General features: G+C 38.6%; 1 long non-coding RNA gene and 1 pseudogene across 1 annotated transcript; both read left to right on the top strand.

Moving 5' to 3' along the window:
* The first annotated feature begins 54,264 nt into the window (after positions 1-54,264).
* Positions 54,265-92,385, top strand: LOC140532421 (uncharacterized). The gene is made up of 3 exons (XR_011976508.1): positions 54,265-54,449; positions 56,594-56,693; positions 92,069-92,385. It is a non-coding gene; the product is annotated as an uncharacterized lncRNA (long non-coding RNA).
* A 37,130-nt stretch (positions 92,386-129,515) lies between these two features.
* LOC140531066 (alpha-enolase-like) lies at positions 129,516-132,079 on the top strand (annotated as a pseudogene).
* Positions 132,080-144,179: the final 12,100 nt, after the last annotated feature.

Genomic DNA, 144,179 nt, shown 5'->3' with positions numbered 1-144,179 from the left:
CACTCTTGGGGAGGGACAGGACCAAAAGAGAGAATAGAAGCAATGGGGAGCAGGATAGGATGGAGGGAAATATAGTTAGTCTTACACAACATGATTATTATGGAAGTTATTTGCAAAGCTACACATATATAGCCTATATTCAATTGCTTGCCTTCTCAGTGGGTATGAGTGGGGAGGGAGGGATGAAGAGAAGTTGGAACTCAAAGTTTTAGGAACAAATGTTGAGTATTGTTCTTGCATACAACTGGGAAATAAGAAATACAGGTAATGGGGTATAGAAATTTATTCTGCCCTACAGGACAAAAGAGAAGATGGGGATAAGGGAAGGGAGGAATGTTAGAAGGGAGAGAAGATTGGTGGTAGGAGTAATAAGAATGATTGACATTTTGGTGTGGGGGAGGGGAGAAAATTTGGAACTCAAAATTTGGTGGAAATGAATGTTGAAAACTTAAAATAAATAAATAAATTTTAAAAAGAAAAGAATTCTTGATAGTTCTCTATTTCATTGAATGTCCATTTCCCCCCCTGAAGTATTATATTCAGTTTTGCTGGGTAGGTGATTCTTGGTTTTAATATTAGCTCCTTTGGTAGGAATATCATATTCCAAGCCTTTTGATCCCTTAATGTAGAAGTTGCTAGATCTTGTGTTATCCTGATTGTGTTTTCACAATGCTTGAATTGTTTCTTTCTGGCTGCTTGCAATATCTTCTCCTTAGCCTGGGAACTCTGGAATTTTGCTACAATATTCCTAGGAGTTTTTCTTTTCAGATCTCTTTCAGGATCTGATGGGTGGATTCTTTCAATATTTATTTTACCTTCTGGTTCTAGAATATCAAGGCAGTTTTCCTTGATAATTTCATAAAAAATGATATCTAGGCTCTTTATTGATCATGTCTTTCAGTTAATTCAATAATTTTTAAATTGTCTCTCCTGGATTTATTTCCCAGGTCAGTGCTTATTCCAATGAGATATTTTACATTGCTATTTCTTTTGGTTTTCTTTTATAATTTTTTATAAAATCATTAGCTTCCATCTGCTCTAATATAATTTAAAAACAATATTTTCTTCAGTGAGTTTCTGAACCTCCTTTTCCATTTCAGTAATTCTGCTTTACAAGGTATTCTTCTCCTCATTGGCTTTTTGGACCTCCTTTGCCATGTGAGTTCGTCTATTTCTTAAGGTCTAATTTTCTTCATCATTTTTTGGGTCCCCTTTATCAAGGAGTTGAATAGTTTTTTTCATACTTTTCTTGCATCATTCTCATTTTTCTTCCCAATTTTTGCTCTGCTTCTCTTACTTGATTTTCAGAATCCTTTTTGAGCTCCTCCATGGTCTGAGAGTGATTCATATTTTTTTTTGGAGGCTTTGAATATAGGAGCTTTGACTTTGTTGTCTTCTTCTGGTTGTATGTTTTGGTCTTCCTTGTCACCAAAGTAAGATTCTATCATACCTCTTCTCTCCTAATCTTTTTTTCTTTGGAGCCTCCCAAACACTGAACTAGCTCTGGCACTGCAGGCATCAATCTCATTGTCAATGTGTGCATCCCTGGAAAGTACACTACCAAGGTAAGTGAACTTATCCACAGCATTCAAATCTCCATTTGTTGTAACCAATGGTTCCATGTATGGATGGTGCAGTGGTAGGTGATGGAACACCTTTGTTTTCTTGGTGTTAATTATTAGACCAAAATTTATACAGGCAGCAGAGAATTTATCTTACTTCGTTGCATCTCAGCTTCAAACTGAAGGTCTACAGAGCTATTGTGTTGACCTCATTGTTGTGTGCTTGTGAAACATGGACAGTCTACCAGTACCATGCCAGGAAACTGAATCGCTTCCATTTGAACTGTCTTAGGAAGATTATGAGGATCTGGCAGGATAAGGTACCAGACACTGGAGTCCTTGCTTGAGCTGAACTGCCAAGTATTCAAACGATGCTTCAGAGAGCACAATTCTGATGGGCTGGCCACGTTGTTCGAATGCAAAATGTATGCTTGCCAAAGAGACTATTTTACGGAGAACTCACATGGGGCAGGCAATCACATGGTGGTCAGAACAAATGATAAGGTCCGTCTCAAGAACTTTGGATTTCACTGTGTAACATGGGAAACACTGGCACAGGCCTGTCCAGCATGGCATGCCCACATCAGAAAGGATGCTATGTTCTTTGAGCAAAGCAGAATTGAGAAAGCACAAAGTAAATGTGGGATGTGCAAATTTAGGGTATCCACCTCAAATACTCACACAGACTATCTGTGTCCAATCTGTGGTAGAGCATTCTGAGCTTATATTGATCTGATCGGCCGCAGACACACTGAAATTTCATTTTATCATGGTGATGTCATTTTGGTCCTCTTTGAAGATGAAGGACAATAACCATAAACCAAGATTCTATAGTCTGATTTTTTTCCTCTTTTTTGCTCATTTCCCTAGCCAATTATATGACTTCTGAACTCTTTGTCAAGGTAGTTCTCTGCTTCCCATGGGGGTGATGGGTGTACTGTCAGCTGCTCAATCCTCCCATAATCTCTGGGCCTAGAGCTCCAGAAACAGCCACTGCTGCTTTTTCTGCCACTGCTGTGGCTGCCACTGGATCCTTCGCCTCTTCCACCACCCTGGGGCTGGGGCTGGGGCCGTTCCATGCTACTCTCTCACCCAGGTCAGACATGTTCTTTCCACTGGCCTTCCAACTTGTCCTTGGCATTTTCAGCTTGAGAAGCTTGGAAATGGCCACAACTGCAGTTCTTCAGTGCCCTTTGCCCCTGGCCTGCTCAAGCCCTGTCTGTGCCAGCGTGGCCCATGCTGAACTGTGTTCTGCTCTCAACTTGGTGTGAAAGATGCTTCCATCAACCTTTTAGGCTGTCTTGCTCTAGAGATTTGTTTTACTCTACCTTTCTGTGGGTTCTACAGCTCCAGAATGTGTTCAGAGTCATTTTTACAGGTATTTGGTGTGGTTTGGAGGTAAAACTCAAGAAAGTGCTTACTTTTATTCTGTAATCTTTGGTCCATCCCCTGGGTTCACTTGTAATTTTCAAAACCAAAATCCTTTATCATAGTCCTGTTCCTTGACTGAACCCCTCAGTGCCTGGTACATAGTAGGGGCTTAATGAATGCTTATTGACTCCTTAAATTTAGACATTGTCTATAGCCAGCTCCAATGAGATGTTCTATGGGCACATTGAGTCAGTGAGATTATCAGGGAAAAAAAGTCTCATCCCATCTCTCTTTCCCACTGGAAGTCAACTGATTATCTGACAGAAAGCAGAGGAGAAGGGAAAATGTCCTTAAAGGACAACCAGACCTTAAGATGAGAGTTCCAAGTTGCCCCAAGCACATGATGTTCCCTAATCATGTACCACACTCTCATGTTACTCTAAGTTTTTGTCCACACTCCCTTTTTGTACACTTTATGCTTCAGTGAGAGAGGGTGGGAACTCACATGAAGCATGGAGTATTAGCATTATCACTATACATTTAACTTGAATTTTTCCACTAAATTTTAAAGTTAAGGTCATGAATCATGGCACTCACCTCTTTGTCTCTTCTTCCCTAGACCTTTTTTGCTGTGCACAGAACACAGAATCAATGCTGAATACAAATGCACTTTCCATCACACATGTGTGTGTGTGTGTGTGTGTGTGTATTGTTTTTTAATGTATGAAATGTAAGGCAAACCAGTCTGGCATTTCCAGTGTGATATACTGTGATATTTTATATCTAGTTTTTACTTTCCTAGACAGCTTTGCTTTGTCAAATTTTCTTCACTTGACAAAACTCAAAGTTTTTCTTATTACATTTCTTGTTGTCTGGTACAAAATGATTTCCAGAGAAACGGAGCAGACTTTTGGTGAGGTTAGCACTGGCACTTCCAAGAGAGGCACTAACTTTGCGAAGTGGTGTTTGAAAGTAGGGCACCAAAAATGTATTTGCCTTAAAAGGCCCATATTATTCCAGCTGCTATGTTTCTAGCTTGTATAACTTTTGACAATTTACCTAACTTCACAGGGACTCATTTGTTTTGCTATAAAATAAGATGATTGGGTGGGATGACCAATAAAGTTTCTTCTAGTTCTTAAAAATCTGATCTTCTATGACTGATCCCCATTTTTCTCACTTGAAATGAGGACTACCACCTATAAATAGGAAGGATGGTTTCACAGTAGAGTCTTGTTTCTAGTTCAATTTTTACTCATATATAACCTTTTCTTAATCCACAGCCAATGTGATCCCTATGCAAGTGAGTGTTATAGCATGATCTTTGGCTCAATGCATACATTGGCACAACAGCTAGGATTGAGACAGATAGCACATAGTTGATATCAAGGCTGCTCCCAAAGATGTGTTCAAAGAGCCCTCTCCGTCCCACATCCTATCCCCAACTATTTATTTGGTATTGCTGGTCACAAGCATCCAAAACATTAGTCACAGTACTGTTTGGCACCACAGAAAATCAGGATCAATGTGTGAAAGTTGCAGCATGTTTTTAATGAAAAAAATCAGTTTGAGAAATTGTCCTACTACTGCCACAGGAACTGATTTTAGTAACTGCACTGGATCATAGAATCACAGATTTAGAGACAGGAGGAACTTTGGAGGTGTAGTCTAACACCCATATTTTACAGATGAGGAAAACAAGGTTCAGACAGATTGTGTAACTTGTCCAGGATCAAATAACTAGTTATTGTCTGGGGCACAATTGGAATTCAAATCTTCTTTATTCTAAGGGCAGCACTATTCCCATTATACCATATTACCTTGTATTCTCCTTTTTGCTTATTACAGAGGTACACACTACCAAGACTTCAAAGCTGTTCTGATTGATATGGAGAAAGGAGTCCAGACAGATTTCTCCTAATGTATGAATAATCGTTTGGAATCTTATCTCTGAATAGGTAACAGATTTTCTCACTCAGCATTTTGCCACCATCTAAATAACAACTAATTATAGAAACTGGAATAATCTCATTAGTTTCCATCCATTGACACTTGATCCATGGACCATTCATTCTTTGGCATGTAAATCACTGTCATGCCCATTAAGTAGTCTAATTGAGCCAACATAGTCCATCTGTTACAACACTAGTCCTCTCTTGTGATGATGCTACATGTCTGAGAAAGCTCCAACAATTTGCATTTAGCTCTGCCAAACTCTATCCCCAATGCCTGGTCAATGCCAATTATGGTACTAAGGGTTCAAAAAAAGAAGGCAGACATGTTTCCCTCATAATTCCTAAACCTAATTGGGGTCCATGTAAATAAATGTATTTCCCCAAACCAGCAACGGCACCTCTCTCTCTCTCTCTCTCTCTCTCTCTCTCTCTCTCTCTCTCTCTCTGTCTGTCTGTCTCTGTCTCTGTCTCTGTCTCTGTCTCTGTCTCTCTCTCTCTCTCTTTCTGTCTTTCTTTCTCTCTCTCTTTCTCTTTCTCTCTCTCCATCTTATATATGTTTAGACATACATATGTGTGTATATGTAAAATAGATATATGTCTATATATCTATAATCTACATATCTATATATAGTGCCATAATATTTTAAAGTTAGAGAAATCTGAACCAGAATCCCTTTTTTGCTAACTTTAACAACTGTTTATCTATTTTTTCCTTGAATGCATCTAGTGGGAAGGAGCTACTGCTTCCTAAGGCAAAACTGAGAGAGATTTCAGAGATGAGCTAATCATCTAATTACTCAAAACCTATATTTTTCCCCTTCAAGTTGGGATACCAATACTTTCACTGCTGATACCTCACTGAATTATTGTGGTTGCCAATTAATCAAAAAGTCTTTATGAAATATCTTCTCTGCACCTGGCACTATGCCAGTCTGTGAAATACAAATACAAAGAACAGAACTTTCTGAATTCTCAAGAAGCTGATATTCTGATGATAGCCATAAGTACATACATAAAACAAAGATAATAAATACAAACTTCTAGAGAGGAACAGGAAATCCTTCATAAGGAAAAAAGAAACCTTCCCAAGCATTATCTTGATAGAAGAGAGAGACTCTACAAGTCAGAGAGGAGGAGGGAGTCCATTCCAGTCATGGGACCAGTACCATGGAGATGAGTGGCCTGTTTGGAGAATGGAGAGAAAGTCAAACATTTATTGAATTTGGAGAAAAAAAGTAACTGTAGAGATCATCTTCTAATTCAACCTCATCATTTTGCAAATGCAGAAACTGAGGCCCAAAATATTATGATTATTTTTCTGACCTTCCAAGTAGTAAAGGAGTCAGGAATCAAACTCAAAGCCTTTCACAACAAAGCTTTGACTATTTTCACGGTGTCCTAGTGCTTAGCAAAGTTTATGGTTACTATGGGCACCAATCACTTCAATTCTCATATTTTAACTAATGTTATGCCACTTGAACTAATTCCTCATGAAAGATTCAATCACGATGATAACACACAATAAACGGAGCCATGGCATCTCTTTATATCCTCTTGGTTATTGAATTTCTTTCTATGAGTAGGCTCTACAGGCAAAAATTTAAAAAAAACCACAGAAATAGAGTTTCATAGTTAGTTGATCTAGTTTACTGGAAAAAAGAGGGACCACTGGTGGACTTACTCATGCAAGAAAGCTACAACAGGACACATTGCCCCTCCCCCACAGAAAATGGATAGAAGCCCATCTTTTTCAAGCCCTTGGAAATGTAGTTTCACATGTAACTGCTCAAAAATTCAGCTTTATTTTCATCCAGTCTATGCACTGGGTGACCCACAGCTATTAGGGACAGAGTAGTTTTATCCTGAGGTACAGAGAGTATAGTAGGTTCTTTTAGAGGCCCTGGTGGAAGCAGACCATGATCACCTTTAATGAACTTGTCAGAGGTTGATCTAATAAAGTTATGAGCAGGAGTGGTAAAATTCTTTTTGGAGAAGGACTGTGCTCAGCAATGTTGCTCAGTTATGGGAGCTATCTTGGTATGCCCTCTCTCTTCCTCTAAGGGAAGGGAAACTGTCGTGCCAGCCTGCAGCTCAGTGTCTTAAAATATATACTGGCTATATTCTCTGTAGTGAGCGGTATTATGTGGTTTATTATTTTTAGCTTTTCTGATTATTTCCATGTGTGTTCTTTAATTGTTAATGTGTGGAATCTAACTCTAAGAATACTTTACATAACTATAAATCTTATTTACCTGTAACAGTACTGAAATTGTGAAACTGGGAGATTTTTTTTTTTAAGGCATTGAATAGAGAGACACAAAGACTACAGCACAAGAGCAAATAATTGTTCAGATTGTGAATTTATTGGTTCCCAATCTCTGATTGACTGGACATGAAGGACAAGAGACCATTCTCCCACATGCCAAAAAATATGAAAAAAGACAAGAAAACAGGAAGATAGACCAGAAGGGCAGAGAAATTAGAGACAACGATGGTGGCCTTAAGTGGAGGATCTTTTGATGCAGCAAGAAAGGACAAGGGATGAATGAGATCCAGTTGTGAGGACTCAAAAGGAAGACCGCAGTTATTCTGTAGTGTAGGTGGAAGTAACCCTGAACCTTTAAACTTATCCCGCAAGACTGATCTTGCATGTTCTAGATACGTGTGCTAAGAAGCAGTTTCCTCTGTAAATGCCTTTACCAAAATGGCAAGTTTTGTCCTCTTCCCAACCCCATTTAGCCTCAAGGGCACTGCTGTGTTAGAGCTAAGCACAATCACTGATTTTCATGATGACTGCCCTGAGCCATCAAGCAAATGTCAAATTATGCTGAGTGTGCCCTTTGCAGTCAGAAAGTCAATAAGAAAGGCCATGCTGAAAGATTCCATTGGAAGCAGACTTTTTTTAAAAGCTTCAGTAAGTTAGTCAATTAGCAAGCATTTATTAAACTTATTCTATGTCAGGCACTGTGGCATGTGTTGAGAACACAGATAGAAACAATAACAGAGTGCCTGTCCTCAAAGGGCTTCAAATCTAATGTATAACGACAACACACGTAAAGGAGATGAAAAGCTCTGGTGATGGGCGTGGGAAAGAAGCCGACTGACTGAGAGCATAGTGGGAAAAAGAAATCTGGAGAGTCAGGGCAGAGCTGGGAAAGCACACAAATGAACATGACAGTGCCACCCTAACATGGAGGTTCTGAGGGGAACTGACTATTGGAAAGAGGGGGCAGCAGGAATCTTTGAGGTGGAAGTCCTAGCAATGGATGCATCTTCCAAGGAGAGAGGGCTATTGGGCTTGGTGGAGAAAGAAGTCCAGAGAATCGGTAGCACAATCACAACCAGGAGAGGAGAGGAGGCAACACTTCTAATGGGGTGAATCAGCAGTGATCTGGAACACTGGCTTCAATAAATGAAGACTGCTTCACTTCCTCTTGATCAAGCAGATTTTGGCTGATTTCTAGAGCTTTAAAGTTTGTGAAGCACTTTACATGCTAATTATCTCATTCGAACTCCATCTATCCTGATGAACTGGATAAAACGCTTGATAGGTAGGATAAAGTGAGAATTGATACGAAGATGAGTTAGATTGGATGACTACTGAGGGCTGCTACAGCTGTCATTCAGAGAATCAGTCATTCTGAAACTCAGGCTCATGAGAGATTGCTACTACCACCGTAATTACTGTCCCAACAGACACACACACACACACACACACACACACACACACACACATACACGCACAGATATACACATGCATACACACACACATACACATACTCACAGACATGCACCTACACACTCACGCAATATTACACACACACACACACACACACACACACACACATACACACACACACACATACACACTTTTTGTTTTGTCCAAGCTCTATGATTTCATTAAAAGTGGAAATACCAGGTGGAAGATTTCCTTCCCCGTAAGGCAGTCTTAGCTAATTTTCTTAGCAGGGTGACCTATGAGGTTTCCTGGTATCTCATAACCACCATTATTCAAGGCAGGGACAGCTCTCCAAGCTCTACACAATGTAGCCTCCCACTGCCAGATAGCTGAAGCCAAGGCATGAAGAAGTGTTGTGACAGAGAGTAAGATGCATTGTAAATGCAAGACACCTCAGCCTCAGAGGTGGGCTGGGTGCTGGGGACTTGCCTGCAATCCTTCATCTCTGACTCGTGGTCTTTATGTTGACTGCCATCCCTTTTCACCTCACCTACTGTCTTCACTACCTTCCTTCAAGACACAGCTCCAATTTCTGCAGGCAACCTTTCCCAGTCCAGAGGCTCCCACTTACTGCTAGTACCTTCTTTCTGAGATTGCCTTGAATCTACACAGTTTTGTGGGCACTTTGCTATTTGCATATTCCCTCCCCTATTAGAACATGAAATTCTTCAGGAGCAGAGCTATACTTTTGCCTTTCTTTGTCTCCCCAGAGTTTAGCATAACACCTGCCTTAATAAATACATGATGAGTGACATGTCATAATACTCAAAGAATTTATCATATGATTTTTTGGAAAAGTTTAAAAATGATCATACTGATGGATTGTGCATTATTATATGTACAGAATCTCATGATAGCAAAACTGTATGTGGAATGGAAAAAGATTCTTCCTAACCCTCTCATTTTCAGATGAGAAAACTAAGGTCCAAAGATGGACAGCTACTTATCCAAGGTCACTAGCAAGTATGTGGTAGAACCAAGAATTGAATATGGCCATTGTGGCCTCAGGTTTAGGGTTCATTCCATGTCATACTATGTTCCACAAGCAATGAGCTTCCTTGACCTGTCAAAAGGAAAGGATCAGATTTGTTTTTAAAGTTATATTTACAACTATTTGACTGAAGTGACAAATGGTTTGACACAAAAATGACAAACTCAGGACCAATAATGGATGCAGATCATGCTGTAATTCTCCATTTTAATTCAGAAGGGAAATTAAAATTTTGGTTTGTGTATCACTGGATTTAAAATATTTGAAACTGGGAAGGAGAATCTTTGAGCATCTCAGAGTGAATGATCATTCCTATGTGAATGAGAGGAAAGGGAGACTCAATGCATACATCAAGTGGGAGTTGTATGGGGATTCGGATGGTACAGAGACAATGGAATGTAACAGCTGCTTAAAAAAATAATCCCTGTGTCAGGAGTTGAATTGGAGGTCCCACTATGAAGAAGATGGATGCAATGAGTCTATATGTGTTGGTGTCATGTTCAGAGTATGTCACAAGGAAGACCTGACAAATCATTCTTCCCGGTAGCCACCCAGGATTATAAGTGGAGGACACTCTGCAAAGGCCACCTTGGGGTCACTGAGGACTAGCCCATCAAGGCTTTCAGGACATTTGTGCTTCCTTTGGAGCCACAGAGCTGCCCTGACTCTCTATCATCACCTAGCTCTTGTCACCAGAGCCTGCCCCTTACACAGCTGTTAAGCCTTCTTTCTCCAGATGTGCCGATCCTGACCCTGAAGAAAGGCTAAAAATAGCAGCTGCACTTAGCAACAGCCCGGACCACAATCATTTTCATATTTAGAGGAGACAAACTTTATATCCATTGGTCTCTAAGTAACATCTTGATGTTCATTAAGCTTCCCAACAATCCCAGGAAGACTCTGGTGGATGGGACCAGGGCCTCTTCTTCTATATGCCTCTCTGAGAAATAGGACTTCTCCTGTCTTTAGAAGTTCTCTATTCCATTTCAGACCCCATGTATGACTCTTTCTAGCCCTGGTTATTGTAATTTACAGGACCTCTTCACTCATTTCACGGATGAATAAAATGAGGCCATGAGAAGTGCCTGAAAGACTTTCTCATAGGTAATAGACTGGTATTAAATCTAATAATTGTTTTTGAAATTTCTAAGACAAACAAAGAAGAGGATAGAAAGATAAGCTTGGATTTAAGATCTTTGAAGCAGGCAAGTTGGTAATTTTTTGCAGTTGATAAGACTGGACTTAAAATTGAATATGCTGACAATAGATCTAAAGAAAATAAGGTATATTTTTGAGAAGAGGATATTTTAACCCTGAAAAGAAACTTCAACTCCTCTATCTCATGTTTCTATGAAAAAAAACAAGAAATACAACACAGGAAAAACAAATAAAAAAGCCCAGAATGAATTAATACATCATAACTGAAGGATGAGGTCAGGTCAGACCAACATTTTCCAGTCAATATATTCTGATTAAAAATACCAATCCAGACATGACTTCAAGTGTTCAGCCTTTTGGGATTCCCCTTTTCCTCCTTACCCAACCCCAACTTACCCTCAGAAAGAATGCCAAATGTATAGAAGATGCCAAATATGAAGGTAGAATATGAAGGGAAAAGATGTTAGACTTATAATTTGTAGTTCTGTATTCCAAAGGTGAGTGCTCATTTCCTACCACCTGCTTTCCTTGAGGACTTCTCACACATCAAGCTTCCTCCAAGAGCACAACAACAAAACAAAAATCTCGTTATTATGGAAATCTCCTCCTCCTACCCTCGGTTGCCTCTCTCCTTAGACAGGAGGGATGGAGGATGGAACACAAAATGTCTTCCCTTTGTAGAGGGCTTTCTAGCCAACTCTACATTTCTCAATGACTTCTCTGCTTTCGACTCTGTAAACATCACATCCCTGGGTGTGTATCCTCTGTCACCTCCCTGCTCCATTTCTTTTTTCTGTGTTGTTTCCCCCATTAGATGGTTAGCTCTTTGAAGGCAGGGACTGTCAGTATTTAGTGTCTGGTAACATAGTAGGTGATTAAGAAATGGTTATTTACTATTAACCATCAGTGGATCCATTGTCTTCTAATTGTTGAACAAAGGCAAATAACTGAACTTCTCTGAAACTCTGTCTTCACCAGAAACTCGGCATAATCATTCTTGTACAAAAGATCTTACAGGTTTGCTGGGGGGGGGGAGGGGTGGGCTTTGCAAATCTTATTCTCTAACAGAATATTCTACACCCAGGTCTGACAGATGTGAGTAGCTATTTGATATCTTATATACTCAACAGGATTTTTCCTTCAAGAATTTTCTTGGCAGATATATTTTTTTCAGGGTAGCGTTAACACAAAGTTTCTACTTTCTCTTTCAGAATTCTTAAAAAATTCAGTATAATAATTTATTATTAATTTTAACATTTAAATTTTAATTGCTCATTGAAGCAGATTAAAGACATATATCCTCAGCGTAAGAGAAGCAGTATGGGGCAGAGTGAATAGAGATCTATTCTTGAAGCCAAAATTATCTGAGTTCAACTGTTCCCTCTGAAACCAACTGACTCTGTGACCCAGGGCCACTTACTTAAGAGCTCAGGCAACTTTCCGAGACTATATGGTATAGAGGAGGTGCTCGCTGGCATGGGTTAAACCTATCTGACCAATGGAATCCCAAGTCCATCCTCATTCTAGCATTGTTCTTACCCAGGAACACAACAGTGACACTTAGAACCAAAAGCAGAATTTGGAAATTGGCACCATCTATAACCTAGAGATTTGTCCACAGCTCAGAGTATATAAATAATTTGCCTTTGGTCACACAGCTAGTGTCTGAAGCTGAAGCAACATCAAAACCCTTTCTGATTCAAAGTTTCCACTCTCTTCACTGCAGGAGACTCCCAGTATTTCAAAATAAATGTTTAAGTAAGTGAAATAAATATTCAGTTAATGAACTTCTGACACTCTGACTCTAGCTACTATTACCAGAATCAAAACATGAATGATTCCATTAATCAACTTGGTGAGACAATTTTGGAATTAATGATGCAATCAGAAAGAGTTGTTTGTCTTGTCTTACGCATTGCTGATATTATAACATTTGTCATTTCCATGGAATTGCCTGTGAAAACTTTAACATTTCCCCAGTGATTGAGGATCATAGGCAATTAGAGCTGGGAGGGACCTCCGAGATCATCCTCTCCAGTTCTTTCATTTTATGGAAGAAGAAACAGGGACCCAGAGATGTTAAGTGACTTGTCTTGCCTCACACAGCTGGCTAGTTGGAGGTAGAACTGTCACCCTTTCCTTTACACTGTTGTATTCCCTATGCATTCTATACTGTTGTCCGTAGATTCCAGCATGTATTTGTGGATGCTGATGTTGCAGCTAGATATTGACTGAAAAAGAAAATCTGCCAACTTAATTTATACCATCACAATCCTCTTAAGTGGCAGAAACCATCAATAACAATTGATGGGTCCATGGGTTTAGAAGTTCATTAGAGAAGTACTTTGGCCTCTCCCTGAATAGTTTGTGTCTAGCACACAGTAGGAACTTGGCAGATGCTTGTTTCTTTCTTCCCTTCTCTCACTGATTTCACCAGGAAATACTATCTGTAACATCTGAGTGTTTCATAATTATAACATAGGGCTTCATTTCATTCCATTTTGTGTGAGTATCGCTGTTATAGGCACCAGGTTTCTACTTTTTCTTAAAATCAAAATATGCCAGTAGGAAACAATTACCAGTTTCCCCTTACCATAGCATTTTCCTGTCACCTCCTTATTATTGTAGCAAGAATCCGTACTACAGTCGAGAACATTTGTCAGTGTCTTCGTCTGTCCTCTTTGTCAAGAAAAAAGACTCTCTTTTGAAGTGTTCTATTCTAAATGAGCCTTTTGGTTCATGAACATCCCTCTGAGGTGTTAAAACACCTCAGAGTGCTTAAATGAGGTGGACAAAAGCCAGTAGAAGTATTTTCTCCTTACTTCACTACTCTGATTTTTTTTTGTTTATCTCAATTATAAAGGAGGTGGTGATTAAATGAAGGAGGTTGGCATCAGCACTTAGTACTGTGCCTGGCATCTGTAAAAAGTGGGCATTTAGTAAAAGCTAGTGGATAGATTGTTACCCCAAGGCGAGTAGGATATCCCAAGAGTTATTGCTCAACAGGAAAATGTGGAATGGGCAGAATTGTCTGATGTTGAAAAGGTTATGTAGTCTGAAGCTTGGGTTGAAAGTGTTGTACAGTATTCATGGTAAAAAAGAAAAAGTACTCTAGCTTTAGGGACCTTAGAATGAAACCCTGATTCTTCTACTAGTGGTCATATCACCCCATGGAGTCTCTTTTCCTTCATCTATAATATGAAATATTTAATATTATATATAAATAAATATAATATAATATTTAGAAAAAAATAATCACTAAGATCTCTTCCACCTTTAAATTCTATGCAAATGCTTATTAAAATTGAAGATGACATAAACCTAGAAAGGATGGTTAACATGCTAGGTGACAAAGTCAATATTCATAAGTATTTTTATAACCTTTGATCTAAAACCATAAACAAGTATTATTTGTAATGGGGATAAGCTAGAAGCCTTCCCAGTAAGAACAGGTATGAAACAAGGAAGCCACCGTCACCAATATTATTTAATATTATATTGGAAATCTTTCCAATAGCAATATGAGAAGAAAAAAATGCAGGAATCAGAATAGGGAATGAGGTAATAAAACTATCCTTTTTTCACAGATGATATGATGATGTAACTTGGAAAATCCCAAATATCCAACTAAATAATTGATTGAAACAATTCACAATTTTAGCAAAGTAGCAGAATATAAAGTAAATCCACATAAGTCATCAGCATTCCTGTATATCACAAACAAAACTCTGCAAGAATAGATCATTTTTAAAAAACATTTAAAATAGCTCCAGACAGTATAACATACCTGGGAGTACATCTGCCAAAACAAACCCAGGAACTATATAAACAAAATTATTGAAAAAAAAAACTTTCATGGAAATAAAATCAGATTTAAATAACTCAAGAAATCTAATTGTTCATAGGTAGGAAGGTCCAATATAATGAAGATGACGATTTTACCCAAACTAATTTATATAATCAACACCATCCCAATTAAATTAGCAAATGTTTTCTTCATTAAAATAATAAAACTCATCTGGGAAAACAAAAAAATCATGACTATCAAAGGATTAATGGGGAAAAAATGTAAAAGAAGGAGATTTAGCAGCACCAAAACTTAAAGTACATTTAAGGCAGTAATTATCAAAACTCTTTGCTACTGACCAAGAAACAGAAAAGCAGATCGTATGGTATAAAGTGTGCCTAGACCAATATCTTATACTATTTACTAGGATAAGGTCAATATGGATATATGACCTAGAGAGATTTTACCATAAAATTAGAAGAACATGGTACATGTTACTTATCAGACTTATGGATAGGTGATTAATTTATAAATAAACAATATATAGAGAGAAAGGTTAGATATAAAATGGATAATCTCTATTACAGTAAATTAAGAAAAAGTTTCTAAAAATAAAACTAATATAGCCAAGATCAGAAAGAAAGCAGAAAATTAAGAAATTTTAAATAGACAGTTTATCAGCTAAAGTTCTCATATCTAAAATATATAAAGAACTTTACCAAGTCTATAATAATATGAGTCCTTCACCAATTGATAATGGTCAAATGATATGAATAGGCACTTTTCCACTGAAGAAATGAGAACAATGTATCGCCATGTGAAAAAGTGTTCTAAATTATTATTGGTTAGAGAAATGCAGGTTAAAACAATCTTGAGATATCATTTTATACCTACAAGACTGACTAAAATGATAGAAGGTGAACGTGATAAATACTGGAAGGGATATAGGAAAATTGGGATACTAATCCATTGTTGGTAGAATTATGAACTGATTCATCTGTTTTGGAGAGCAACTTGGAATTATGCCTGAAGAGTTATTAAACTGTCTAGAACCTTTGGCATATAATACCACTACTTGGTCTATTTCCAAAGATGATTAGGGAACAAGAAAAAGAACCTATATGTTCTAAAATGTTTATAGTAGCTCTCTTTGTGGTGGCAGAGAACTGGAAATTGCAGGGCTGCCCATCACCTGAGGAATGTTTGAACAAATTGTGGTATAGGATTGTGATGGAATACCACTGTGCTATAAGAAATGATGAGCTCAATGATCTTATAAAAAAAATGGAAAGACATGCAAAATACTGAGTGAAACGAGCAAAAACAAAGAACATTGTGTTCAGTAATGGCAATATTGTTTGAATAATGACTTTAAGGACATAAGTTATTTTGACTATTACAAAAACCCAAATTAACTACAAAGAACATATGGAGAAAAATGCTATCTGCATCTAGAGAAGGAACTGCTAAATAGAAGTAACTATAAAACAATTTTACATATGTGTACCTATTTGTGTCTAATAGTATCTCTAGGAGGAGAGGAAGAGTGGGTAGGGAATAAAAAAAGGAAAAATTTACATGATGATTTAATTCCATATTTGAAAGATACAGCAAGTTGTGCGTAGTAGATCTGCAGTTTCATATGCAATTATCTTTTGTCTTTCACTATGTTAAAGACATGCTTGTTTTATTCCATAAATAAAAAAGGGTTATTCATGGGCTAGAACATTAGACCAAGATAATTAAGATGAAATGAGAAAAGATAAGCTAAAAGGATCAAAACTTTAAAACTTAAAACTTTAAAGTATAAGTTTAAAAGACTGTAACAGTAAGCACCCCAATATACATGGGGGAATGCAATCACAGATTCTTAGATCTGCATTCATAAAAGGAAAGGCAAATTTTGAGGGGCTAACAATCACTTCAATCAAGCACATGTATTAATCTTTTAGTCAAGCACATACGTCACTCCCCTAGTTCAGGGGAGTCAGCACCCTGAACCCCAAAGTAATGAACAGACTTGGCTTCCTCTCCCTGATAATAAAAGAGGTACAACTGTCTGACCAGTTACCACAGAGGGAAGCACAACATCTGGGTTCTCAAAGCCAGGGGGCTCTTTAGTGGCCTTCCAGAATCCTCATCTGGCACTCAAACCTTCTTACCAAAGTTAAGCCCCCAAATAAATTGCACCTCAGAATATTTATAAACTTTTTATAGCCAGAGGGCATTACATCCTTTGAGGACCAGTGCCTTATTAACAAAAGGTGTCGACCTTCTTACAAATCTTCCCAGACCAAACACCTTCTCAGTCACATTCAAATAGAGGTATTATACTTGATTACACTAAAACAAAAACAGCAGATGATCCTATTTCACTTGCCATAACAATGATCAAAATTTTGATCCTTTTTAAGGATAAATTTAAAGGATTAAAAATAAGTTTATAGGAAATGATGAACAGGAAGACTTCAGAGAGGCCTGGAAAGACTTATATGAACTGATGCTGAGTGAAAGAAGCAGAACCAGGAGAACTTTGTACACAGCAATAGCCACAGTGTGTTAAGAGACTTAGAACTTCATTGCAATGCAAGGACTTTAAAAATTCCCAATAGTCTCTTAAAACAAAATGCCTTCCACATCCAGAGAAAGAACTAGGGAATTCAATTGCAGAATTTAGCAAATCATTTTCTTTTGTATTACGTTTTGGTTTGTTTTATGATTTCTCTCGTTCATCTTAATTCTTCTTTGCAATGTGACTAAGGTGAAAATGTATTTAAAAGGAATGTATGTATAGAACCTTTATAGAATTGTATGCTGTCTCAGAGATGGGGGGAGGGGGAAGGAGAGAGAGGGAGGAGAAAAAAATCTAAGTTCTATGGAAGTGATTGTAGAACACTGAAAACAAATAAAATAATAACAAAATTTAAAAAAAAATAAAGTGGATTAAAAATAAGTTTATAGGATCAAAACTTTAAAAGGATCAAAATTTTGGGGTTCCAAAAGCCAATTTTACAATACAAAATCAACAAGATTTATCTGATAATAGTCCTGAAAAAAGATCTGGGGATTGTAGTAGACTTTGAGCTTAATCTCAGCCAACAGTATCTTATGGAACTCATTAAAGTTTATGTGATTTTATTTTTCATTAAGGGAAATCTATGTAACTTGCATAAAGAAGGAGGTGACAGCACTGACTTACTTTGTCCTGGTCATATGTCATGTAAAGGGTTGTGTTCAGTTTGGGGCTCCATATTATAGGAACATTGGTAATATACTAGAGAAGGTTCCAAGGAGGGTCACCAGGAGGAGGATAACTTTGAGTGCATACCTTATAGGAACTGTGGATAAAAGCATTAGACTGTTTAGTCTTGAAAAGAGAAAATTTAAGGAAGATACAATAGCTACCCTCAACCCTTTGAAGGGCTATCATATGGATAAGGTATCAAATGCATTCTGATTATACCCAGAAAGTAGAACTGGTGGAAATGGGCAAAAGTGACACAGAAGCAGATTGAGACCTGATGGCAGAAGAAGCTTCTTCACCCTAAGAACAATTCCAAAGTGCATCAAAATCATTTTGGTGGTCGACCTAAACATTGAGCTTCAAACAAAGTGCAGCTGACTACTTCTCGGGATACTGTAAAAGACAACCTCTGCCAGGCCTGGGTTAGGGAAGAGAACCTCAAAGGGGACTTCCAACTCTGAGATGCTGAGCAAATATTCATCACATGATGACATGATCCTTAGTACTTAGAAGAAATTAATTTCCACCCACTATACTTCTATGTCACAAGAACACAGGGTAATGACCTAAAACTGGGAACAGTTATTAGCAGATCTCTAAATTGAGGCCATATTTTCAACTTATTTGTAAGAGAATATAAAAATTAATAAGTTGCTAGTTCACATTTATGAAATTCTCATTTCCTGTAATGATTATAACAACCTTAAGAGACCTTTATTTTACGAATTTCAACACCAACTGGACTTTAGTCAATTTCCTTCCTCAGTTCTGGGTTATTTTATAGGCATTGATCCTAGATAGCCTTTGGAAGCATCCTTCACCTTTCCTTCCTACCATGCAGGGCAGTTTCTTGCCTCCCTTTCTTTTATATCATGCTACACTATCCATTGGGACCTCTGGAATGCCAGTTGTACTGTTAACAAACTACTTTTCATTTTAGAGAGTGTCATTCTCCTGGATATTATTTAATATGTATTAGTAAATTTAAATTTCTACATACATATTAATTCCTCCCTATAGGATGGAAATTTTTTGAGTGCAGGAACTTCTATTTCTGTATGTGTATATGCATGTTCACATGTTTGTGTCTGTGGATTATGTGTGTATCCTGGTAACCTTCCTCTAGATATTCTCTACCTTCTTCTCAATGTCCCTCCAATAATATAGAGCCCTAAACTGAGCAAAACTCTTTCTATCATACACACACACACACACATACACACACATACACGTGTGTGTGTATGTGTATTCCTGCAATGTAGTAGGTACATAACATGTGCTTATTGAATGGAATGTAAATGTATGTAAATCTGTTATAAAGGGTGAGCTCCACACCAGACAGATATATACTTATCAAAAGTAGTCTTGATTCCTAACCCTGTTTACAGGTGGGTTGCTTTTTCTATGTCCTACAGCATATGGACTGGGAAAGAAAGCTACAGAGGACAGTGTTCCGTTGACATGAAATATCGACTGCCTTTCAAGAATTTCCAGTCTAAGGTATCAATGGTATAGAAAGAATTAGGAAAGACATATAGACCCCCAAATTCATACATATATATATGTATATATATATACATATATATATATAGGTATGCATATGTATGACACATTACTATACACTTTTGCATTGTGGTTCAATTCAACTTTATAAAAATATAAGAAGTAGCTACCATGTCTAAGGTCTTATGTCAGTCCTTCAGGATAGAAAGAAAAAACAAAGAAAAGCTCCTGCCCAGTAGGTTATATTTTACAGAGAAAATACAATGTCTGAACAGAATTAAGCAAGAGGAAGAAATAGGGTTGGATTTATTTTAGAAAATTCATGCAGTTCTTTGAATGAAGGCAAGGAGCATCAAGAGTCACATGTGGTGGTTCATATCTGACCTCTGACACCTAACTACCTATGTGATCTTGGGCATGTCATTTAACTTCAGTTTCCTCATCCGTAAGATGTGGAGTTTGGACTGTGTCTTCTAATGCCACTCCCCCATCCAGCTCCATCTCTATAATTCTAGAACCAAAGCCATTTTTTATCCTAAACATATAATTGATTCTTTGCAGGTCATGATTGACTACAGCCTCCAAAGAACTGAATCAGATATTATTCAGAGCACCATAGAGAAGCTATCGGTGAATGTCAACAAGGCTATCATGCATTATAAAGAAGGAGCTCTGAAGGAGAACTGGGGGAAGAAAAGGATGTCATGAAAGAGAGAGGGGAAGAAAGAGAGAGAGAGAGAGACAGAGAGAGAGACAGAGAGACAGAGACAGAGGTGGAAAGATAGATAGATGTATGGGTGAAATAAAATGAAGGGCTAGTGCTAAAAAAGCAGGGAAAGATGAGCAATTGACTACACACTCTGTTATCCTTAAAATAGCAAGAGATTATAGGAAAGACTCCAGTCAACTCATTGGGTGGACTGGCTGTGGCATGGAAACATAATGTATGATGTGGGCAGGTATGGATAGGAGTTGGACTGCATGTTTATAGGTAACAATCAAATCAAGAGAATCACAGATCTTTTGGAGTACTTCAGCACATTTTCAGGAGGAAAAGAACCTTATGAGCAAGGAGAATTAGGGAATTCTCCATGTAGGAGGTGACACTTGAGGTCAGTCAATGTCTGCCTTCAAGAAACTTATATCCTGCTACTAAGGGATATGCCAAGTTGTGGGAAGGAAATCCTTCAAGAAAAGGTGAATACTTTCTTCCACTTACCTGTAAAGACTTTCTGGAGCAAATGTGATTTCATGAGTTTTAATGATAAAAGAGAAATACAGGTCTGGTTAAAAAAAATATGAAGTAGATAAATAAATATATTTATATATGCCACATACCTCAGTTTACTTGGTTATTTCCCAAATGATGGGTATATGTTTTATTTCTAGGTTGCTTTTTTTTAAAATTCATACTGCTGCTATTAATCTTTCGCTTTACATGGGATCTTAGAGAGATATTTTCTTCTTAGTGATATAAGGTGGGGGGTGGGAGGAGTGCTGAACCTGAAGTCCAGACATATATGGGTTCAAATTCTGTCTTTCATACTTACTAGCTGTGTAATAATGGGAAAGTCACTTTACTGCTCTAGATCTTGGTGTCCTGATCTCTAAAATGGGGACAATAAAATATAGTAACTTCCTCATGAACCCTTTTGAACATTCTACCTTGCTTCTTTGGTTTAGTCCCAAGGGACACATTAAAAATGTGGTGCACATCAATTTAGGAAACCCTGCCTTAAATTACCAATATATAAAGATGGTACCATTCCAAGAACGAGACAGGCCAATTCTGCGTGTGTATGTGTGTATGTATGTATGTATACACTCAGACATTTTTCCCTCTCTCTCCCAAGCCCCCCGTCTCTCTTCCTTTCCTCTTCTAATGTTTTTTTCTCCTCTCTCCAATTCCAGAATCCTTTATGGATGAAAATGGCTAGGCATAGTTTTTGCCCAAAGGTAATTTAAAATTATAGACACACTGGCTTACCTATTTTTGAGTTCTATGAAAAGCAAAAAAAAAAAAAAATCACACATTCCCAAATGTTCTCACATTTAAGGCTCAAAAAAAGTGAAACCGATAAACTCTTAACTTGGCATGATTTAAATTCTCATTAGGGGAGGAGATTTAAGCCAAATCCAGCACAAAGATGGGGTCTATTTTTAATTAGTGAAGTTTAGAGGATAACACTTGATCCCAGAGAGTGAAACTTCAAGGGTGCCTCAGGAAAAAACCAATGGGATATATGAGAAAATATATGCACAATCTCTGGCTTTGTTCCTCACTTACTGTATTCACTGCCCTAATAGAACATTCAAAATTTAACTGTGAAATGTGGAATTTTGACAGAAAACAGCAACTTGGCCACTTCTAAAGAGAGCATGATTTCACAGCTTCAATGACTGGTCCATCCTCGTTTGCTCTTGGTTGGGTACCATTTAGCAAATTAACTTAAGTTACCTTTAAGCAAACACTATGCCCAGTCATTTTAAACTCTCTGCTCCTCAATTTCTTCATCTGTAAAACCATGAGGTCAAAGTCCATGGTATTTGACATCTTTTACAGTTTAAAATCCATGAGTGTACAATTCTATAATATGCTTTATTTTAAGAAGAGAATGTATGGTACAGTAGAGAGAGTGCTTGCTTGACTTGTCAGGAAAGTTGTTCAGTTTCCATTTTGGGATTTAATAGGGAAATATACTCTCTGCTTGACTTGTAGCAAGTCACATAATCTCTATGTGTATACATATACATATACATACATACATATATACACACTCACATATACACACATAGATGCATATAAATATACTTTTGTGCATGAATATTCACAAGCATATATGCATGCATAGACATATCATGCATGTACACTGTCTATACATGCACGTATATATTCAAATAGACATATACATATGCACACACATATTTTATTTTGGAATATTTAACATAGCCTGTCCATACCTCTATACCTCAACTATGGAGAAAAGACAAAGGCAAATCCCATTTAAAATAAGCAATTTAAAATTGAGAGTACTTTTAACGATGAACTCAAGTTTCTTTTGCATTATAAAGAAGACAACTTGAACCCTGAGAGACTATGATGTAAAGATATCTCAAGGGATGTATTACTCCAATGAACAAGTCCTGCTACATTCTACTGAGAGAATTCATTAAGGAAATCAATGTCATATTAAAGTCAACTGATTATAAAATGAATGGCACAGATACGAAAGAAGGGAAGGTGAGGAGATAGGGGTGCCTGCACTACTAAGGGTTTTTAGAATGGTCATTATATAAAATCATAATACATAAGAAGGTGTCTGTTACTGAATGGAAAACGATAGCTCAATTGAATTTTTCCCCATTAAAATCTAAGGAATTTGCTGGAGTATATACAGTACACAGTAGGGAACCAGTGATTAATCATAATCAGATCATCACAATGCATTAAGCATCTGCTAAGCCCTGGTGATAGAAATACAAAAATGAGACAGCCCCTGTCCTGAAAGAGCTTATATTCTAATGGCAGGAGTGGACACATAGGAGTAAATGGTGTCCAAGAAGAGAGCTTGGATCTGAGCAGTCACAGGTTTGATGAACTGGGTCATCAGGCAGTTGTCTTCCCCATAGCAAGGACAGCATTAATTTCAGTTAATTTCATTAAGTAAAAACAAGAGGAAGAAAGTGTTGAGCAAGGGAGAAGTATATGTTTATGACTGATTGTAAGATATCTTGGTAGGAACTGGTGTCCTGGTAAATGTCTGGATGAGATGTGAAATATGGTCCGGATCCAGGCAGATCATGTTATGGAGGTGAATCTGCCCTCGGGACCGTGAGCCTAAGTTTGACCAGAAATAGTAGGCAGGGCTTCAGGACTTGTGAGTTCACCATCCCTTTTTGTCACTCTTTTGGTGATGAGTTCCTCAGAAAACATCAGCCTGAGTCGGGGTGGACACACAAGGGTGTGTCCTTAAGGCCACATGTGGCCCTCAGGGTCCACAAGTGCAGTCCTTTAACTGAATCTGAACTGCACAGAACTAATCACCTTAACAAAAAGGATTTGTTCTGTAAAACTCGGACTCAGTCAAAAGACCTAGAAGCCCACATGTGGCCTTGAGGCTGCAAGTTCCCCATCCCTGGCTTGGAGTCTCTGCTCCTATTTCCTCTTTCTTCCCAGAAAAATGACAACAGCAGAACCAGATGAAGGCTGAGCTTGGTTCTCAGGCCCTCTGTCTGCTCTGCCAGCTGCTGATAGCTGGAATCTCTCTACTTGCTTTTCATCCATACATTTTCTAAAAGGAAAGTATTTATTTTCTCCAAAGATGTATAAATCCATTATGGGTTTAATAAGTACTTGTTTCCTTTATTTCCTACACAACTCAGTTGTGTCACTTATCAGATTACAAGCTGAATGAAATGACCATGAAATTCATCCATAATAGCTCTACTTACTAAAGCTTATAGCAATCTAGATTATATTTTGATTATATATTTTCAAAGAGCATTAAAATTCCTTCCAACAATTTTTAAAACTTTCCTTGTGGTTGCTATAGTTATATTTGGGACAAGAAAATAAAGTTGCTTTTTTAAGCAGAGAATGATGGTTTTAGTATGCTCTTTAGGCAGACGTGAAGACATACATACACATATGTGTATATGTATATATGTGTGTGTGTATGTTCACATATTCTTGCTAAAATGTAAATCTTGATTAATATTGACATTATATGGTCAGTCTCAGAATCAGCTTTTTGGTTAGCTTTTTTCCAAAATGTATTTGGAAAGTAAGCAGTTAAATCTCTTTGCTAGCAAATTTAAGCACCGGTGACTTACTTAAAACTCAACATGGGGATTTGCTATGTATTTCTGCAGTGTTATCGCATTTTCTAATGCCATAATAAGTCAGTTCACATTGTTGCCATAACGAAATATGCACAGAGACCCTATTAGCTGGAATGCATTTTGAGAGGTCCCAGAAATCATTTAGTTTGCCATTCTGCCTTTGGTCTTTTTATAGTAACACATTCTTACAAACCCCTTTGTGAATATTCACCATGGTGTGGAAGGAGACCTCAGATGCTTTGGCAGCAAATTTCAAACTCAGCTACATTCCTAACAAGCTTGAAAAGAATCTGGATGTAGTGATGAGCTTAGCTAAGTCTAGAGATGATCAGGCGCAGTATGTGTTTTGGTCCATGTGACTCAGCAGATTAATAATGAGCATCTCAGCAAAATCCTTTCATACATTGGCTTCTCCATCATTAGGCTTTCTCTTAACTGAAGATAGTATGACTCAGGAAGGCTAGATTAGATGCTCCATTCTCCATGAGGGCAGGAGTGTACCTCCCACAGCACCTTAGATACTCCTCTGCAGATAGGATCACAACACGTTCATAGATCACAGGATCCAAAGCTGGATGTTTATCCATGGCATGGTCTCTAATTGTGGGTTCCTCCCAAGTCTCTGTTCCTTACAGAGGGTTCTGGCCCCTTTTCTTTCTGTTCTAGCAGGTGGTCTTAACCTTTTCTTTGCTATAGACCACTTCAGCAGTCTGGTGAAGCCCATGGAACTTTACTTAGAATTATGTTTTTAAATATAGAAAATGAAATACAAAAGGTTACAAAGGAAACAGAATTTTAGTGAAAATAATGATGTACTATTTCCCCTTCTAAACTTACAAACTCCTTGAATTCTATCCATGGACCCCATAGACTCTTGCTTATGAATCTCTTCCTCTGTTTTCTCACTTGGTGATCTCATTAGTGCCAATGAATTAGATTATTGAGTCTGTACAAATATTTCCTAGATCTCTATGTTGAGTCCTAGTCTGACTCCTTAGCTTGATTCTAGTATTATAACTGCCCACTGGATATTTTGGACTAGGTGTCCCACAGGCATCTTAAACTCAACATGACCAAAACAGACCTCATTTTTCCCCATTTCACAAAGTCCAGAATTACTGTTAAGGGGCAACCACCATCCCAGACATTCACATTGAGAACCATAGTGCCATTCTCGACTCCTCACCCTCACTCACCCAACACATGCAGTCTGTCTGTCTGTCTGTGTGTCTGTGTGTCTGTGTGTGTCTCTCTCTCTCTCTCTCTCTCTCACACACACACACACACACATATACACACACACATTTCCTTCTCTCCGCTCATGTAGCCATCATCCCAATTCCTGCCCTCCTCACTGGGAATGATCCTACACAATTCTTATGACTGGTTTCCTTGCTGCTGCTCTATCTTCATTCTGACCCATCTCCCATGCAGCTACCAAAATGATTTGATTGATGTTGAGATCTGACCATCTGGCTTACTCCAATGATTCTCCATTATGTCTTGGGTCAAATATTAGCTCCAGTATTTGGTATTTAACTTTCTTCCTAGTCTGGCCCCTTCTAGTCTTTCTAGTCTTATACTCTTCTCACCTACATGTATGTAGGATGTACTCCCAAATGCCCTTTCCTGTTCTTTGTAGTCTCCACTTATCTCCAACTGCATGTCTCCCATGCTTGGAATACTCTCCATTCTCACTTCCACTTCCAGGCTTCTCTGGTTTCCTTCAAGACTCAGTTCAACCCCATCTGCTTCAAGAAGCCTTTCTTCATCTTCCAGGTGCTAGAACTTCCACCTCTATAGGAACCTTACCTACATCATATGAATCTTATTTTTTCCCCATATATGTACATATTCCCATTTCAGAATATAAGCTTTTAAAAGACAGGGACTGTTTTCATTTTTCCAACTTTTTACCCTTAGTGCTTAGTACAGTGCTCAGCACATAGAAGGTATTTAGTAAATACTTGTTGATTGATTGGCAGAGATTTTACAGAACATGTGTTCTTTCTCCTTTATTTATAGATAAGGAACTGGATTGAAAATCTTCCTTAAGTTCACGGAAAGAATAAGTAAAAGAGTAACAAAAACAGATATCTGAAACCAGGTCCTCTGACCCCAATTTGTGGTCTTTCCCCTGCATGATATTTAATACACGAAATTATGGACAGATGGATGACCTTTGTTTCAGTTATCTGGCTCTAAAACAATAATTCCCTCATGTCTCCACTCTTGGCATCTTTTACTTTTATTTGTAATTCAGAACCTGTCAGTTTACTGGCTAGTTTATTGTGCTGCTCTGTAAACTCCTTTATCAATGAAGCAATTTGTCTGCATTTTAGATTCTTAGAGAGTTGCCCAGAAGCCCTGAGAAAGCCTATAGACATGCACCTCATATTGTCAGAGACGATTTCAATTCAGGTTTTCCTGACTCCAAACTCTCTACAAAACATTTCATATTGTTGTGCAAAGTCAATTCACACCAATAAGAATTTATTCTTTTCCAAATTTGTTAATTCATTTGTTTTCAATTTTCAACAATCACTTTCATAAGTTCCAAATTTTCTCCCCCTCCCTCCCAGAGATGACAGGCAATCTTATATGAGCTCTTCACATTTATTAAGCTTTGACCATATTTCAGGAACTGTGCTTGGCATGGGGAAGATAAACCTAAGTGGGGAGGACAGACCCTGACCTCATGGAGCTTACATGATAATGCATAAAAGGGAGCTGAAAAGTGGGAGATGGGAGACTGTGATTGAAGCCTCCTTCCAATGATCAGAAGTCCAAGCAGCCCCTAGGGTGAAGAGGCTTCTGTGGCATAGTAATCTGGGGAGTCAGGCAAGCAGCTGAGAGAGGAATGAAGCCATGACCACTCCTTCAAATGGAAAGCACATGGGTGGTGGAATCAAACACAAACTACTGACTTCTCCTCTGGGAAATTCAGTCGTAGGCTACTCCTGGGTTTGAGCTCACTCCTGACAGCCACATGATTCTCTGTGGAGAGGAGTGGGTGGCTGAGACAATGCTTTCTGATGAAGTCCTGCTTTGGGAGCAACACAGCACTTCATCATGGCTGCCTTGGCTGGGGTTCATGATAGTTCAGTCAATTCTGAGCTGGAGGAAAGGGATTTTCAGCTACTCTTTAAAAAGGGTCCTAGCATCCCTGACTATCTAGAGCAAGACCGCCTATCCTCCTCTAGGGGATTTGCATGGACTGAATCAATGGTGCTGGGAGGGGGCAGATCAAGGAACATAAATGTCCCTATCAACCCTGATTCTGTGATCAGGACCAGGTTCACAGAACCACCTTACTGAACAGCAAGAGAAGGCAGCCTTTCAACAAGGACTGGGTAAGGCACAAAGCCAACACGCTCCTTTTTTCCCTCCTTCTATTTCTTTCCTTCTCTAAATACGGCTACAGAGAGTCAAATTCTTTTTTTTCACTCTGTCATTTCTTTTCTTCTTGAAGTCTCCTTCCTGCTCAATTGTCCTCATTAGAGCTGCTTCAGCAATGTTCTTTGGAAGGAAATCTTCTCTGACTTGATTAAAATCAATTAAATTCTCAAAAAAATCATTGTAAGAATGCGATGGGGAGAGTCTGACCAGGTAATCTCCTACTTTAAGAATTAGGGACTTTGTGCTTTTATTTTCTCTCTTAAATTTATGTATGTGTGTTTGTAAATGTATGTATATATGTACATATGTACAAATATTTCCCATAATCTCCAATTAAATATGTATGAATACATAAATGCTACAACATGCATATATGTCTACTATATATATATATATATATATATATATATATATATATATATATATATATATATATATATATATATATCTATGGCAGTTTGGTGGCATAATAGATATAGTGCCAGGCATAGAGTAGACTCATCTTCTTGAATTCAGATCCTGCCTCACACACTTACTAGCTGTGTGATCCTGGACATGACATTTAAGCTCTGTTTGCCTCACTTTCCTCATTTAAAAAATGAGCTGGAGAAGGAATACAAATGACTTCAGTATCTTTAACAAGAAAACCCCAAATGGAATCATCAAGGGTTGGACATGACTGAATAAAGGACTGAACAAAAAACATGCACACACACACACATACACACACACACACATTTTCCCCCTAATCCTTTCACTTCTGGAGGGAAATGGGATTTACTAGAAGTCTATTCCATACATTTATTAGATGGGGCAAAAAGCAAGGGCAAAACATGTGGTCTGAAAATCCACTGAGTCAGAGAAAACGCACCCTGCCAGTATTGAGAAATAAACTGTACTAAAAGACAAAAAGCACCAGAATTTATTGAGCAAACCCTAGGCAGGTTCAGGGAGAATGATGGAATGATGAACGTTCTCGTTTTTGATGATAGCGTTCCCTTGAGACAACAATGATATCCCCAAGTTTCTTGATACTTCCTTTAGGTGATCAAATTCATCTACACTAACCCGTGTAGAGAATATAAATATTAATGGAAGATGGATGTGTGCTGTGTTCTGTGGAACTCACACGAGGCTGTCCTCATAACGCAAAGAAGGCTCTCACAAAACAATTGTCAATTATTCTATAGGGCAACTCATGCTCTGGGCTTATTTTTGTACTCAGAGAAGTAACTGGCGTTGTTCCCTGAGAAATACAGAGTTCTCCTATCTCAACATAGTGGGCAGAGTAAGATACCTTTCCTAATATGGTAATAATTGTCTAATAATCATTTATTAAGCACTTTTAAATGTCTTAAACACCGCGCTAGATTAGATTCTGAAACCATAAAGACAAAAATGAAATATCATTGTTCTCAAAGATTTTATATTCTTTTAGTACAAGGTTATGCAAGGATATGCACACATACACATATGTATATGTATATATGCACATGTACATAGCATGTATATTGCATATGCACATATATAGATATACACACATCTATGTGTGTGTATGAACACAGATGCATATATACACGTGTGTGTTTCAGGTGCATAGTATGTTATAATCTATGTCAGACATTTTCCAGCTAGTCATAAACTCTCTATGCCTCAGTTTCCTCATTTGTAAAATATGACAATTAACACTAAGATTCCTTCCACATCTAACTGTGTGATCGTATGAAAATAAAGACTTCCCAATGTCAGGAACCTTTCCAATTACCCCACGCCCATTCCTCTGCATGGTTTCTCATGTTTATAGCTATTATCACCAATTATCATCATTCACATACGACAGCTCAGGACCTGGACTATTCTACTGCCCTTTAAGGAGTCTTCCAACCTACACATCCACTGTCTTTCAATTAAACCTTGTTATTCTTACCACATTAGGTACAAATTTTATCATTTGCTTTGTTTCTTCAAGAACCTTCTGATGAGAGTCAAAACTCTATTAGATTGGCAAGCATGGCTCTCTACCTTCTGCCCCCCCCACTATCCTCACCGTCTTACCACCCTTCATTCAGCCAATTCCACTCCTCATGGTCTCTTAGCTAAACTGGACATCTATCACTTGCCACTGCCAACATGCATATCATAAGTTCCCCTCACAGTACAATTCCCCAATTCTAAAATTCCTTCCTATTCGCATCTGTCTCTATCCAGTGAAACCCAACTCCTCTCATTAGAAATATCATTACCTTCCTTCAGCAGGACATAAAACTTTGTGTTACTTCTGTGAACTTTTCACGTTGTTCTCTAGGTGTCTGTGTGAGATTCCATAAGATTCATAGGGATAAGAACTGACTGCATCAGGGAGCATCATGTGCCAGAGCCAGAAGGGACCTTATAGATTAGTATCAGTCACAGAGTCACTCAATAAGCATTGACTGAGTGCTTACGATATGCCATGTACTGTACTAAACTTTGGGGAAACAAGAGCACGTGATAATGCCTGCCCTCAAGGAACTCACAATCTAATGAGGAGAAAAACAGAACAACTTATGCAAACAAAGTGTATTAATGATAATAGACTAGAAGAGAGGAAAAGTGCTATTTGGTAAATAGTGGAAGATGTCAAGGCTAACTTAAAATACAGAGAAGGAGACTGAGAACCAGCCAAATAAACTAAGCTGGCCAAGGGAAGAGCCTGTTTCCATCCCCAAAACCACTGCTGATGGCTCTCTTGAACTTTTCATCTTCACTGGAGTAGAGCAATGTGTCTGTTTCTGGAGGATCAAATGACACATGCTATGGAAAGTACTTCCTTAACCTCAAACTGCCATGAACATGCACAGAGCAATAGAAATAATACTAGCAATTATTATGGTTGTCTTATGGAGGTCAGACAAAAAGGATCCTGAGCCAAGTCACCAACTTGCTACTATTGATTTATATTTATTAATCTGGGGACTATTGGATCCACTGAGGACAAGTGGACAAAATCATTGCTTTTCATAAAATTCTTAACAGTATTGAGATAGTTTCTGCAGAATCAATGAAAGTTATCAGGATCATCATTTTCATCTTCAACAGGTGGAAGACCAGGATCAATTGGAAATCAGATATCCTGCCTTCAAATGCTGATTCTGCCATTTACTAGATCTGTGAGTCTGGGCAAGGCACTACTTAACCTCTTTCCACCTCAGTTTCCTCATTTGGAAAATGATGGTTCTGCAAAGAAATGCTGCTAGTATAGGGACTCACTGTCCAAGAAAAACTTGACAATAGTCTGCAGAATTGAGGTTTAGACCATTATGCTGTATCATATATCAAGACAAGCTCCAAATGGATACATGATGTAGACATGAAAAGTCATTTCATTTAAAAAAAAATAGAAGAGCAAGGAAGAAATTATCTGTCAGATTCATGAATTGGCAGAGTCCATGGCCAAACAAAAGAGAGAAAGCATCACAGAAGATAAATGGACAATTTGGATTATGTAATGATTTTTTTTTGCACAAGTGAAAGCTAAAATTAGAAGTGAAACTGTTTACTGAGGATGGCAAGGAGAACTGGCACCAAGTTTCTCAGATAAAGGTCTCATTTCCAAGATATATAAGAAATTATCTGAAATTACTATGAATAAAGGTTGTTCTTTAATTAATAAGGGGTCAAAGGAAAGGAATAGCAAGCTTTCAAAGGAAAAAATTCAAGCTATGCAGGTAAATTAAAGTAACTGAGAGTTCACTTCATAGCCATTACATTTGCAAAGTTAACTAGAGAAAGGTAAATGACAAATGTTGGAGAGACTTCAGAGACTTCAGGCACATTAACATACTTTTGAGAGAATTGTGAATTTTTTCAGTTATTCTAGTGAATAAATGGAACTATGGCAAAAAGAAATCAGTAAACTCTGCATACCCTTTGACTAAACAGTACCAGTACTAGGCCTATGGGTCTCCCACTCTTTCTCCTAGAAGAATAACCTCTCCCCAGTGCCATGAGCTGGGATACTGACAGCAAAGGTGGGAAGATTACTTCAGACCCATTGGTAGCAAGGACTGAACAGGTCTAGGTCTGCTCAGGGAAATGTGAGTCCTGGTTGCCTCTGTCCCAGGTCATGTCTTCCTAGCATAGAGACACATAATTTAAACATCTTACCATCATCTGTCTTGTAGAAGGAAGCCTTCCCTCACTCAAAATAAAGTCAAGTGAAAGTCACTTCATCATCTCTCTGATGGCATGGTCTTCTTCAGCAACGAAGGACGAACACACACACAGAAGCTATGATGTACTCAAACAGGACTACTCTCTAACCTATGAATAGTTGGAGCTACACAAAACAGGCCAGAAAATAAGAAGCAGTTTAATTAATTACTTTCAGAGTGGGGGATGACGTATGTGAATCTTTGAAGTTCCCCTAAGGAGGAAACATTACCTGCTGCAGTAAAGGCAAAAATTATATACACAGATCACAAGTGGAAAGGGACAGGGGAGTTATGTTATAATACAATCGTTTCCAGGATATGAGTGGTTTCCCATGACAAACCCATGACAATACAATGGCAATAGTTCTCAAGTTGATTGTTTCAAGTCTTGGGGGTCATGATTATACAGTGGGACACAAGATCAGAGTTCTGTGATGGGAACAAGTTCTACAATCTTTGATTTGTTTCACGTAAGGTACACAGGCACAGGAATGTAGTAATTGTGAGAGCATTGTAGGCTTTTATTGATGATTTCAAGCTGCATTGTGAGTTTCTGACTCCCAAGGCAGAAAAGGCAGCTCTAAGAAATCTATATTCATTACACATATCATATTGATTAACATGAAAATCATAATTCCCTTACAATCCTCTTTGAGAACAAAAGACAAACAAGAACCTCTATGAAACATTTTTTTCCTTAAGGACCTTACCTTAAATCCAAATCACTCTGGCTCTCATTGACTGACCAATAATAACTTAAAGGTCAAGTCCCACTTGGTCATTGTTTGGGCACAGGCTGCGCAGAACGAGGGTAAATAGCGATTGTTTCTGTTTTGGCCAGAAACACTGAGGGTCTTCACCTTCCAGGTTAAATTTTTTGGAAAAGGTAAAAGAGGCCATTTTGCCTCATTTCTTACTTAGCCTTAATCACTAAATGGACATTGCCTCAGACAAATTGAGACTTGGGAAAGACCTTAGATTCAAAAGTCCAAGGTCCTCCACTACGTTCTGGGCCATCTCCAGTTGTCCTGATCTCTATCTTGCCCCTGAACCCAGATAGCTGCAGAGGAGAGAGTGAGTCTGGTTGACTTTGCACAGGCCTCCCTCACTTAAGGCCAGTTCACTTATATGCTATGGCATTACCGCCCTGATGTCATGATCTTCTTTGAGAAAGAAGAATAAACAGCGTGTAGTTGGGCAAAGAGGGACCATTTCTTTCCTTTGCCTCATTCATCACTTTGAATTTCATCAACTAGCACAAGGCTCAGGTCAAGGAAGTTTGGCAATCTTTTATTTTATTTTATTTTATTTTATTTTATTTTATTTTATTTTATTTTACTTTTCTCTCTTATGCAGATGCATAAACATCTTTTCTCCCAGCCAGTAAAATGTCCTGGGGGAATGAGCATGGCAACATTTGCAACTCCACAGGGCTGGCCTGCACCCACTGCCTTGCCTGTCTGAAGGTGTCTGACTGAGAAGAAGAGAAGAGCCTGTTAGGTGTGCAGATGCTCTCTCTAAAGTCCTCAACTTGGTCCTTCTTAAGTTTCTAAAAATAAGTCAGTCTGTAATCATTAAGTGCTTACTATGTGCCATGCATTGAATGAGGCACTAGGGAGGCAAAGACAAATGAAGTAGTATCTGCCTTCAAGGAGCTTACATTCTAAGAAAGAGATAGTACGTACAAATAGAGATGTATACAAAACAAAAAGCAAAAAATAAGATGACCTTGAAGGAGAAGACAACAGAAACCAGGAAAATTAGAGATATGGAAGGCAGATAGATTGATGGATTGATAAATAATAGATGCAGAGAATAATTTATTGCAGTATTTTTATGGTAATAAAAATAAACATTGTCCCATATCAACGCCCTCAGATGTGCTGAGATCTGATGAGATGAAGTGATATGATCAAAAGTGAATGTCAAGTAAATGACAGGAACAAGATTTGAACAGAGAACCTTCGATTTCAAACTCATAGCTCTGCCCTCTTTCCTCACTGGGAACAACAATAAATGTGTTTCACCAAATTGGACACTTGCCTACAGGGACAAGCATTTTAGCCAACAAGGCAGTGCTGGTCTTGGTGAACAAAGGGACACTCCCGAGGTCAAACCATTGAAAAAAAAAGAGAGATCTAGATAGAAGGAATTTAATTGTTTCCAGCCCACAGAGTAAAGTTCCAACCTTCTTTTAAGGAAAGTTCACCTCTTTATATCTCCTGATTTGAGGATGACTCAATAGACCAGGCATCTCCTGGGAATGAATGTGGAAGAGGCCCCCAGTATCCTAGGTGCCGTGTATCCCAAATCCTGATCAACTGGGAACACAAGAGCCATTTGCAAGGGAACAATCTGACTCAGAACTGAGAATTCTGGATCATTTACAGTATGCAGGAACATGATGTCAGGTTCTTGGCAAATTTGTCTCACTCTCATCTTTGAATGTTTAATCTCTTTCCTAACAATTCATGGAGCTGTCAGTCAAGAAAAACACATCAAATATCACTTGACACTGGTAAGAATGAACAGATTCACTAAATACACTTCAACAATTGGATTTACTAAGTATTTTATTAAGTTCCTACTAAGCACTGAGAAATATGCGAGGTAGGCAATGGAGAACATGTGAATATGGAAGGAATATGGTGCTCATTGATCAGACATACTTACAGAAAATCCCTATTGCCAAGCAGTAATCTGGTGCTTGCATGAGATGGTGTATACAGAGAATTGACACAGGGAGCAACCTCTTCTCCAAAGAAACTGAAATAAAAGACCATCCTCTTGAAGGAAAGGGATTATTATGAAATACCTAACTTGTTGTTGATTTTCCCCTGTGGAGAATACTTACGGATCTGGGATGGAAGCTTTCCCATTAAATGCAGTTAAAAGAAGATGGCCTTGTTAAAATAAATATTTAGGCATTAAAAATGTATAGCAAGTTGTAATCCATCAGTCAGTGAGCCCTACTATGTTCCAGGTTCTGTTCAACATCCTGGAATTACAAAGACAGATAGGAAACAGATATTGACCTCATGATGCTGATATTTTAATGAAAGAGATAACATATGAAGAAGTATGAGTTTGACACTTATTAGCTGTGTGACAGTGGGCAAGTCAGCTAACCCCAATTGCCTTGCCTTCCCCTGTCCAAAAACTAAAAACAAATGAGATAAATTTACTTTAAAATCTGTTTACCTTTGCAAATGTAAGTAAATATAAAATATACATAATAGAAATATGATGTACTTTTACAGATGCTTCCCTGGTAGCTACAGGTCAGTGTATGTTTTGAGAAGGGCCTCCTGGGGAGGTGACCTTGGATCTGAACTTTGAGATAAGCTAGAGATTCAATGAAGCAAATGTCTGAAAGGAGCTTATTCCAGGCATAAGGGAATCCATCACCTCTGCAAAAGCCTGGAGGAAGAATATGGAAGACTAGGAATGAGGAACAGAAAGTAAGCCAGTTTGGCTGGAAGATAGAATAACTGAAGAGGAGTGGCATGCAATAAGCTTCCATTGGTCATCTGAGGAAGAAAGATTTAAATGGAAAAGAGGGGAGATTTTATTTTAGTCTAAAACCAGTGGGGAGCCATTGACACTCTGAAGGTAAGAGCAATGACATGGTCAGGAGTGCGCTTTATAAACATCTCTTTGGCAACTGGGATGAAGAAGGATTGGAGAGGGGAGAGGCTGACTGCGGGGAGCCCCATCAGGGCAACAGTTCAGGGGTTGGGAGATGACAGCTGGAGTTAGGGTGGGAAGAAACAAGGGGAGCAACACACATGGAATTCTATGGATATAAAATAAGTAGGACTTGGTAATGGGCTTATTGCATGAATTAATGAGAAGAGGAAGAGTTAAGGTTTGAGAATGACTCTGGTTACTGACCTGGACTTTTAGAAGGATGATTCAGTTTTCTCCTAGAACCATTTTTGCCTGAAACCCACTGAAAAAAGATGAAGCCGGTGTTATGATGATGGTGATGGTGATGAATTGCAATAGCAATCAGCACAGTAAATGTAATTTCTCCTCTATTTTAGACATGTTCTGGCATCTCACTGGGGTGTTGAGATGAGCATAAGTCCCCAGGAGCTCTCCTAGGTTCTTACAAGTATACGGGAAAAGATTTGAGCTTGAGCCTGATAAGTGACTATATGGCTGCCATCTCATCCTCAGCTTTAATTAAGTTCTGAGGCACAGCACCACTTTGGATGCAGGGACAGGATGTTCTCCACCAAAGCATCTCCCAAAGGCCACCACTAAGTCAGAAAATCTATGATTTGCTCCAGTGGACAGGCTACTCAGGCAGATGAATTTACAAACCACTGAAGAAGAAAACTTCCTCTGTTTTCTGAGCTGCCAAAGCCGTACTGGTGGGGTAGGAGAGGGTGAGCAAGGCTGAGATTGGAGTGACTAAGACCTTCCTTGATCATGAAATCATGATTTTAGCGAATTCCAGTGCAATAGTCTTGGGCCAAACTTCCTCTCCCAAGTCAGCAGTGACATTTTGCTGAATGACTGATAATGGGAAGGAGGGGGCTGGACTTCCTAAATCCTGTAGCAATAAATGTCAGCACTAGCATTAGCTGGAATGTATGGATTCATAAAAATAATTTTCATGACAATTTGTCTTAATGGCAACTCATAGAAGCAGCAGAGACTGACGTGAGGCTCCTTACTCGCCCCTACTCTTGTCCCCACCCCAAGGGTGAACTGCTCAAGATTTATAGTCTATGTGATCAGAGCTCTTCTCAAATAAAATCTCAAAGAAAGGTAGTGGACCATGATTTTTAAAGTCTATTTTTATTTCTCGTTAACGCATTTTAAAGCATGGTATGCTAGAACTGGAAAGAACATTAAGGAATCATCTAGCTAAATCTTCTCCATTCAGTTCTCTTTCCTTTTCAGTGGAAAACTTTTCTTTTTCTGTTTATTGTAGCATTGTTGATATTTTTTTCAAGAAACACACAAAAATTAGTTAAATTTCCCCAAACTTTTGGAAGGTCAGTATTCCAGTAATTAATTCATGTGGAGGTCCCAAAAGATTTTGCTATTCAAATCCTACCTTTGAGTCTGACTGAATGAATGACTATGGGCAAGCTGCTTGACCTCCCTGAGCCTCAGTTTCCTTATCTGTAAAATTAGAATAAAATATTTGAAATGTTTCATGGGGTCCTTATTTTAATCAAATGAGGTAAAACATATAAAACATTTTATAAATTTTAAAGGACCTCGTAGGAGTAAGTGGCTAACATTTTTATTCTTATTGATTTAATAGCATGCATTTTGACACCACCTTGAGGTTTCTAAAACTCTGTCTTGCCTCAATACTTGCAGAATGGTGGTTTTCACTGGTGCGAAACCAATGACAACAAGGCAAACCACAGCTCTGTTAGGTGTTGACTTTTTGAGTGTGGCTATGCCTACACGAATCCCACCCTTCTGACCAACTTGGATGTGAGATTCTTGGACCTCTGTTACATCCGTGCTCAGAGCACAGGGAGACATTTCCATAGACCTTTGAGGCTCATTACATTGTACTTTTCCTCATGTACCATACTCTTCAGAAAACTGGCCTACTTGCTGCCCCTCCTACTCGGCACAGACTGGCACCTAGTGTTTGGAATGTGCCCACTCCTCACTTCTACCTCTTAGCTCCTTTCCAGACTTTCTAATGCCAATAGCATATGGGGCTTTTCCTTTTCCCCCTAGTTATTAATGCTTTTTCTACAAAATAACTTTCTCTTTATTTGATATTCAATTATCTCCAGGAATAGGACGTTTCCTTAGTAAGACTTATTACGGTAATCCAAGGGCTTTGAACATGCTGTAACTTACATTTATTTATCGATTGACCATTCTTAGTCATTCTAGCTTTGCACATTTTCTCAGAGTTTGTTCTTCAACTGAGTAAATATGCTCATGATTCTCTAGACCAAGGATGGGGAACCTGTGGTCTTGAGGCCACATGTGGCCTTCTAGATCCTTAAATGTGGCCTTTGGAGTGAACCCAAATTTTACAGAAAAAATCTGTTTCCTCTTCCTGGGGAAAACATGATTGGCATTGGTCATATCAGAGGTCAAGAGGGGAAGTAATAAGGGAAACAAAGAACAACTCAGAAAGACTTTGTGAGTAAATACATGCTAGATAAGAATTTTCTTTAGAGAAAGAAAGGCTATCAGAGGGTCAACTAGTCCATCCTTCCTCATTTTATAGATGAGAAGACTAAGACACAGAGAGGTAGATTGACTTTCCCAAGGTCACACAGATAGGTAACAGAATTAGAATTTAACTAGAAATTCTATTGCGTTTCCTCTACACCAATTCTTTTTTTCTCAGGCCACCCCTTCCCTTGTAGAATATGAGCTACTGGACAACAGGGACTGGCTTCACCTCTCTTCCTATCCAAAGCATTTAACACAGTCCCTCACCCAGAGTAGGTGCTTAAAGATGCTTGTTGACTTGACTTTACTCATGAAGCCTTTTCATATTCTACAGCAGATTTCATGCTCAATCATCCCCTTTCTCAAACCTTCAACTTCTTCCTGACTGCATGCTTAAAAACCCCAAAGCTATACATACTAGAGATTCATGGTTTAATATACAAATACGTTTTTCTGCTCTTTGTATACAGAATATTCACACTTTATTCCAACAGCATAGCATTCTCATGAGCTCTTGCCTCAAGTCTCTCCCTATTCTAGTCTATCCTATGCTCTGTTGACAAATTAATATTCCCTAAATACAGATCTGACTCTGTGTCCCCTAGATAAACTCATGTGGCTTTCTATTGCATCTAGGATCAAATATAAATGGTTGCTTAGATTTTAAAATCCTTCACAACATGGGTCCAAGCTATTTTTCTAGTCTCACCGGATATTTCTCCACATGCTACACTCCTTGATATAGTAAATCTTGTCTTCTCACTAGTATTCTCACATGAAACCTATCTTCTCTTTCTGTGACTTTATGCCAGTCACCCTCTATGCTTGAAATACTCTTTGTCATTTTGTCTACCTCACAGAGTCTCTGTCTTCCTTTCAGATGAAGTTCAGCCACCATCTTAGACGCAAAGTTTTTTTTTTTCTGAGCCCCCTCCCCATTTGCTAGTACCTTCCCTCCCAACCATGTATTGATTACTTTATGTATGGAAATATATTTGCTGACTTTGTATTTATGATATCAACATATTTTACATATATCTGTCTCCCCATTACAGTGTAAAGGCAAGGACAGTTTCATTCTTTAAACGTGTATCCTTAGGATTTAGGACAATGACTGGTAGAAATAAGTGCTTAATAATAATTTTAAAAATGTTTCTTGCTCAGTTGGCTGATTGAAGTTTTGCAAACAGATTTTCAACATTTTCTAACATACTCAGAGACATCTTTATTTAACTGGAATATGGTAATTCCTTCTATGACTAGGACCTTGTTTTTCATTCATTCAAATAACATTTTACCAATCTTTACCAGGTGCAAGGCTTCATGACAGCCATTGAGGAAAATAAAAAAAGATGCAAACTGTATCTTCAAACAATTTACCTTCTAGTAATAAAGCTTAGGTCTCTAGAACATCCTGCTTTTGTATCCTCAGTCCTTAGGCCTGTTAATGACTCTTTCAAAAGTCATTCAAAAATTGTAAGATGCAGTGGAAAGCCCACTGAATGACTCAGTCAATTAACTAGACTTTCTGAAGTACCTACTCTTACCAGGTACTACAGTAATAGGTACATAGGAGATCTAGATTTTACTTCCACATCATTAACTTACTAGTTTTGTGAACTTTGATGAGTATGTGTTAGGTTTTCTGTTCTTGAGAAGCTTATAATCTGTTAAGCAAGACAGGATACTCACGGACTGAGAATGTGAAGTGAGGAGACTCATTTCTGAATATCAGTCTTACTCCTTCCAAGTGATAGTACATTCAAAGTGAAAAAAATAAAGAAAAAAATTCTTATGTAGGCAAGTGATTATGGGAGAAACAGAGAACACATCATGGAGTATAGACTGTGCCTAAAAGCAGCTTGAAGGTAGCCAGGAAGTCACAGGGACCCTTGGCTAAATGGACTTTGAAAGAGGGTTCAAAGTGGCCTACGTTGGAGTGAGAGGCAGAGCAGGATGCTTCTGTCATAGAGCTGGAGGGCAGAGTAGAAGCTGGACTCTGTTCACACCACTTTGTGTCTGTTGCTCTGGCCGGTCTCAACTCTACAGAATAAGATGCCATCAGCCAGTCTTACCCCCTCCCTGCTTTTCTACCTTCCCCTTCAGACTGTAAGCTCTTTGAGGGCAGAGACTATCTTACTTTTCAATTATTTGTCTCCCTCATGATTAATACAATGCGTGGCACTTAATAAATGTTTGTTGCATGGGATTATGGGTTGTGGGATTATTGGATTTGGTGGAGAGAGAGAGAGAGAGAGAGAGAGAGCGCCATGAGGCACACAGTGATCCAACCAATGTCTATACATTTCCATAAAGAAATGGAAGACCCCCCTGCTTGAAATACAGAAACCAGTCATATTGTTGCTGCTCAGTGAAACACATTTGTGTCTCACACTAATGACCCAATTTGGTTATTTTTTTTCTGGCAAAGGTAAAGGAGAGATTTCCTTCTTCAGCTCATTTTACAGGAGAGGAAACTGAGACAAATAAATTTAAGTGCCTAGCCCAGGGTCGCACCCAGAGTGTGTGAGGTCAGTTTTGAACTAAGGAAGATGAATCCTCCTGACCCCAAACCCAGCACTCTATCCATTGTGTGACCTAATTGCCTTTTTACAGTCATACCTCCACAGAAATGTTTCCTTTGGGAATTGTAATTCACAAAGAAACAATATGTTCCACCTCTTTAAATCACAGTAAAAATTATCCTATAAATACTATGTAGTACCATGAAGGGAGAGACAGATTGGTTAAGATTAATAGAAGATGGGAAAGGGGAAAGAAAGAAGGAAGGGAGGAAGGAAGGAAGGAAGGCAGACCCACCACATTAATCAAGGTATTTCAAATTCTTTGGTGTTTGTTTTTGCTTTTTTTTTTTTTTTTTTTTGGTAAAGATGAATTTGTAGCCAAATTTGGCTTCTTGCTTTATTGTTGTCATCTTATATTTGGTCTTTTTCCATTTCAAAGGATTTATGGTAATCGTTTGCTGTTTTACAAAACCTTCAGAAATGAACCACAGAAGCAGTGAGTAAGCAGTTGCATCTATAAATAAATACCCCCAGCTCAGAAACAATGTAGTAGAATGAAGCATGAAAAATGTCATCTGCCTGAGCTCCTGGGGTTCCCCCCACCCCCAGAAAGTTCTTCATCTAAGTTCTCAACTGATCATGTTTTCCAGAGCTTTTTCCATCAGGCTATATTGGCAGCAACGGATGCAACACGCATGAGTGGGGTTTCTGAATATCAGCTCCAAATATAGACTGCAGCATAGACAGTCACCCAAGGGGGAGTGGTGGAAAGAGGGCAGGCAAGCAAATCATTTTAGATTTTTCACAGTTAAAGGGCCAGATGGTTGAAAAGGCTCCTATTTTGTGATGCCTGCTAAAGAGGATTTTTCAATTGCACCCCCAGCCAAACCCAAATGCCAAGTTACATCTAAAAGAGATTTGGAGCAGATTAGGTTAGCTGAAGGACTGCCAGGTTCCCAGCTCTTTATCGTGGTGCTACCATCCATGGTCTTATCTATTTTCACCCTATTCCCAAATAACTCCCCCTCTCCTCTGAGAAGGGATGAGATAGTGGACAGTAGAATCAGAGCACGGCCCAGAACAGCTTAGTTAGCTTTCCACCCTCTGCTCAGAGACTGTCATTTCCTGCACAGGAAATGGAGCTCTTGACCTAGGTCCTAGACTCTTGAATGACTAGAACACAATGTCAATTTGACAAAATTGTTTCTTGGGCTACATCCAGGTCTCAGGATACTGCTGGGCAGGAGGAGCAACAGTAACTCCCCATCCTCTGAAGGAGACCTCTCATAAATAGGAACACATGGAATAATAGGCCATGCATTGGCCACTAGCATCAGGGATACCTGGGTTCAAACTTTGGCATAAATCCATATTAACTGATCACCAAGATCAAATCACTTTTAATGCCCCAAACAACTCGCTAAAACTCTATAATGAACCTTATCAGTGAAGGGAGATTTATACCAGCAGTTTCCAGTGCTGAAAAAATCAGAGATTCTCCCTAACCTACCCCCTTCCCCCCCAAAAAAACCCCAAGAGAGTAATATTCCATAACAGTGACAGGGTAGTGAAATATTTCATTGTTCAATTTAAGTATTATCTAGTGAAAATACTTTCCCCAGATTCCTTCTCATAATTTTTGAGGTTAGTATATAGTTTGGGACAAGTACAGATGTAGGACAGAGAGAAAGAGAAAGAGAGAGAGAGAGAGAGAGACAGAGAGAGAGAGAGAGAGAGAGAGAGAGAGAGAGAGAGAGAGAGAGAGAGAGAGAGAGAGAGAGAGGCCCCTTTAGGATGAAATCTATTGACATTTATTTCAGAATTCGCTTCAATAAGGACTTATTCCATGTCTACCACACATAAAACACTATGCCATACACAGGGATATTAAAGAAGTTTACAGTGCAACCAGAGAAAGAGATATGTATAATATAATGGGAAACAGATCAGTGCAAGGAGTCCATTCAGGGAAAGTGATATGAGTGACATGAGGGAGAAGAGATCAGTTTGGGAAGCAGGAATAGGGAAAGCTTCATGGAAGAGGTGACTTATGAACAGGGAAACTTCAATGACAACACACCAAGGTGTTCCCAAACCTTAAGTCTAGGCCATTCATTTGAGCTCACCATCTCCTCAAGCTATCCTATATGTCTCCTCCCTTTTATAGCCAATCTTCCAGGTGTGTGTGGGGAGGTTGTCTACACTCATTCACACTACTTTTTCATCTCCCAATCACCTTCAGAAACATAGCAATTTGGCTGTAGCCTAGCTGTCCAGGCCTATACTTTACTCTCCAGCCAAATCATCCCACTTAGAGTTTCCATAAACATCATTGTGTATATTCCCTTCTTACTGTCATCTCTCGTAATTCTTTGCCCCCTTCAAGGCTTAGCTCAGTTTGCATTTTTTTTTAATTTTCCTGATTTCCTAATTTTAATTTTCCTCCCACTTTTCTTCTCCAAAACACTGTGTATATTTTTCATATCTGTGAACATATTTTATCCTAGAAGAATGTAAGTTCTTTGAGGGGAAGAACTTTGTGTCTCCAGGACCTGTCATAGGGCCTGGCTCATAGTAGGTGCTTAATAAATGTTTGTTGATTGATTGTGCCTGAGTATTATGACATTTTTCTCTCCTGGTTCTCATTCATTTTGTCTGACCTCTCCTTCCTAGTTATTTTTGCTAGAAAAATATCTGTCCCCCAACCCCTAACTCTGTGTTTTATCCAAGAACCTTATCTGGCCCCTTTTCTTGCCTTTCTGTTCTCTTTATCTCTCAGTGATTCCATTAAATTCAGATATGAGGCCTTTACTAAAAGACTCTCAAAACTCCACATACAGGCTTAAACTTCCTTTGGATGTCTTGAGCCCATTATAGACTGTCCAATCTCAAGCTTAAAATTTCTGGAACAGAAGTCATGATACCTGTACTTAAATATATCCCTTCTCCAAATTTCCTTATTTCTGTTGAAGTTATTATCATCCATCAAATCACCCAGATTCACAACCTCAGGGTCATTCATCTCCTTTCTCAAATTGCAGTTCCTTGAACTCTGGCTTCAACTGAAACTGCTGTCTCCAATGTCATTAATGATCTCTTAATTGTCCTTTCTCATCCCTCATCTTTTAGATGTCTCAGTTGTATTGTCATAAATGGCTCTCACTTCTTTCCAGATGCTCACTTCTTTCTGGGTTTTTGTAACACTACTCTGTCCTGCTTCCATTTCTCTGTGGGCTACAGCTTTCTTGGGCAATTGTCTATTTCCTATCAGCTATATGAAGGTGTGTACCATGGTTCTGACCTGGACCCTCTTCTTTCTCTACACTGCAAGAAGACTTTTGACTCCCATTGACTTTCAGGTTCATTGATGACTTCTATATGGAAAGCTCCCAGATTTACATATCCATACCTACCCTTTGTCCTAACCGGTTCCATGTCACCAACTGCAGTTGAATATTTCAAACTACTCTTGGCTTTAGCATATCGAACTCAATATGCTCCCCCACCAAAATGAAGAAAAAAAAACTATTATCTTTAACTCAAAACATATCTGTCTGGCTTCTTCATTGCTCTGTTTTTGTCATGGGCAACATCATCCTTTCAGTCACCCAGGACTGCAACCTCAGAAGCATCCTCAACATATTTCCCCTCATCTCCGCACTCCCGCCATATATGCAATTAGTTACCAAATATCATGCATTGCATGTCCATGCCTCTCACATTCTGCTTTCTCTTTCCACTCTCACGGCCATTATTCTGTCTCAGGCTACCATCATCTCTTTCCTCGACTACTAAAATAACTTTTTAATTTTTCTTCTCATTTTCAGTTTTTGCTTTTATCCATACCCCCTCCCCCCCCACACATATATAGCCACCAAATAATCTTCCTAAAAGCACAGGTCTATCTCATCCAAAAATATTTAGAGGCTCCCCTTTGAATGTAAGATAAAACATAGATTTTCTCCTAAAATTATATTTCCTGTAAGATTGTATATATTCCCTCACATGAATGTAAGCTCTTTGAGAGCAAGGATCTGTTTTGTTGTTGTTCATTTGTTTGTTTCTTTTTGTATACTGAGGATCTAGCAAATTGATTGGGTGGCTCCTTCCAGAACTTCCATTTTAAGGAGGAGGCTCAGAACAACCATGTCTTCATTTCTCTCCAAGCTGTGCTGCTGATGATTTCCACAGGTTTTTCTCTACCATGCCCCTCCATCATGTACCTTCTCCCCTCCATCCATTTCTTTTCAGTTCCCTTTGATATCTCATCTTCCTTCATTAGATGGTAAGTTCCCTGAGGCCAAGAATTGACTCTTTCTGCACGTATTTTTATTCCCACTACTAAGTACCATGCCTGACACATAGTAAACACTTAATAAATGATTGTTTTGACTGACTTAATAGCTGGTGTAAAATTGGTAATTTATGAGGGTCCAAGAACTCTCAAAGGTTCTAAGTGTTGCTTCCTTTTTTCTTTTGAAAACTCTTACAAACTCAAAATGAATCGAAAACTAATTTTCTATGTTGACCTCTGGAAAGATGGAGTTAAACTCTGTAGTGCTCTTTGGATTTTCAAATTTTGGCATGCTCTGCCTCTGGACCAAAATGAAAGTCAATTTGTCTATGTAGCAAAGGAAAGTCTGGACTTTCGGCATTTCCTGACCAAGAGGAAGTGATGGTTAGTCTGGCCAGCAAATAAAAAAATGGCTGTTGAAAATTTTCCAATGCATTTTCCAAGGCCAGAAAGTCTGAAATGGTCTTCTGAGCTCCATCTTGCTCCCTGGAATTTTCAGTGCCTAGCAACAGGAAGGGGAAAATCTAATAGTAACTGCCCAATACGTATATTGAAAGAGATGAGTTGAAGATACCATTTCATCTCCACTCCCTGCTTGCTTAGAGACATTATTTTCTGGAACATCTGAACTGCAGCTGATATTCTCAAGGACTTTGGACCTTAAACAGGGAGAGCTGGAATGTTCTGCATACGACCTTCAATACCTCAAGAAAATGGTCATCCAAGAGGATTTTCCAAGATCTTGAGGAGCATTTGTAGGAAAAGGGAAATTTCCTAAGAGTCTATTTGGATTGTATGACATTTGATGTGATGCCCACTTCTACCTATCATCTGTCTCTTCCATTAATGACAGCTTAAATCATCTGATTCATCAAATTCAATTCAATCATCTCTAGGGCCTTATTATTAGAGATGATGCTGGGTCCTAAAAGGCTAGACTACATGTTAAATAAAAAAATATATGGTTATGGGGATGGATCAGGTGTCTGCTATGCTATTTTATCTAAGTGAGAGATACCCCTCCCCCAAGGTTGATATCCACATGTTTATTTTAACTCATATTTTTCTGAGTAATATAAAAGGGTGGCAAATTACATCAGAGCAATGAGTACACAAATCAGTGAAATACCAGATTTTTCAAGGCATGAAATCAACAATTTCACAGAATCTCAGAATTGGAGGGGACAGAATCCATGAATCTGAGGGTAGGAAGGGACTTTAGAGGCTATAAGCCTAACCCATATTTGAACAAGAATCTTATCGGTTCAAAACTAGTCACCTAACAGACAATATTTGAAGACTTTCATTGAGGCAAACTCAGTGCAATCAAGGGCAACTCATTCTTCTTTTGAGGGGTTCTAATTGTTTAGATAGAGAAATAGATATAGATTTACATACACAGGCATACACAATGCATATATGCACATATTTGCATATAAGCAATATATACCTGTGTGCATGTGTATTGTATGTACATGACATATAACATATATTATGTGTACCCACACATGCATATCATTCTTTTCTTAGCTTCTGCCATTGTTCCTAGCTTTGCCTTCTAGAGTCAAGAATAGCAAATCTACCTCTTCCTCTACTTTGAAACTCTTTAATACTTGAAGCTATCTATCATGTGTCGCATAGGTTTTCTCATATCCAAGTATAAAATACCCTTTTCCTTATTAACCCCTATTGACCAATGACTCAAGGCCTTTACCATTCTGTTTTTCATCTAGATTCTCTATAACCCATCAACATCCTTATGGTTCAAAGAAGTGAAAACAGTATTACATGTGTAGTCTGAGCAGGGCAGAGTACAAAGAAAACATCTTCAAAATTTCACTTTAAGGTATTATTTTAAAATGATTTGGAAGGAAATTTGAAAGAACTCAGGTGAGTCCCTGCCAATTCTCCACCATCTTGCTTCTACCTCCAGGAAATTTGATTTTTGAAATGTTGGGCAGGGAGACTTAATCAAACCTTCCACTTCAAATGGGTGAATGCGTTAACAGAAACAGTAAAGACAAAAGGTGGTTAGAACATTGGCTTCTAAGGACCTTTTAAAATTTTTACCTGTATATATTTGAGCCACTAGTCAAAGAAAAGCAGGTAAAGGCAGTTATTTCTGGGTGTACTCCCTTTTTAGAGAGATTAATAAAATAATAGGGAAAAACAAAAAGGCCTACAAAGCCAACTCAGATATTTTCAGTCTCATTTCCCTTCATCCAGTGGAGAGATGAAGATGAAGAAGCCTTACTTAGAATATCCCTGGGCTGGTAGATCTGACTTACAGTTAGAAGGCAATGAGGGAAGTTTATATACACAGTTTAGGAAAGAACCTGGATCATATGAAAATGAGTTGAAGAATGTGGAGAAAAGATTTGTTGGGTGATAGGACACCTGACTGCTGTCCTGAAATACATGAAAGGTTGTTGGGCAGAGGAAAGATTAACCTTGCATGTGTCCTCAGAGCACAGATTCAGGAGCACTGGGTAGAAGTAAAAAAAATAAAAGCTGATGCAGCTTTGAGTTAGGGGAAGCTCTTCCAAGGTAGAATGATCTAGCTCAGAAGTAATGGGTTGTCTCTCATCGAAAGATCTGTTGAGTGCGTGATTAGAGAGGTTTTATGTCTTCCCACATGGGTGGGATGGATGATCATTGAGATGCCTTCCCATTTTTGAATTCTGTAATTCAGCAATGCAGCGTGACATAGGAAAAGAGAAAACAACAACACTCTGTGATTGGCTAGTGGGAAAAGAAAAAAAACATAACAGAAATCTGGTGAATGAAAGGATACAGCTTAGGAATTCGCAGACCACAGGAACAAGTAGTCCAAAACAAGAGTGTACATTCTCCAAAAAAAGTGACCATTTGATTTTGTCTGTGTATCCCCAATGTCTGACACATAGTAGGTGCACAGTCATCCTTTGTTGAATGAAATCAAGTGGAGAAGAGAGTTATTTAAATGAGATCATTTTATACTGATGTAGATAATTGTACAGTGATTATTAAGGTTACTTGAATTTCTCTGCGGTATTTTTCATTTTCTTGTAGTAACGGGATCACACATCTAAGACTGCATGGGACCTCAGAAGGCTTTCTAAAAACCTCATTCCATATATGAGGAAACTAAGACTTGGGAACATTTATTGGCTTGTCCAAGGATAATAGAGGCAATAAGCATCAGGACAGGATTAAAACTTGATCCTTTGAGTCCAGAGCCAGTCCTTTCCATCATACTAAATTCTTTTTACTTGCTGAATGGGGTAACTTTCTAAAATGCATCTGAAGTTTTGGGTTCAAGTTGTCCCTGCTCCACACATCTGGTCAGGTTGGCAAGAACAGTGAGAAATAATTGCATCAACCATTATGACTTTCTCCTTGGTGATCAGCTCAAATCAAATCAAGGAATGTTTTTCCAAGTTTACAGTTTTGTTGTCTTTGTTTAATACGTAGTAGGGGTATTTCTCCTGCAAGGGAAAGAAGGAGAATTTTTTTTTCTTCAGCAGTAGCAGGGATGAAATGATGAAGAGTGAGCTGTTAAAGTCAATTCAAAAGGAAAAGCTTGATATTTATTTCCCATTCCATTGCTTTGAGGCAACCAAATGGAGGTGATTTGATGACTTTGGTTGGAATGTGACAGCCATGCTAGAAAGCAGAGCTCAGGCTAAAGTGTTTAATTTAGCAGCAAATGGATGTTAAACATCACACAGAATCCTTCATCACTGCACTGTGTGGCATTCACTGCTGCTTTACTTGTAATACATGTGAAGATATGATCATCACATATCTAAGATGAGGAGTTATTGCTCAGAAAGCAAGCCATCTCTCACACATCTCCAGCTTGGACTTCTGAGAATTTCCTTTGCTCACTTGTCAGGTAATATTATAATCCAAAGTGTGAAGATGCAGACATGCCAGCTCCTGAGAATGCAAACCATGTAAGGCGCAAAGACTGAGGGTGTGAGGTGAGCTTAGGTTTCCATTCAAGTTCTGCCCACATATATTTTTAGTGGAGAAGATGATGCTTTCTCTGACTAGCAGAGACATTCCACTGTGCTGAATAGTCAAAGGTGACCCATAAATATTACTTAGTGCTTTTTAAAAGTGTTTCTCTCAATTTCAATTTTATTCAAGCCATGTCAGAGGAAATGACTTCATTATGTGTATGTCTATATTAATACAGAAGTAAGCAGGCAAACCATGGAAGTAATGAAAAAGAAGGTAGCACAGAGGAAGTAGGATATGAATTATATGGAGGAAAGGAGGCAGTTGAGCAGATAGAAATGAGAGGAGGGAAGGGAATCCATTTCAGATGTGACAGGTGACATGGTACAGTCATTGAGACATTGACACATCATTGATAATCCATAGGATTGGGAGCTGGAGTAGTGAAACATCTCAAGATCATGCATAGAAGATTGAATTGAAAGAATGTTTAGCCTGAAGAAGTGAAGATGGGGGTGGGAGGGTAATGTCTTTCAAGGGGTTAAATCACTGCTAGTAGGAAGACTTACTCTGATTGGCTGCAGCAGATAGAACTAGGACCTACTGCCTGTAAATTGCAATTTGCAAAGTGGCAAATTTTAGCTGGCTAGAAGGTCATGAGAGTTCCATTCATGATCTGCCTTGAGAAGTCATGGGTTTCTCTTCACTAGAAGCTTTCACCCAGTTGATGACCACTTGCCTGATATGTTGTAGAGAGTTTTCTTTTTTTGGAATTAGGGACCTCTTAAGCTCCTTCAACCTAAGATTATATTTTTATGATAAGTAAGAAAAATCTCTCCCCCAAATTGGGGCTGTCCCAAAGTAAATGAGTGGGTTAGGAAGTGGTGAATTCCCCTTCTCTTTAAGTCTTCAAGCAAAGACTGAATGACTACATATTGGGGTAGGGTAGTCAAGTTTTTTATTAAGGCAAAGGCTGAACTAGGAGAGCAGTGAATTCTCTTCCAACTCTGTGATTCTGAGAGAATCTAGAGTGAGATGAGAACATAGGACAAATTGTAGTCTGCTCTTACTGGCAATTAGACCATGGACTATGAGATTGAAGAGCCTGGGATGTTAGAGGGCTTTGAAAGCCAAAGTCTTAAATTAGCAGCTATCAACCAAGGACACATCTAATAAAATGTGCACCTCACAATGAGCAAGTGTGGTATAATGAATGGAGAGCTAGCCTCTGAGGCAGAAAGACCTGGGTTCAAGTCCTGCCTGGGCAATGGCCATACCACTTGGCCTCTTAGCATTCTGGAAGATCAACAGGCATCTAAGTAGAAGAGAAGGTGCCCATGAACATTGGCAGAAAGAATTTCCTCACCATGGAGTTCCTAATATCAGAGAAATCACAAACCTCATTCTTATCCTCCCTGCCTCAGTGGATTGCATGACATTCAAGGGAGATTATGTTACAAAGCAGATTTTGTAAATGTTAAAAAGCAAAATGTCAGTAGTTTTGTTGTTTTCATCACTGAAGAAAGTAATACAGTTATAGAAACTATCCCTTACCAATACTAGTTATAATTTAAAATGTTTTGTAAGTAGTGTTTTCCTCCAGTAGAATGCAAGGTCTTTCAGGGAAGAGGTTGATTTTATCTCTGCATTCCCAACAGTCAACACAGGACTTGGCACATAGTAGGTGCTTAATCAATGCTTGTTGAATGATTGTTATTTGGGTTGCCGAGATCATATCTGATTCAAATAATAGTGCCACAGTGACTGGGGCATGGATTACATCTTACCTTTAATGGTCTATTTTTCTCATCTCCCACCTTGTTATAGAAAAGTAGTGGACTTAGGGAATGGAATGAGACCTATATTTTTGGACATGATGACTGTGGGCATTTGTTTTGTGTGAATATCTATATTTGGAAAGAATATACATATCCAAGCAAAGACTTTTCTTGTATTTTCTTTTTTCTTCCTTGATAGAAAGGGAAGTAGGCAGGAGAGAAAGTTGTTTCTTGGGGAAAAAATTACTGGTCTTTTTTTATCGTCACCTCACCTTTGATTTTCTAGCATCTATTTCCCAGAAATCCATTCCTAAGACTGAAATGTTGACTTCTCTGATGATACCAAGCATTAAACTTCTATGAGAGTTTCATGTGAGGGCTCAGATGGCCTCTCTCTTCCATTGTGTGACCTCGAGTCCATGAAATAGGATGAGTGATCAAGCCAACAGTATAGGACAGTAGGGTGCTTCTGAAAGTAATCAAACTTTTCAAATATGTGAATATCATCAATCACAGAAATGAGTACCTATGCCAGCCGCATAGTAGGTACTTAATAAGGGTTTGTTTAATTGATCTGAAGTCCCAGCCACCTTGTGCCTCCTTTATCTTCTCCATAAAATGAGGACACTAGACTGAGTGATCTCTAAGGTCCCTTCCAGGACTTTAACAGGGACTGTGAGCCAGAAATAACATTCATTAACAAACGCTTTGGGAGCTTTACAAACACAGAAGTCTTTCTCACAATAATTATCCTGTAGTATTTAATTGGCAAACAGCTTTCACATCCCTCTCTACTTTGAACTGAGCAGCTGCCTGTAGGGGAAATGAAGGAGGTTTTTGCTCCTAGGGAAGGAGAGAGCTTGGGGAAGCCCAAGGGTTTTTCAAAGGTTCTTAGAGTGAGTCTTCCTCTAAATCCTCCTTCATTTCTTGAATGAGGGTGATTTTGTTTGGAAAGCAAATGAAGTAGTAAGAAGAGGGTAAAATAAAGGTGGTTCTAAAATCATGCATAAGTACAGGAGCTAACAGTTTAAAACTGCACTAGGAATTTTGGGAGACCCATCCCATTTTAGAAAAATAAAACCAGTGAAATTGCCCAAATCTTCCCTTATTTTGTAGTTCCCTTTTATTTGCTGTATCATAAGGCATTTAAGTAGTGCACTGGAGACAATGTTGGAAAGATCTGAGTTCAAATCCTCCTCTGACATTTATTAGCTGTGTGACCTTCCCCTGGCAAATCACTAACCCTCTTTCTGCCTCTGTTTCTTAATCTCTAGGATGGGAGTAATTGAATTTGTAGTTATTCCCTTACAGAATTGTTGGGAGGATCAAATGAGATCATATAAATAAAATGTTTTACAAAAACTTAAAAACATTAGATATATCAATGCTAGGGCAGCTAGATGGTGCAGTGGACAGAGTGCCTATCTGAAGTCAGGAAGACTCAGCTTCCTGAATTCAAATCCAGCCTCAGCCACTTCGTAGCTGTGTGACCCTGGACAAGTCACTTAACCCTGTTTACCCCAGTTTCCTCATCAGTAAAATAAGCTGGAAAAGGAAATGGGAAATCATTGCAGTAACTTTGCCAAGAAAACTCTGAAAGGAGTCACAGAGTCAGACATGACTGAAAATGACTAACAAATACCAGTGCTAATTATCATCAACGTTTTAAACTTGGTATCTTCCATTAATTATAAATGTATTTCCCACAGTGTTTGAGGATCGTTTTGATAGGCCAGAACTTTGCACCAATTCTAAATCTATGAGCTTTAATAAGAATAAATATAGTCTTAAACTTGTGTTCAAAATAATCAACCTCAGAAATGTGAAATGAGGAGAGAGGACAACTAGGAAGCATTTTCTCAAACCGAGGTCTAAGGGTCCTAGTGAGCTGTAGCTTCCTATGACGCATCAGGATAATAGAGAAGTCAAAATGGCCATTCAATTCTAAACAACTTTGACAGGCACATTATGCAGAACAGGGGATGTAATGTCCCTCTTCTATTACACCTTGCCCTCATCAGACCACATCTACAATGCTATATTCAGAATCCCATTTATGAATGATGTTGATAAACTGGAGAATGTCCTCAGGAGGAAAACCAAGACAAGAAAGAGCCAAGAGGTCATACCATATGAGGATCTATTGAAGGAACGGGGCTGACATACTAAGTATCTTCAAATGTATGGAGATACCTGTCATTTGGAAGAAGGTGGGAGTAACTTAATATACCTCTTTTTCTTTGTTCCAAAGGGGAGAAGGGAAGGAAATACACACTTTAAACCACCTACTATGTACCAGGAGCTGTGATAAGTTCTTCACAAATATTGTCTCATTTATATTATCTCACGTTATCTCAGAACTTTTTGCAATAAGTGGAAGGTAGCAAGAAGCAAATTTAGACTTGAGTTGAAAGACTCACCAAGGATCAGAGATGGGTCAAAGTAGATGGATTGTCTTCAAGCTAAAAGTGGATGACAGCTTGTAAGATGCCTTCTAGGAAATAATTCCATGCAGATCTTGGTTGGGCTAAATATCCATGTGGACTTGTATTGCTCTGAGACTGTGATTTTATTTTTTTAAAATATAATTTTCATTCTTTTAGATTAAGCCTCTCTTCTAAAATAGGTTATCTGGAAGCATAGCCCACTAACCAATTATTCAACATTTACTTGTCTCCAAAATTTTATTAGATGAGCTGCTAACGAAGTGCTTAATGGAAGGGAACACTGGACAGGTCTTAAGGGTGATGTGAGCATTGCCATCAAACAGTGTGATGTAGTAGAAATTTTTCTGGAATTGGAGTAAGACAATTGTAAGGGTTAATTGCCTGTCTCAGACATCTATTAGATATTTGACCTTAGGTAAGTCAGTCCCTAGACCTCAGTTTGTCTCATGCAAAATGGGGTGATACAACATAGAGTACCTACCTCTCAGAATAACTGTAAAGAAAGCACTATCTGAACAAGAAATGTGAGCTACTATTATATCTTAGGGAAGGGAAGTAGTTGGGGGTGGGGTGGTATCAGAGCCTGCTGGGCTCTGCACAGCTGAAAGCACCTTCAGCTTAATGGAGTCCTGGGTGGTGCAGTCTAAGGAAATGGACGAGTGTATAAAAAGAGAATGATGAAACAGGGAACACCAACATTATCTATCCCATGATGCTTTTCCCCAAGGATCAGATGAGCATTCATTTTGAGGATTTGAGTACTATTCCTAGCTTTATTGCTTACTACCTTTGTGAACTGGGGCTTTGCACATCTCTCTCTGGGATACATTTCTTTTCGTCTGTGAAATGAGAGGACTGGATTTGATGATCTAGAAAGACCTATAAAGGTATCTGCTCAATAACATTCAGTCATTTCACTTGCATCCAATATTTTGTGACCCCATTTGCGTTTTTCTTGGCAAAGATACAGAGCTAGGTTGTCATTTTCTTCTCCAGCTCATTTTACAAATGAGGAAACTGAGGCAAACAGGGTTAACTGACTTGTCCAGAGTCATAGCTAGAAGTATCTGCAGTCTGATTTGAATTCAGAAAGATGATTCTAATTAATGCCTACTTTAATCAGCAAGACGATCCTATTATGTCCAAATCAGTGAGTATTGACTGAGTTTTGGCTGTGGGTAGACTGGTATAGCAAGTAGAGGTATGAACTTGTAGACTAGAAAACTGGGTTTCATCGTGCCTGAGACATTTACTAAGCATGTCTTTCTTTACAAGTCACTAAGATTTTTGAAATTCTCATTAACTCACTCTACCCCAGTAAGCTCATTCCTTCTAAACTCTCTACTCTGATGCTAATTCAAGCCCTGACTGAAAGCACCTGCCTCAGCCTTCCATTCCTTCTGATTGGAAGACTGGAGTGTGGACTGCCAAACTCCTCCCACTGCCTCCTTTGTAGAGGAAGGAAAGAAGACTTTCTCAGTACTTTACTCAGTACCTGCTATTCTGCCTGGTTTAAACTCTATGGAACAAAATGCCTCTGGCCAGGTATGTTCTGGTCTCCCCCTTTCCTGATTCATTTTGTTTGTTAATTTCTTCTTCAGATTATAAGCTATTTGAGGTCAGGGACTGTCTTTTTATTAACTTATTCCCAGCCTTTACCAAAGTATCTAGTACATAATAGGTGCTCAGTAAATGTTTATTTTTGTAGATTAAATAAGCATAATAATAGCTCCTCCCTCCCAGAATTGCTGTGAGCATTAAATGAGGAAGATATGTTTGTATTTATATGTGCATATGTGTGTGTATGTACAGGTAAATACTTTACAAACTGTAAAACAATATAAAAATACAATGAGGATTTGCCAGTTACTGTGTTTAACATGAAAGGAAGGAAGAAGGTAAGAAAGGAGGGAGAGAGGTATAAGCATTGGAAGGACAAGGAGCCTATATATGAAACACTTTCAAAGTTACTGTTTATAAACGAATTAGTAAAAATGGTTTCAGCTGCTCATTGTAGGTGAAGCTTCATTTCCAGAAATTCAACAGTAGTTACCCTTTCATATGTCCTTGTCTTGAAATTTTGCTGAATTAGAAATTTCCAAGTGTTCATGGCCAGCGAGGTAGTGTTTCTTTGTGGCTGACTTTTTTCTTAAAATAGCTATTATTCAAGTATCATTTCATCTCTCCTATGAAGTCAGGCTGAATTAGAGATGGACTATTTTGGTAGGGTGTCTTTAGAGTATAGTCATTAGAATTTTATAACCACTCGTAGGAGTCTAAAAACAAACTCTCTAAAATAGAAAAGAGATGCCACTCATATTTCATATGATCTGAGAATTAGAGCTGGAGGAGACCTTAACTCTCAGTCTTCATTTTGCAAAAATGAAGGGAAAAAAAAGGGAAGCTGAGGCCCTTAAAAGACAATTTAATGAGATTATTCATTCATAAACTATATTATTTAATGTAGGTACTTGACTTCTTACCTGAAAATGAAGTGATTATAAAATCTGGAGAGATGTGGGCTAGTTCATGTAACTAGCCAAGTTTATCAAACTAAAATACTATAGCCCAACAGGTTATGCTTATTGAGCACTTATTGAGAAAGAGGTGATATGGCATGATGAATTGGACATTGCACATGAAATCAGAAAGACCTGAGTTCAAATATTTCCTTAGGAGCTTACAAAGTATTTGCTAATAATACCTATTAGCTTTGTGCCCCTGGACATGACCCCAAAATCCCTTTCAGCTTTAAATCTTGGTACCCATCATCCTACTGTGTGAAATGTTGTCATGGGAGATGTGAAGCTTCAAAGAGAGAAACCAAAGCCGTGAATGGTACAGCCATTCTAGAAAGACATTGGAAGTTCTATTCAGAAAGTTCCTGAAATCTTCCCATATTTTAAAGAGATGATACTTCTACTAAGTATTATGCTGATGATTGTCAAATTTATCTTTCTTGCCTCTCTGTGACCTCGAATCTCATATCCCCAACTGTCCTTCTGACATCACAAAATGGATATCCAACTCACTGTGTCCACACTTGCCTCCTAACCCCTTCCTTGACCACTCTACTTTCCCTATTACTGTAGAGGACACACCATCCTCCCGGTCCTTCTGGCTCCCAAACTAGGAATCATCCTGGATTCCTCACGGTCTCTCACTCCTCATATCTGAGCTGTTGCCAAGGCCTCTCCATTGTATTTTTGCAGCACCTTTTGTTTATTCCCCCTTACCTATGCTATGTTCCAGGCTAAATAATCCCTGAATGATAAGTGTTATTAACACTATTTTATAGTTGAGGAAATTGAAGCCAACAGAAGTTAAGTGACTTGCCCAAGGTCACACAACTAGTAAGTGTCTAAGGCTGGATTTGAATTCAGGTCTTCATGACTCCAGGTCCAATGTTCCATCCACTGTGCTGCCAGTTTAAATTTTGAAATCCTGCTTTTCTATAATTTAAAACTTAGTCTGACATAGGGCTTTGTGTCATGGGCAGACAACACTAACTGTGCCCTCCAAGTGTGCAACCTCAGTTATAGCTTTGTTCAATTTTTCAATGGATTTATTTTCTCATTCACATGGAAACTGTCACTGGTGGCATAACTTGCCCCTCCTCTCTACCCTTTCATTCTATTCTATATTTTGCTATAAGTCTGACTTCCTTTACATCTCTTAACATTGCACAGATATCGTTGGAGGAAATAGGATGCACACCATTCGGGCTGAACCAATCATGAGAGAAGATCCAGACACCAATGTTAGTTTCTGCATCTTAAGTATGCCAAGGTAGGTTTTGAGACACATTATTTAAGACTTTCAATATCCATGATCATTAATTTTGAACTGAAATGTGCCTAGAACCCCATCTAGTATAATCTTTTCATTTTACAAATGAGAAAGTGAGACCCAGAGAAATGAAATCACTTTCCTGATGTTTCACAGCTAGTTGGTAACAGAAATGGGATTTGAACTTAGTTTCTCTGACACCAAAGCTCAATCCACATCCTTTACAAACCATAGCCATAACTATATTGGATGACCTGGACTCTTCCACAGGTACTTTCATTGGTTGTAGTGAATGAAATCTTTTTCTCCCTTCACAAAAAGGTAATAATTGCTTCTTTGTGCATTCCATCCTTTTGTGAACCTCCATCCCTATGAGGGTTGGTGGGGGAAGCTTAAAGAAGACAAGAGGGTCTGGTCATGGACTGGTGGAGAAAGAAGAAGGAAAGCAAGATACAGACCAAGGACAGACTCCTCCTTCCTAGGATATCTGCCTCTGAGGCTAGATTCTCTTTCCAGCTTTCCCTTCTTTAGCCCTTTCATATCCTCCCTCACTCAACTGAACATTCTCTAAGTGACAAGATTCCAAATTATGGTACTCTAACCCCCACCCAATTTTCTTCCTTCCCCAATTCAGTTTTATAATTTGATGTCTCCTCATTTTGAGTATTTGTGCTTACTCTTTCTGGAGATAAAATACTTATAATGTAGTTTATTTATAAACTGAACTTTACCCTTCTTACTCCAGGGCTTTAGAATTATTGACATTCTGTGTATATGCATCATACTTAGAGATCTACCGAGTTTTTGAGATTTAATGAAGTACAGGTCTGAATCATCCCCTGAGTCCTCCTCTAGTGTCTCTTTGTGGCATAGAGGGGGGCCTGAGTTCTTACAGCCTATGCCAGTGCAGCACTGAGTCTGCCTGGTTCTACCACATTGACAAAGCATTAAGTATTGTCCTGACCACAAACTGGGCCTGTTTTATGAAAAATAAACTCCTTGTACATGGGGATGCTCATCTAAGAGGTGGGCCACTTACAATCCTTTGGCCACAGCAGTTGATGAAACAAAGCAAACTGTAGAAAATCATCGCTCTCTGAGGATCGAGGATCGTAGAGTCAATGTCAGCAGAATCCGTAGAGGTCATCTTTCTATAAAGTAATAAACTGAGGCACAAAGATGTTAAGTGATTGCTCAAGATCACCTAATTGGCTAATTTGGTTTCTTTCTACTTCTGCAGTGCAAATGTCAGATTGGGAGAAAATAGGACAGAGCAGATGAAGGTTCACCATCTTTAGATTGTCTTCAAATAATCCTAGCTTAACCACTGATGTTCTGAATGTGACATCTTTATCTAATAAGCAAATGGACCATGAATGTACCAGATTACTAGAGGAGCTAAAGCATACCAATCATTTTAAAATTATTTTACTGTTTTTCACTTACCAAACATCTATATTTTTCTCCTTCCCACCCTCTCTCCCAATGGTACAAGATAGTGAAAATCCTTGTAATAAACATGGTGCTCCAAAAAAATACCCACATTGCTCATGTCCAAAAAGGAATGTCTCATTCTGCACCTTGAATTCATTGCTTCCATGTAGGGAGAAGCAATCATATCAATATTAACATTCTTTCTGTAAAGAAAAGCAAAAACAAAAAACAGTAGCTAAACCAAAGGGTTCCTCACTGGAAAAATCTTTGAGAAGTAAATAAGAATGGATGAGATTGGTTTTTAATATTCTAGAGGGAAAACAGAGCTTTGGATTTGAAGTCTAAGTTTACATCCCAACTTAGCCACTTAATATATATTGAATGATAGCAAAGTACATCTTTCTGCACCTCAGTTTCCTCTCACCCATATAAGTGGGTCATATAACCTCTAAATTGTTTGCCACTGTCAAATCTTTGATCACATGACCTTGTATTCAAAGGTCAGAAGAAAGAGTTCACCGGTCAAGTCCCCTATCAAGAAATTCAAGGAGGATATAGAACAGAGTCCTATAGGTTGAGAAGCTGAGGATGGGTTGCTATCTCTATAGCTAGAGGAAATACTTTATGAAGGAGATCATAGACCTATTCCACATGTTGAAGTATCTGTCTCAATATAGTCAGGTGCCCTCAGGTGATATCTCATAAAAGGAAAGAAGTTCTGGACAATATTGTCATTGTAAGCATTTGTAAATAAATGTAGGGCACACTTACTTTTTATGTGAGTGATATTTGAGGCAAAATATGCTCTATATTCTGGCCAAGAAAAATTCATCCAAGTGATCTCAAATTTGAATGTTCTGTTAGATCTGTGAAATCTAAGAGAAACTTTTAAAGTAATGCTTTGATTTTGCTCCTTGTAGCAGATCAAATTAAACTGAATTCTCAGAGTAATATGCAGATGTAGTTGCTATAGAGCTTTCAGCATCATAGCTGTCTATATTCAAAAGCCTAGAAGAAGGTCTTCAATTTGTTAGGTATGTCTTTTTTGGATGCCTGACAAAAGTTATACAAGATGAGAAATAAGCACATGACTTTCACCCTATGCCTTTAGAAATAGTTACAGGAATGAAATCACTTTGTAGTACTGAAAAACGATAATTAGGCTGCCTTTTTATTAGGCTAGAAGGTCCTTGAGACTATGAAACATTTCTCTCCCTTACTTTGATTTTAGTTCATTTTTCAATTAATAAGCATTTATTTCCTCTGCTTTGTACCCACATTTCCATTTTAATAGGAAAAAAAGAAGGGACAAATGCCCTTGAAACAAATATCCAATTACACAAAACAAACCTAAGTATTAGTCATGTTTAAAAATGTATACACATATGCAATGATGTGTCGGTAAAGCTTAATGACTAGCTCTCTGGGAAAAAGAAATGTACCCGTGACAAACTTTAAAGTTTAATATGAGCTATTAATATTTTCCCTATCACTTTCTTCAGTCTAGACAATCAACAAAACAACTGAACAAGCTCAGCTTTGAAACATTTGCTGATTTCTGAAGTATAAATGTTCACACTGAAAATTTCACAATAGACTTTCCGGAGTCCGTTTGAAGTGACTGCAGCACACAGGAGACATAAATGTATGAAATAAACTAATATTTGTGAAGTATTTTGAAAATCTTAAAAGATGACATAAACACTAGTTGTCTTGTTATTTTACATCTCAAATACACCACCTTTCTATCAGGAGGTTAATAACACATTTTATACTCTGGAATCAGCACTGATCACTTTGCATTGCTCAGAATGTCTGTCTATCAAAGTTATTTTTCTTTACAGTGGTGGTACTCTCATAAAAGATAATCCCCTGGTTCTACTCAACTTCATTTTCTGTCTGTTCATACAAGTCTTCCCAAGTTTCTCTGAACCAATCCCTTTCATAATTTCTTTTGGTTTAATAGTATTCTCTTACATTCAGATACCATATTTTGTTTGTTCACATCCCAACTGCTGGACAACTTATTTTTTAGTTCTTTGCCAGAACCAAAAAAAAAAAAAAAAAAGAGCTACTATAAATTTTTTTTTTGTACATATGGGACATTTTCTTCATTACTTGGTCTCTTTGGGAAATAACTCTAATCAGTCAGTCAATAAAAATGTATGCTGGCACTGTACTAAGTTCTGGAGTTATAAGAAGGGACAGACAGTCCCTGCCCTTAAGGAGCTCATAATGTAATGGAAACAACAAACAACAAAATTAAGATATAAACAAGAACTTTGGAAATGAGAGAACACATTTGAATTGATTGGGAAAAGCTTTCTGTAGAAGATGAGATTGTAGTTGGGGCTAGAAGGACTTGAGGGAAGCCATTTAGTAGAGATGAGGAAGGAGAACATTCCAGGCACAAAGGGCAGCCAGAGAAAAATGCTTGGAGCTGAGAGATGGGGTGTCTTGCTCATGGAAAATCCAGAAAGCCAATGTCAATCAAAGGGTATGAAAAGGGGAGCAAGGTATAAGAAGAAAGGAAAGGTAGAAGAGTGTTAGGGTTTTGAATGCCAAACAGAGCCTTTTTGTATATGATCCTGAAGGTGACAGGGAGCCAATGGAGTTTATTGAATAGGGAGGTGATATAATGGGACCTGTGCTTTAGGAAAATCAGTGGCTGAATAAAGGATAGACAAGAACAGGAAGATGCTTGAGGCAAGCAGATACACCAGTAGGCTATTGCAATAATATAGGCCTGAGGAGACCATGGCCTATACCAGGATAGTGGCAGTGTTAGAAGACGAAAGAGTGTTTCCACAAAGATGTTGTCAAAGTGAAATCAAATGATTTGAGCAACAGCTTGCATATGACGGTGAGGGATAATGAAGAATCCAGGATGACTCCTAGCTTTTGAACCCAAAGGCCTGGGAGGATGGTGTTACCCTCTATAGTAATAGGAAAGGTTTGGGGTGGGGTGGAGATAATGAGTTCTATTTTGGACATATTAAGGTTAAGGTGTCTACTAAACATCCAATTTGAGAAGTTTGAAAGGCAGGTGGAGATGCAAGATTGAAGGCTAACGGAGAGATTGGGACAGGATAAGTAGACTTGAAAATCATCAGTGTTGATGCTGACTAAATCCAAGGGAGCTAATGAGATCATGATGTGGAACTATACATAGGGAGAAGAGAAGAGGGCCAAGGACAAAACCCTGAGGGACACCTATGGGTTGATGACATGATCTGGAGGAAGATGCAACAAAGGAGACAGAAGAAAGCTGGTTCTGACACAGATGGGAGTAATTGCTTTGGGGTTGATGGGAGACACTCAGCATGGCCCTGGTAGCTGCGGGCATGTATGCCCAGGAAAAGATGGAAAGGTCAAGGTCTTCATAGGAGCTTAATTCTTCCCACCATTTCAACCTCTTCTCTTTATATAAGTGAAAACCATATTCCGTTAGTCAGGTTGCCCAGAGTCACAGAGGTGTTATGACTCAATACCTTTTGAGAGATGACTCTGTCTTTTTATCCATATGTGCCTCTCTCCCTATGAACTATGGCCCTCCAATTCCTTTCTTTTTGTGAAGGGCTCATCTCAGTCCTATGTCTTCCCCTTTCTATGTGTACATGGCATCTCTCTAGGCTGGGCAACTCTAAGAAATACCTCAAACTTCTTCTCTTCCCTCACCCTCACCTCTGTGTACCTTATCTCCATGTTATATTCATTGTTCTATAAAGAATACTATGGAAAAAGAAACTGTTTCCATTGCTTTTCAAGAGATTTTCAAAAATTAGGGTGGGAGATCATGATGCATTGATATTGTTGCTGAAATGTACCAAGGTGAGAGAAATTAATGGACTGACTCAATCTGCATTGACAGGAAGGAGAGAATTCTCATAATAGCCCCAATAGAATCTACAAGAATGAAAAATGAGATTTACACCTTTTGTTTCAATAGATTTGTTTTCTCCTCTTTCACAAAACACCATTTTCAGCAAATATATATATATATATATATATATATATATATATATATATATATATATATATATATATATATATATATATATGAGCTTGCTTTTTGCTCATGGTGTATTTATAGGCCCCTCTGTCTCACCTAGTGACAGAAAGAATAAACTTTTGAGCACAGGGTTGAGTCATCATAAAGGGAGACAGGAAAAAAAAAAGGTTGGACTAAGAATCAGAGGAGTTGGGTTCCATTGTTAACTCTACCACTTAGAACTTGGGCAAACTTGTACCATTCTCTTTGCCACTTTAGTTTACCCATCTGCAAAATGAGACTCCTAGACTAGGCAATAACTAAGAGCTTTCCCAGTTCTAAATCTGTGATGCTAACTTGGTAAAATGGTATAAGTGAAGGACAAATCTTTGCAAGGTCAAAGAAGGAAAGCCACGCACTTCCTGGAGATACTGTTATTGAGACATATCAGGAAAACCAGACAGATGAATGAGATTGGTTAAAAGTCAATGGAACAGGGGGGCAGAGCCAAGATGGCGGAGTGAAACCAATGACTCACCTAAGCTCCTGGACAAATTCCTCTGGATACCTCTGAAAGGAGAATCTGACCAAACTTTGGAGGTGTGGAATCCAGTGGGTGACAGACTTTGACGGATTCGGAGCCCAGGTTAGACTGGAAGGTCCACGGGAAGGATCTGTTCAGCGGGGGTGAGCCCCCAGCGCACAGAGCAGCGTGGTCAGCGCAGCAGGGCGGAAGGGACCTGAGAAGCCTGAGAGTGGAGGGCAGAACCAGCGGAGCAGGAGACCAGCCAAACTGAGCTGGTGAGAGCCGCTGAGCGCCAGATATCAGCACAGCAGCCCTTGAAACCTTCAGCCTGAAGACTAAACTTCGGTAAGTCACCTACTTGAACTTCCAGGAGCCAGGATGGTGGAGTGATCAGTAAATGCTCTCTCCTTCCGCCTGATGACCATGAAAGAACCATAAAATATTTCCCCAGAAAAATCCTGGATCAGCGGGAACGGCAGAAGGGGGCAAATAGTCTCATAACACCAGAGGCTAGGAAAATAGCTAAGGGGGATTCCTCCTACTGTGGTGGAGGCAAACTGGAAGGACAGATGACCCAGGGCAGAGAAAATTCGCACTGAGACCCAGGCAAGCCTCAGCGCCGGGAGAGGAGCCCCAGGAGGGGTGGGAACACGCATTAGCATCTAGGCGTGCCTCAGCCCTCCAGGGGAAAAGGGAAGACAATAGGGAAGCTGGGATCACCATCTCCAGAGCTTGCCTTTGCCTCAGTACAGCTGAGGAGATCTCCTGTGACCAGACCACCCCTCCCACACACTTAACAAGCTAACCCCAGGGTTGATCTGGGAAACAAAAAACAAAAACCTGCTTTTAGCTTTTTCACACATCAGCTCAACACAAAGTTCTATACCTTCTGACTGAAAGAACCAGAAGCTACAACACTCAGCCAACATCATGAATAGGAAAAAGCAGAAGGGAGAAAAAACCATAGAATCTTTCTATGGGGATAAGGACCAAAACACAAACACCAAAAAGGTCAAAGCTGAGACTGTACTTCCATCTGAAACTTCAGAAGGGACTATGAACCTCTCGCAAGCACAACTAGTTTTCCTGGAACAGCTGAAGAAGGAAATAGAAGAAAACCTGGCCAATGATTTTAAAATTATAAAAAAAGAATTCACTGATGAGAACATCACTTTGAAAAGGAAAATTGAACAAATGGAAAAGGAAGTTCAAAAGTTAACTGGAGAAAATAATTCCCTAAAAGGAAGAGTTAATCAAACGGAAAAGGAAACCCAAAACCTAATTTGGAAAATTGATCAAATGGAAAAGGAAACACAAAACCTAACTGGGAAAATTGGTCGAATGGAAAAGGAAGTACAAAAATTAAATGGAGAAAATAGCTCCTTAAAGGGAAAAATTGGTCAGATGGAAAAGGAGATGCAAAAGTTAACTGAAGAAAACAATACGATGAAGATTAGAATTGGGCAAGTAGAAACTAATGACTCAATGAGGCAGCAAGAATCAGTCAAACAAAATGTAAAGAATGAAAAGATAGAAGAAGATGTAAAATATTTAATTGGAAAAACAACTGACCTGGAAAATAGATCCAGGAGAGAAAATTTAAGAATTATTGGCTTGCCAGAAACCCATGATGAAGAAAAGAGTCTGGACAATATCTTCCAGGAAATCATCAAAGAAAACTGCCCAGAAGCACTAGACTCAGAGGGCAAAATAGTCATCGCAAGAATCCACCGTTCCCCTCCCGAAAGGGATCCCAAGCTCAAAACCCCAAGAAATATCGTTGCCAAATTCCAGAGCTATCAAGTGAAGGAGAAAATACTACAAGCAGCCAGAAAGAAACAATTCAAATATCAAGGACATACAGTCAGGATCACACAGGACCTTGCAGCTTCTACATTAAAAGACTGAAAGAATTGGAACCCAATATTCCTTAAGGCAAAGGAGTTGGGACTTCAACCAAGGATCAACTACCCAGCAAAGTTCAGCATAACATTTCAGGCAAGGAGAAAGTCATTCAACGAAATAAGGGATTTCCAGAGCTTCCTGACCAAAACTCCAGAACTCAATAGACAATTTGATCTTCAAATGCAGGTCTCAAGAGAATCATAAAAAGGTAAAGAGGGGGGAAAAACAAAAACAAAAACTTGTTACTCAATTAGGGCAAACTGTTTACCTCCCTATAAGGGAAGATGATACCTGTTAATCTTGAGAACTGTGCAGCTATTATGATAAAAGGGATATACATAGAGGGAACGGGTATAAAGTAAATGATATCATGTCAAAAATATGATTTAAGTATGAGAAGGGATTGTAATAGGAGGTGTGAAAAGGAGGAAGCAGAAAATGGCAAATTACATCACAGGAAGAAGTACAAAACTATAGTAGAGGGAAGGAGGGGAGGGAGATGAGCATTGTTTGAGAGGTACTCTCATCTGACTTGTTTAAAGGAGGGAACAATAATCTTAAGTAGATAATCCTAACTAGCTCTATAGGTAGTAGGAGTGGAAGGGGGAAGAAAGGGGAGGGAGGCTAAAAGGGAGGGAAGAAGCAATAAGAGTAAAAGGGAGTAAAAGGGAGGGGGGCTAAAAGAAAGAGGGGAAGGCTGCAGGAGGAGGGGGTGAAAAGTGAATACTATTGAGGAGGGGAAGGGAGACAGGAGAGCTAAAAGCACAAATGGTGGGAAAGAGGATGGAGGGAAATACACAGATTGTAATCATAACTGTGAATGTGAATGGAATGAATTCTCCCATAAAACGGAGACGGATAGCAGAATGGATTAAAAGCCATAATCCAACAATATGCTGCTTACAAGAAACACATTTGAAACAGGGGGACACACATAGGATAAAGGTCAAAGGATGGAGCAGAATATATTGTGCTTCAGCTCATGTAAGAGAGGCAGGAGTAGCAATCCTAATCTCAGACAAAGCAAAAGCAGAAATAGATCTAATCAAAAGGGATAAGGATGGAAACTATATCCTGCTAAAAAGCACCATAGACAATGAAGCAATATCATTACTAAACATGTATGCTCCAAGTGGGATAGCATCCAGATTCTTAGAGGAGAGGTTGGGGGAATTGAAGGAAGAAATTGACAGCAAAACTATACTAGTGGGGGACCTCAACCTCCCCCTCTCTGAACTTGATAAATCTAACCTCAAAATAAACAAGAAAGAGGTTAAGGAGGTAAATAAAACTCTGGATAAGGTAGATATGATAGATCTTTGGAGAAAATTGAATGGGAATAGAAAGGAATATACCTTTTTCTCAGCGGTACATGGAACATTTACAAAAATTGACCATGTACTAGGACATAAAAATCTCACAATCCAGTGCAGAAAGGTAGAGATAATCAATGCATCCTTTTCAGATCATAATGCATTAAAAATTACATGTAATAAAAGGCCATGGAAAGAGAAACCAAAAATCAATTGGAAACTAAATAATCTAATTCTAAAGAAGGATTGGGTTAAAGAAGAAATCATAGAAACAATCAACAACTTCATTCAAGAGAATGACAATAGTGAGACAACGTACCAAAACTTATGGGACACTGCAAAAGCAGTTATTAGGGGAAGTTTTATATCTCTGAATGCTTACATAAATAAAATAGAGAAAGAGGAGATCAATGACTTAGGCTTGCAGTTGAAAAAGCTAGAAAAAGAACAAATTGAAAATCCCCAAGTAAATACCAAATTAGAAATACTGAAAACCAAAGGAGAGATTAATAAAATTGAAATAAAGAAAACTATTGAATTAATAAATAAAACCAATAGTTGGTTTTATGAAAAAACTAATAAAATTGATAAACCTTTGGTTAATCTGATCAAAAAAAAGAAAGAAGAAAACCAAATTACTAACATTAAAAATGAAAGGGGTGAACTCACCTCCAATGAGGAGGAAATTAAAACAATAATTAGAAACTACTTTGCCCAACTTTATGCCCACAAATTCGATAATCTTAACGAGATGGATGAATATTTTAAAAAATACAAATTGCCCAGATTAACAGAAGAGGAAGTTGAATACTTAAACAACCCCATCTCAGAAAAAGAAATTGAACAAGCCATCAATGAACTCCCTAGGAAAAAATCTCCAGGGCCAGATGGATTCACAAGTGAATTCTATCAAACATTTAAAGAACAGTTAATTCCAATACTACATACACTATTCTTGAAAATTGGGGAAGAAGGAGTCCTCCCAAATTCTTTCTATGATACAAATATGGTTTTGATACCCAAACCAGGAAGAGACAAAACAGAGAAAGAAAATTATAGACCAATTTCCCTAATGAATATAGATGCAAAAATTTTAAATAAGATTTTAGCAAAACGAATACAGCATCTAATCACGAGATTAATACATTATGATCAGGTAGGATTCATACCAGGACTACAGGGCTGGTTCAATATTAGGAAAACTATTAGCATTATCGATCACATCAACAACAAAGCTAACAAAAACCACATGATTATCTCAATAGATGCAGAAAAAGCTTTTGACAAAATACAACATCCATTCCTACTGAAAACATTGGAGAACGTAGGAATAAAGGGAACTTTCCATAAAATAATAAGCAGTATCTATCTAAAACCTTCAGCAAGCATTATATGCAATGGGGATAAGCTAGATGCATTCCCAATAAGATCAGGGGTGAAACAAGGTTGTCCATTATCACCACTATTATTCAATATGGTACTAGAAATGTTAGCTGTAGCAATTAGACAAGATAAAGATATTCAAGGAATTAGAATAGCCAAAGAAGAAACTAAGTTATCACTCTTTGCAGATGATATGATGATTTACCTAGAGAATCCCAGAGATTCAAGTAAAAAATTACTTGAATTAATAAACAACTAGTTTTCCTGGAACAGCTGAAGAAGGAAATAGAAGAAAACCTGGCCAATGATTTTAAAATTATAAAAAAAGAATTCACTGATGAGAACATCACTTTGAAAAGGAAAATTGAACAAATGGAAAAGGAAGTTCAAAAGTTAACTGGAGAAAATAATTCCCTAAAAGGAAGAGTTAATCAAACGGAAAAGGAAACCCAAAACCTAATTTGGAAAATTGATCAAATGGAAAAGGAAACACAAAACCTAACTGGGAAAATTGGTCGAATGGAAAAGGAAGTACAAAAATTAAATGGAGAAAATAGCTCCTTAAAGGGAAAAATTGGTCAGATGGAAAAGGAGATGCAAAAGTTAACTGAAGAAAACAATACGATGAAGATTAGAATTGGGCAAGTAGAAACTAATGACTCAATGAGGCAGCAAGAATCAGTCAAACAAAATGTAAAGAATGAAAAGATAGAAGAAGATGTAAAATATTTAATTGGAAAAACAACTGACCTGGAAAATAGATCCAGGAGAGAAAATTTAAGAATTATTGGCTTGCCAGAAACCCATGATGAAGAAAAGAGTCTGGACAATATCTTCCAGGAAATCATCAAAGAAAACTGCCCAGAAGCACTAGACTCAGAGGGCAAAATAGTCATCGCAAGAATCCACCGTTCCCCTCCCGAAAGGGATCCCAAGCTCAAAACCCCAAGAAATATCGTTGCCAAATTCCAGAGCTATCAAGTGAAGGAGAAAATACTACAAGCAGCCAGAAAGAAACAATTCAAATATCAAGGACATACAGTCAGGATCACACAGGACCTTGCAGCTTCTACATTAAAAGACTGAAAGAATTGGAACCCAATATTCCTTAAGGCAAAGGAGTTGGGACTTCAACCAAGGATCAACTACCCAGCAAAGTTCAGCATAACATTTCAGGCAAGGAGAAAGTCATTCAACGAAATAAGGGATTTCCAGAGCTTCCTGACCAAAACTCCAGAACTCAATAGACAATTTGATCTTCAAATGCAGGTCTCAAGAGAATCATAAAAAGGTAAAGAGGGGGGAAAAACAAAAACAAAAACTTGTTACTCAATTAGGGCAAACTGTTTACCTCCCTATAAGGGAAGATGATACCTGTTAATCTTGAGAACTGTGCAGCTATTATGATAAAAGGGATATACATAGAGGGAACGGGTATAAAGTAAATGATATCATGTCAAAAATATGATTTAAGTATGAGAAGGGATTGTAATAGGAGGTGTGAAAAGGAGGAAGCAGAAAATGGCAAATTACATCACAGGAAGAAGTACAAAACTATAGTAGAGGGAAGGAGGGGAGGGAGATGAGCATTGTTTGAGAGGTACTCTCATCTGACTTGTTTAAAGGAGGGAACAATAATCTTAAGTAGATAATCCTAACTAGCTCTATAGGTAGTAGGAGTGGAAGGGGGAAGAAAGGGGAGGGAGGCTAAAAGGGAGGGAAGAAGCAATAAGAGTAAAAGGGAGTAAAAGGGAGGGGGGCTAAAAGAAAGAGGGGAAGGCTGCAGGAGGAGGGGGTGAAAAGTGAATACTATTGAGGAGGGGAAGGGAGACAGGAGAGCTAAAAGCACAAATGGTGGGAAAGAGGATGGAGGGAAATACACAGATTGTAATCATAACTGTGAATGTGAATGGAATGAATTCTCCCATAAAACGGAGACGGATAGCAGAATGGATTAAAAGCCATAATCCAACAATATGCTGCTTACAAGAAACACATTTGAAACAGGGGGACACACATAGGATAAAGGTCAAAGGATGGAGCAGAATATATTGTGCTTCAGCTCATGTAAGAGAGGCAGGAGTAGCAATCCTAATCTCAGACAAAGCAAAAGCAGAAATAGATCTAATCAAAAGGGATAAGGATGGAAACTATATCCTGCTAAAAAGCACCATAGACAATGAAGCAATATCATTACTAAACATGTATGCTCCAAGTGGGATAGCATCCAGATTCTTAGAGGAGAGGTTGGGGGAATTGAAGGAAGAAATTGACAGCAAAACTATACTAGTGGGGGACCTCAACCTCCCCCTCTCTGAACTTGATAAATCTAACCTCAAAATAAACAAGAAAGAGGTTAAGGAGGTAAATAAAACTCTGGATAAGGTAGATATGATAGATCTTTGGAGAAAATTGAATGGGAATAGAAAGGAATATACCTTTTTCTCAGCGATACATGGAACATTTACAAAAATTGACCATGTACTAGGACATAAAATTCTCACAATCCAGCGCAGAAAGGTAGAGATGATCAATGCATCCTTCTCAGATCATAATGCATTAAAAATTACATGTAATAAAAGGCCATGGAAAGAGAAACCAAAAATCAATTGGAAACTAAATAATCTAATCCTAAAGAAGGGTTGGGTTAAAGAAGAAATCACAGAAACAATCAACAATTTCATTCAAGAGAATGACAATAGTGAGACAACATACCAAATCTTATGGGATACTGCAAGAGCAGTTATTAGGGGAAGTTTTATATCTTTGAATGCTTACATAAATAAAATAGAGAAAGAGGAGATCAGTGACTTGGGCTTGCAGTTGAAAAAGCTAGAAAAAGAACAAATTGAAAATCCCCAAGTAAATACCAAATTAGAAATACTGAAAACCAAAGGAGAGATTAATAAAATTGAAATTAAGAAAACTATTGAATTGATAAATAAAACCAATAGTTGGTTTTATGAAAAAACTAATAAAATTGATAAACCTTTGGTCAATCTGATTAAAAAAAAGAAAGAAGAAAATCAAATTACTAATATAAAAAATGAAAGGGGTGAACTCACCTCCAATGAGGAGGAAATTAAAACAATAATTAGAAACTACTTTGCCCAACTTTATGCCCACAAATTCAATAATCTAAACGAGATGGATGAATATTTTAAAAAATACAAATTGTCCAGATTAACAGAAGAGGAAGTTGAATACCTAAACAACCCCATCTCAGAAAAAGAAATTGAAGAAGCCATCAATGAACTCCCTAGGAAAAAATCTCCAGGGCCAGATGGATTCACAAGTGAATTCTATCAAACATTTAAAGAACAGTTAATTCCAATACTATATAGACTATTTTTGAAAATTTGGGAAGAAGGAGTCCTCCCAAATTCTTTTTATGATACAAATATGGTTTTGATACCCAAACCAGGAAGAGACAAAACAGAGAAAGAAAATTATAGACCAATTTCCCTAATGAATATAGATGCAAAAATTTTAAATAAGATTTTAGCAAAACGAATACAGCATCTTATCACGAGATTAATACATTATGATCAGGTAGGATTCATACCAGGATTACAGGGCTGGTTCAATATTAGGAAAACTATTAGCATTATCGATCACATCAACAACAAAGATAACAAAAACCACATGATTATCTCAATAGATGCAGAAAAAGCTTTTGACAAAATACAACACCCATTCCTAGTAAAAACCCTGGAGAACGTAGGAATAAAGGGAACTTTCCATAAAATAATAAGCAGTATCTATCTAAAACCTTCAGCAAGCATTATATGCAATGGGGATAAGCTAGATTCATTCCCAATAAGATCAGGGGTGAAACAAGGATGTCCATTATCACCACTATTATTCAATATGGTACTAGAAATGTTAGCTGAAGCAATTAGACAAGATAAAGATATTGAAGGAATAAGAATAGCCAAAGAAGAAACTAACTTATCACTCTTTGCAGATGATATGATGATCTACTTAGAGAATCCCAGAGATTCAAGTAAAAAATTACTTGAAATAATAAACAACTTTGGCAAAGTTGCAGGTTACAAAATAAACCCACACAAATCTTCTGCATTCCTATATATTAGCAACAAAGTCCAACAGCAAGAGATAGAACGAGAAATCCCATTTAAAGCTAGGGTAGACAGTATAAAATACTTAGTAGTTTACCTGCCAAAACAAACCCAGGGATTATATGAACACAATTACAAGACACTTTTTGCACAAATAAAGTCAGATTTAAGTAAGTGGAAAAACATTAGTTGCTCATGGGTAGGCCATGCTAATATAATAAAAATGACAATTCTACCTAAATTAATTTACTTATTTAGTGCCATACCAATTAAACTATCAGACAACTCTTTTCTAGAGCTGGATAAAATAATATCAAAATTTATTTGGAAAAACAAAAGGTCCAGAATATCAAAGGGAGTAATGAAAAGAAATGCTTGGGAAGGTGGCCTAGTGGTACCAGACCTCAAATTGTACTATAAAGCAGCAATTATCAAAACCACTTGGTATTGGCTAAGAAACAGAGAGGTAGACAAGTGGAATAGACTTGGCACTCAAGATGCAGTAGGCAAGGAATATAGCAACCTTCTGTTTGATAAACCCAAGGACCCCAGCTTCTGGGATAAGAACTCACTGTTTGACAAAAATTGCTGGGAAAACTGGATAACAGCGTGGCGGAAATTAGGCATAGACCCATACCTGACACCGCACACAAGAATAAAGTCCAAATGGGTACATAATTTAGGTATAAAGATTGATACCATGAATAAACTGGAGAAGCAAGGAATAGTGTATTTATCAGATTTATGGAGAAGAGAAGAATTTTTTACTAAAGAAGAGATAGAAAGCATTATGAAATGCAAGATGGATAATTTTGATTACATTAAACTGAGAAGTTTTTGCACAACCAAACCCAATGCAACCAAAATCCGGAGGGATGTAGTAAATTGGGAAAGAATTTTTACAGCTAATCTTGGGGATAAAGGCCTCATTTCTAGAATATATAGAGAACTGACTCAAATGTATAATCATACAAGCCATTCCCCAATTGATAAATGGTCAAAGGATATGAACAGGCAATTTTTGGAAGAAGAAATTAAAGATATCCATAATCATATGAAAAAATGCTCTAAATCACTGTTGATTAGAGAAATGCAAACCAAAACAACTCTGAGGTACCACATCACACCTATAAGATTGGCAAACATGACAGAACAAGAAAATGATAAATGCTGGAGAGGATGTGGGAGATTTGGAACACTAATTCATCGTTGGTGGAGCTGCGAGAGCATCCAACCATTCTGGAGAGCAATTTGGAACTATGCCCAAAGGGCTACAAAAATGTGCATACCCTTTGATCCAGCAATATCGCTACTAGGACTGTATCCCCAAGAGATCATAAAAATGGGAAAGGGTCCCACATGTACAAAAATATTTATAGCAGCACTCTTTGTAGTTGCCAAAAACTGGAAGTCAAGGGGATGTCCATCAATTGGGGAATGGCTGAATAAATTATGGTATATGAATGTAATGGAGTACTATTGTGCCATAAGAAATGATGAACAAGAAGACTTCAGAGAGGCCTGGAAGGACTTATATGACCTGATGCTGAGTGAAAAGAGCAGAACCAGGAGAACTTTGTGCACAGCAATGACCACAGTGTGTGAGAATTTTTTCTGGTAGACTTGGAATTTTGTAATAACGCAGGAACTTCTTAAAAAATAAAATAAAATCCCAATGTTGGTTCTCTAAGGCAAAATGCCTTCCACACTCAGAGAAAGAAATATGGAAGTCATTCGCAGAATGTAGAAGACCATGTTTGTGTATGTGTATGTTTTTGTGTATCGTGTTTTGATTTGTTATATGATTTCTTCCATTTATTTTAGTGCGACTACATAGCATGACTATAGTGAAAATGTACTCAATAGGAAAGTATATGTAGAATCTATACAGAATTGTATGCAGTCGTGGGGAGGGAGGGGGGTATTGGGGGGTAGGTGTGGGGGGGATAAAATCTCAATTGTATGGCAGTGATCGTTAAACATTAAAAAATAATTAAAATAAAAAATAAAATAAAATAATAAAATAAAAATAAAAATTATAAAAAAAAAAGTCAATGGAACATTTAAGTAAGAAAGCAGAGAGCAAGGAGGGTTCCATTAATGGTAGGCCTGCATCCTGATCCGAGTTAAAGGAAATTAGGAGATGTGTAAGGCCAGTCAGCATTCTCTTGAGGATTTTGGAAGATATTAAAGGGATAGTCAAGAAGGAAGATAGATTGGAACGATGCAGGTCTGCCAGGCAGAGCCAGGATGGTGGAGTGGGAAGAGGTAGTCAAATGAACTCTCCAAAAGTCCCTCCCAAACAACTTTAAAACAATGCCTCAAATCAAATTATGGAGGGGCAGACCCAACAAATGGTCAGGTGCAGCAAATTTTCAGCCCATGACAACTTAGGAGGTTGGCAAGAAAAGTTTGTCTCACTGGAATGGTGACTGGCCTAGAGCACAATATAGGACATATGATGGGCCAGCAATAGGCCTTCAAGGTAACTGCATCAGAGGCAGCAACAGCTTTAGATAGCAGTGCCAAACTGCAATGCTGAGGTGAAGACAACTTTGGTTTGTGACCAAAGGGGAAATGAGTTCTGCTCAGAGTTCCAAGGAAGAAAAGAGTGCTAGTGTTTGATCACAAATAAACAGAGGCCCTGGCCTCAGTTCTAAGGCCAAAAGGAGCACTTGCAGCTGCAGGACAGCAGAGGACCTGGTCACAGTTCTAAAGCCAATAGGGTGCTAACACTTGTTAACTCTTGTTAACAGGGTAGCAAGATTCCTTTCAGGGTAGAGACTAAACCACATGCTAGAATAACCATGAGCACACCTGTCCTTAGATAAGACCACATTGAAAGTACTAAAAACCTTTAGACACCAGAACTAGCTCTGTAAACTAGAGCATGAAAAGACAGAAGCTTGGGACAGTTCCCCTTAAGCCCTGGGAGCAGAGCCCAACTGCTATTAAGTTAACGATCAAGATATTGGCTAGAAAAATGAGCAAACAACAAATAAAGAACCTGATCATAAAGAGTTACTATGGTTAAAGGCAGACTCAGAAGAAGTCAATGACATGAAAACATTTACAAGCAAGGCCTCAAAGAAAAAAAATGTGCATTGGATATCTCCAACAAGAATTCCTGGAAGCTCTCAAAAAAAAAATGATTTTAAAAAATCAAATAAGAGAAGCAGAGGAAAAGTTGGGACAAGAAATAAGAGTTGCAAGAAAATTATGAAAACAGCATCAAAAGGTTGATAAAAGAGGCACAAAAATATAAAAGAAAATAATAATCTAAAAAATAGAATTCACCAAATGGTAAGAGACACAAAAATCCACTACAGATAAGAATTCCTTAAAAAGCAGAATTGGTCAAATGGGGAAAAAAAGAGGTGCAAAAGTTCACTGAACAAAATAATTTGTTAAAAATTTGAACTGAGCAAATGGAAGCTAATGACACCATGAGATATCAAGAAACAATAAAATAAAATTTTAAGAAAAAAAAGAAGAATATATGAATCATCTCATTGGAAAAACTGACTTGAAGATAATTTGTGGAAAGATAATTTCAGAATTATTGGATAACCTGAAAGCCAAGATCTTTAAAAGGAGCCTAGACTTCATATTTCAAGAAATTTTCAAGGAAAACTGTCCTGATGTCTTTGAACCAGAGGATAAACTAGAAATCAAAAGAATCCACTGGTTATTTTCTGAAAGACATCCCAAAATGAAAACTCCCAGGAATATTATAGCCAAATTTGAGATTTCCCAAAACGAGGAGAAAATACTGCAAGGAACTAGAAAGAAATAATTCAAACAACCATAGTCTGGATTACGCAAGATTTGGCAGCTTCCAGGTTAAAAGGTTTGGAGGGCTTGGCATATGATATTCCAGAAGCTAAAGGAACTAAGATGACATTCAAGAATAACTTACCCAGCAAAACTGAGTATAATCCTTTGAAGGAAAAAATGGATATTTAATAGAGGAGTTGACATTCCCAATGAAAAGACCAGAACTGAATAAAAAATTTGACATTCAAATGCAAGAATCAAAAGAAGCACAAAAAAGCAAATATGAAAGAGAAACATAAGGGGCTCAATAAAGTTAAACTGTTTATATTCCTAAATAGGAAGATAATTGTAATTCCTAAGAACTTTGTCATTGAGGCAGTTAGAAAGTAAGCAGAATGTATAGGTATGAGTTGATTGATGGGATGATTAAAAAAACTAAATAAAATTAAGGAGTGAGAAAGAGGGATGCACTTGGAGAACAGGGAAAAGAGAGAAAAGATGGGGAAATTATTTCATGTAAATGAGGTGTAAAAGAAAGAGCTTTTTTTACAATGAAGGGGTAGATTGAGGAAGGGGTGGCAGGCAATGCTTGAACCTTACTTTCATTGGAATTGACTCAGAGGGAATGATATACATGATATACAGTTGGGTATAGGAATCTATCTTGCTCAACAGGGTACAAAGGGAAGATAATGGGAAGAGGAAGGGCTCCCATGAGGGAGGAAAGAGTAAGGGAGATAATGGTTAAAGGAAACCAGACTTTTGAGGGGTAAAGCAGAGGAAGAAACAGAGAAGGATAAAGATAGGAAAAATAGGATGGAAGGAAATACAGATCGCAATCACAGCTGTGAATGTGAATGGAATGAAACCACCCACAAAGCTTAAGTGGACATCAGAATGGATAAAAAAAAACAAAAAACAAAACAGAATCCAACATGTATAGAAGAAACACTTGAAACAGAGACAGACACAGAATAAAAATCAGGAGATAAATTTACAAGTGAATCCTACCAAACATTAAATGAACAATTCGTTCCAATCCTATACAGCCAATTTGAAAAAATGAGTAAAGAGAGAGTCCTATCAAATTCCTTTTACCAAACAAATGCTGTGCTGATTCCTAAACCAGGAAGAGTAAAAATGGGGGAAAGCAATGGACTAGTTTTTCTGATGAATATTGATGCAACAAAATAAATAAAATACTAGCAAGGAGATTATAGCACTATATCACAAAGATCACATACTAGGACAATGTGGGATTTATACCAGGAATGCAGGGCTAGTTCAAAATTCAAAGACCCAGGTTGGAATTCACTGGCTGAAATACCACAAGGAACTGAGTACAAATTCTATTATTTACTTGTTAAGCCACCATCACTTAACTTCTTTTAGACTCAGGGAAAATGACACCCAGTAAGTACCTTTTTCATATTTCATATAAAGCATTTAGCAAATTTTAAAATACAATATTTTCTCTAGGGACAGGTGGCAATGAGGGAAGGGAAAGAGGAAGTATAGTGGTTATACCCAGCTAAAACTGGGACTAAGTTTAAGCATCGTTACTGTTAAGGACTGTGCTGGAAAAGGGAATGCGAGCAAGGATGGGCAAAAGCAACAGAGAGGAGGATGTGGGGAGTAAAAATTCCTAGAAGTTATTGCCAGCCTCCTCAGTGTGAAAAAGTAGGGACATTGGTCCCCATTGATGGAGTTCTGAACTGATCCAACCATTCTGGAAGGCAATTTGGAACTATGCCCAAAGTGCTATAAAATGATTCATCTTCTTTGATAGAGTAATACCACTGCTAGGTCTGTATCCCAAAGACATCAAAGGGTAAATAGTGATAAACTTCAGACTAGAATTCAGGGCCAATGATTTCATTGACCTAGGCTTTGCTGTGCTTTCTAACATTTAGCTTCAAGATTGTATGACTTTGATGGGGTCTATGATGGGATTTCCGGCTGCTGCCCACAAAGGATGTTTCTGTCAAATTGCAGGAAAATAAAGGGGGATGTGGTGGATGTTCAATCCTCCACTTTGGGGTTGCCTTATTCTGCCTTTCTACTTTCTTTTTCTAAGCTCAGGTCATAGGCTACAATTTCCAAGAATGACTGAATAAGTTTAAGTCATCCAAAGAGCTGCCAAGTCCTTTAATCTGATCATTTGGGTATCAGCTTATCAATCAATGAACTTAAAGCTCACATGCCAAATACTGTGCTACTGTGAGGGATACAAAAAAGACCAAAAGATAGTGCCTGCCTTTAAAGAATCTTGCAATCCAATGGGAGAGACAACAAGCAGGCAAATACATGGAAAGCAAGCTATGCACAGGACAAATAGGAATAGTTAACAGAGGGAAACGTGGAAATTAAGAGAGTTTAGGGAAAGCTTCCTGTAAAAAATGGGATTTTAATTGAAACTTTAAGGAAATGGGGCAGAAGGGATCCGTAGTTTGGAATAGATAGTAAAGTGCAGTCCAGGTCTTGGGGACAGCCAAATAAAATGCTCAGAGCTGAGAGACAGAGTGTCTTGTTTGTATGAGCCAGGAAGCCAGTGTCACTGGATCAAGGAATAGAAGAAGGGGAATAAAGTGTAAGAAGACTGGAAATACAGGAAGGGAATGGTTTATGAAATGCCTTGAATGTCAAAAAGATGTTTTTGTATCTGCTCCTGAAGGCAATTGGATGCCGCTGGAGTTTATTGAGTAGGAGGATAACATTTTTTAATTTGTGCTCCAAGAAAATCATTATGGGGACTGAAGAGGATGGATGGGGGGAGGGGCTGAGTTGAGGTAGATAGAGCCACCAGAAGGCTGCTAGTCCAAGCATCAGGTGATGAAGACCTGTACCAGAATGTTGGCAATGTCTGAAGATCCATCAATAAATATTTATTAACTACCTACCATTTGCCAAACACTGGTTAGAAGGGGGTATATGGAAGAGATGCTGTAAAGGTGAAATTGGCAGGCAACAGTTTGGTTATGGTTGGTGTCCAGAATGACTCTTAGGTTGGAAATCTGAAGAAAGAGGGAATAGGGGGAAAGATAATGAGTCTGATTGGAACATATGAAATTTAAGATGTCTATTGGAAATCTAGCTTGACATGTCTTAAAGGCAGTTGCAGATACAAGTTTGGAGGTCAAGAAAGGAATTGGGTCAGAATAGGTAGATTTGAGAATCACCAGCAGAGAGATGGTAATTAAAGACATGGTGGTTGATTACATCACCAAATGAAGTGGTATATAGGGAGAAGAGAGAAGGGCCTTGGGACAGGACTCTGAGGGACACCTATGATTACAGGGCATGATCTGGATAGGAACCAACAAAGGAGATAGAAGGAGCACAGATCGGAAGAGAGCCAAGCCCTAAAACCCTAGAGAGAAAAAAGGTGTCAAGGGGAGAAGTGCTCAGCAGTGTCAAGGTCTGCAGAAAGGTGACAGTTCGGTGGAATGATAAGGTTAGAAGCAAGAGGGGTTAGGAAGAGACTGAGAAGAGGGAAAGTAGAGGCACCTTTTGTAGATGGGGTTTAGCTAAAAGAGCCAAAGATATATAGGATGATAGTTAGAGAAGATGGAAGGATTATAAATGAGGAATTTTTTTTGCAGGATGGGAGAAACATGAATATGTTTGTAAGCAGTAAGAAAGGAGCCAATAGACTGAGAAAGATTAAAAATAAATGAAACAGTGGAGATGACAGAAGAGGAAGAAGAATGGAATGGAATCACTTGAACAAGTAGAGGGCTTATACTTGGTAAAGAGTAAGGCTTCTTTATCATGTGAGATAAGGGTAAAGAAAGAGAAACAGAAGGCATCTGAGTGATAAGCAATAAGGGATAAGGAGTTTGTGATGAGTAGCCTCAATTTTTTTCTGGAAAATATTAAGTAAGTTTCTCACCTGAGTGTATGGGAGAGCCATGGAGGTTTCAGAGGGGATGAGAAGCTACTATGGAGAGTGGAGGAGTGAGTCTGTAAGGGAAGTATATAGTGGGATTGCCTAGGAGTAGCAAAGGCTCAGCTGGTTTTGTTTAACATAAATTTGTAGTGGACATAGTATGTAGTGGACATACTACATCCAGAGGGCATGATTTTCTCTATCTTCATTCAACAGAACATATGTAGAAACAAAGGTGACAAATGATAGAAATTATCCAAGACTGAGGATTGGCTGGGCATAATTGGTGATATGATAAGGGGCAGAGATTCAAGAAAAGAAAGTTTAGAGTTGCATTGCTTTACCAAGGGTTCAAGATGGAAAGAAGAGTGGCTAGAATAGAGTAGATTGGATGGGAGAGAACTGAGGGATCAACAGATCAGTCGTTATGGTGCAGATGAAGAGGAGGGTTTTATAAGACAGTAAAATATTTATACAGAACTCACTACAAGTCAGACAATATGCTAAGTGCTGCCCAATTATTATTTCATTTGATCCATACAGCAACGCTGGAAGATAGATGCTATTGTTATCTCCAGTTTACAGATGGGAAAACTGAGGTAAACAGTGATTAAGTGACTGGCCCAGGGTAACCAGTTTGTAAATATCTGAAGTCAGATTTGAACTCAGGTCTTTTTGACTCCAGGCCTGGTCTCTATCTCCTGGACCTCCTACGGAGGGAGGGAGAGAGGTCAAATGCCAATCAATTATGGTCAGATAAAGATTTTTTTTTTTAACTTCAACTCAGAAGTAGCTGTAGCTGTGTTATGTGTTGTATGTTGTACAACATAGAAGTAGTATGTGTTGGGGTGGCAGCAAGATCAAGGGTCTGAGACCATCTTTGTGTATGGTGGAGTTAGTATGGAAGAATATTTCATGGAAAGTGAGTTGGTTGAGGAATTGAGTATCTAGGATATGTGAAGGTGAAATAATGTTTGTTGAAATTTCCTAGTATCAGAACAGGAGCTAGAAGAAGAGAGAAAAACTGTGAACTAAGTATCAGATTCATTGAGGAAGGAAGGGGAGGGAGCTTGGTATTAGGATTTTGATTGAGTAGCAGATATAAACATTTTCAAAAGAAGATAGGTTACTGAGTGATGAAGAAGGGGGAGTGGCAATGGGGAATAAGTTTTATTCCAACTCCTCCATCTTAACCATTGGGCAAAGTAGAATAAACGTAGATGCAGCCAGAACTAGAAGGGGCCCTTTGGGAGGCTGTGTTTACCAGAGGTTTCAGTAAGAGCTAGCTAGTAGAGTGAAGGAATAGGAGAGAGAGAGAGATTTGAGATGAAAAGGAGTTTGCTGTCTATGGAACAGGTGTTCCAGAGGGCACAGTGGACAGGCAGGTGGAGTTGGGTTGAAGAAGATAGGAATGAATGATCTGATGGAGGAATCTGTGGGATGGTGTTTGGATGATGACATATACAAGTTCAGAATCACTGGGACATGAAGGGTTAGGCCAAGTATGAAAATTTTCATCATTGAGTACAAGGTACCCCTCTTTTACCCTCAGAAGACAGGAAGGCCTAAAATCAAAAGCAGAGTTGTTTTTCTTTGCATCAAATGTTCTACATATTCCAGTTGGGAGATTGGGCTGCTAAAAGGATGTAAAAATTCCCCTTATGCTGGCATAGATGGAAGTAATTGTTTTGGGGCAGGTGAAAGATGCCTGCATGACCTTGACTCTTGTAACCTTTCTCATGGGGACTGACTTTCCCCTGCAGGAGATGAAAAGCACAAGGTGCTAGTTAGTGCTCAGTCTGAGGTCTTTTGACCTGAGGAGGATAGTTATGAAGCAACAGTAAGAAATAGTAGGTTTCCTATGCAAGGGATCTCAACAGTGTTCTCTTTGGGTGAGGAAGGGTCAACCAAGGATAATGGAGCCATGTCGTGGGACGGCAGAGGATCTGTAGCTTACCAATACTATAATATTGCTGAGTTGTTTGTCAGGGCAGGTGAAAGATGGAAGGTGAATATGTGTCAAACTATCTTTAACTCAAACTATCTAATGAGCTAAGTGCGTTGTCTTTATCTTTGTGGTTTCTTGTCTTATGCATTTTCATTTCTGGGTTAAATGAGGGTTGTCTTATGCTCAATATTCTTATTTTTCATTGAGTACTTGTACAGGAACTGGGGACTCTATTACTCACATTTGGTAAAACCTACAGCCAAGTTATACCATCAACATATTTGGAGATTGTCTAGAGAATTCCACTGGAGGGAAAAACCAAAGAGAACCTGGCCCCTTTGTGGTCACTCTTCAGGAATGAATTGAATCTGGTGTAATTCTGTAGTCTGAGGAGGCAGTACTAGCATCACCATTGTTATTATATATGACTTTGGTACTGTGATATTAAACAGTTTTAGATGTTCAATCCTTGGGAATAGCTGCCCACAATTCATAGAATGGTAGATGGAAAATTGTGTGAAAACTTAGAGGTCATAAAATGCATCTCCCTCACATTACAGATGAAAGAGGGAGGCTCAGAGAAGTTAAGAGCATTGTGCTGACTCTATCACTGAGGATTTTGTGCCCTGGAGTTCTTACTAATTCCCTTTGGGCCTCGATTTCCATGTCGGTCCAATTAAGGTATTGTGCCAGATGACCTCCAAAGTCCCTTGTTGTTCCAGATCTGTGACCCTAGTATATTTTCAGTTGTCACGGGTTTTATATGGTTGGGTCTAAATTAATGAACACACCTTTCCAAACTATCAAATTGGATTGTAATGAGAAAACAGAACTTTAATTGTGAATGGAATAATCTATGAATTTGGAAAATCTAATGCCCACAGCGGACATTCATTGATGCATCTATTGTCTTTTAAAATAATTTTAATGATACCTTTCACTTTTCACATCATAATTATTTGTGGACTTCTAAATATACATGACCCCCTCTCCCTCCAAAAAATTAGTCTTCTCCAAAATCAAACAAAATTAAAACAAGGCAAATCAAAGCATGGGCTATGTTTGCCAGTTCATACAATGTTCTGCAGCCATACTCCCCAAGAGGTAGATGCTTTTTCATGTGTTTCCTGGAGCCAAGATATAATTGGATCTCTTCTGGTCACTAAAATACAGACACACACACACAGACACAGAGTAACTGAAAAACAAAATCCTGCTACAAAAAAAATTAGTATACTCTCCCTTCTTTTCCTGACAAGGTAAGAAACAAATAATAGTTCCATAATGCAAAAATCAACATTTTAAACTGAAATTTCTGCCTAATGCCAAACATGTCACTAGCCCTGAGGTATTTAATCTTTGAGGTCTCTAGTTTCTTTTTCTCTCCCTGTCTTTGTCTCTGCCTCTCATCTCTGTCTCTCTATCCCTGTCTCTCATCTGTGTGTGTGCATGCATGCATATATACATGTAAATATATATCAAAATGTCAAACATGTATACACACACGTATATATGTATGTTGTGTGTTTAAAACATTTAAAGAGGAGAAACAGCTAAAATGCAGTGGCTTTGGGAAATCTTCCTGAAGGAGATGACCCAGGAGATGAGCCTTGAGTGAAGCTGGGGGGTTTAAAAAGTGAAGTTGAAGAGGAATGAGAGGTGAGGAAATTGGCCAGTCCAGACTCAAGAATTAGCAGCAGTTCGTACAATCCCATGCACCCAGGAGGCACTCAGTAACGGTTTGCTGACAGGTGGTGGTCATGAACTTCATGATTTATCTGTTCTTCTGTTTGGTATTCAGAATTTGTGTTTTTTTTGGTTTATTTACTGGTACTCAGGAGCTTGGAAGAGTCAGGGAAGAATGAATGTAGTCGATCAATTCTGGGAGAGGCAGGGAGCATTTCAGGCCTTCGCTCTGTCCTTCAGAGCACACCAATGTCAAGGCTGACTTTGATTTTCTGCAGCTTCATGCAGCTGATGATACGTGGTCACCACATTAGGAGCTTGCAGGAAGTTGGGGGAGGCGAGGCGTGGGAGTGAGACTCCAGCAGCAGTAGAAATAAGGAAGAGCACATGCTGGAAAGGAGAGAAATATTGAATTCAGAAACAAGGAGGGACCCTGGGAGGAGCACCCAGGGCTGGAGTGAGAAGCCCTCAGAGACTTGATCATTGAGGGAGCCCACAATGGTGGGAGCAGGGAGGGAAGCAAAATTCATCTTATCCATGCTTGGAAAGGAGGCTATTACAACAGTCAGGTTCCAGGGTTTCCATGGGAACTGGCTCCCTAGTGCTACAGCCAAACTATAGATTCAGGGCATCACAGGAAAATTTTGTACGTGTGTTCGTATGTATGCATGTGCTGAAGTATTTCCTTTTTTCCATATTGGGATTTGTCATCTTCCCCTTGAGTGGTGTGGTCTCTCCCTATCTCCATCTCTGTCTCTTTCTCTCTCCTTTCTGCATCTTTGTCTCTTACTGCCTGCCTCTCTTATCTCTCTCCCACTGTCTCAGATTCTTTGTCTCTCCTTTATCTCCCTCTCTCCCTCCTCCCCCCCTCTCCCTCTCTCTCCCCCTTTCTCTCCATCTCTTTCCTCCTATCTCTACCTCTGTTCCACCTTTTTGTCCCCTCATCTCTCTCTGTCCCTCTCTCTCTACTTCTCCTTGTTTTGTTCCTTCTCCCTTTTTCTCTGCACCTCTGTCATATAGTAGGCACCTAATAAATGCTTGTCTCTAGACCTTTCTTGATCTTGTTCCCTTATCTGTTCATTGTCTAGGTAGTAATCACTCCCTTTTACTATCTTCCTTTCAATTTCTCAGAAAATCCAGTGAATCCTTAATCAAATCTTGAAAATATGCTACTTTCCCATCTCTCTGTCTCCCCAAATTTTTAATATGATTGAAGGACCCAGATAGATAGATAATAGATATGCTGTGCAGCCAGAGCCCCTCTGCTCTGTGCTTCATACACACACAAACACACACACACACACATTCTCTCTCTCTCTCTCTCTCTCTCTCTCTCTCTCTCTCTCTCTCTCACCCTCACCCCCCCCACCCCCCCAGGGATTTCCTGCTTAGATCAGAAGGGATGGGTAACCACAAAAAAATGGCCAGCTGTTAGTCCCAAAATACCTAGCAGAGGAACCCAAATACTCCTCCCCCACCCCCAGTCTTGCTGGGAAATCAGCCAGAAATGACCCTTCTCTCCTTCCAAGAGGTGCTGATCTCATTAGATGAGTTCTCTAGATTGGCTGCCAAACCCTCCCAAAATGATTTGATGGTTTAATATTCGGCTTGGCAGCCTTCTACTTATGTGGCTGCCAGTGAATTGATGGCTTGTTCTACACCCAACATGGCTGCATTGTGACCCAGTGTATCCAGCAGAGAGCAAGAAAATCTCCTACAGTTTTTGGCATCTATTGCTCTCATTTGAATATTGTTCAGTGGCAGAAGAGTTGAAGAGAAAATGTTAAGAAAAGGACAATCAGTCAGGAAGAAGTTTAAGGGAGAGAGAGGGCCAGAGAGCCCCTTCCACCTCTATTAAATAAATTAGAAAGTGCTAAAGGTGAGGATTCTCAAATATGAAGAGGTTTTATACAGCGAACTGGATGGTTCGCATTTGTGATCTCTATGGGATATATGAACTTCTTGGGGTGGTTGGGAAGGGAGCAGTTTGACTGGCAGGTCACGAAGACAAGTCATACAATGGAGGATCTTAAGTTTTAGAAGAATTTTAGGTCAGATGGACCTCTGTCAATAATTCTGAAGAGTGTGAGTGCTTGCACTGGAAAGGAATTCTAGCTGTGTTTTCAAGAAAGGACTTTTAATAACCAGAAACCAAATTTGTCTTTTGGCCACATGTGTTTTCTCCACTTTGAGATCACTGCCCCATGGTCCTATTTCTGCTTGTGGGAAAGTGTGACCCAAACTTAGTTAAAGTGGTTGGTGAGTTGGAGTGGGGTTTGGGGGGATATTTTGTACCAATTATTCTTACTATATACTTACTACATATCTCTTTTCAAAAGCTAATTAAGACTGCTTGCCTAATTTATACTGGCAAGCACACTAGTGGGGGCTTAAAAATGTCAGTTTTAGAAACCACAATCCCTCAGAGCCACAACATTGATGGGAATACTAATCCAGTACTCTCTTGAGATTTGGTCCACCAATGCATGTTGGAGTTGGGGAAATGATCTCAGCATAGATATTCCATAGTTCATTACTTAGTTCCCCAAATATTCAATTCTTGAAAGTATCTCTATTTTAAACAATGACTCATTGGTGATATCAGTTCAAGTATAATCAATCAGCCAAGATACATTCATTACCTACTATGTTCAATCACTGGGAATCAAAGACAAAAATAATTTTTTTGGGGGGTGGGGAGCAACGCCTATAGGTATGAGTAAATGGAAGAGTCATACAAAGTATGGGCTCAAGAATCAGTTCAGTCTTGCCCTGGTTTGCCTCAGTCTCATTTGTTTAGCTGTTTAGATCATGTATATCTTTACATGCAGCTGATGTGGACTGGGGTTCTTTTCCTTTTCTTCCTCTCATCTCTCCACGCTCTCACAATTGTTCCCTGGAGAGCAAGATGTATTAGGCTAGAAATGTTGGTCCTGCTCCGAGTCTAATTTGAAAAAAAAAGCCCATTCCTCTTCAGTTAATTTACATGGTACCAATAAGAGCATGTTGGTTTTTCACGTGTAAGATGTTTTTCCCAGCTAAGACTTACAATTCTCCATGACACAGGTCAATGGCATCATATCCATTTCACACACAAGGAAAGGACATCCCTGAGAATTCACGTGACTTGAACAAGGTCACTTAATAAATGAGGAAAGATATTTCCATAACCTGCATTTTTCAACCACATGGAGGAAAGGCTTCAGACTGCCACATATAAGACATGATTGCTTTGAAAGTCCTGCTTCCTTAGAAGACCTAATGAGATCCAGCAGAGACCAGTCATTTACATTGAAAAAGAGGAATATTGTTAAAACATGCATGATGCTTCAGACACATACTGAATGTATGATTCCAGAAAAGCCACGTAACTTCTTACTTTCCCAAGTGACTTCACATGACATGATAGCATGGTATGGCATGTCATGGCATGTCATAACATAACAATATAATGTTATGTAATATGATACGATATAATATAACAAAATGAAGAATAGGTGACCCATATGGATAGAAAGAGTTTCCTTCCTGGGAATTCCCTGTATCACTGGGAGGTCATAGGGGGAGAGAATAAACATTTATATAGTGCCTACTATCCATTAAGCACCGTTCTAAATGCTAAGTAGCTCATTTAACCTTAACAATAACCTGGGAGATAGTTGCTATCATTAAGAGATTGAGTGACTTGCTCAGGGTCACACAGCTAGTAAGTGTCTGAAGTTGTATTTGACCTTGTGTCTTTCTGATTCCAGACCCAGTATTCTATCCATTGTACCACTAATTGCCTCCAGAAATGCAATTTTCCAATGAAATCATGGGTTTGGTTCAAAAACATATGTACATAAAAATACACGTGTGTCTATGTCAACATATGTATGTATTCATACATTTACACATTTATGAATGTATATGTATGTGCAGACACACAAAAATGGGTAGATCTACATGGAACAGGATGAAGATTCTACCTATTTATCACCTACCATTGCTAATGGCTCAACATGTTTTCATTGGAATTGCTTTTCCCCATTTTTTTCACTGATTGGAATTGCTAATGAGAGTTTACTTCTCTCTGTTTATAAGGAACTAGGCAGACTCTACATATTGTATGAGATGCAGAAATCTAAACCACCAAATCACATAGGTAAATACAGAGCTGGTTGAATAACCAGACATAATGAGTAATCATTAATTGTTGAATGGTAATATGAGAAAGAGGTTCTTCATGAAGTATCCTGGGGCTTTGCTTAGGGCCTTGTGGCCTATAGTATTTAGGTTTCAGCTTCCTCAACTGTAACAGGAAGGGATTGGGCTTGATGATTTCGGAGGCTCTTCCCTCTCTAGATTTCTGGTCACCTGATACAAAATTTGCTTATCTACAGCTATAATATCAATTATTAGTTTTGTGATCTTAGAAGAGTCATTTTCCTTCTTTTGACTTCTGTATTCATCTGCAAAAGGAGATTAGATAAGCTTGCAAATTCTCCAAAGTATAAGAAGAGTCAAAAGTCACAGAACTGGTACCTAGAGGTTAAAAAAAAAAATACACAAGACTTAGAATGGCAGAGAACTTATTATCCATGGCCTGAAATTGCAAATAAGGCAGGCCTGGATCTGAATTTGGTTGGTCACTTCTATAGATGGACCAACTAGATAAGCTGTAAGACTTTCCTCACCTCTGAAATGGCCATAAAGATGTTTTTGTTTTTCTGACTCATGGGCAGGATTGTGGAGGATTAAATAACATAATGAGCCTATCGGCACTTTGCAAACTACAGAACACTAATAATAGTGATAACAGGTCTGCAACATCTGAGCCTTAGCTTCACTGAGCTTTGAGAAGAGCCAGGAAAGGCTCCAGGGAGGGAAAACCTTGTGGACTGGACCTTCAAAGGTGCGTAATAATCCATAAGGTGGAGACACAGCAGGATCACGTTGAAAATAAATCTCAACAGATTGCTGAAGTTAAAAGACTGAAAGGCCTGTGAGTTGGGCAAACATGTCTATGGGCTGGTAACAGTACAAATAGTTAGTAATAGCATTAAATACCAAAACCATTCAATTTTTTTATTATTTTATTTATTTTTTTTTAATGTTCTACAATCACTACCATAAAACTTAGATTTTTACCCCCCACACACCTATCCTCTACCATCTCCCTCCCTCTCCCAGACAGCATACAATTCTATATAGGATCTACATGTATTTTCCTACTGAATACATTTTCACTATAGTCATGCTATGTAAACGAACTAAAATAAATGGAAGAAATCATATAACAAATCAAAATATAATACACACACACAAACATACAAACATGATCTGCTACATTCTGCGAATGAATTCCATAGTTCTTTCTCTGAGTGTGGAAGGCATTTTGCCTAAGAAAATCATTGGGAATTCTTTTTTTAAAATTCTTGTGTTATTATGAAGTTCCAAGTATACCAGAAAAAACTCTCACATGCTGTGGTCGTTGTTGTGCACAAAGTTCTCCTGGCTCTGCTCCTTTCACTCAGCATCAGATCATATAAGTCCTTCCAGGCCTCCCTGAAGTCTTCTTGTTCATCGTTTCTTATGGTGCAATAGTACTCCATTACATTCATATACCATAATTTATTCAGCCATTCCCCAATTGATGGGTATCCCCTTGATTTCCAGTTTTGGGCAACTAAAAAGAGTGCTGCTATAAATACTTTTGTACATGTGGGACCCTTTCCCATTTTTATGATCTCTTGAGGATACAGGCCTAGAAGCAGTATTGCTGAGTCAAAGGGTATGCACATTTTTGTAGCCCTTTGGGCATAGTTCCAAACCCCTCTCCAGAATGGTTAGATGAGCTCACAGTTCGACCAACAATGAATTAGTGTTTCTACTCTCCCACATCCTCTCCAACATTGATCATTTTCCTGTTCTGTCATGTTTGCCAGTCTTATAGGTGTGATGTGGTACCTCAGAGTTGTTTTGATTTGCATCTCTCTAATCAAAAGTGATTTAGAGCATTTTTTATATGATTATAGATATATTTAATTTCTTCCTCTGAAAATTGCCTGTTCATATCCTTTGATCATTTATCAATTGGGGAATGACTTGTATGTTTGTACATTTGAGTCACTTCTCTATATATTCTAGAAATGAGGCCTTTATCCCCAAGATTAGCTGTAAAAATTCTTTCCCAATTTACTACATCTCTCCGAATTTTGGTTGCATTGGGTTTGGTTGTACAAAAACTTTTCGGTTTAATGTAATCAAAATTATCCATCTTGCATTTCATAATGCTTTCTATCTCTTCTTTAGTAAAAATTTCTTCCCTTCTCCATAAATCTGATAAATACACCATTCCCTGCTCTTCCACTTTGTCCATGGTATCCATCTTTATACCTAGATTGTATACCCATTTGGACTTTATTCTTGTGTGTGGTGTCAGGTAGGGGTCTCTACAGAGTTTCCCCACACTGTTATGCAGTTTTCCCAGCATCTTTTGAGGAACAGTGAGTTCTTATCCCAGAAGCTGGGGTCCTTGGGTTTATCAAACAGGAGGTTGCTATATTCCCTGCCTACTGTGTCTTGAGTGTCAAGTCTATTCCACTTGTCTACCCTTCTGTTTCTTAGCCAATACCAAGTGGTATTGCTGCTTTATAGTATAATTTGAGATCTAATAGGGCTAGGCCACCTTCCCTATTATTCCTTTTCATTAATCCCTTAGATATTCTGGACCTTCTGTTCTTCCAGATGAATTTTGATATTATTTTATCCAGCTCTACGAAATAATTATCTGATAGTTTAATTGGTATGGCACTAAATAAGTAAATTAATTTAGGTAGAATTGTCATTTTTATTATATTAGCTCCGCCTACCCAAGAGCAACTGACTTAAGTAAGTTTTTCCACTTACTTAAAACTGACTTTATTTGTGCAAAAAGTGCCTTGTAATTGTGTTCATATAGTCCCTGGGTTTGTTTTGGCAGGTAAACTCCCACGTATTTTATAGTGTCTACCCTAGCTTTAAATGGGATTTCTCTTTCTTTCTCTTACTGTTGGACTTTGCTACTAATATATAGAAATGCAGAAAATTTGCGCGGGTTTGTTTTGCAACCTGGAACTCTGCCAAAATTGTTTATTATTTCAAGTAGTTTTTTACTTGAATCGCTGGGATTCTCTAAGTAGATCATCATATCATCTGCAAAGAGTGATAGCATAGTTTCTTCTTTACCTATTCTTATTCCTTCAATTTCTTTATCTTGTCTAATTGGTACAGCTAATATTTCTAGTACCATATTGAATAATAGTGGTGATAATGGGCATCCTTGTTTCACCCCTGATCTCATTGGAAATGCATCTAGCTTATCCCCATTGCATATAATGCTTGCTGAAGATTTTAGGTAGATACTGCTTATTATTTTATGGAAAGTTCCCTTTATTCCTATGTTCTCCAGTGTTTTTAATAGGAATGGGTGTTGTATTTTGTCAAAAGCTTTTTCTGCATTTATTGAGATAATCATGTGGTTTTTGTTAGTTTTGTTGTTGATATGATCGATAATGCTAATAGTTTTCCTAATATTGAACCAGCCCTGCATCATTTAATTTTTTAAAGTCCTGACCATGTGTTTCCTTCTGAGCCTAAACTTTACTCATTGTGCTCCTCTCCCTTGCTGTAGTAGAAGAAACTGGATCTTCAAGGAAGCCAAAGGAAGGCAAAGTAGATGCTTATACTTGACTCATCATCAAGAAAACATGAGTTTGAATCCAGCTTCAGATACTTATTAGTTGTGTCAAGTCGTTTCATCCTTCTTATCCCAAGTTTCCTTATTTGTAAAATAACCATATCTTTTAATCACTCCAGGCACTGAGGATACAAAATTAGTGCCTGTCCTGCAGGTACTTACATTTCACAGGAGAAGACAAAATAAATATAAGGTGACTGGGAAATGGGTAGAGGCTTCATTAGCAGCTATGGTGATCAGGAGAAGGTTAATGCAAAAGACAGCATTTGAGCTGGGTCTTAAAAGAAAACAGGGTTTAAGAGATGGAAAAAGGAGGAAATACATTCCAGGCCCATAGGAAAGTAAAGCAAAGGCCTAGAGATAGGAAGTGTTTGGCTGGATCACAAGTGTGCCATTTCTACGTGAAAAATGAAAAGCTGAAAGGGTAAGTTGGAAAAAATCCATGTATGTTCTCTGTTAGTACCTACTCCAGGTCAGCTGATCTAGAGGAAGATTCTCAGGACTTTGGATACAACATGGTTGAGGATTTATGGGAACTCAGGGTCAAACAACACACATAAATGAATAGGTTGTGTCTTACCCCAAGGGAGAGAATCTCCGTAACAGTTGCATTAAGGAGACATTGAGATATTGAAGACCATTGAAGAGGAACTCATCCATGTGGTATAATCTGAGGGGCACTGGACCAGTCTCCTTCTCCTAAACACTCTCCCATAATCCTTCAATGTTCCTGAAATTCCCTTTAGAGATTTGTTCCTTTGGGTCTTGAAGTCTTTCTGGGTCTTGAAGAAGTCCCTGTTAAAAATTATGCTCCAAAGAGTAGTAATTTGAAATCTTCTAGGCTAAAACCTTAGCAAGGTTAGTTTGGAAGCTGAGACCAAATTTGGCTTCTTAATCAGTTGGCACCAGAGAGACTTAAAGTAAAGATAAGCTAGCACCAAGACAGACTACTGATGTCTGCAAAGTTGCCTCCCCTTCACTCTTTCTTTCCCCCTACCCTTCCTATTCTCTCCTCTTTACATTCACCCACACCCTGCCCTGGTCCTTCACCTTAAATATAGTCTTAATCTTTGCTGTCTCTGAACAAATCCAAGGGAAGCCTAGAGTCAGACTGGAGTTTTGTCACCCAGAGAACTCCTACAACACACAGAGTGGAAAACTCTCCACACTTGGAGAATAAAGAGGCTCTATTATGGGCCCTCTAATTTTGAAGAGGGGTATCCTCCACAGGTACTTGAATATAGTTTAGAAGCTAAAATCTAGAGAAAGAGGGCTGGGCAGGGAGTCAGAGGACCTGGGTTCTAATGTTGGCTTTGTTACATTAGGTATTACCTGAATAACTTTGGGTAAAACCTCTCTGAGCCTCAGTTCCCTCATCTACAAAATAAGGTGGTTCAATTAGATGGCTCCCAAAGTCCCTTCTACTTTAAATCTATGATATTGTGATCAACTCACTTGACCAGGGTCACCCAAATAGTAAGAGGAAGAATGAGGATTTGAACCCAGATCCTCTAGCTTCAAAGCCAGTCATTCCCCTGCCCCCAACTCCACATGTTTAAAATTCTAGGTCTTTTACCTTATTTCTTTAAACTTCTTTAAGGTTCTTTGATTTTTCCTCAACAAGGAGAAAAAGAGAGATAATCAGAATAGATGGAGGGGGCCAGTGTCATTTGTATCTGGGTTTCATTTCTCTACTTATTTCTCATTTGTATCATTTCCAGGTGCTATGTTTTCTTGGGAAGGAGCCAAAGTCCTTTACATGATGATAAGTGCCCCAGCAACATGCCTGGCCCTTGGAAGATGGCTGCTGAGCAACATGCCACCATGACATAGGAAGGGTACCCCAGCTTTTCATAGCTGCACTGAGGACTATTCTTTAAGGAGTATTTCAGATAAATGCTGTACTCTCTCATTTTGGGAAGCTTAGAAAAGCCTGGTGTATACTTCCATTACATTTAGAATAATTTCACTATTAAATAAATTTACCAGAAATCAGATTGTGACTCTTAGAAATAATAAAGAAAAAAAATGAGAAAAATGCCAGCTGGAAAGATTTGGTCACCACATCGAGTCAGTGTTTAATCACTCAAGGAAGAAAACAATCTTCACAGAATCACATTTTAATTATGACAACATATAGTTAGAAAAATAAAAATAATGGGGTTCTAATAAGCCCAACTTGTTATTTTTGGCTTTGACAACAATATTAATGCTAATTGCAAGGATGTTGCATAATCTCACAGCTTGCAGTTAATGATTTTGAAGTCCCCTTTCCCACTCATTTTTTTCCATAATATTCCTGTAAATTAGGCAAATAGTGTACCTATTTTGCAAATATGGGAAATGGCTTGGCAGCTGATGACTGACTCCAGAAGAGACCCTGATTCTCACAGCCTTGAGTCACACTCTTTAAAAAAAAAGAGTTAATATTTTATTTTCCTTGGTTACATGCAAAAACAACTTTTAACATTCATTTTTAAAACTTTGAGTTCCAAATTCTCTCCCTTCTTCCCTCTCCAAGACCCCATAATGAGAAAGCAAACATTTCAATATTGGTTATACATATGTAATCATGCAAAACATTTCCATAGAAGTCATGTTGTGAAAGAAAACATGGAACAAAAATTAAAACCTTCAAGAAAAATAAAGTAAGAAAAGTATGCTTCACTTTGTATTGACACCATCAATTCTTTCCGTAGGAATGGACAACATTTTTCATTGTAAGTCCTTCAGAGTTATCTTACATCACTGTATTTCTGAAAATAGTGAGTCTTTCAAAGCTGATCACCTTATAATGTTGCTGTTACTTTGTACACAGTACATTTCACATTTCCTCAACTCATGTAAGTCTTTCCAGGTTTTTCTGAGAACATTCTTCTCACCATTTCTTATGGCACAATAATATTCCATCATAATCATATGCCACAATTTGTTCAGTCATTCCCTGATTGATGAGCATCCCCTCAATTACGAGACCAAGTAGTAATATTTCTAGGCCAAACAATATGCATAGTTTTATATAATCCTTTAGGCATAGTTCCAAACTGTTCTACAGAATGGTTGGATCAATTCACAACTTCACCAACAAGGCATTAATGTCTCATTTTCCCCACATCCCCTCCAACATTTATCATTTTCCTTTTCTGTCCTATTAGCCTGTCCAATAGGTATGATGTAGTACCTCAGAATTGGTTTAATTTGCATTTCTCCAATCAGTAGTGAGTTAGAGAAGGTTTTCATGTGGCTGAAGATAGCTTTGATTACTTCATCTGAAAACTAATCATATTTTGATCACTTATCAATTGGGAGATGGCTCTTATTTTTATAAATTTGACTCAGTGCCCATATGGTTTAGAGAAGAGGCCTTTATCAGAGAAACTTGCTTAAAATGTGTTTTTATAGTTAGTGCTGCTCTCTGTACTTCCCTCTATCCTATTGCCCTCATTTATTCTATTCTCTCTCCTTTCAGCCATTTTCTCTTTCCTTTTACCCTCCTCACGGTGTTTCACTTCTAGCTATCCCCTCTCTCCATCTGTTCTTCTATCTATCACCTCCACTTTTATCCCTTATTGAAATGTAATTTCACTAAAATGATTAATGGCAACTGGGAATTCAGCAATTTGACTATAAAATTCCTGGGAGTTTTCATTTTGGGATCTCTTTCAGGAGGTGAGAAGTAGGTTTTTTTCAATTTACATTTTACCTTCTGGTTCTGGAATATCAGGGTAGGAAATTTTTAAATATAATTTCTGGAAAGATTATTTCCAGGCTATTTTATTGATCATGGCTTTCAGGTTTCATTAATTTTTAAATTATCTCTCCTGGATCTATTTTCCAGGTCAGTTGCTTTTTTTAATGAGGTTTTTCACATTTTCTATTTATCCATTCTTGATTTCTCATAAAGTCCTTAGCTTATACTTGTTCAATTCCAATTTTTTTAAATTAATTTATTTAACTTTTAACATTATTTTTCACAAAATTTTGGGTTCCAAATTTTCTCCCCATTTGTCCCCTCCCCCCACCCCAAAACACTGAGCATTCTAATTGCCCCTATCACCAATCTGCTCTCTCTTCTATCATCCCTCCCTTCCCTTGTCCCCATCTTCTTTTTTGTGCTGTAGGGCCAGATAACTTTCTATACCCCATTACCTGTATTTCTTATTTCCTAGTAGCAAGAACAGTACTCGACAGTTGTTCCTAAAACTTTGACTTCTGACTTCTCTTCATCCCTGCCTCCCCACCCATTCCCTTTGGAAGGCAAGCAATTCAATATAGGCCATATCTGTGTAGTTTTGCAAATGACTTCCATAATAGTCGTGTTGTGTAAGACTGACTATAATTCCCTCCATCCTCTCCTGCCCCCATTGCTTCTGTTCTCTCTTTTGATCCTGTCCCTCCCCATGAGTGTCGACCTCAAATTGCTCCGTCCTCCCCATGCCCTCCCTTCCATCATCCTCCCCACCCTGCTTATCCCCTTCTCCCCGACTTTCCTGTATTGTAAGATAGGTTTTCATACCAAAATGAGTATGCATTTTATTCCTTCATTTAGTCAAATGTGATGAGAGCAAACTTCATGTTTTTCTCTCACCTCCCCTCTTTATCCCTCCACTAAAAAGTCTTTTGCTTGCCTCTTTTATGAGAGATAATTTGCCCCATTCCGTTTCTCCCTTTGTCCTCCCAATATATTTCTCTCTCACTGCTTAATTTCATTTTTTTAAGATATGATCCCACCCTATTCAATTCACTCTGTGCACTCTGTATGTGTGTGTGTGTGTGTGCATGTGTGTGTGTGTAATCCCACCCAGTACCCAGATACTGAAAAGTTTCAAGAGTTACAAATATTGTCTTTCCATGTAGGAATGTAAACAGTTCAACTTTAGTAAGTCCCTTATGACTTCTCTTTGCTGTTTACCTTTTCATGCTTCTCTTCATTCTTGTGTTTGAAAGTCAGATTTTCTTTTAAGCTCTGGTCTTTCATCAAGAATGCTTGAAAGTCCTCGATTTCATTGAAAGACCATTTTTTCCCCTGAAGTATTATGCTCAGTTTTGCTGGGTAGGTGATTCTTGGTTTTAGTCCTAGTTTCTTTGACTTCTGGAATATCCTATTCCACGCCCTTCGATCCCTTAATGTAGAAGCTGCTAGATCTTGTGTTATCCTGATTGTATTTCCACAATACTTGAATTGTTTCTTTCTAGCTGCTTGCAATATTTTCTCCTTGACCTGGGAACTCTGGAATTTGGCCACAATGTTCCTGGGAGTTTCTCTTTTTGGATCTCTTTCAGGCGGTGATTGGTGGATTCCTTGAATACTTATTTTGCCCCCTGGTTCTAGAATATCAGGGCAGTTTTCCTGATAATTTCATGAAAGATGATGTCTAGGCTCTTTTTTGGATCATGGCTTTCAGGTAGTCCCATAATTTTTAAATTGTCTCTCCTGAATCTATTTTCCAGATCAGTTGTTTTTCTAATGAGATATTTCACATTATCTTCCATTTTTTCATTCTTTTGGTTTTGTTTTGTGATTTCTTGGTTTCTCATAAAGTCATTAGCCTCCATCTGTTCCATTCTACTTTTGAAAGAACTATTTTCTTCAGTGAGCTTTTGAACCTCCTTTTCCATTTGGCTAATTCTGCTTTTGAAAGCATTCTTCTCCTCATTGGCTTTTTGAACCTCTTTTGCCAAATGAGTTAGCCTATGTTTCAAGGTGTTATTTTCTTCAGCATTTTTTTGGGTCTCCTTTAGCAAGGTGTTGACCTGCTTTTCATGCTTTTCTTGCATCTCTCTCATTTCTCTTCCCAGTTTTTCCTCTACCTCTCTAACTTGATTTTCAAAATCCTTTTTGAGCTCTTCCATGGCCTGAGCTCATTGAATATTTACTTTGGGTGTTTGGGATACAGAAGCCTTAATTTCTATGTCTTTCCCTGATGTTAAGCCTTGTTCTTCCTCATCAGAAAGGATGGGAGGAGATATCTGTTCACCAAGATAGTAACCTTCTATGGTCTTATTTTTTCTTCCCCCTTTTCTGGGCATTTTCCCAGCTGTTTCCTTGACTTCTGAGTTTCCTCTCCACACCCACCTCGCCTCCAGATACTCCCAGCCAGTGCTTGGGGTCTGAGATTCAAATGCTGCTTCCTAGCCTCAGGGCTTTGGGCAGGGGCAGGGCTGCTATTCAGTGTGAGATTAAGTCCAGGTGCTCAGGTCGGGTCGGGTCGGGTCGGGTCGGGTCGGGTCAGGTCAGGTCAGGGCAGGGCCGCCACACTGGGCTCAGTTAATGGATCCAGGCTCCTGCCTGCTTTGGCAGCCTCTGTCTGCTGCTGCCTCAGCTGCTGCCTCTGGAGGGGGCCTGCATTATGGGGACACCCCACACCCCTCTCAGCCAGTCAAAAAGACCCTCTCACTGACCTTTGGCACCTGTGGGTGGAGGGACCTGAAAGGCCTGCTGGAGATTCTGTCCCTGAAGCTTGCTCAGATCTGCTCCTCTCAGTGCCTTGCTGCCGAGGCAGGGCTGGGCTCTGCTTCGGGTCTGGTGTGTGATGGACATTTCGTGTAGGCTTTTCAGGGCTCTCTGGAACAGAATTCTCCTCCATTCCATTGTTCTGTGGCTTCTGCTGCTCCAGAATTTGTCGGGAGTTCTTCTTTACAGGTATTTTATGGGCTGTGGGTAAGGAGTTAGCATACGTGTATCTTTCTACTCCACCATCTTGGCTCCTTCCCCCCTTTCTTACATTTTCATTGTCAATTCCAATTTTTAAGAAATTATTATTTTTTTCAGTGAAATTTAGTAGCTCCTTTCCCATTTGGCCATTTTTTTCTTTTAAGGAGCTTTTTTCTTCAGTGAATTCTTGTACCTCTTTTTTCCATTTGATCAATTATGCTTTTAAGACATAGCCCTCATTGACTTCATGTACCTCTTTTACATCTGGTTTAATCTATTTTTAAGGTGTTATTTTCTTCAGTATTTTTTATCTCCTTTTAGCAAGCTATTGACTCTTTTTTTAAATGATTTTCTTGCATCTGACTTATTTCTCTTTCCATTTTTTCCTCTACTTCTCTTACTTGATTTTCAGAATACTTTTGAAGTTCCTCCATGACCTGAGACCAATTCATATTTTTCTTGAAGGCTTTGAATGTAGGAACTTTGACTTTGTTGTCTTCTTCTGAGTGTGTTTTGAGTTTTCTTATCACCATAATAACTATCTATGGTCAGAATTGTTTGCTCCCTTTCCCAGTCTATTTCTTGACTTTTAATTCTGTGTTAAATTAGGAGGGCACACTGTCCCAAGCTTTAGGGGTTTTGTGTAGTTGTTTTTAGAGATATTTCTAGGGATTCATGAGTTTTCAGTTCTTCCAAGGAGGTAGGATCTCAAGAGAGGTATGTTTATTACTTTCCTGCCTGTGCTCTGGTCTGTGAGTGACCACAATTACTCTTTTCTGTCCTGGAATTGTGAGGAGGGTCTCTGCTCCACTGTAGCTGCAAGCTCTGGTGAGCCAATGTTTTTCTTCACCCTGGAACTGCCATCCAAGACTGGGATGAATCTATGAGCAAAGCAACAGAATCCTTCCCTTAGTGCTAACAAAGAGACCCCTGTGATTTCCCTCTGATCAGTTGTCCAACTCTCTGCTCCAGAAGCAGCAGTTGTTGCTGCTGATGTAGGGGCTCCCATGGTCTGCTCCTGGTTTACTTGTGCTGGGCCTGTGCTTGTGCTGGATTAGGCTCCACTCTCACCCACGTGCAACAGACCTTTCCTGCTGACCTAAGTTGTCTTTGACTGCAATATTATTCCACCCTATCCTTTCATGGGTTCTACTATTCCAAGAATTGTTTTAATGTGTTCAGAGAGGTTTGGGGAAGAGCTCAGGTGAGTTGCTGCCTTTTCTCCATCATCTTGACTCTTTCTCTGAGTCACACGCTAAGGAATATTCCTTCCCATGACTCATGAGTGATAGTCCAGCCTAGGGAAGAGTTGTTCATTTATTCCCTAGCTATTAATCATTTTGATGGAATTGCATTAAATAGCTCTCTAATGCAAAGGGAAATCAATTGTTACTGGATGGGCACATTGGACAAATTATTAATTTAACATTTGCCCCTGAATCTCACAAGTAATTACAGAGAACAAAAGAATATTTCTCATGGAGATTCCATGAAAAATACTTTTTGTCCATATCTCCATTTCGACAAACAGCAAAATTAGTAAACGTCAAAGAGCAGTTAAGAAATATTAACAAATATTTACATAACTGGGTTTATATTATATTCCTTCTGGACCTTGCTTGTTTTCATTCTCTTCTCCCATCATGAGGTATCATTGGTACTAATTGTGTCATTTATAAAAAAAAAAAGTTCATTTCTTAAAGTTCATGGAATTTTTTTTCTGTTGAAGATAGATAGTCACATTCTAGCTAAATTGAAAACTGAGCATCTCTATAATGCAACACTTCACACGTGTCTGTATCTCTACAGAAATTATTAGACTTACTGAAAATGGTGAGGAAATTACAGAGAGATGAGATGCAAGAATTTTGTAAGGTTGAGATCCCCAAGGAATAATGCATGAGTGAAAGGGGCATGAATTTCCATCAGTTTAATCTCCAGCCACTTCTGATTAGTTGTATTGATAATATGATGTGAAGTATGGCCAGCTGAACAAACTGAGAACAAGATGTTCACTGCTAAACCCTCTAGATTTAAGACCATGATACTTTTATCAACTGTGCTTTGATTCATCCTGCATCTAGGGCTAAAAATCTTTTCAAACTTGACCTCTAAACCCTTGCTTTTCCTAGCCGATTCATTCTATGTGATTATATTCCAATTTAATTCAGTAAATCTTTTATCTCCTGTGTGATAAGCACTAGAGACTCAAATAAAAATAAATAAATATTCCGTCTTCAAGAATCTTACATACTATTGGGAGTAAGTAATGGAGAGAGGGAGAGGGAGAGAATATAAAGTATATAATGAAGACAGACTGAGAGAGCTAGAGATACTAGAAGGGGAAAGGAGGGAGGGTGGTGGTCAGCACTGGAATCCTATAGCAGTTGAGTTTTGAAGATAAAGCCAAAGATGCTGGAAGGTCTAGGTGAGGAGGGACAGAATGTAGAGTCCCTCAGCCTTCATTATTGGTGACATTGTAGAGGAGAAGTCTGGAAATAAGTTTTGAGTGATTTCATATTTATAATTGATATCATAATATTTTCCTTTGCAGTAGATGAGGGAGGGGAGGGAGCAAGGGAAAGAGCCTGGAATTCAAAATTTTAGAAGAATGTTAAAATTACATAATTAAAGGAAAAGTTTGCAAAGTGTGTGTTTGGCATCTTTTAGATTCCCTCTTTTCCTGTATCTTAATCCTGGAACATCCTTCCATTCTGTGGCCCCCTTTCTGTCTCATGAGCTCTTCCTAGGCTGTGCCTTTGGAGGAAGAGCCCAGGCCAGCCATCCTTCCTCCCTCTCCCATCTCAACCTTGAACTTTCTGGACTTGACCTCCAGGCCTCAGCTGCCATCTCACTGTGGAAGGTTCCTCAGTCCCTATGGCCTTCTTAACACAGAATATCCTTCCCCTCACCTCTTTCCACCTTCTCCCATTGATGAGTTCTTCCCAGAACACTGACACATGCTTCTACAAAGCAATAGTATCTTCCTATTCTAATAGGTAAAACATTATGATGTCCCTTCATGGCTTAGGTTTTTTTCTCTAGGTTTCATATTTGATTTATTATAGAAGAAATAATAAGACAAAGGGGAAAATTCATGATTGAGATGAATGCAATTACTTAGAGTTGTACAAATGAACCTGGTCAGGTTCATAAGCCACAACTGACTGGTGTTCTTAGGAGTCCCCTGATGACCAGGAACAGGCACAGAAATGTCAACGTTGGTTAATGCTCATGTGGTGTAGAGATTTAATATCATAACTCTAGAGCCAGAAGGGATCTCAAATCCTTTCATTATGCAGAAGAGGAAACTGAGTCCCGTGAATGCTAAGTAACTTGTCCAGGAACACACAACTAAGAAGAACCTGTGATACCAGTTTAACCCAGCTCTTCTTGGTGCCAAATCTAGTATCCAATGTATTATAACACATTGCCTTTCTTGGCACGGAAAGAAGAGAAAAGACACACTTATTTGAGGGTTGTTATCATTTTTCAGTTCTTGATCAATATCAAGAAGTCATAAAACTAACATTTCCACAAAATTTGTGAACCCATTTCCTTGATAGTGCAACAAATAATAGCATTTGACCTCTCCCCAACCCTAAGCTTCATCCTTATATCCAAGTTCTGATGGGAAACATAACTGAATAGATGCTGAGTTGGACTTGGCATCAAGAAGACCAGGGTTTGAATCTGACCCCTAGTACTGGTTGGCTATGTGACCTTTCACAGATCCCTTTAATTTCAGCTTCCTGAATTGTACTTCTTGCCTTACGGGGTTGGTGGGAGGCTTGCATGGCATAATATTTATAAAGCTGTGGAGACTTTAAATCACCAGATAGATATCAGCTCCTATATTGTGTGCAATTAATGAGTCATCCACAGTGAACTGAGCAAGAGTGATCTTTGCAGCAAGTTGTTTGTTTTTATGAAAAGTCCCATATCCAAGGTATATGAGGAGCTGGTTCACATTTATAAAAATAAGAGACGCTCTTTAATAGATAAATGGTCAAACAATATGACAAGGCAATTTTCAAAATATGGAACATAAAAATGCTCTAAATCATTTTTCACTTATGAAATTCAAATTAAAATAATCCTGAGGGTTCAGTTTATTCAACATATGCAAAGTAATATATAAAATAACCCAATTCATGTAACAGCAGCGTTGCAAAGTCAAAGAAATTTGGAAAAAAAAACTGAAGCTCTCTTATTAATGCGATGGCCAGTCACAAATCTGGAAAACCAAGGAAATAGACTACGCCACTTTCAGACGAAGCAGCGGTGGACTCAAGGTCAAGAATAAGACAAACTTTTGGATATAGCCCAGTGCCTAATGTGGGAATTTATTTTGATTGATCCTATATATTTGAAACAAGTGATTTGTCTTTATTTCCCAAAGGGTGATAGGGATATTGAAAGTTAAAAAGAGGAGAAATCAAAGTATTTTTTAATATTCAAAAGAGAAAAATAGCTTGTTAGGTATGCAAAGCACTTTACAAATATTCTTTCCATCCCATCAAATACCCTGGAAGGTAAGTAGTATTATAATCCTTATTTTACACATGAGAAAACTGAGGCCAAGGGAGTGGCCCAGGCCCATACTGAGACCAAATTTGAACTCAGGTCTTAGTGATTTCAAGCCATCCAGTGCTCTATGCCACCTACCTGCCAGAGCGACAGCATACAAGTAGGACAGATTGGAAAGTCACATTTTAAATCTGTTGTATGCTTTGAAGGCAAATTACGTCTAAACATAATTGTGCAGTTTAATGTACAATCAATCATCCTCTTTTTCTCTTTTGCTGTTTACATTGGAGTATTCCTTGTAATTGGTGTTTGTTAAGTTCAGAATTCAAAATTTAAAAAAATCACTTCAGACATGCCAGATTTGACATTTTTAGTATATTCTCATTCTTCCAAACAAATAAAACTTTTCTTATTCCACTTCAGAGAGAGAGAGAGAAAGAGAGAGTGGATACAGAGTCATCCTCAATCCCAGGAAAACCTTGACTTAATATCAATTCTGATACACTCCAGCTGAGTGATTCTGTGTGTGTGTTCGTCCTTCATTGCCGAAGAAGTCCATGTCATCAGAGAAATAATGACATGACTTGCACTTGACTTTGTTTTGAGTAAGGGAGGGCTGTGCAGGTCACCAGCCTCACTTCTCCTCCAGAGCCATCTGAATCCAGTGACCAAATATTCATCAGGATGACTGGAGATGATGCAGGATGAGGCAATTGGGGTTAAGTGACTTGCCCAAGGTCACACAGCTAGTGAGTGTCAAGTGTCCAAGGTAAGATTTGAACTCAAGTCCTCCTGACTCCTGCACTGGTGCTCTATCCACTGCACCACCTAGCTGCCCCTGAGTGATTCTAAGAAAGTCATTTAACACTTTAGTATTCTAGAAAAATTTCTAAGACTATGAGTTCCCTGTATTAACAGAACTATGGACCCTTCCCTATGTATCCACATGAAAATGGAGGCAATGCGTAGTATATCTAAGTAGAGAACTGGGATCAAGCAAGATCTTTGCTCTCCCTCCCTCTGTTAAGATATTTTCATCCCAGTTTTGCTTCTGAAGCAATGCATGTTGACTTAGAAAACCACATGTTAATATTATAAACCTTCTATTGTATTTTTTTATTTTGTAAATATTTCCCAATTATATTTTAATATAAAGGGCCTCCCTCCTCTATTTATCACCTCTGTCCTAAACTATCTGCATTCATCCTTCCTCCTCCCTCTTTTCTCCCTTCTTTCTTCCTCTACTTTTCTCCTTCCTTAGCTCCATATTTCTTTCTTCCATTCCTTCTTCCGTCCTTATCTCTCTCCTTTATTCATCTCTCTTTCTCTCTCTCCTTTCTTCCTTCTTTTCTCTTCCTCCTACTTTCCTTCCTTTCTTCCTACCTGCCTTCCTTCCTCCCAACTTTCCTCCTTCTCTTTCTTCCCTTCCTCTCTCTCCCTACTTCCCTTTATTTCTCCCTCTCTCCTTCCCTTGCCTTCTGTACCCTTCCTTCCATTCCTTCCTCTCTCCATTTCCCTCTAGTCTTCCTTCCCTTCCTTTCCCCTCCTTTCCTCCTAACATCCCTCCTGCTTTCCTTTCTTTACTTGCTCCCTTCCTTCATCGCACAAGTCTATCCCATTTGTCTCATTCTTTTAACCTCCCTCCTTTTCTATTTGTTCCTCAACGGCTAATTATTAAGCCTGATTTTGTTGTTGTTTTGTTTTTTGCTGGAAGGAAATAAGCATATATTAAGTATATTATTTGTGCCAAACATACTACTAAGCACTTTACAAATATAATCTCATTTGATTCTTATAACATAAGATTCTTACAACATTATAATTCTTATAACTCGGAGGTATATGCTATTATCTCCATTTTACACTTGAGAAAACTGAGGCAAACAGAGGTTAAGTGACTCACCCAGCACACCTGGTGCATGTCTGAGGCTGGATTGGAATCAGGTTTTGCTGCTTAGTGCTCTACACATTTCACCACCTATCGCTGTCCTTGAGAGGCTTAGTTTGTGTGTGTATGTGTGTGTGTGTTCACATATGTGTATGTGTACACATGGACAAATATACAAATGTACAAATATATGTAGAAATACACAAACATACCATAATCATATATGAATATACAACTACATATATTTAAAACTTTCTTAATTACTTGATGCAAATATATTTAAGATCTATGTCCTGAGGCCTATTTAATACTAATAACCCGAAGTGATGCTTGACTCATTTGTGTGATTTTCTTAATTCTGAATCAAAATAAAAGATGCTAATAAAAAAAGAATTTTCTGCATACCCTTTGACTCAACATTATTACTTCTGGGACGCTATCCCAAAGAGATCATTGAAATGGGAAAGGGTACTACATGTAGAAAAATATTTATAGCACCTCTCTTTGTGGTGGCCAAAAACTGGAAATCAAGTAGATGCCCATCAATTGGGGAAAGGCTGAACAAGTTATGGTATGTGAATGGAATGGAATACTACTGTGCCATGAGAAACGATTCATCATCCAGACTTCAGAGAAGCCTGAAAAGACTTATATGAACTGATGCTGAGTGAAAGGAGAAGAACCAGGAGAGCTTTGTACACAGCAACAACCACAGTGTGCGAGGAATTATTCTGGTAGACTTAGGACTGCTTTGAAATGTATGGACTTAAAAAATTTCCAATGAACTCTTGAGGCAAAATGCCTTCCACATCCAGAAAAAGAACTATGGAATTGGATCAGAAATAGAAACAGACCATTTTCTTTTGTATTATGTTCTGTTTTATTTTGTTTTATGGCTTCTCCCATTCATTTTCATTCTTCTGTGCAACATGTATTTAATAGGAATGTTCATATAGAACCTGTATAAGATTGTACATTGTCTCAGGGATGGAGTGACAAGGGAGGGGGAAGGAGGGAGAGGGAGGGGAGAAAATTTAAGATATATTGAAGTGACTGTCAAATATGAAAACAAAATAATTTAATTTTAAAAAATAAAATAAAAAAAGAATTTTCTTCAAAGAGTACAGATTTTGATATTACTGGCATCATGAATCTCAGTTTTCTGGAATGTAATTTCCTCTTTCTATTTCATCTTTATAAATTCTTTCACTTTCTGTCCTGGTTAGGAAAAGTACATGTAAAAGGTTGATATTTCTTTGACTTTTTTCATCATAATCATGTCTTCATGTTGGCTAATATACCTTTGAGAAAGAAATACATGAATGAAAGAGTACGTTCTATCATGCTTTCATATCTAAACTGGATGCCCAGTGACATAGGCTATCAAAATATTTCTTCCCTAGTATTGTAATGAGTCAAAGGAAAAGGAAATTTCTGGCTGAAAAATTGGGTGGTCATGAAGGACCAGTAGTGATTCACCTAGTGTAGTTTCATGCAGCCTCCCTTCCATAGAAATAAGAATAGAAAGAAAACTTTGCAGTTATCTAACATGTTAGCCTGATTTTATAGATACTGAAGCTGGAGTAATTTTCCTGAGGTCACACAAGTAGTCAACTCTCCATGGTACTTACGGAAGTAATTTCATTATAAAATTCCAGTATATGAAGCATCTCACTTGTCTAATCATGCACAAAAATAAAATGATTATACCACCATCACACCCAAGTTTACAACCTCAGTGACCTTTGACTTTTCACTCTTTATCCCCTGTGCCCCATATCAGTCTCAGACTAATTTAATTCATTTTCAACAACATACCTCACATCTCTACCCTTCTCTCCATTCCCACAATCCCACCCTATTTCAAGCTAAAATTATCTCTTTCCTGGGTAATAGCTTCCCAATTAACCTCCCAGCCTCCACCTCTGCATGTTTACTCAAGGCATTTCCTATCTGTTTCTCATGTCTATTGGATCTTTAGCTGTCTTCAAGACTCAGTAAAAGTGCCAACTCCTCTATGATGCTTTCCTTGATTTCCCCTACTGATAATGCTCAGTGGTTCCACAAATCATATATTCATTAATTTTCTATGTTATACTTACCCAGTACCCACCTACCTTAGGAAAAAGGGATAGTTTCATTCCGTCTCAAGATTCCCATCACCTAACATGATGTTTTGCATAGAAGAGGTATGTAATCAATGACTATCAAATTAAACAGAATTAGATTCAAAAGCAATAGCTTTTTATGAAATAGAATGCAATAAATTACAAAGTAGAAAAGAGATCAAGGCATCCTGGCCTGCTCTTCAGTCCATTCTTTTGTATCCATTTATCCATCTCTGTTTATCATCTTTATCTGGGTAACCATTATCTCCCTTAGAGTAATGGACATATCCAGTTTTCATGTAGTTTCATAGATACTTAATTTAATAATCTGGGATTTGGCTTACTTAATGTGGCAGTTGCTAATGGAGTCTAGATAAAATGATTTTTGCATAATGATTTTTCCAGGAGATTTACTTTGGTAACATCCTTCCACAGACAGTACTTTTACTGCTGAAAATACCTGGGGACCTCTGATTAACGCACATTTTAAAAAAAATCAGTTTGCTTAGAGATGGCTATAAGCTCCATCCAGCTTCCTAGCTTGTTTAAATTCAAAAGTCTTCTGAAGTATTTGTAAGCTTGTGTCCTCCCATTTTTCTAAACTGATGACTTCTGTACACTGGTTTGGTAGTGAATCATACGTGCAGTCTTTCTTCCTACACATGAAATGAGAAGTCTCAAGGATGGTCAGAAATTGGACTGGGATTTCTGCTTAGAGAGCCCATCAACCAATGTAAATGTATAAATATGAAGAGTATTAAGATTCTTCATCTCTATCAAAACTGAGCTCAAGCATCAGTGAGGTTTTTCCTGATTCCACAAATATTTTAAGAGAAAGAAAAAATTAAAAAGTACGCGTATGCATAGGTTGGAAAAAAAACTAACACAGATACCATACTTAACAGTGCATACATTTGAAGCATTTTCTCTGTTATTTTTCAGAAATTACCATATGTTTGTTTCCTATGTATCTACATGTGTTTACATGAAACAAGTATTTCACTTTTGCCTTTGTGTCCTCAACATTTGGCACAGTGACTGGCACATAGTAGGTGCATTATCAATTCATGACTGATTTCCATATAGATAAAATACAAAATATATGCCAACAGTTTATGAATCTGTTATTACATAAGTATGGGCACTCCCTTCATCAATGCAAATTCTGACTCATGTATGCCTTCATAGACGATCTTCAGGTTTCCCTGACAGAACAAAGAAACTTCATGGACCTATATGAACTTGGTTTTATCAATGACCTGATGACAGCCCAGAACTTTCCTATTCCTACTTAGGGTATCCTTGTTCTTTCAGGCTCACAACCTCAGTGTCATCCTTGACTTCAGTTTATCTCACTGCACATTATGCAATCTGCTATCAATTCGTATGATCTCTTTCTTCATAACATCTCTTCAGTCATTTATTGCTCACCATTCATATGAAGAATATCTGATTCCAGGGCTTCGAAATCTATTACTAGAACTATCTCAACTGCCTTCTTACTTGTCTCTCTCCCTCGTCTCTCACCCCTATCCAGTTCTTCAGAGAGTCACCACAAAATTTCCATAAAGGCCATGACTGCCCAATATCACCTCCCTACTAAAATCATCAGTGGCTGGACACTACCTCAAAAATCAAATATAAACTCCTCTAGTAGCATCGAAAGCTTTTTACAAGCTAATCTTATTTTTTTCAATTCTTCTTACAAGTTACCCCTCCCACATACATATAATCTCCCTGGGACCCTGTGTTTTCTCTCTCTCTCTCTCTCTCTCTCTCTCTCTCTCTCTCTCTCTCTCTCTCTCTCTCTCTCTCTCTCTCTCTCTCTCTCTCTCTCTCTCTCTCTCTTTCTCCTCTCTCTCTCCTCTCTCTCTGTCTGTCTCTCTCCCCACCCCAGAGCTGCAAATTTACTGCTTCTCTAAATATGGGGCCTTCACTTCTGATTACAAAGATATAAGGAACTGAAGTAAACTCCCTCTGCCAGTGCAAGTAAACATCTGCTCTGCCAATTATAATCTTCAAGAACTAACTGCAGCGTAGATAGGTGGAATAATCTGCCAAAGTCCTACAGCCAGCAGGTGGTGCAATGGAGCTTGAAAGTAGGTTTCCCTGGATTCCAGATTAGGTCTCTGTCCCCTCTTCTGCATTGCCCTCCCCTTGTCTTTCTATATGTCTTAATGTGTGGGTGTGTGCATACATGTAACCCCCTTCTCCAATAGAATGTAAGCTTCCTGAGGGCAGTGACTCTTTCATTGTTGTCTGTATATCTCTATCATTGAACCAGTGTCTGAAAAATAATAAGTGTTTCATAAAGGCTCAGTTGATTATTTGACACTGGTCTCACACTCAAAACTACCCAGTTAGGTAAAACCTCACACAACTATCCTTTCCTGGAATCATCTTTGAGAACCATGTAGGCAACAATAAGTCATCAGGACAGGATTTTGAAAGGCCATAAGTCAGAGGCATATATGTTCTTCTTTAGATCCCATCTGGAGAATATTGTTCTGTGAATCACATTTGGGGAAAGATGTAGTTGGAGAATATACAGAGGGCCATGCTCATGTAGATAAATGCCTGAAGTTCATGTCACATGAGGATCAGTTCAAAGAGCTGGAGGTAGTTAGCCTGGAGAAGAGAAAATGGGACATGTGTGTAAGAGGGGAGCTCTTTCTTGTATAATTTTTCTGTATATACTTGTCATCTCTTTTTAATCTCTTCTACTTCAGTTAAATCTCAAACATTTTTGTCTTTTTCAGGCCCATTTTTGCATGAAATATTCCTTTGAGATATATATATGTATATATATATATAATATATATGTATATTTATTTTCTGGAAGAGATCTTTTGTGTTTTCTGTTCTGTCTTTTGATTTCTTTACACTAATCATTTAAGAATTTTTTCAATCTGTCCTTGCTATTCTCTGTGATTCTGCATGCAATTGGGAGTATCTTTGCCTTTTTACTTTTACTTTGATTTTCCTTCTTTCCTCAGCTATTTGTAAAACCTCATCAGTTCACCATTTTGCTTCCTTGTTCATCTTTTGCTTTGGAATTTTGTGGTTGTTGCTCTCTCCAGCACAGTACTGCAAAACCATAGTTTTTCAGGCACTCTGCCTACCAGATATAATCCCAGTCCCTCAAGACTGTTCATCACTTGCACTTCATATTCAAAGGGGTTGTTATTTAGGTCATAACTCTTCAATCTGATGGTTTTCCCTACTTTCTTCAATTTAAGTCTGAATTTTACAACAAGAAGCCCCTGATCTGAGCCACAGTCAGCTCCACACCATGTTTTACCTGACTGTATAGAGTTCTTCCACCTTTGACTGCAAAATATCTAATTAATCTGAGTTTGACAGTGACCATCAGTTGTAGAGGAACATTTTGGGTTGTTGGAAAAGAATGTTTGTTATGACCAGGGAGTTATCTTGACTAAATGCTATTCGTCTCTGCCCTGCTTAGTTTCAAACATGCCTGTAATTCCAATTATCTTTTAATTTTCTACTTTAGCATTCCAATCCCCAAGATGAGGGTGACATCCTTTTTTTATGTTTTATTTTTGTATTATTTCCAGAAGATGTTGTAAGCCTGCATAAAACTGATCAATTTTGCCCTCTTCAGTATCAGTGATTGAAGTATAGACTTGGATTCAAACACATATCAATACGTTATTTTTGAGATTCTACCCCAGTATTGTTTTACTAACTCTTTTATTGACTATGCTCCATTTATTCTGAAGGATTTTTGCCTGTAGTGGTATATGTAACAATCACCTGATTTACATTCACCCATTCCCATCCATCTTAAGTTTGCCAACACCCAATCTATTTCCATCTCCTGTTTGATCACATCCAGCTTATCTTGGCTTACAGATCTTACATTCTAGGTTTCTATGCAATATTTGTCTTTATAGCATTGAACTTTCCTTTGGTTCCCAGATGAGCTTCTTTTTGGTTTTAACTTAGGTGATACATTAGTTCTGGAGCTACTTGTAGTTGTCCTTCATTCTGCCCTAGCAATTGAGGTGGAGCCAAGATGGTGGAGTAGAAAGACACACATATGCAGGCTCTCCCCACACAGCCCATAAAATACCTGTAGAGAGGGGCTCTCAACAAATTTTGGAGCAGCAGAAGTGGAGAACAACAGAGTGGAGGAGATTTCCAGCCCAGGGTGACCTGAAAGGCCCAGGGGAAATATCTGTTGCACCAGATGCAGAGCGGAGCCCAGCCCAGCATTGGCCACTGGCGGTGAGACTCTGGGAGGAGGACATCTCGGGGGTGGAATCTCCATTCGCAGAAGCAGTGAATCCCTGGTCCCAGCAGCAGCAGTCCACAGATCCCTCAACCCACAGGCGCCAAAGGTCAGTGATGGGTCTATTTAGCTGGCTGGGAAGGGAGAAGGGCCCTCCCATAGCTCTGGCCTCAGGCAGAGGCAGCAGTTCCCACAGCAACCCATATAGCCACCTGCATCCATTTTTGGAGTATAAAATCCCCTGGGGGCACTGAGGAACTGAATATTACCTCAGCCTGGTGTAGAGGCCCTGAGGGAACTGATCTTTGTCACACACTGAATGACGGCCCTGCCCATCCAGCTTATCTGAAAATCAGACCCCAGTTCTGACTTGGTGGAACTGGAGACCAGGGGGCTGTGGAGAGGTAACTGCTAAGATTCTGGGCACAAAAATGTCTTCCTACTCCCAGACCAGTGTACATGCTTGATTGTGCTACCTTGGAGAAACTGAGATCTTACAGATTCCCAGAGTGTGCCCTACTCTTGACAAAGGACCCCAAAATCAAGTAACTGGTTGGAAAAATGCCCAAAAAAGGGGAAAAAGGAAGACTACAGAAGATTACTTTTTTGATGAACAGATATCTTCTCCCATCCTTTCAGATGAGGAAGAACAATGCTTACCATTAGGGAAAGACATAAAAGTCAAGATTTCTGCATCCCAAACATCCAAAATAAATATTCAATGGTCTCAGACCATGGAAGAGCTCAAAAAGGATTTTGAAAATCAAGTAAAAGAGGTGGAGGAAAAACTGGAAAGAGAAATGAGAGAGATGCAAGAAAAGCATTCTTCCCTAGCAGTGTGGTGAACACCTCCTGACTTGAGGGGAGTTCCAGCATCCACTGGAGTAGCTTCCCATATCCTTCTTCAGAGTGTCCCCATTTTATAGATGAAGAACTAAGACAAATAGGGATTAAGTGACTTGTCCAGCATCAAATAGCTACTAAATATCTGAAGCTGGATTTGAATTCAGATCTTCCTGAGTCCAGACTTGTAGTTCTATCTGAAGCACCACCTAGCTGCCCCAAGAGGACATTAGTGTCCCAGTTTTCCCACATTCCCTAGAGTATTTGTCATTTCTTTTTCTCTTAGGTTAGCCAGTCTGAGAGGTGTGAGGTGGTATCTCCAAGTTAGTTTTAATGTTACTTTCTGTAATCAATAGTGATTTAGAACATTTTTTAATGTGTCTATTAATAGCTTTATTTCTTCCTTTGAAAACTGCCTGTTCATATGCTTTAGCGATTTCCCAACTTGGAATGGCTCCATTTTTTTTTTTATAGATTTGGCTCAATTTCATATCCATCTATCTATCTATATGTGTGTGTGCGTATATATATATATATATATATATATATATATATATATATATATATATATATATATATGTGTGTGTGTGTGTGTGTGTGTGTGTGTGTGTGTGTGTGTATGTATGTATATATATTATATATGTGTGTATATGTGTATATATATGTATATATATACATACATATATATGTATATATATACATACGTATATATATATATATATATATATATATATATATATATATATATATATATATATATATATATACAGAGAGAGAGAGAGAAATAAGGCCTTTATCACAGAAAGTTGTTATATTTTTCCAGTTTCCTGCTTTCTTCTAATTTTGGGTGCATTAGTTTTGTTTGTGTAAAAGGTTTTTAATATTATTTAACTGAAATTATCTATTTTACTTCTTGTGATTCTTGATTGGTCATAAACTCTTTCCTTATCCATTTATCTGACAGGTACATTTTCCATGCTCCCCTACTTTATTTATGATATCACCTTTCATGTTTAAATTATTTATACATTTTGACTTTATCTTGACATATAATTTGAGATGTTATGCTATGCTTAGTTTCTTCCAAACTGCTTTGCAGTTTTCCCAGCAATGTTTATCGAATGGTGAGTTCTTACTCCAAAAACTTGGATTTGGGGGATTATCAAACACTAGATTATCATTGTCTTATTACTATTTTGTACCTAAGCCATTCCACTAATTCACCACTTATTTCTTATTCTTACCAGATTATTTTCTTGATTACCACTTTGTAATACAGTCTGAAATTTGGTACTGCTAGGCTGCCTTCCTTCACTATTTTAAAAAATAGATTCCTTTCACATTTTTTACCTTTTGCTCTTCCAGATGAATTTTATTTTTTTCTTCTAGTTCTAAAAAATAATTCTTTGACAGTTTGATTGATGTGGTACCAAATAAGCATATGAAGTAAGGTTGAATTATCATTTTTATTATGTTGACTAGGCCATGAGTAACTAATATTTCTCTAGTTGTTTAGATCTTCCTTTATTAGTATGAAAAGTATTTTGTAATTATGTTTGTATGGTTCCTGGGTTTATCTTTTCAAGAAGATTCCAAAGGATTTTGTATGGTTTTCAGTTATGTTAAATGGAATTTTTCTTTCTATCTGTTCCTGCTGGATTTTGTCCACAACACATAGAAATGTTGATGATTTCTGTGAGTGGATTTAATATCCTGCAGTTTTACTGAAGTTTTAATTGTTTCAAGTAATTTTTAGTTGATTCTTTAGAACCTTCTAAGGATACTAACATATCATCTACAAAGAACTTTGTTTCCTCATCTTGTCAGTGACAAGGCTAGCATCTGTAATAGAATACTAAGTAATAATTATGATAATGGAAATTCCTGATTCAGCCTTGATCTCATTGGAATGGTTTTTAGTAACCCCCATTACAAATAGTGTTTGCTCTTAATTTAAATATCTACAACTTAACTATTTTTTTTTAAAGAAAGACTCCATTGATTCTTATGCTTTCTAGTGTTTTTCATAGAAATGGGTGTTTTTTATATTTATTAATATAATCCTATGGTTTTGTTTTTTGTTATTGTTATCATCAATTATGCTTATACTTCTTCCTCATATTGAATGAGCCCTATATCTCTAGTATGAATCCCTTCTGTCATAGAGTATGATCTTGGAGATATATTGTTATAATCTTTTTGGTAGTATTTGATTTAAATTTTTTGCATTAATATTCATTCAAGAAATTGGTCATAGCTTCCCCCTGCCCCATTTTCTTTCTTTCTGGTTGAAGTATTTAAAAAAAAGGATAGATGTCATAAAAGGAATTGGACAGGACTCATTCTTTACCTATTTATTTTTTTCAAATATTTTTTAGTGTGACGATTACTTGTTCCTTAAACATTTGGTTGAATTCTCTTTTAAAGCCAACTGATCCTTGAGATTTTTTCTTAGGGATCTAATTGTTGCCTTGTTCAATTAATTTTCTAAGATAGGGTTATTTAAGTATTCTAGATACTCTGTTAATGTGAGAAGTTTGTACTTTAATATATATCCATCTATTTTGCTTAGATTGTCATTTACTGGCATATAATTGGGCAAAATGACTCCTAACAATTGCTTTGATGTCATTTTTATTGTTTATGCTTTCACTGTTTTTATTTTCGATACTCATAGTTTGTTTTTTTCTTTTTAAAATCAAATTAATAATGATTTATCTCTTTTATAATTTTGAAATAAAATTAGTAAATAGATTTATTAGTTCAATAGTTTTTTACTTTCAATTTTATTTATTTCTACTTTGATTTTGAAGATTTTTATTTTGTTGTTTAGTTGAGATTTTTAATTTATTCTTCTAAATTTTGTAGTTGCATACCCAATTCTTTGATCTGTTCTTTCTGTTTTTTATTGATGTACACATTTAGATAGAAATTTTCCTACACATATTTCTTTGGCTACATCCCTCAAATTTTTGTATGTCGTCTCATGTTGTCATTCTCTTTAATGAAATTAATGAGTGTTTCTTTGTAAAAGAAGAAAGCTAGACTGAGGCTGAAAAAGCACAAGTGGCAATCAGGTAACTTTTCCCCCTTTTTTGTTTGTAGTGTACTTCTTGACTCCACTCCCTGCAGATCCATGAGTTTTTGTCTAAGTAGGTCCATGACTCCCGGTACCATCACTGTTTGTCATCAGTTTATCTGGGAATTTGCCACTAGGACAGTGTTTGGAAGATGGGAGCCTCCAAGTCCACTAGAACCTTTTAATTTTGTAAAATTCTCTTCCATTCAAAGAGGTGTAGAGTAGGAGACATGGTCAAACACAAAGCCAAGGCCTCTCCTCCCTTTCTCTACCTACAGACAGCTGTTTCAAGAGGTTTTACTATAGAGTCATACTTTCTCTGACCTCTAAGACTTCAGGCTCACCATTTTCTGAAATGTCAAAACAAGACATGGGGAATATGAAGAAATCATCCAGCAAATCAAAAGATTTCCTTTAGCACTTTTTTTATTTCATCAAGTGGATTTCCAAGACTTTTCATTAAACTGTGATCTCCTTGAGATCAGAGACATTTTTTTTTTTTTGCTTTTCTTTGCTTCTCTACTACTTAGCAAAATTACTGGTGCATAGTACATGCTTAATGAATGTTTTTTGACTGGTAGAGTCTTTATATAATCTTATATCTATGACAAATTAATTGATTGGAGGTCACTTAGTAAATGATCCAGCATCAAAACAGAGTGAGGATGTTTTCAGCTTCATTTTACACATAAGATGAATGGGTTACAGTGGATCATCTTCACATTCCTTTCCAGCTGTATATTCTGTTCAGTTTTCTCACTGAAATATAGACATCCCTGATTCTCTCCCAGTGAGAAAAATCTCACTGATAATGGCTGCATCAATAGGTTCTTACATGGAAGAATGAGATACAACAGCAGACACAGAAGACTTGGACCACAGAGGAAAAGATGATGCTGCAACAGAAGGTAAATGCTCCAATTTAAACCATACTCACCTCTACCAAAGGAGCCAGTAGAGAGTCAGGCATTCTGTGGAAGATAAGTGGAAAGGATGGCTTTAAATTCTAACTTTAACTGACTGCTTAGACTAAATCAGTTTCCAACTTCTCAAGAGGCTGGAGATCGCTTGATTTATCACCTCTTTTTCTGGAGAATTCCTTCTCTTAATTTACACCAACTCCTAATCTACTTTTTGTCTATGCCTCTATCTCTTTCAGCATATTCCTGCTGATGGCTGTCACCACAATAGGTCCCTGCCTGCCCAAGCTCCACTTAATGGCTTTTTTTTGGCCCTTCCTGGCTTAGAGTGAATCTCAATGGTAACTGTTTCTCTTTGGAACAGCAACCCTGAGGGCCTTGCCCTCCTAGCTTGATTTTTTTTTTCTTTTTCTAATTAAAGGGGTCATCCCTTGACTACTTCTTAAAGAGACCTATTCATTACCTCCCTCTCAGTAAGTACCTGAAAAGGCCTTAGCCCAAAAGGACCAGGGTCTCCCATTGCATCCTGGGCCATCTCCAGTCATCTTGATGAAGATCTGGTCACTGGATCCAGATGGCTCAGGAGGAGAAAGTGAAGCTGGTGATCTTGCACAGCCTTCCTTCACTCAAACCAACGCCAAGCGCAAGTCATGTTATCATTTCTCTTATGTCATGGTCCTCTTCAAAAATGAAGGATGAACATAGCAACTGCTGCCTGTCAGCTCTAACCTCAAAGGGCTGATGTGAAGACAAAGCTAAATTATGCACTGGCCAAAGCCTGAGCAATATTGCAAGACTGGCCTAAGCATCAATGTCTGTTGTTGTTAGACTACCTTCTATCATTCTTTTTAAGTGCTTGAAGGGCCTCTCTCACATATAATTTTGGTACTACTCCTTGAACTTCTTTGCTTTTTCATATAGTCATTCAGCAAACATGTTAGTTACCTATGGGGATACCAAGATAAAATATATTTTTTAATCCTTAAATCTTACACAGAATGTCAACAAGTATTTATTAAAAATGTACTATTGCACTGTAATATTAAACATATTATATGCTAAATAATCTCAGAGGGAGAATGGGTCTCAAGAGCCACCAAGTCCAACTTTCACCTGGCAAAGAATCTCCTGCAGGACACCAGACCATTTGATATTTAATGCCATCTCCTCAATTCTTCTTTTCTGCACTGGGTAGCAGATAGAGAGCTGAACTAGGAATCAGGAAGACTTGAGTTAAATCCTGCTCTGGTGTATACAAGCTGGCTACACAGCCCCAGGTGAGACACTTATCCTCTCCTTTCCTTCCCTCTCCAAAAAGATGTATTTTCATTTTTCACATGTACGCAACACAGCTACCCTATCCATCCTTATTTCATACACTCAGACAAATTCACAACGTCTTGAGAAATTTTTGATACTTCCTAAAGAATTGTGGGATTTATTGATCTAGCTAAGACCCGTATATAGTCACATGCTAAGATTGCCTCTCCCCCTCAACACTTCCACACTCTAGTTGTTTGTTTTTCAACTCACAAGTGAGAGGACTTGCCCAGCATCATTCAGCTAGTAAATATCAGGGTAAGGACTCGATTTTGGGTCTCCTGACAGCATCTATCTTTCTTTGGCCTTTCTCAGTTCCTCCTTCTCCCTTCTTCCTCAAATTAGAAAGAATGAATGAAAGCTTCACAGAGGAAATCTTTGACTGGGAATCAGAGAAAAAGCAAACAAAAAAAACTTCCTAACAATGACATCTATGGAACACTGAAATGGTCTGCCTCAGGTAGTAGTAGGTACAGCCTCTGGCAGATTCTGGAGGGCTAGTGTTCAAGCATGTGATGATGGTGATTCCTTCTGGATAGGGGCTGGATTGGATGGTCAATACGGTCTTTTCTGGACATGTAGGTGATGCAGGGCTTAGAGTACTGGGCTGGAGGTCAGGAAGACTCTTCTTTATGAATTCAGATCTGGTAGTAGACACTATGTGACTCTGGGTAAGTCACTTAACAGTGTTTACCTCAGTTTCCTCATTTGTAAAATGATCTAGAGAAGGAAATTGCAAACCACACTAATATTTTTGCAAAGAAAACCCCAAATGGGGTCATTAAAAATTGTACATGACTGAAATGACTGAACAACAACAAGAGTCTCTTCCACAAACCCAATGCTGTGGTCTTGTAATATATATATATATATATATATATATATATATATATACATATATATATATATATATATATATATATATATATATGACACTAAGTATATGTATTTGAGTGAATGTTTTTTACTTTATCAGTCATAGTATTACTTGACTGTCTGAATCATCTCATGTCAGGTGTCTTTTGGACTTTTTCGTTGTTTTTCCTATATCAATGTCAACAACCCATAATTTCATCTATTTGGAATTCTTATCCTTTTATAGATGGAACAAAGCCTCAGCTCATATTGGATCAGATTTTATAAAGGGAGTCAAAGAGATCATGAATGAGTAATAAAGCATTTGTTAAGAATTAATTGTGTCCCCATGAGCCATGGCCGCCATTGTGTTCTTTCTAGCTCTGCTTCAATAGCTCATATGTTTGCAAGAATTCCAAAAGCATTTTCTAGCACTTTGGCCCTGACCTTTGTCAAGGGTAGGCCTATGCAATGTTGATTTATAAAGAAATCTTTATTCCCCTGAAAGCATCATCAGTTTATTTAGGGAAAAGTTGGGGAGGGGGAAGAGATAGATCCAAAATACTCTTGATTTTAAAAAACGTCTTCTCTCCTGCTGACAGTTAACTTAAGCCCCAGAGGGTCATTCATTTTCCAATCCCCAGGTCTGCCCAGCTGGCTCTGGGCTCAGCTAAGTTGAGAAAGAAGCTACTTTGACACTTAGCAGCCCCAGGCTTCTTTTCTCCTTGAGAGAATTGTGGAAGTTAGATAAATGTACTTATTTGGCTTATTATTTCCAAGTAGATGGTAAGTTCTTACCTCAGATTGTGTGTATTCATGGTGGGAGGTGGGGTGCATAAAGTGCCCAGCTAGACTTACCAGTGGAATTGTTCAGAGATTGTGCCCTGGAGCAATCAGAAATATATCATTTACAAGCTTGAATCCTGAAATTCATTCTGGGGAGAGGCCCAAGAAGAATGTGAAATATGAAATGGCTCCATTTCAGCAAATCCATGATATGAATCAGAGCTGAGCTTCCTCCAAGAACAAGGGCAGGTTACATATAACTTCTGCATATGAGCTAAGTCCTTCCATTTGGACTTTCTTAGGTTGAATGGAGGCAGTAAAGAAAGACAGCTGCTTTGGGTCACTTTTTCACTTGAATTGCCAGATTTATGGCACACAATGCTATTTCTTGTACCATATGTAGGGCTACTAAGTACAAATGCTTTAGTTCTGGGTGCACCCAGAAAAGTGATTTCTGTCTCTGGCTCGATATTTGTCTCTTCAGTCCAAAATGAAGCTGGGGTGGGAACATAAGACCACTGTAGAGTTCTCAGGTTTATTTTTAGTGAGCTAGGAGAAAAGATCTTCTTGCTCTCAGTCATATTTTTAGCAACCTGGGGGGAAGAGTATCTCACAAATCTTAGCAGGAGAGCAGTCATTATGCTTCACTGCTCTAAGAGCTCAGATAGGAGAAATGTTTCTCTACCAAATGTGAATGAAAAATACAGTAAACATGGCCATAATCTCTGGTTTTAGGTCAGTAGGGAAATAGAGGAAGATAGAGAGGGAGGGAGAGAGAGAGACAGAGAAAGAGACAGAGAGACAGAGAGAGACAGAGATAGAGAGGAGAAGAGGAGGAGGAGAGGGAGAAGGAAAGAGGGAGAGGAAAAGAAAGAGTAAAAGTGAGAGAGGGAAAGAAAGAAGGGGAAATAGAGGGGAAAGGAAGAAGGGCAAGGAGACAGAGGGGAAGAGAGAGAGGAAAAGAGGGAGAGAGAGAAGCAATTTGTTTTAATGTCAACAGGAACAGCTCTGTAGATTAAAATGAATGTGCTGGATTAGCAGCTGCTGTCTGTGTCTTCTATAACACTGGATATCTAATAATTTTGAATGTTAAGAACAGAGGTATGCTTGTTAATATTTAACGACTATCAGAAAAAAAAAAGCATCCCAGAACATACTTAACATTTTCTTAGTTCTAAACCATCAACAAAACAATAAATCTGACCCTAATTTCTAGCATTTACCAGTTTCTGATGTGTAAATTCCCATTGAAATTTCAATACTCAGCTCCAGCAAACCCTTAGAAGAGGCTTTGAAACCATGTAATTCTACTCCCTCCCCACCTCCATTCTTTTCTAGATAAGCAAAATGAGGTCCAGAATGTCTTTAGTCATATAACTTGATCTAAGATAATTCTGGTTCCAACTTGTCTTAAATACACATGCACACACATGTATACATACATATTTATGTATACATGTGTGTATATGTGTGTGCACATATATATACATGTATGTATGCATGTATGCATTTATGTATTTCCTGTAGTAAGCTTAGGAAATTTTCTGTACTTCATTGACCCAGACATTGGGTCTGGTCACCTGTAGCTTAAGTTGCAATGATGGTCTGACTTAAACTAAATTGCCCTGCAAAGCTCTTCGCTTTCCATATCAAATCTACCAGGGGTATATTTTCAATCATATTTGAGAACTTGACAATTTAGGACAATCTCCAAGGATAAGAACAGTGAGACTAAAACCAGGAATATGAGAGAACCATCAGAGGGGAGCGGGGAGCCAAGTCCTAGATGGATCCACCCAGCTTGTCCTGGTCTTAGCCATAATAGCCCCTCTCTCAATCAGATTTTTAAAGCATACCCCTCCCTTTCAAACTATGTGCCAACAAAGTCTCTCCCTAATCACTGGATCCTTGAAGTGGGGGCTGCAAATGCAATTCATCTGCAATATCCTGTTCTACACTTACTCCCTCCTCCTGAGAATCTTCTCACCACTTTGAACCGGAAGCAAAAGTTGAGGGGGAAAAAATCAATTTATTTTGTGGAAATTTATTTACAGCCTATTTTTTTCTTGAATAGTCTCTTGAATTTTCTTGAGTGTGATCTAATAGAAGGAAACTGGTCAGGACAGTAGCAGATTCGTGCTCTGATTCCCACTCTAACCCTGTGTAGCTGCCTCACCATCAGGAAACCATTATCCCTCCCTGGGACTTTCTTTGCCATTTGTTAAATGGGCAAATGATCGATAAGGTTACTTCCAGCTTAAGAATTCCATTGTTCTAGGAGCCGGCACTTTATGCAAAACAGGTTGTCAATAAATGTTTAATGGAAGATGTGCATTTATATTTCCATTTATAGCTCTGGATATATGTAAATTGACAAGACGCTTGTGGCGAAATATGTAAAAATGTTTTGCTACTGGTCAAGTCCGTCCCCATTGGCTCAGTTAGCATCTCTTTGGATGTCTTCCAGATCTGTAAAGCTGTCCTTCCACTCTTCCCTAAACCTCCATTCTAGATTGTCTCATTGCTATTCAGTTGGTTCCATCATGTCTGATTCCTAGTGATCCCATTTGGGGTTTTCATAGCACATACTGGCTGCCATTTCCTTCTCCAGCTCATTTTACATATGGGGAAACTGAGGCAAGTTGGGTTAAGAGATTTGTCCAAGGCCACAGAGGTAGTATTTAAACTCAGGAAGATAAATCTTCCTCACTTCAGACCCAGCTGTGCCCACTGTGCCCCCTAGCTGTTCCTCTGTATTACCTACTGCTTGCCAAACACTTCCACCTGAATGTCCCATAGGCATCTCTAACTCACCCCATTTAAAACAATATTCGGATTGCATTCTTCATCTCCCTCCTTCTATTTCCTTTGAAAGCACCATCATCTTTCCCTTTGCCCATTTCTAAACTCTTAATTTTCCTTAACTCTGTGCTTTCACGTAACGTCACTAATTGGCTCAATGGATAGAGTATTAGATTTGAAGTCAAGAAGAGCTGTGAGTTCAAATTCTGCCATAGAAATTTACTAGTTCTGCGACGCTGGGCAAGTCCCTTAACATTGGTTTCCTAACCTTTAAAAATGGAAATAATAATAGGACCCACCTAAGATTTTCATGAGGATAAATGACTTAACTTGTAAAGCACTTTGCAACTTGGAAGTGTTATGTTAATAGCTACTAGTTATTATTTTATTATATTGTTATTATCACTGAAGTCCTTAATTGAATCTCAGTAATACCTCCCTAAAGCTCATTCATTCCCTTCTCTCTGTTCACATGCCTCCCATCCTAGCTTGGACCTTTGTCACCCCTTGCCTAGACTTTTGTATGAGCCCACAAGGAGTCTCCCTGTTTCCAATATATCTTCTCTAATCCATTCATTGCACAGTTGCTATGATAATGTCCCTGGAGCACAGGTCAGAGCTGATCTTTCCCCTTCCCCAAGAAGATTCAGTGCTTCCCTATTTTCTCTAGGATAGAATACACAATCTTCAGCTTGGAAAATCATCTCCAATCTGGCTCCATTTTACCTATTCAGAATGATTTCAAGTTATTCTCCTTTGAAGACCATATTATAGCCAGATTGACCTACTTGGTATTTCCTGATCTCAGCATGTCTTGTCCTATGCCCTTGCAAAGACTGATCTCCACATCTGAACTGTTCTTCCTCACCTCCTCTGTCTCTGAGAATCCCTAGTTTTTTTCTAAGGTTCAACAAAGGCCCCACCTCCTATGGGCATTTTACTCTAATGCTTCTTACACATGCCACCAACAGACCCAGTCAGCTACAGAGAGGCAGAGACAGAGACAGAGAGAGAGAGACTGACAGAGAGAAAGCAGAGAGAGATGTAGAAAGAGAAAGGAGAGACACAAAAAAGAGAGAGAGAGACAGAGAGAAAGAGAGAGTTTTCACTGTTCTCTTCCTCTTTAAATTCCTTTCTATTTGTTAATTTTTATGGTATATCCCCTAGTTGACTGTAAGCTTCTTGAGGACAAGAAGTATTTTTTCTTTTAAGTATAATTTCTTTTCTTACTCTTTACGTATGATAGATATTTAGTAATTGCTTGCTGTTTGTGAAATTATTTATCTTGTCTGACTCCCTCATTTTATAGCTGAAGAGAAAGACTCACAGATTGGGGAAATCATTTCGTCAAGGTCATGTGGGAATTCCAAGCTTCCTATCAGGAGCCTCTCTGAGTTCTCTGGGAGTTCCAACTGCCAGGGAGATTAAAGGGTTTCTTTGGTGGTAGTGATGGTTTGATTGTTTGTTACCCTGATAGGAAGTCATTATGTTACCATGTGACCATACCTGATAATGGCATATTTCCTGTTTTGCGTGTTCAGTTTGCTATGGTGAAATATTCTTGTAGCTAAGTCTTTGTGCTAAAGGATTCTTTCATCATCTCTCTAACTTCTTGCACTTTGAGTCTAGTTTCTTTGAATATGCATCCAACGAGTAGGTTACCTGCTTCAGAGCTGCTACCTGCTCCTCAGTTAAAGTGATCTGATCCAGATAAGGCTGAAGGGCTGCAGATTTCTGGTTTGAGTCCTTTAGAGTTCTATACGTTTATTGCAGTGTTTTTCATTTTGAGACACTTCCATCTAGTTTGTTCATATTTTCCACAAGTGTAGAACCTTCAGGTGGCTGTCAGCTCACCTGTCAGGGACATGGCCATTTTGGAGAACATGTCCTGGCACAGAGCAGTGATACCTGTCTTGCTGGGCTCCCTCATGGACTCCTTGGCCATCTCCATCATGGCATCATCACTCTAGACCAGGGAAGGAAGGAAGGAGAAAGGATGGAGAGGGAGAGAGGAGGGAGGGGAAAGAGAGGGGGAAAGGAAAGGGGAGAAAGGCGGAAGAATCTGAGAAGGAGAAAAGGTAATCTAGAGTCTAAACTTGGAGTGGGTTCAGCTGGTGACGTGGCATTTATAAAGAGTGTCCCAAAACTCTCAGTGCATTTCTAGGTTATTAAAGCTGAAATTATAACATTGTAAGAGATTGGTGTTACAGGTGTTAGTTCTCCCATTTTACAGAATCAGGAACTGAGTCTTAGATAGTCTATGTGGCCACATGGCTATTAAATATCAGAGAAAGGTTTTGAATTCAGTTCTTTCCAAATCCAAACCAAACATTCTTTTGACTATCAACACTACCTCTTGGATAAAAAACATAGGCTCACATTTCTTTTCTTTTCAGATCATGCATTTTATCCTTCGTTGTCACCATTTCTTCTGTTTTTCACTTAGAAATAGCTATAGATATTTTCCTGGGTTTTTATTTTATTTTTAATTTAATTATATTTTAATTTATTTGTTTTCAGTTTTCAACAATCAGTTCCAGAAGTCTTAAGTTTTCTCCCCCTCCTTCTCCATTCCCTCCCTAAGACAGCATGCAATCTTATATGGGTTCTACACGTACATTCTTATTAAACACATTTTGGCATTAGTCATGTTCTATGGAATGGGAGAAACCATGAGAAAAACAAACAAAAAAACAACACAAAAGAAGAGTCTGCTCCATTCTGTGTTCTGATTCCACAGTTCTTTCCCTAGATGTGGATGGCATTTTGCCCCAAGAGTTCTTTGGGGATGTTTTAGGTCTTTGAATTGCTGTGAAGGGCTTAGTCCATCAGAAAGTCCTCACATACTGTTACCGTGTACAATGTTCTCTTGGCTGTGCCCATCTCACTCAACATCAGTTCACATAAGTCTTTCTAGGTTTTTTCTGAAGTTTGACCATCATTTCTTATAGTACAATAGTACTCCATTACATACATATACCACAACTTGTTCAGCCATTCCCCAGTTGATGGCGATCCCCTTTATTTCCAGTTCTTGGCCGCCACAAAAAGAACCGTTATAAATATTTTTGTACATGTAGGTCCTTTTCCTATTTTTATCACCTCTTTGGCATAGAGCCCTAGAAGCAATATTGCTGGGTCAAAGGGTATGAACATTTTTACAACCCTTTGGACATAGTTCTAAATTGCTCTCCAGAATGGTTGGATCGGTTCACAGCTCCACCAACAATGAATCAGTGTTCCAACTCTCCTACATCTTCTCTAATGTTTATCATCTTTTTGTTTTGTTGTGTTAGCCAACCTGATGGGTGTGATGTGGTACCTTAGAGTTGTTTTGAACTTGCATCTCTCTAATCAATAGTGATTCAGAGCATTTTTTCGTATGACTATAGATAGTTTTAATTTCTTCCTCTGATAGTTGCCTGTTCATATCCTTTGACTATTTATCAATTGGGGAATGACTTATATGCTTGTAAATTTGACTCAGTTCTCCATGTGTTTTAGAAACGAGGCCTTTATCACAGATACTAGTTTTTAAAATTTTTTCCCAGTTTTCTGCTTTCTTCCTAATCTTGTTTGCTTTGAGTTTGTGCAAAAACTTTTTCAATTTAATATAATCAAAATTATCTATTTTGTACTTCATAGTGTTCTCTATCTCTTGTTTGGTCATAAATTTCTCCATTCTCCAAAAATCTGACAAATACACTATCCCTTACTCCCCTAATTTGTTTATAGAATCAGCCTTTATACCTAAATCATGTACCCATTTGGACTTCCTGTGTATTGTGTCAGACTTTGGTCTACACACAATTTCTGCCACACTATTATCCAGTTCTCCCAGCAGTTTTTGCCAAGCAGCGAGTTCTTATCCCAGAAGCTGGAAGTTTATGAAACATTAGACTGCTATAGTCACTGACCACCGTATCTTGAGTACATAAACTCTTCCACTGGTCTACCCCTCTGTGTCTTAACTAGTATCAAGTGATACTTTTGATGATTGCTATTTTATAATACAATTTGAGATCTGGTCTGGCTAGGCCACTTTCCCTAGCATTCCTTTTCATTAAGTCCCTTGACAATCTGGACCTTTTATTCTTCCAGAATCATTTTGATATTATTTTCTAGTTCTAGAAAATAATTTTCTCATAATTTAATTGGCATGGCACTGAATAAGTAAATTTTTGGTACAATTGTGTAGTTTTATTTTATAAAACATAAGGGTTGCACTTAACCACTTGAGTTCCTTCTAGATCTAAATCTATGACCTACATGAGGTTGTTTTTTTTCCTCCTTTCTTCATAATTTCCCAAAAATTTTCTGCTTATTCTCTGACCCACTCCCCATAAATAACAACACTTTAGACTTTAGCTTGGTACATGTGATTGGAGGTTAAATTGGCCTGGACTTTCATGAATTCAAAGCTGATGGAGGATGGCTTACAAGTACGGGACACAGGGCCATAGAGGGAGAGCTGGAAGGGACCCCAGAGAACATCTAGTCCACCCCCTCATTTTCCAAAGATTTATCCATGATCCCACTGGCTGCAAGAGGCAGAGAAGGGATTGGAAGCCATCTCCTTTGATTTCAGATTCAGAGCTTTTCCCATAAAACAATGATTTGCCTGTTTGTCCCTAAAGAGCAGAAGTAGATACAAAGGAAGGAAATTCAAAAAGAGCAAATTTAAGAACAGTATAATGAAACATTTCCTGCCAATTAAAACTTTAACAGAAGTGGAATGAGAAGATGGTGACTCCCCTTTGAGGAAAGATCTTCAGGTAAAAGACCTAATAACTGCTTATTGAACAAGTCATTGAGTAAAATATCATTTAGTCGTGGACCAAGCTAGGTGACTTCTGACTCTGACTCTGTTTAACATTCTGTAAAAAATAGAAAGAAGGTGGTGACAGCTAAGATCCAGTAAGACCCATATGTAAATGGAGGTGAATAAACTACCAGCCATGGAGTCAGGAAAACCTGAATTCAAATCCAGTTTCAGGCAATTACTAGCTGATCAGTAACTAGTGATCTTATCCAAATCACTTGATATCCATTTTCCTTAGGTTTTTCAATTATAAAATGGGGATCACAATAGCACCTGCTTCCTAGAGTTGCTGTGATGATAAAATTAGATATTATTTGTGGTTAGCACAGTACGTGGTACATAATAGGTACTATATAAATGCTAGCAATAATGATGGTGGGGGTGATGATGACAATGATAATGCTGATGGCAGAATCAAGTCACTTTCTTACCTGACTGACAGTGAAGAAAGCTGTGTCCAGGCACAGGGTCAGTGATAGCTCTTGTTCAACTTGCTCTGAATCTTCAGTCAGTCAGTCAGCAAGCATTTATTAAGTGTTTACTATGGACCAGGAACTGTACTGAGCACTAGGAATACAGAGAAAGGTGAATACAATCTCTAACTTCAAGGATCTCAGTCAAATTGGGGGAGATAATATGCAAACAATTAGGTGTTTACAGTACATATACAAGAAAGGTTAAATTGGCATGGTGAGATTTGTTCATTCTTTCAGTGTTCTTTTTTCCATCAATCAAATATTCTCATGGCATTGAAACAGCAATGTCCCATCTAGAAAAAAAAAACCAAAAGAAACAAAACCAAAAAACAGAGTGCCCATGGAAGAAGTTAAACAATGCTATGGGTTGATTCAAGGTGTCCAAACCATGTGATATAATTTTTTTTCTAGAAAGAGCACAATTTTTTAAAAATGTATTATTTCTCATTGGTGACAAAAGAAGACACAGTTAATAGGAATGCTGAATTTGGAGTCATAGGATATTAAATTTAGAGCTGTATAGAAGGGGCTCAGAGGCCAACAAGCTCAACCAAATTATTCTACAATTCAAGAAACTGAGAATTAGACAAGTGAATTGACTTACTCATTGTCAAGCTGGTAGGAAGTAGCAGAGCTGTGTTTGAATTTAAGTCCTAAGACTCTTGATCCATCATTCATTTCATTGTACCACATGGCCTTTCATCAGAATCTTAAGAAGACTTGGTTTCAAACTCAATTCCTGATGTATGTGAAGCTGAGCAAGTCACTTATGCCTCCAGAACTTACTGAGATGTATCTAGGTCATGGATGCATTGTCATATGTGGTTGTAGAGGGAATTCCTACTCTTGGGAGATGATGATCTTTCTCTTCTATATATCCACATCACACACACACACACACGCACACACACGCACACACACACACACACACACACACACACCCCAAATATATGCAGCAGTAGAAGAGTGCAAGGGGAAAGATCTGTGATTTCATGAGGGAGGAGCCTTCAGGGAGAAATTCCCTATGTGATGATCAGTAGCTTTTCTGTCATACATAGTCTTAGAGTAACTTGGAACACTGAGAAATTAAGTGACTTGCCCAAGGTCATACAGCAAAGCAGGGTCAAAAACAGAATTTGAACAGAGAACTTGCAAAATCCAATTGCAGCTCTCTATCCACTTTGCCATGTGGCTTCTCATTCTCATATCTTACTTTTCAGAAAACATTGTTTGAATTGAAGAACTTAACTCACAAATCCTTACTCTTCCTACCTCTAGCTACATTCCCACACCTACAATTCAGCTTTCCTCCTTTCTTACTATAGCCCCACAATCTAGGGGGTGATCCCCCATCAAAACACCTTTATACAGTGGCCAAAAATAATTATTTTTGAGTACATGATTGACTCTAAGAAATATAAAGGATGTCCCCAAAGTCTTAATGCAGTTTTAAAACTAAGACTTTTGGGACATCCTGAATGTTGGTGGTGGTATAAAGTTAATGGGAAAAAAATAATAACAGAACTGTATGTGTGAGTTTCCTTTTTATTAATTTCTTGTACTGGGAGAAAAATAAAGTGAATTGATATCCAAAAAGCAAGCCAAAATTTGCCTTTATGAAAATGTGCTCTTTGAATCATAAATGGTCCTAAGAGAGACCAAGCTGAGCAAAAGCAGAGACAATGCAGAGTGTCTGAGCAAGAGAACATCAAGAGCCAACGTCCTAATTATAGTTTAGTTTTCTCTTGGTCAGGATGCTGTGCGTTCCCAAGGAAGAACAAACATTGTAATTAGCTGCCGGAACTGCTGTGGTTTCTTCCAAGGAGCCACAGAGGAGATAGTTGGAGCAGCATCCCAGACTGCTCTGGTTGGCCAACATCTCTATGGGATTGAGAGTCAGAAGGACGCTGAAAAATGATCTCATATAAATTTTGAATTTCATGTATGATATTCCTGGGAATTTCAGAAATGGAAGAAAACTCAAAGATAATATGGTCAGACTACTTCTCTTCACACATGAAGCTTCCATTTAGTCACCTTTTCAATCATGTCTGACACTTCACGATCCCATTTGGGATTTTCTAGGTAAAGATACTGACTTGGTTTGCCATCTCCCTCTCCAGCTAATTTTACAAATGAGGAAACTGAAGCAAATAGGATTAGGTGACTTGTCCAGGGACAAGTGAATGTCCAAGGCCAGATTTAGACTCAAGAAGATAAATCTTCCTGATTCCAGACCTGGTACTCTATCTATGCATTGTATCACCTAGCTGCCCCAGCACATGAAGATTCTGAGGCCCAGAACCTAACATTCAGCACCTTATTTAAACATATTCATAGAAAAATAAATATGAAAGGTACAAAAAGTAAATATGAAGTGATTTCGGGTTGGTGGATGTCTCTAACAACTATCACTATGTTTTCTCGTAAGGGATAGTAGCTAATTTATACCATCATGAGGCATAATTAGTTCCTAAGGGGGAAAAGGAACAGGAGTAGAAACTAGATCTATGAATTCATTAGACTAAAGAACTCCCAGGTGAGGAAATTCCATCAGCAATTTCTTGGCAATTTGTAATCTTAGAGAATTTCCTTGGGCAGTGATTAGCAGTGATTTGCCCAGGGTCATACAGTCAGTATGTGTCAAAAGTATAAATCCAACCTAGGTGGTTCTGGTTGTGAGGATAGCATTTTCTTCACCATAGCACACAACCTTACATTTGTTGATTATGCAAGAATGAAAAATCTAAGATATTAAGACAGTATCATTCCCTTTGAAAGTTGTCATATGCTGTCATTTGGACAGACCTTCTGATGACTTTGAGGAAGCCCTCACTCCCTAAACCCCAGAAAGATATTTCACAGCTCTGGGTCACAGTTACTTCTTTTTTCCACCCAAATTTATTAATTTATTTGTTTTCAGTTTTCAACAATCACTTCCATAACTTCCAAATTTTCTCCGCCTCTCTCCTCCTTCCCTCTTCAAGATAGCATGCAGTCTTGTATGGGTTCATTGCATACATTCCTATGAAATACATTTTCACATTAGTCATATTGGATAGAAGAATTAAAAGGAAAGGGAGAAACAATAAGAAAAACAAAACAAAACACAACAAAAGAGAAAATAGTCTGCTTCATTCTGCGTTCCAATTAAATAATACTTTCTTTGGATATGGATGGCATTTTGCATCATGAGTCTTTTGGATATGTTTTAGGTCCTTGCATTGATGTGAAGGGCTAAGCCTATCAAAAATAGTCCTCACACACTGTGGTTGTTACTATGTACAATGTGCTCCTGGTTCTGCTCACTTCCTCAGTTCATATAAGTCTTTCCAGGTTTTTCTGAAGTCTGCCTGTTCAACATTTCTTATAGCACAACAGTATTCCATTACATTCATATACCATAATTTTTTTCAGCCATTCCCCAATTCATGGGAATCCTCTTGATTTCCAATTCTTTGCCACCACAAAAACAGCTGCTATAAATGTTATTTTTTAATTAGTTCATCCATTTTTCATTTTCAGGATTCATTTCCACAAGATTTTGAGTTCTAGATTTTCTCCCCATCTCTTCCTCCCCCCACCCCAATGTGGTATGCATTTGCTTACTTTTTCCCCCAGTCTGCCTTCCTTTTTATCACCCCCCCTACTTATGTCCTTTCCCCTTTCTTGTAGGGCAAGATAGATTTCTATATGTCATTGCCTTCATATTTTATTTCCCAGTTGCATGTAAAAACAGTTTTTAGTATTTGTTTTTAAAACTTCGATTTCCAGCCCTTGGCCTCTGTTCTAGGAGTTCAGCAGAGGAAGCCTCATCCAGAAACTCAAAATGTCTGTTTACAAGATCCATACAAGAGAGATCTTTGACTCTCGTGGAAACCCTACTGTTGAAGTTGATCTGTACACTGAAAAAGGTCAATTCCAAACTGCTGTGCCCAGTGGTACTTCTGCTGGTATCCATGAAGCCCTGGAGCTCCAAGACAATGATAAGACTCACTGCATGGGGAAAGGTGTCTCAAAAGCAGTTGAGCACATCAATAAAACTATTGCCCCGACCCTGATTAGCAAGAAATTGAATGTTGTGGAGCGGGAGAAGATCAACAGACTGATGATAGACATGGATGGCACTTGGTGCAAATGCCATTTTGGGAGTGTCTCTGGCTGTTTATAAGACCAGAGCTGCTGAGAAAGGTGTCTCCCTGCTGACCTTGCAAGCAACGATGAAGTCATCCTTCCCGTTCCAGCCTTCAACGTGATCACTGGTGGCTCCCATGCTGGCAACAAGCTGGCCATGCAGGAATTCATGATCCTCCCTGTTGGACCAGCAAACTCTTTTTTTTAATATAATCATTTTATTTATTTTTAATATTCTACAATCACTACCATAAACCTTAGATTTTTTCCTCCTACCTACCCTCCACCACCCTCTCCCTCCCCAAGACGACATACAGTTCTACATAGGATCTACAGATACATTCCTATTGAATACATTTTCACTAGTCATGCTTTATAGAAGAACTAAAATAAATGGGAGAAATCATATAACAAACCAAAACATAATACACACACACACACACACACACACACACACACACACTCACGCAAAATGATCTGCTACATTCTGAGACTGAATTCTGTAATTCTTTCCCTGAATGTGGAAGGCATTTTGCCTTAGAAAACCATTGGGAATTTTTTTTTTTATGTCCTTGCATTGCTATGAAGATCCAAGTCTACCAGAAAAATCTCTCTCACACTGTGATTGTTGCTGTGAACAAAGTTCTCCTGGTTCTTCTCCTTTCGCTCTGCATCATATCATATAAGTCTCTCCAGGCCTCTCTGAAGTCTTCCTGTTCATCATTTCTTATGGTGCAATAGTATTCCATTACATTCATATACCATAATTTATTCAGCCATTCCCCAATTGATGGGCATCCCCTTCATTTCCAGTTTTTGGCAACTACAAAGAGTGCTGCTATAAATATTTTTGTATATATGGGACCCTTTCCCATTTTTATGATCTCTTGGGGATACAGTCCTAGAAGTGGTATTGCTGGGTCAAAAGGTATGCACATTTTTGTAGCCCTTTGAGCATAGTTCCAAACTGCTCTCCAGAATGTTTGGATAAGCTCACAGTTCCACTAACAATGCATTAGTGTTCCAACTCTCTCACATCCTCTCCAACATATATCATTTTCCTGTAGTGTCATGTTTGCCAATCTAATAAGTGTGATGTGGCACCTCAGAGTTGTTTTGATTTGCATCTCTCTAATCTGCATCTCTTTAATCTGTGGGCTGAAAGTCTCAGGAGCTGCTGGGGCTGATATCTGGTTCTCAGTGGCTATCACTAACTCGGATCTGTTGTTCTCTCACCCTGGGCTACTGTTCCACTGATTCTGCCTGCTCCTGTCTCAGGTCTCCACAGGGCCGTCCCACTCTGCTGTGCTGAATGTGCTGCTCTGCCCACTGTGGGCTCACCCCTGCAGAACAGATCCTTCCCGTGGACCTTTTAGTCTGTCCTGGGCTGTGAATCTGCCACAGTCTGTCTCCTATTGGATTCTGCACCTCCAAAATTTGGTCAGATTCTCTTTTTAGATGTATCTGAAGGATGGAGCAGCAAACTTTAAGGAGGCCATGTGCATTGGAGCTGAGTTCTACCACAACCTGAAGAGTGTGATTAAGCAGAAATATGGACAGGATGCCACCAGCATAGGGGATGAGGGTGGCTTTCCTCCTAACGTCCTGGAGAATAAAGAAGCTCTGGACCTGCTAAAGAATGCTATTGATAAGGCTGGCTATACTGATAAGGTCGTAATTGGCATAGATGTTGCTGCCTCTGAATTCTTCTGATCTGGGAAATATGACTTGGACTTCAAATCTCCTGATGATTTCAGCAGATATATCTCCCCTTCTGAGCTTGGGGGCCTCTACAAGAGCCTCATCAAGGATTATCCAGTGGTGTCTATTGAAGATCCCTTTGACCAGGATGATTGGGAAGCTTGGAAAAATTTCACTGCTACTGCTGGCATCCAGGTGGTAGGAGATGATCTCACAGTGGCCAATCTCAAGCGAATTAAAAAGGCTGTGAACAAGAAGGCCTGCAATTGCCTCCTACTCAAAGTGAACCAGATTGGCTCCATGACTGAATCTCTCCAGGCGTGCAAGTTGGCCCAATCCAATAGGTGGGGAGTAATGGTTTCCCATCGTTCTGGGGAGATTGAAGATACCTTCATTGCAGACTTGGAGGTGAGTCTCTGTACTGGGCCTATCAAGACTGGTACCCCCTGCTGATCTGAGCATCTGGCCAAGTATAACCAGCTTCTCAGAATTGAGGAAGAGCTGGGCAGCAAGGCTAAATTTGCTGGAAGGAACTTCAGAAACCCTTGGGCCAAGTAAGCTCGGTGGCTACGAGGCCTAAGAGCTCACAGGCACCAGTCACCTATATAGAAGTCTACTCCTGTCCTAAGAATGGGCAACACCAAATACTAGGCCAGTCTTGTTTTGGGGGCAGGGGCCTCTGGGGCTTAACTTCCCTCTCCCTTAAACCTTTCTGTGATATTCTCACTGCTTCATTAGAACTGTCTTATACAGGAGACTACCTGATCATCTGGCTCTCTGTCAGAAGATCCTTTATTATCTTGTGACTGGGATAGATTGACCTGTTCTCACTTCCAAACCTGGTGTTGATATGTGGAGCCATGTTGTTGTCATGTAGCCTGATGAGCCCACAGACCAAATCCTTAGTGGCTTCTATGTGCAGAATAAAAGTATTCAGTATACCACCCCCCCCCAAAAAAAAAAACCAAACAAACAAACTTTGAGTTCAAAATTCTCTTCCTTACTCCCTCCCCACCCATTCCCATTAAAAAGGCAAGCAATTCAATATAGGTTACACATGTGTAGTTATGTAAAATACTTCCATAATTCATGTTGTGAAAGATTAACTATCTTTCCCTCCATCTTATCCCACTCCTCAATTATTCTAATTTCTCCTTTGACCCTGTCCCTTTTCAAAAGTGTTTGCTTCTGACTACCCCTTCCCCAATCTGTCCTCCCTTCTATCATCCCCTCACCCTTATCCCCTTCACCCTTACTTTCCTGTAGGGTAAGATACTCAATTGAGTGTGTATGTTATTCCCTCCTTAAGCTAAATCCGATGAAAGTAATGTTCACTCATTCCTTCTCAATTCCTCCCCTTCCCCTCCATTGTGAAACTTTTTTCCTGCTTCTTTTATGTGATATAATTTACCCAATTCTATCTCTTCATTTCTCCTCCAAATATTTCTCTCACTCCTTGATTTTATTTTTAGATAACATCCCTTCATATTCAATCAATCTATCATCTATCTACCCATCTGTCTGTCTGTCTGTCTGTCTATCTATCTATCTATCTATCTATCTATCTATCTATCTATCTATCTATCTATCTATCTATCTATCTATCTATCCATCTATCCATCCATCCATCCATCCATCCATCCATCCATCCATCCATCCATCCATCCATCCATCTATCTATCTATCTATCTATCTATCTATCTATCTATCTATCTATCTATCTATCTGTCCATATTTCCTAATACTAAGCAAGGTCTCATGAGTTACAAATATCATCTTTCCATGAAACAGTTCAATTTTACTAAGTTCCTTATGATTTCTCTTTCCTGTTTACCTTTGCATACTTCTCTTGATTCTTGCATCTGAAAGTCAATTTTCTATTCACCTCTGGTCTTTTCATCAGAAATGCTTGAAAGTCCTCTATTTCATTGAATGACCATTTTTCCCCTGAAGTATTATACTCAGTTTTGCTGAGTAGGTGATTCTTGATTTTAATCCTAGTTCTTTTTACTTCTGGAATATCATATTCCAAGCCCTTTGATCCCATAATGTAGAAGTTGCTAGATCTTGTGTTATCCTGATTGTATTTCCACAGTACCTGAATTGCTTCTTTCTGGCTGCTTGCAATATTTTCTCATTGGCCTGGGAAATCTGGAATTTGGCTACAATATTCCTAGGAGTTTTCCTTTTGGGATCGCTTCCATGAGGTGATCAGTGGATTCTTTCCATTTCTCTTTTGCCCTCTGATTCTAGAATATCAGTGCAATTTTCCCTTATCATTTTTTGAAAGACTATGTCTAGGCTCTTTTTTTGATCATGGTTTTCTGGCCATCCCATAATTTTTAAATTGTCTCTCCTGGATCTATTCTCCAGGTCAGTGTTTTTTTTCCAATTTTTGGATATTTCACATTGTCTTCTATTTTTTTCATTCTTTTGGTTCTGTTTTATAATTTTCTGATTTCTCATCAAGTTGTTAGCTTCCAGTTGCTCCATTCCAATTTTTAAGTAATTATTTTCTTCAATGAGCTTTTGGACGTCCTTTTCCATTTGGCCAAACCTATCTTTAAGGCATTCTTCTCTTCACTCTTCACTCGCTTTTTTCTTTTGCCATTTAGATTAGTCTATTTTTTTAAAGTGTTATCTTCTTCAGCTTTTTTTTTTTTTTTTTGAGGGGGGCAGGGTCTCCTTTAGCAAGCTGCTGACTTATTTTTCTTGATTTTTTGAATCACTCTCATTTCTCTTCCAAATTTTTCCTCTGTTTCTCTTACTTGATTTTCAAAAGCCTTTCTGAGCTCTTCCATGACCTGCAACCAATTCATCCTTTTCTTTGAAGCTTTTGATGTAGGAGATTTCTTTTTGTTATCTTCTGGTGGTATGCATTGCTATTCTTTGCCATCAAAGTAAGATTCTATAGTCTGACTTTTTTTCTTCTGTTTGCTTATCTTCCCAGACAAGTACTTGACTTTCTAACTCTTTGTCAAGGTAAGACCCTGCTTCCAGTGGTGGTAAGGGGTGGGGGTAGGGGTTGGTGTACCGTCCCAGGCTTCGGTGGTTTTGCATCAACTGCTCAATCCCTCACCGTCTGTGGGCCAAAAGCTGTGGAAGCTGCTGTTGCTGTCTCTGCCCGCACAGCCTTCCCCTCTGCTCTGGGGCTGTGGCCAGACCCTAGCTGGACCATGACCCTCCTCCAATCATGTTCTACAGAAATTTCCCACTGATCTTCTATGTGGTCTTTGGCATTTGTGAGTTGAGAAGTCTGGAAACTGCCACAGCTATTTAGTCACCTGAGGCCTATTCCAGCCACATCTGTGTAGGACTGCACTCTACTTTGCTCCCAGCTAGTGTGACAGACTCTCTCTGTCTACCTTCCCAGGCTGTCCTGGGCTAGAGATTTGCCCCTCTTTGTCATTTTGTGGATTTCTGCAGGCCTAGAATTTGGTTAGAGTCATTTTTTTTACAGATATTTTCATGGCTTGGGGGAAGAACTCAAGCAGGTCCCTGCTTTTACTCTGGCATTTTGGCTCTGTCCTGCTATAAATATTTTCATACATGTGGGTCCTTTTCTAATTTTTATGATCTCTTTGGCATACAGCCTTAGAAGTAGTATTACTGGGTCAAAGGGTATGAACATTTTCACAGCTCTTGGAGCATAGTTTCAAATTGCTCTTCAGAATGGTTAGATCAGATCACAGCTCCACCAACAATGAATTAGTATTCCAACTCTCCCACATCTTCTCCAACATTTATCATCTTTCTGTTTTGTCATGTTAGTCAGTCTGATAGGTGTGATGTGGTACCTCAGAGTTGTTTTGATTTGCATCTCTCTAATCAATATTGATTTAGAACATTTTTTCATATGACTATAGATAGCTTTAATTTCTTCCTCTGAAAACTGCCTTTTCATATCCTTTTACCATTTATCAATTGGGGAATGGTTAGTGTTCTTGTAAATTTGACTCAGTTCTCTATATATTTTAGAAATGAGATCTAGTCTAATCACAGATACTAGTTTTAAAAATTCTTTCCCAGTTTTCTGCTTCCCTCCTAATCTTGGTTGCATTAGCTTTGTGCCAAAACTTTTCAATTTGATGTAATCAAATTTATCCATTTTGCATTTCATAATGTCTTTCTTGTATGATCGTAAATCCCTCCAATTCTCCATAAGTCTGACAAATAAACTATTCCTTGATGCCTTAGTTTGTTTATAGTATCAGTCTTTATTCTTAGATCATCTACCCATTTGGACTTTATTCTTGTGTATGGTGTCAGATATTGGTCTATGCCCAGTTTCCATCACACTATTTTCCAGTTCTCCTAGCAACTTTTGTCAAACAGTGAGTTCTTCTAGAAGTTGGGGTCCTTGGGTTCATCAAACAGTAGATTGCTATATTCATTGACTACTGTGTCTTGAGGATATAACCTATTCCACAAATCTTCCCCTCTATTTCTTAGTCAGAACCAAGTGGTTGTGATGATTGCTGCTTTATAATACAATTTAAGATCTAATATGACTAGGCTATCTTCCCTAGCATTTCTTTTCATTAATTCCCTTGATATTCTGAACCTTTTGTTCTTCCAGATGAATTTTGATATTATTTTTTCTAACTCTAGAAAATAATTTTTTTTTTAGTGGTTTGATTGATTCAGTGGTTGACACTGAATATCACAGTTCCTTCTTGATAGAAATGAAGATGTTAGCATAGTCCCTAGGCCCTAGGTAATGGCTGTTTTCTTCAGCTTCCTACTTCCTTAATGGTATGAATCAGTCCAGTAGATCAGGGCAAAAAGATGGCATTTCTCACTCTGAGGTAAAATCTGGTTATGTACCAAGAATGATCACATCCTCCATTATCAAGAGTTTGTTTTGTTTTTTCACCTTGAAGGACCTTCTCAAAAAGGAAGGTCTTCTATCAATGATATGCTGTTAAATGATGAGCTAGGTCCAGCACCCCTATTTTGTTGACTGAGGCATGGGAAAGGAGTTCTTCAATCCTCTGCCAGGTCAGGTAGGAGTGACCATGATTTGGAGGCAACCTTCCATGAAGATGGTGTCCATGAAAGGTTTTGTACATCTACAGAAAGAAATTCACTGTCCTTGGGCTATGTAACAAACTAAAACTCTGAGAGGCAGAGTTTTGGGATAATTAATAATCAATTTACTAATTTGGCTAGCTAGCAATCAATACATTAGGGGTCAGTGGTTTCTCTTGGTAACCAAAGACACCAAGAGAGAACCTAAAATGTTTCAAATTCCTTCTGAAAAGAAACTCCTCTGATAAATGAAACTCAACCCTTATTAATCAATATTTAATGGGGAAGTGAGCTAAAAGTCTCTAGTTCCACTGAGAACGTGACGATCATAAGACTGAGCAGCCTCAAGACATCTGATCAGGGGAAGCCATTTCCATCCAGACTTCTTCAGCTAGTTTTCTCCTTCACAAACTGGGTTGCCCTATCCTCTAATGGAGGGGATCAAGGACAGAGGATTCTTCCCCCAGACAAAGACCTGCCCAGACTGGATTCTATTCATATTGTAAACAGAAATTAAGTCTCCCAGGTGGATGGGGGTCCCATTCAAAAGTAATGAGCATGTTTCTTGAGAGTTAGAACCATCTCATCAGTCAGCCTTACCCTTCAGAAGCCAACTGACATTTTCAAGAGTTGGGCCTTAGCAGAAATAGGAAGAAAAAATAAAAATTTTAAACAAATTTAAACATTTAAAAAAAAAACTAAGATTTAATTATTAACATAGTAATATAATATTAATTTCTCCCTGCGGGGAACCCAGCACCACCAGGAAGTGAGAAAAGTGTGGAAAGCACAGGGAAAGTTAGGTACCGCAAATTGCCAGAACACTTTGACCTTTTACAAGCCTGGAGGTGAGGAAAGTGTATTTAAACAGAAAGACATAATATTAGTCATGGGTGAGTTTTATGATCGGTTCCAAGTGTCTGGAAGGCTATCACATTTGAGAGTTTGGGGTTTTTTTAGCAATTTTTTTTCCTTTAATATTTTTCCAGCATTTTTCCTGCAAGCAGAACTAGGAGAGTTACATTGAGGAAGTTTTTGACTTCTCTGAAACAAATCACAGGAACTTTCATTTGCTCAGAAGTGGGATGGTCTACCATTGTCAGGAAGACTTTGGGCTGACCCTAGTACAATTATCTGGCTTCCTTATTTGTTAAAGGAGAGAGCTGCCCTCACTGGCCCTCAGCTGTCTTCAACATCTAAATCTGTAATTCTATGGTCCTTGGTGATAGAGTACTCCTTCTCAGTGAAGTTCCTCCTCTTCCCTGAAACAAAATATCCTGGCTGCCTCCTTTTTCTCAGGTATGTTTGCTGTTGAGGATGTTCTTGTCTAGGTTTGCATTCCATGGTCCATGGAATCACAGGTTCTGTCCTTCTTTGTGGGCTTTTCTCTATTTCTGTGTGTGCAGGTGATTCTATTTCTTCCCTGTTTCTACCTCTCTCTGTGTCTCTATGGCTCTGTCTCTCTAAATCTAAGACCCTGTGTATCCCCATCCCACTTCCAGTAGAATTTTAGCTAATGAGGACAAATACTCTTCATTATTGTCTTTGTGGTTCCAAAACCTAGACCAGCACCTGGAAGGTGACAGGTACTTAATAAATGGTTCTTTGAACTGAGTAACAAAACCTTCTACTGAAACCTTGTGATTTTGCCACTACTGCAGTCATCACTGGGGACAAATGGGCCAACGCTCTTCTCCATATAATGGACCCCAAGGATTTGAGGCTGTACCTTCTATATTAAGGATTCAGTGATCAGCAGCTTCTTGATCCCCAAGTCCTCTTCTTTGCAATGCCTGTGCACCTAACTCTTCCTGGCAATTATGGACTAACAAAACTCCAGACAGCTTAATGTTCTGGGAAAACTGGAAGGCCAAATTCTCAGCATGGGAAAGTCAAGGCTGGCAAAATGCTACATTAGTAAAAGAAAAGACAGGGCAGAATTGTTATCTGCAGAGCCAGCCAGAATTTTTCTGTCTTGTGTGTGTGTGTGTGTGTGTGTGTGTGTGTGTATGTGTGATGTTCTAACTTTCTGTCTTTATATGTCTCTGTGTCTGGGTCTCTCTCTGTCTCTCTGTGTCTCTCGGTGTCTCTGTGTATCTCTGTCTCTGTCTCTCTCTCCCTCCCTTCTTCTCCTCCCTCCCCCCCCCCCCTCAGTTTAGGGTACGCTTACTTTCCTGAGGGCAAACGAAAAAAGAAACAGTAATACAGAAGATTTATTTAACATCTCCCTGGATGCCAGAAGGCCTCAGGAAACATGACACAATATAATTTAAAATATGCCATCCTCACAAATACAAAGACTCCAACCTCTAATAATGAAATCACTAATAGTCCCATCCTATCCCTGATAATCGGAACAGAAAACAATAGAAAGGCTTCAGCAATGATAATAGAAAGGGAAGAGCCCATTTTAAGGCTTGTCTCCTCCACCCATTGCATGAGGGAGGGGGGATGGAACCAGGATGATTTTGCTTCCTCTCCCTTCCTCCCTTTCACCTGCTAGAAATAACTAAACACAGAGATGAGAACTGGGCAAAGGAAAATTAGACTGAGGGTGTTGCTCATCCAGAATGATATAACCTGTTTGGGGAGAGAAAGGAACTTATTTCTCTCCAAGTAAGAGCTAATGCCCCATGGGGAGTGACTTTGTCTGCCCAACCATGCAGCATGGTGGAGTGAAGCATGCTGCTCTTGGAGACACCGGATCTGGCTTCCAGATCCCTGTCCTCAGGCATTCTTATTCCTCTGTGCTTGTCTCCTTGTCAAGAAAATGAAAGTGTTGGATCTGGTCTCCAATGCTCCTCCCAGTTCCAAATTGATGAATCTAGGTGATCCCATGATTCTGATCCTTTTGGATTCCAGTTGCAATTTGTCAAAAAAAAAAAAAAATCACCATATGTATGCAATCACTTTATCTCTCTGGCCCTCAGCTTCCTCATCTGTACAATGATGATAATGCTACACTTCTAATGGACCTTGGCTCATGTGAGTGGTGGCTTCCAAAAGAGCATGCCAATAGAGATCCAAAGTTTTGTAAGGTGGAAAACACAATGCCTTTGGATTTAGGGGTCTGGGTTCAAATCCTAGCTCCTCACATTTTACGTTTGTGACATTGGACAACTTTTAGAGGTTTTTGTTCATTTCTGAATGTCTCAATTTCAGGACCTCAGTGATCCTCAGAATGTCCAGAGGAGGATCATCAGAATGGGGATAAACCATGAGATTGTGCTGAAGGCGAAGGCATTGAAGGACTTTTAGTCTGGAGACAGATGGGATGTTGGTGGAAGGGGCATTGGGCTCATATGCTTAGCCCCCTGAGGTCAGAATTTGGAACCATGGCTGGAAAATGCAAAGAAGCAAATGCATACTTCTTAACAGGACCTTAGGCTTCCAGGTAGAAGGGCCCTGATAGGTCATTGTTCAATATTCTACTCTTATAGTTGGAGAGCTTGAGAAGGGAAGTGATTTGTCCAGGGCCATACAAAAAGAAAATGATAGAAACTGGGTTTGAATTTCACTCCTGGAAGGCTAAACCCAGTGGTTTTTTCACTCATGACAATGCCACTGTTGTCAAAGAAAACTTCCCGCCCATTGGAGCTATCCCAAAGGGGAATCGGCTTCATTAGGAGATTAGAGAGTTTAACCTCAAAGGAAAAATTCAAGCAAAATCTGTATTACCATTTGATAGGGACACTGGAAAGTAGGATTCTATTAATGCATCAGTTGGGCTACAAAGATGCAGTGGTCCCCTCCATCCCAGATTCAGTGATTCCTGGACATGCCACTTACTACTTGTGTGACCTTAGATAAATCACTTTACCTGGTAGACCTCAGTTTCCCCAAATATAAAATGTGATACTGGTGGGATACCAGCCCAAGTGAAGACCTTTTCCCCTTGGATTAGGAGGGCTTTTGTCCCATTTGTCTGAAGGGCCCCTGGGAAGTCTGACCTTGGGGGAAAAAGGGGGCTCCTTGGATTCCCCTTCCTTTTATCTCAGGCCAGATACTCCCTATCTCCTATTTAGCATTTTTTTGATATTCCCCATTTTGATCCTCTTACCAGCCACTCCCATTAGGCTCCTCCCTGGGTCTGATCTATCAAGACCATTGCTGGAACCCCAGACGACTTGGCAACACCTAGATGCTTCCAAGTTCCATCTTGCTTCCATGAAAGCTCTCATATTCAATCCAGCTCAGACTCTGTCTAGCTGAGATTCTATCTGACTCACTTGTGAATACAAGTCTTACAAATGCTTAGGCTCCTTAAGAGTCAACTCAGTATGGCAAATCTTTAAAAAACCGTGTTTTTCTTTGGATTTAAGAAGGCTTGTGTTGAATTCATTTGAGCAGGACCTGCCCTGTTGGTATTTCGGGGTCCCGAGCACTCCTGAACCTCAACAGTGCCATTGTTCAGTTTCATGATGTGGTGGATCATTGTGATGGAACCATCTCAAGGAATTCAGTCAGACCACCTCTAATTGAAGTAGACACATTCATTGAGATTGCTACCTCTCACAAGGCAGGCTAAGTTCCAAGAGGAACCAACAACGTCAGAAAAATCAAGGTGGATTTTTATAAGGTAAAGATGAAATTACATAACAGAAATTATGACCATTAAAAAGGCAGGAGGGGTTTGTTAAGGGATTAGGTAGTAGCAGAGGGGTCCCAGCCACAGTGGAATTGCACATGCAATTAGTCATAATATATACAGAAAAATTCAATCAGAAGGCTATGTATGTACGATACTGATATTATGATCAGCTTCTCTATGTCACAAGCTCACTTAAGGGATGCCTACTTAGGGAAAGTCCCTTCCATTGTTTTGGGGCCTGCATCCTGCCCAAGCATCCTGGTGGTGCTGCTTTCTGGTTGGCTGGATGTGTGGACCTGAGATTAGATGGATGTGATTGTGATTGAGTGCATGGACACACCTGCTGTTTCTGCGGGAAATATGAGGAATGGGTCTGGGGGCAGTGGCCAGCTAGAGGCCATAACTGGGATCCCATCACATGGACATGCCTGCTGTCTGTGAAAAATAGGAGTTCATGGATACACCTGTTGTAGTGAGCAGTGAGGTGTGTATGCAGAAGTTAGGAGGATGAGTGAATGGCTAGGTGGGGCAGTGGGCCTGCAGTTTAGTGGGGCCTATAAGAAAGTTAGACTACTGGGGCTGGAGGCAGCTTGATCGCCATAATCTACATGAACTCTAAATTCTCTTCCAACTCAAGAGCTGTGATTCTGTGAATTCATCAAATTATAGAAAAAGGAACAAAACATAAGCCATGTTCTCAAGTGCTTGCCACCTCCTGGGGAGGACACATACATACAGAGCTGTGATATTTGGGGGAACGTGAAAGGAATCAGGGTGTAGTGGAAAAAGTGACAGTGCCACATGGCCAGTGGCCTGCCAGTTGATTTCTCAGAACTTCCCCCACTCCTTATTTATAAAACAGAAGTCATAAAAATGCCTGCCATATCTATTTAAAGTATTTTATAAATTCTAAAGGCACTACGTAGATGTAAGCAATCATTATTCATTCAGTCTTGTGTTGTTTGATTTTTGTGTTTGTCCTTCATTCTCAAAGAGGACCATGACGTAAAGATGATGGCATGACTTGCAGTTGACTTTGATTTGAGTGAGGAAGCGCTGTGCAAGGTCACCAACCTCACTTTCTTCTCCTGAGCCATCTGGGTCCAGTGGCCTGATATTCATCAGGATGACTGGAGATGGCCCAGCAATTCAATTAGTCACCATATTTATTAAGCACCTACTAAGTGCCATGCCCTGTGCTAAGCACAAGGGATAGAAAGAAGGGCAAATGAAAGTCTCTGCCTTAATAGGGGGTTGGGGGGTGGGGAGAGCAGCAAAGGAACAACTACAAAGAAGCAAAACACAAATGGGATAAATCCGGATAGTCTCTACTAGGAGGCACTAGCATTAAAGACCTCTTAGAGAAGGTGGGGTCTTAGTTAGACACGATGGAAGTCAGTGAACCTGGGAGGCAGGGCTGAGGAAGGTGAGGAAACAAGGTGTGAGCGACAGCCAATGAAAAGACATAGTGTTAAGAAATGTACTGGATTATAGAAGAAGTGATGAAATGAGCATTTCTTAAATTGGTGTGATGTGCCAGGTACTATGCTAATCACTTTATAAAATGTTATCTCAATTCTTGTAACAATTCTGAGAGGTAGATCTGTGAGTCTCCTCATTTTACAGATGAGAAAATTGAGGCAGACAGAAGTTAAGTGACTTGCCAGGTCTACAGCTGCATTTGAACTCAGGTTTTCCTGACTCTGGGCTCAGTGCTTCTCCTCCTCCCTTTTATCTCACTTCTCCACCTAATGGCTTCTAGGGAATGAAGTGAGGATAAAAAATATGAGAAGATGGGAAAGGCAGATAAAAGCCAAGCAGGGAGTGCAGGGAATCACTGGGATTGATTGAGTCGGGAATAAGAGAGGGTGGACTAGAGTGGGGAAAGGATTGAGGTGGGAAGACCACCACATAGGTTATTGCATTATTCCAGGGGCGAGGGAAGAGGCATCATACTGATGTGTTGACTGATTCAGAGGAGAGAAGTCAGCTTATATGTGAGATGTCAGCAAGGTACAAACAGCATGATTTGGCAAATAGATTGGATTTGTAGGGTGAGTGGGAGTGAGGAGCCAAAAATGACAGTGAGGTCTTGAGTGTGAGTAACTAGGAGGATGCTAAGGGCCTCACTGATAATGGGAACTTCAAAAGGGGAAAGAATTTGAGGGGGGACAAAATGAGGTTTATTTTGGACATGATGAGGTTTAGATGACCACAGGACATCCAGTCTGAGATATCCAATAGGTAATTCAAAATATGAGAACTGAGATGAGGAGAGGATTTAGGGTTGAATAAATAGACATAAGAATCAATTCCATTTAGAATCTTTGGGGACTGGGGATGAGGTCACCAGATGAGTTAGTGTAGAAGGAAAAGAGAAAGAAAAGCTTTGAGGGACATCCATAGTAAGTGATAGTGACCTGCGTAAAAATCCAACAAAGGGGATTGAGGAGTAGGCAGACACCTTGGAAAGTGGTTCAGACACTACAGAGAAGCCAGATTTCTTGATTATTTTCATTATTGGGATATAACCATGGTGTCACATCGGAGGGTCAGACAGGAGTGTAGTGAATATAAAGCCAAGTTAAGTCAGACACAGGATGATTCCAAAAGGAGATGATCAAACCAAAAGAGACAAGAGGTCAGACACGATATCAAAGATAGCTTGGGCCCAGGTCACATTGAAACTTAACAAGAAAAGCAGAGGTAAGGTGTTGCTTAGATACATTGTCCAAAAACAAGGCTGAGTCATTTTCAGTTCTTTTTTGAGGAAGTGTGCCAGCATGGCAGATCCAGTTATCCTTTGGCAGTTAGGGCTTGGCAGTCCTTGATCATAGCCCCTGGAGCCATTAAATTCTATAGCCTATCAGTGACTCCACAATGACAGGGGAGGCAGAAGGGAAGGACCACTCTTCTTTGTCAAGAATGAGATTTGAGTCATACCATCTGGGACCCTTGTTTGCACTCACAGTCCACACATTCTCAGCATGAAACTGAACAGACCCTCCTGACAGTAGAAAGAGAGAATCTGGCAAA

This window comes from Notamacropus eugenii, chromosome 3 (assembly GCF_028372415.1).
Source record: "Notamacropus eugenii isolate mMacEug1 chromosome 3, mMacEug1.pri_v2, whole genome shotgun sequence".
NCBI classification, from domain to species: Eukaryota; Metazoa; Chordata; class Mammalia; order Diprotodontia; family Macropodidae; genus Notamacropus; species Notamacropus eugenii.
Note: the sequence above shows the minus strand (reverse complement) of the source record. Positions and strands in the feature narration are given on the sequence as shown.